The sequence below is a fragment of the Stegostoma tigrinum genome, chromosome 12 (genome assembly GCF_030684315.1).
Source record: "Stegostoma tigrinum isolate sSteTig4 chromosome 12, sSteTig4.hap1, whole genome shotgun sequence".
In the NCBI taxonomy this organism is placed as follows: Eukaryota; Metazoa; Chordata; class Chondrichthyes; order Orectolobiformes; family Stegostomatidae; genus Stegostoma; species Stegostoma tigrinum.
The window spans coordinates 22,750,210-22,894,388 of record NC_081365.1 but is presented as its reverse complement, the minus strand read 5'-3'; positions in this window follow the sequence as shown (position 1 = coordinate 22,894,388).

The following is a 144,179-nucleotide window of genomic DNA, read 5'->3' as shown; positions in this document are numbered from 1 at the left end:
AGATCAGATGTGACGATATTTAGTAATGCTTCCAAAATATTCAGTACAATGCATGCCTCCTCAGAAATTGTATTCCACTTCCAACCTGTACAAAGGCCCGGTCTGCAGTCAAACTTAGGCTATCAAGCAACAAGTTACATGTGCCAGGCAATGATCATCTCACTATCTATGTCCAAGAGGGAAGAATCTAATCATCTTCCCTTGACATTCAATGGTATTATATGGTCACTGAACATGTAACTTAGGAGAAGGAGCAATCCATTCAGCTTCTTGAGCCTGATCTGCCATTCAATAAGATCTTGGTTGATTTAATTGTAGCTTTCAGTCTGCATTCCCACCCACCCCAATAACCTTTCACTCATTACTTAAGAAGAATCTACTTCTGTCTTAAAATATTCAAGGATAAATATGAATTCCTCCACCATCTCAGGAATAAATTTCCTTAATTTCAATCAAGTCCCCTCTTGCTTTTTGAAACTTCAACCTGACAAGCCTTTCCTTTCCAACCTTACCTCAAGACAATGACACCATTCCATGTTTTCGTTGAGTAAACCTTCTCTGAACTGCTTCTAATGTATTTACATCTCTCCTTTTTAGAAACTACTCCAAGAATGCCCTGTAAAACTGAACATTGCCTCCCTACTCCTATATTTGATTCTATTTACAATAAATTATAATATTTTATTAACTTCTTTAACTTGCTGTACTATATATACTAAACATTTGCGATTCATGCGCATGGACAATCAGATACATCCACATCTGACTTCTGCAATTGCTCGTCAGTTTAGATGATATGCTACCTTCAATTCTCCATGACAAAATGGATTTCACATTTTCCCACACTATATTCCATTTGTCACATCTTTGCCAGCTCACTTACCTGTACCGTTCTCTACTATCCTTATGTTCTCTTCACAACTTACTCTCATACTTATCTTTTTATAGTCAGTAAATTTGGCAATTGTATCTTCTGTCCTTTTTAATCTAAGTAATTTATGTAAATAATAAAAAGTTGAGGTTCCAGTGTTGGCCCCAATGGCACATCACTTCTTACATTCTGCCAACCTGAAAAAAAACTTTTTACTTCTACTATCTCTTTCCTGTTAGGCAACCCATTTTCCATCCATGCCAAATGCTATTCCCTACATCATGAGCTTTTATTTTCTCCAATATTCTTTTAATGTGGAACCTTCTGAAAATCTAAGTATAACACATCCAGTGGTTTTACTTTATCCACAGTGCATCTTACCTCCTGAAAGAGCTCTAGCAGATTGTTCAGACAAGAGTTTCCTTTCATAAAACCAAGTGTACTCTGTCTGATTAGCTTGAACGTATCCAATGCCCTGCTACACCTTCAATAATAATAGCTTAACAACTACCATAGAAGCTAACTGGCCTGTGGTTTCCAGGTTTCTTTCTCCTTTGCTTTTTAAATAAAGGAGTTACATTTGCTGTCTTCTAAAGGCGCTGTTCCTGAATCAAGGGAGAATTGGTAAATTAAAACTGATGCATCAACTATCTCACCAATCACTATTTTTAAGACTCTACGATGAAGTCCCATCAGATCCAGACACTTGTCAGTCTGCAGGTAACACAATTTATTCAGTATTTATTCATGATTGTAATTTCCCTGAGCTCCTCCCCTCTTTCCATTTCCTTATTTATCGCCACTTCGAGGATGTTAATTGTATCCTCTGTAGCAAAGATTGATGAAAAATTACTAAGTCATATGACATTTCCTTGTTATTAATTCTCCAGTCTCACTTTCTATAGGACTGACACACATTCTGTTAATATATTCTTCTTCTTGAAATATTTAGAAGTTCTTATTATACATTTTTATATTTCTACTAGCCTTCTCATACTTTCTTTCACTCTTTATTAGGCCTTTTTTGCTAACCTATGCCTTTTTTTTGTGTCGAGTGTGCAGATTTGTAAATTGTGCAAGTTATACTTTTTTTTGCGTTTGATACTACCTCTGTCACTAACACCTGAAGAAGGAACAAAGCTGCAAATTCTTGTGTTTTCAAATAAGCCAGTTGGATTATAACCTGGTGTCGTGTGATTTCTGACCTTGTCCACCCCAGTCCAAAACCGGCACCTCCATGTCATGGCCACCAGTCAGGAGGGTGATGGAATACTCCCACTTTCCGGAATGAGTGCAGCTCCAACAACACTTGAGAAGCTTGACACCATTCAAAATAAAGCATCTGGTTAGTTGGCCCTTCAACATTTTCATCAGTCTGTCATCAAAGTGGCAGCAGTGTGTACTATGTACAAATGTATACTACTTAGAAACTCGACAGAGTGGATGGAGGTCATTCGGCTCATCAAGTCTGAAACAACCCTCTGAAGAGCATCCCACCCCTGCATCCTGTAACTCCATATTTATCATGGCTAACCCACCCACCCTGCACAACATGAAGCAATTTAACATGGCCAATCCACCTAACCTGCACATCTTTGGATCATGGGATGAAGCCAGAACACCTGGTGGAAACTCACGCAGACACAGTGGGAATGTGCAAACTCCACACAGACAGTCATCCAAGGCTGGAAACAAATCCAGGTCCTTGACACTAAGAGGCAACAGTGCTAAGAACTGAGCCACTTGCCTTCAAATACAGCTTCAAAGCCTCCTACCTGCTACGACAAGGGCAATATACACCTGGGAAGAGTGCCACTTGCAAGCTCTTCTTCAAGCCTCACCAGGTCCTGCCTTGGAACTGATTTGCTGTTTCCTCACAGTTGCTGGGTCTGAATTTGCAAACAGTATTGTGACTATGCCCCACACAAAATGCATTGCAGATGTTCAAGTAGGCAGCAGATCACCACCTTCTTAGGTGCAATCAGGGATGGGAAGCAAATGCTGCAATGCTCACATCCTGCAACAAAATAAATTACATTGTTCTTGTGTTAACTTATAATAGGATCTGTACTTATTGGGGTTTGGAACTTGTTCCCAAGCCAGGTGGTACAGAAGAACAGAATGTAATGTGATATGGCCTCACAATGTCATTAATAGGCTTCATGAACTGGACACTTGTCTCCTCTTGGACCTTATAAAATGCTCTGTGAGTTCCATAAACGTTTATAGCCTAATTACAGACAATTTTGTGGAACCATTCAGCGCTATTGTTTGTGGTTCACACAATCCTCTGCCCAACTAACTTACCGCCTTTGACAACAAAAACAAAGTTGCTGAAAAAGCTCAGCAGGTCTGGCAGCATCTGTGAAAGAGAAAACAGAGTTAACGTTTTGGGTCTGGCGACCCTTCCTCAGAACTGGTGGTGGCTGGGAAAACATTAGTTTATATGCAGAAAATAGGGAGGTGGGTGGGCTAGGGAGTAAAGGATAGGATAGAGCCCAAAGAGAGAGAGACAGTTGGACAGACAAAGGAGTTGCTAACGATCAGGCTGGGAGGGTGAATAGTTGTTAATGGGGATTGTTAGTGACTAACAACAGGGGGTGTGTAATGACAGGCTGTGTGGTAACAAGGCCTGGTGTGTGGGGTGGGGAGCTGGGACATGGGAGAGTTTAGGCCCGAAAATTATTGAACTCAATATTGAGCCTGGAGGGCTGTGGGGTCCCTAAGTGGAAAATGAGGTGCACCCTGATCATTAGCAACTCCCTTCTCTGTCCAACTGTCTTTCTCTCTCTTTGGGCTCTATCCTATAGTTTACTCCCTACTATACCCACCTCCCTATTTTCTGCCTATAAACTGACGTTTTCCCAGCCACCATCAGTTCTGAGGAAGGGTCACCGGACCTGAAACGTCAACTCTGTTTTCTCCTTCACAGATGCTGCCAGACCTGCTGAGCTTTCCCAGCAACTTTGTTTTTGTTCCTGATTTACAGCATCCACAGCTCTTTTGGTTTTTAACTTGCCACCTTCACCTTTTCCATACACTGAGATAACAAAGTGTAGAGCTGGATGAACACAGCAGGCCAAGCAGCATCTTAGGAGCACAAAAGCTGACATTTCAGGCCTAGGCCCTTCATCAGAGTCTAAGCCTGAAACATCAGCTATTGTGCTGTTAAGATGCTGCTTGGCCTGCTGTGTTCAACCAGCTCTACACGTCATTATCTCGGATTTTCCAGCATCTGCAGTTTCCAATATCTCTTTTCCACACACTGTTCTGTTCCTTTCTATATTATCTTCCCCGAAATACAAAAATTCGAATCATCTTAACCATTCTATGCAGAAATTACTCTAATAGTCTGATTATTTTGTGAGTAAAGAAGATTCTCTTGGATTTATATATGACTCAAAATTATAGCCACCAGTTTTGGTCTCCCCATTTGTGGAAACATATCTGTACTCTATTAAATCCCTTCATAATTGAAAGCCCTCTATTAAATTGACAATTAGCCTTCTCTTTTCCAGAGAAGCGTTCTGTCCCTCCCTTCCAAACAAAATGTTATGCTATTTTTACCCACTTGAATCCTAGTTATGCCTACATTGTCATGACAAGTGAAACTTTCTTTGCTCAGGTCTTACTTCCTCATTTTCTTGTCCCAGTAAATTGATGACTGTATTAATGCTTTTTCCTACTCTCATCCCAAACTGGAAGGTTCAATCAACTTTGCTTCCAATTTTTACACCTTCTCTTGCCTTCTCAAGTCCATTTCCAACCCTACTTTTCTGTTCTTTGATTGTACAGTCTCTATAGTTGGAGATGGCCTGTTGAGCAATATTCACCATATCCCTGATAACTTTTACAGTTACCTTGATGACACTTGTTCCCACACCACAGTAGTCTGGACTATTCCAGTCTTCCAGTTCTCTATCTCATCTGTTCTGATAATATCTGCTTCTATCCTGCAGTTTCTAATATGTCATTCTTTCTCTTCTACTAAGAATTCCCATTGATTATGGCTAACAGGGCTGTTATCGTGTCTATTCTATTTCCTGCGCTTCAGCACATTCAGTGGATCTTCCTTCACTATTATTGCCATCTGCAATGCCACCAGCAAACACATATTCCCCTGTCCTCCCCTTGCAGCATTATGCAGGGACTATTCCTTACCAGTCCATTCATCATTTAGGCTCAAGATCTCCTCTGTTTCCCATAGCACTGTATTGTTCAAGTGTAAGAAATGTAAAACTTGCCTATTTATCTCATCCGCCACTCCCACCTGCTAGCCCTGTCTTAGAATTTAATATATTGTATTTGCTGCTCATACTGTAGTCTCTTCTGCGCTGGGGAGTCCAAATGCACATTCCATGACTGATTTGAGAACGCTCTATTTGTTCTGACAAGATTAACCTTGAGCTTTTGTTTGCTTGTCATTTTAAATTTTTGTTCCAATTTCAATATGACCAAATGGAAATCTGAAGTGAAAACAGAAAATTCTAGAAGTACTCAGCAGGTGTAGACAGTATCTGTGGAGAGTAAGAACAACACAGTTTGAGTTTCAAATCTGTGACCTTCATTCTGACGAAAGGTCACTGACCTGTAACGTTAACCACTCTGATATCTCAGTATTTAGATATAATTCCGACATAAACCAAGGACCGGCACCTCCATCTTTCACTTCAGCATTTTACAACTTTCACAGTCAACAGTCAGTCCTCACCTCCTTACCCCTTATTTCTTTATGGGGAAGCTATGGCTGATGATTCTGCTTTTCCCATTAACACCTCCTCTATACGTAACCTCTTTTAGTTAACTTAGCCCTTTATTGTTTCCTGTGGCAATGCACCATCATTTCTTTCGTTATTCAATTTTTCCTCTCTTATCTTAGTATTTTCTTTTTGATCTCATTCCTATGTGCCTCACCAGCCTTTCTATTTGTTTATTTCATCTCTAATATTTTAATCCACCAAGCTAAAGCATTCATTGTGTTTCTCTCTTAAATAGTGCTCAAACTGCTGAACTATTACTAACGTAATATACGAAATACCATGCAAGGACCATCGACCATTATTTAGGCTTAACTAGAAGAAAACCGATTATAAGGATACACGACCACCAGCTAGGCACCAAGAGACATAACCAATTCTCACTGGTCTCAATACACACGGGCAAAGGAGGGCATGAATTCAACTGGGGCAACACATCCATAATAGCACAAGCCAAACAGAATCATGCCAGGGAATTCCTGGCAGCCTCACATTCCAACCAGATCTCCATAAACAAACACATTGAATTGGACCTAATATACAAACCACTGAGAAACAGAACTGGAAATAATGCCAACGCTGCAGCAAATTGAGGCATATAGATAACATTATAAAGAACACTAAAGATTCACTGGAGTCTCACTGATGATGTTACCTAGTGGGGTGACGAAATGGCTGCAACCAAACACTGACTCAGCAAGCAAGTCTACAACCTCATCCACAACCCAAGCTACAACTCTTCTGAAAAACATTATGAAAAGTATGGATAGAATGGATGGTCTGATTTTTTTTTCCCAGGTCAGAAATATCAATTACCAGGGAATGTATGTGTAAGGTAAAAAGGGCTAAATGTAAAGGAGATCTGAGAGGCAGTTTATTTTTGCACAGAGGGTGGTAAGTGCCTGGAAGCTGCTTCCAAAGGAGGTGGTGAAGTTGGATACAATGGCAAAGATTAAGACACATCTTGACAGATATATGAATAGGCAGGGAACAGAGATGTACAGAGCGTGTGGAGGCAAGAGGTTTTTAGTTTAGGAAGGAATTAGTTTTGGCAGGCTGCAGGGCTTGGTCTTGTGCTGCATTATTTTTTTGTTCTTTGTTCTATGCTTATGAATTGTCCATTTAAGGGCCTCAATTGTCAGTAAGAAGGGAAGCCAAACATGGGCCTTCCTGTCCTAGGCTTAATTAGGCTGGAGGTGGGGAAGGCAATGTGGTGCTCAACCACTTCCCTCCCACTGGATGAAATGCCCTCCCCTCCTCCAAACAATGCTAGTAGAGAGAGCAGAAGGTTCCACCCTGGGACACATTGTATTCAAAATATGGTAGAAGGAGACTCAATAATTTTCAAAATGCATTTGGTTAAATGCATTAAAAAAGAAAAATCCACATGATTATGAGGAAAGTACAGAGGAGTGGAATTAATTGGAAAGCTCTTTCAAAGAGCTGTCACTAGGACACTGGGCCAAATGGCCTCTTTCTGTGCTGTGTAATTCTATGATACCAACTAATATTTCAATTTGAGTCTATGCTGCACGTTGAGATTCTCCTGGAAATCAATTTAAATCCTTCTATAGGAAAATTCTTCTGTTTCCTACTATCAGCTAGGTCAGATTACATCTCTACAATGGCCTTGATTTGAATGACTAAGGGTAACTTAGTAGATTCACTTACTTCTACAAAAACCGATCATTTACATCTTACACTTAAATAAAGTTTACTCTTCAAAAAGAAGATCTCTCTCTTCTTAAAATATTGCCACATAATCTGATTGATTAAGGTGATTTGTTGCATTAGGCTAATTACAACATTCAAAGTATATTACCCATTTATGGCCTTCACTGTTAATATGTGATTTGTGGACCAGTATACAACTTTAACAGTATAGGCACATATTTCTGGAAGTAATATTGTCTTCATACTTGTGATGTCTATACATGATGCCGCATTATACAAAAATAAAATTTGTTTTTAAAATATTCAAGGGGACATATTACAAAGATCGAAATGACAGTCCATTTGTCCCATATTTTTTTACAGTGTGGATATTTGTTACAGCAGGAACAGTGAGTCCAAATAGATTTCAAAACTGCCTGTGTTATTAGCAGCCCAGATTGTTGAACATCCATGTAAATGAAAGGCTTTATCCCTGAAGGATTTTAACTACACTTGGCAGCTAGACAATTTATTACCAAAGCAATGGTAAGTTAGACCTTTAATTGAATTTTCTTTTCAATAAAGTACTGATATCCGTACCACTAGTGGGAGGTTAAAAATGACATAATGTTTTATTTTCAGAACAGACTTACACATGACTAAATAGGTATGTAATCTATACCTGTAAAAGTTGCAGGGTCTATGAGATGCACAATGTTTGACCAGTCAAATGGCAAGGTTGATTATTTTCATTCAAAAGATGTTTTAATATGCCAATCCAAAGACTGTAACACAGAATTTTTCTTTCATTAGGAAGAAGTATGATTTTTTTTGGATAATGTTTATTCGTTATAATGACCTTGCGTATAAAATGACCTTCAGTGAAGCAGATAGACTTCAAATTACTGGTAGAGAAAGAATTTTAAGATGTCAGCCCTTTTGGGGTGATTTAATACACCGTAGTTGAGATGTGAAACAGGAAATCTATGTGAGCAGTTTCAGGCTGTCAGCTCTAATTTGCTATGAAGGCTTGTGACAAGACCTGCACAGAGCAGTATTGAATAGTTTTGACTGTGTCAACAGAGGTTGATTTGAGTTTACCAGTTCTGTCTCTCTCATTTCACCAAATGACAATGATACCATCATGGCTTGATTCAACCTTTACTTTGGCTGGAATGGAAAGAACTTGTGCTAAACTTATTTGTTATTTAAGTTTTATTTTTCCTTGCACCATAACTGTGATCTGTTTCTGAAAAAATGGAACGGAGATTCCAGTATATAACCTGTTGTCAAGTTTGCATGTAAAAGGTGTAATATTGATCATGTGTATGTCACTAGTTGCCTCACACTTGCACCATGAAATAAGCCTCTGATCAATTGGGAGCTGATTTTTCACTGAGTTGAGTCATCTTTCAACTGAAGTCCATAGAGTGATAGTTTGAATTGTTTTAGACACTCATAATTCCCAGTATCATTGCTTAACCTTGGCAATGTTTTCCAAGTCAAAATGTAAAATAAAAACTGGTGCTATGAGCTGCTCGTTCGTGCCGAATTTGTGATGCTGGGAAAGATCAATTTTACCTCAATTTTGCCTCCGTTAAAGCAAACCGCACAATAGCATCGCCAAACAGTAATTCAATTTGGTTTCCTTTACAGCCCTAACACATGATCACCCAGAACGTTTAAACTTTAGTCTTAATCAATTTTGTCAATCTTAAGAAACAGCTGGCCATTTTTAAAAGGAATTGGGCATATACTTGAGGATGAGGAATGTACAGGATTGTAGATTAGAAGAGCTGTATTTGACCACACTTCTTTACAAAAGCCAAAACGGGCATGACTGGCTAACTAGTCTCCTTCTGTGCTGCACATTTCTTGAATTTTCTGTACACGTGAATGGCTTATGTAATTTTCACATCCCTTTTAATGTGATGTTTTGTCTTTTGGAATCTGGGAAAATATTTCAATTAGATTTTTTAAAAATAATGACTGTCAAGTGCTTTGTTTGGATTTTTTGACCAAATCTAAAGCCATTGTTTAAAAAAATACTGCCAAAGAAACAGTTTTAGTGGAAACCTTGATTTTCAAAAAGTGAAAGAAAGCATGTTTTAATTATATCAGTAAAAACCTATGAGCAGCTGAGTAAGTTTGAGAGGATTGAAAGTTAATTGAAAACCAAAGGTATATTGAAATAACTTACTGCAGTTTTCTAAGCTGTAGTTTGTACTGAGTCAGGTACTCTGGTAGATATACTATGAATACCAGTTTATTGAAAAATCTTGTGCTGTAACTAATTGGTTCTTAAAAGAAAACAAGTATTTTAGATACTCCAAAAGATTCAGAAATAAAGACATCTCTAGTGGCTGTCCATATTTTTCCAGTCTTTTGAACATATTCACAACTCTATCAAGCTGTTAGCCAGCAATCCAAATGGGAAATATAGAATCTGGTTGCATTTGTTTTAAATACAGAAAATTGAGGTACGAAGGACAATATTTGTGAAGCTATGTCCCACATCCCAAAAATGCTTTAATAATGGACCCTATTGGTTCAAGCAATTTTATAGATTTCGCTGGTAGTTAGGGGCTTAGTGGCCTTTCTTGAACATATTCTGGAAAATACTTTGCCCTGAGCAGATTTTTATGTTTATGCTTATGTTGGCTCAAGAAATATAGTTTGTAGTGCACTAGTTTTCTTCCCAAGTAAGTTGACATACTATTATACTAATTACTTGATTTTTCACTTAGGTTCTGTCTCTTAGGTGTTCATATATTCATATTGATTGTCTAAGATTGTTGAGTTAATACCTTTATGTATTGGAAAATAAATTACTAAACGAACCTTAGATATTGCAAATTATTGGCTTTGTGTAAAGAACTGATCTTTCTCAATTTCAAGGTCATGTCATTTCTCTAACTGCTATTGACAGCTTTAAAACTCAATGCAACACCAAATTAAAAGGAATGGTTAAAGAAGGAAACATGAACAGGAGGCAGTTATTTAACGAATTTGTTCAGATTAAATGGCTGATTTAGAATGGCTTGATTTCCCTGTCTTCACCTTAAAGTAGAATGCTCTCAATATCGACATCATAGGGAAAGGGAAGGGAGTGTGTTTTCAATTACTTGTGATTTCATTTGCAACCATCATGGTGGAGGATACAAGTACTGATGAAACAAATATACGACCACATCTGGAATTAAACTAAAGCACATTGATGGCATTGAATGGCTTAACCAGGCAATGTAAAGATCCATCCCTCCATCCTAGGATGTGCATCAGGGAGCAGATCCAACTTCATCAATATGAATTCTAAATTTTCACTGGACAGCCATTCTTATACGGTGTATATTCATAGAGACAAAAAATGTCATATTGCTGGTTTATACCAAACTGAATCTAGCTTTGATCTACCCAAACTCATTTGCTATAACAGTCTGTAGAGGAAAGAAGCTTTCACTTCATCAATTAGAAGTGGATTGCAACCTAGAATATGAATATAGTGAGTTAAATCACCAACTTCCCAAGCTAATTTATTTCCAGGAGCAGAAAAGCTGATGTTTTGGGTCAAAGAAAGGTCCAGACCTGAGACATGTGCTTTCCTCCTCCTCTGTTGCTGCCTGGCTTGCTGTGTTCCTCCAGCTCTACACTGTGTCATCTCAGACTCCAGCATCAGTAGTTCTTACTATCTCTTAATTTATTTCTATCTCTGAATCTATGGTGGTTTGGCAAAGCAAGTGCAATGTCATTCTCAGCTGGCACCAACACTGTGTCACCAACCCAGCACTTTCCTGAACAGCATCTCTGTCATGTACCTTTCAGTTAAAAACATTCCTTACTGTTGAGCAGTCTTTCCAAGTTTCAATCTCAATAGCCAACACTCACACTCATGATCATGTACTTATATCACACATCTATCCCCCGCAGTGATCCACCTCAAATGATCTAATTTCATCCTCCACATGCATTCTGTTTCTTGTAATCACAATTCATGGCTTTCTCTCATTGCAGAAGAATGCAGAGAACTCCAGAGAGAGGCAGAAAACTGGAGATGGGACCAGAGCCAAAATTATCCTGACTGCATCAGGCAACTACATTCCTGGAAATTGACACATGTAGCAAATGTAGGCAATGAAGGGATGGAAGGAACCCAGTGAACCTGTGATAGAATCAGATAATCACTACTATTTTGCACTTAGTGTTCACTCATGTTGACTTTATGTCATCATTTTGGTTTGCATCCTTTTTCCAATGTGAGTTATTCCCCACAGGTCCTTCATGGATGATGATAGAGATGGTGAAGGACTGGACTAGGAGTTCTCAGAGATGACACTGCCACATGACATATGTGTATCCTCCACTGACGCAGGCACACACCCACACAGACAAATGCACACACTCAGGCACACATGCACATGTACATGCACACGCACACTAGCCACCACTGGAGATGACATTTGTGCTGATGTCAACTCCCACAGGATGCATGACCACTCACACGGAGAATCAGAATGGGTAGACAATGGAGTGCCTACTGTCATTTTATACATGATGGAACAACACCTCACTAGGATGGCTCAGTGTCTCACTGACATACAGCCAAGTGCTCTCCAGCTCACAGCTAGGAGGCCAGTGCACCTGGGCTATGAGTGGGTAGAGAGAGAAAGGTACACAAAAATGGGAATTTTCTTGAGGTGTTTCCCAACACATACCCTGTGCCCCCAGCCTGCACCATCCTCCATCTGAGGCAGAGACCCAGCTGTTGACTCCAGTTCCGATAATCAAATCTATTCTGTCAAATAAGGTAATGGTTCTGAAAACATTCATGTTCAGCCTACATTAAGCTCCATACATTTGAATGGCACCATATGAAATGGGTAGGCAAAAGGAAGAGCATCTTAGGATCTTGTAGAGTGAAGACCAACATCATAAGATTCCACGCAGTCCTTAGAACAATGCCCGACTTACCAATGTAACCTGTACCTGGTTATGATCAAATTACACCTTCTTTGAGATGGGAGCCTCTTCCTATTAACATTCACTTGATGGCAGTAAATGAAACCAACCAGAAGCTGGTAGTTGTTGGCAATGCAGCACATATAACATGCTCCTGCACAAACACTAGTGGGGCTGATTCTTGATGGGGCCCTCACAGACTCCAATTGTCTGCCACTGGGATCACAACAAATGGGTCAAGGAAGCAAACAACATGTGAGTGGATATGCTGAAGCAATACGAGTTACACTAGGTAGGTGTAGAACTTCAGATTGGCTTCAGTGTTGACTGTAATAGTTGGCAGTCATAAAAACCAGCCAAAATGATGAGGTATTTCATCATCTTCCCACAGCCCCAATGCCACAACCATTGGCTCCTGTCTGCAGGCCTCTCAAAAGCTCTCCATGTTTGCTCTGTGTGCTTATAGTACTACAGCGGTTATAAATTGTCTTTTTTTTTTGGAATAAAGTGCCTTTCAATCACTTGGTGCATTAGACCCGAGAATGCAACAAATTTACATTATGATGATTACTGACATTGAACTTAAACTTATTACTTTCTTGGTTTCATTATATCACTGGGTAACATCCAATGAAGTAACTTCCAAACCATGACATTTTTACTGCGCAAAGATGATGGAATGTCCTTCCAGTTTAGTTTGTTAAAACCAGACCATGAAATCTCACTGCTTGACCTTGCTGTTGAGATTGATTGGGTTGATTTTAAACATTTAAATTTAGCTGAAGTATATAACTTTATGTGTATCAAATGAGGATATTTTGTGCAAGTGAGTCACAATATAAAGGATGACAATTAGCCAATTAGAACATGTAAATTGTATCAAATGTGCTTTAACTACTTTTAATAGGTAGCTGAACCATAAATGCTGACATTGCCAGAAACACCCACATTTTTACGAATGGACTTGAAACAAATTGGTGAGATAAGTTAAATTGTTAATATCTCTGATTATGGAGAATGAGAAATTTCCATGGTTAATTTACTGGAATCCTATTTGGCAAAGTCTCCTTGGTCTTTTTTGCTCATCTTGTACATTCTGATCAGTGATAGTCTGTTTGGTTCTTGACTGAGTACAGTCTTATAAAATAAAATTACCTCGATTACCTTAAATATGTCATCACTGATCAATTGAAAGTGCATAATTGTGAGTTGACTGGAGTTGTTCACTTTCACAGACCTCCGAAAGTAATGTGAATGTGTTCTGATGTTTTAAGCATCTGAATTGATTAGCAGACCACAAGAATTTGTTTTGCCTTAAAAGAAACAGATTATGAACTGCCTGAGGTGATATCTTTGGCAACTATATTTTCCAGATGGTGGATATTACAATATGGCATTCTTTCATACCATCTCCTCATAGAATATCGTTCTGTATTAATAACTTTTCCACACTCTGAATTTTCTGTGTCGACACTGCTTAATTATCCACCGCTGTTCATGACTGGACGTGGCAGGACTGCAGAAGCTAGATGATTGTGGGATCACGTAGCTCAGTCTATCACTGCTACTTATGCTGTTTGGCATGCAAGTGGTCCTGCTTGGTAGCTTCACTAGAGTGACACCTCATTTTTAGGTATGCATGGGGCTGCTCTTGCCAAGCCTTCAGCTCTCTTAATTGAGACAGGTTTGTCCCCTGACTTGAAAGAAATGGTAGAGTTGGAGAATATGCTGGGCCATGAGGGTGCAGCGTATAATTCTGCTGCTGCTAATGCCCATACACCTTATCAATATCCAGTTTTGAGTTGCTAATTCTGTTTAATTTCTATCCCATTTAACACAGAGGCAGTGCCACACAACACAATGGAGAATATTCTTAATGTGAAAACAGGAATTCATCTCTACAAGAAATGAGCAGTGGTCACTCTCACTGGTACTGTCATGGGCAAGTGCATTTCTGCCAGGCAGATTGGTGAGGATGAGGTCAAGTATATTTCTCCCTCTTGTTTCCCCCACCAGCCCAGTTGCAGACACAGTCCAGCAGCAATGCCTCTGGATTCAACCAGTTCAGTTAGTAATGGTGCTGTCTAGCCAGTCTTGGTGATGGACATTGATGTCACCCACTTACAGTATATTCTGTGTCCTTTCCATCCTCAGCAAAACCTCTAAGCGGTGTTCAACATGGAGGAGTACTGAATCATCAGCTGAGAGTGGTGTTTGTATGTGCCAGTAGTAGATTTCCTTGTCCATGTTTGACTTGATGCCATGAGACTTCAAAGGGTCCAAAGTCGATGTTGAGGACTTCCAGAGCAACTCCCTCCTGACTGTATATCACTGTGCTTCCACCTCTACTGGGTCCGGCCTGTCAATGGGACAAGAAAATATCCAGGAATAGTAATGATGTTTATAGGGGCATTATTTGTAAGGCGTTATCCCTGAGTATGTATATGATAGATTGTTGCTTGATTAGCCTGTGAGACAGCTCTCGCAATGTTGGCAGTGTTGTTGGGGTGGGAATCAGCCCTTGTAATTTCTGGTGCCTAAGTCAGTGCTAGATGGCCCATCTGGTTTCATTCCTTTGAAGCTTTTTAACAGTTGACCAGGAAAGGACAGCAGATTGTTTTCAATAAAGGGAATTAGTACACCAGATAGTAGTTTAGAACAATTTGCAATGGTCATCATTAGACATTTAATTCTGGAACTTTTGAATTCAAATTCCACCATCTGCTGTAATGAGATTTGTACTTGGAACATTAACTGGTTTGTTGGATTACAGGTCCAGCTACTAAATTCCAAAGTTTTGGAAATGCTCTTTTATAGCAGTGAAGACCATCTCTAAGCAGCAATGCACACTCTTAGAATACATCATTTAATAGTCTTTCACATAGACAACTCATAGGAAACATGTGTAAACTATCAATGCTTAAAGAATGCTTTGCCTTGTCCCTCAAATAATCCACTCAAATTGCATTGTTCCTTTGTCTTGCAGGCAATGAAGAAAGCTAACGGCATGCAGGCCTTCATAACAAGAAGAATTGAGTATAGGAGCAAAGAGGTCCTACTGCAGCTGTACAGGGCCCTGGTGAGACCGCACCTGGAGTATTGTGTGCAGTTTTGGTCTCCAAATTTGAGGAAGGACATTCTGGCTATTGAGGGAGTGCAGCGTATGTTCACGAGGTCAATTCCCAGAATGGCGGGACTATCATATGTTGAAAGATTGGAGTGACTGCGCTTGTATACACTTGAGTTTAGGAGGACGACAGGGGATCTGATTGAGACGTATAAGATTATTAAGGGATTGGACAATCTGGAGGCAGGAAGCATGTTTCCGTTGATGGGGGAGTCCAGAACCAGACGACACAGTTTAAAAATAAGAGGTAGGCCATTTAGAACAGAGTTGAGGAGAAACCTCTTCACCCAGAGAGTGGTGGATATATGGAATGCTCTGCCCCAGAAGGCAGTGGAGGCCAAGTCTCTGAATAGTTTCAAGAAAGAGATAGGTAGAGCTCTTAAAGATAGTGGAATCAAGGGTTATGGGGATAAGGCAGGAACAGGATACTGACTGTGGATGATCAACCATGATCATAATGAATGGTGGTGCTGGCTGGAGGGGCCAAATGGCCTACTCCTGCACCTATTGTCTATTGTCTGTTGTCTATTTCACAGGCAAATTCCACAAAGACCAAAAACCCATGCACAGACTAGGCAGTATCTCACCAGGCCTTGAAAGCCCACCTTGAAGAAGCTATCCTTCTCCATCAGGAATGCCCACCTTGAAGAAGTTATCCTTCTCCATCAGGAATGCCCACCTTGAATGACAAGGGCTATGGTAAGAAACACAGGCGAAGTTGAGTGATGCCTATCTGGAGATTGGGAGCAACTGGCTGCATTTTTCCAGAGTTCCAGGTGAGAAGACGAGATTCTCACCACATAGCAAGTGAGGTGCCCATTGACAGGGCTTATCTTGTTAGTACTTGTTAGCACCCTCATTAATTGCAATTCTCACCTTATCAATATTTAGATTGTACTGCCGCTATGAGAAAACTAGATGTGAACAATTCCCAACATGGAAATCAGAACGGCTGCCTGCTGACTCAAGCTTACCACTTGCACTTGAAGGCAACCATCTTGGACTCCAGTTCCAATATCTCAGGGCACCTTCATGGGCAGTGGCCACATACACCCACAACCACTGATGCAGACATCCAACATATGTGAACCTCTCTGCATTATCAATGCACAGCTCCAATCCACTTGTAGTACACTTCTGCATTGTCATGTCATACCTTTGGGGTAACCATCATTGCAATGCTGCTGCAAAGACATGGTGCACACTGGAGCAAGTGCCCAGCTCACCGTTTGGATGAGGCCACATCTCGGTGCTCCTCACTTGCTGTCTTAGCTTTCACTCATTTTGTGCTCACCTGATGCTCACAGCATCCCTGCTTTGCATTGTCCTTTTGCACTTTGTCCCCTCAGCCAGAGCTTTGATGCCCCCGGTACAACTGTATTGCGTTGCTGTTTGGTGCTGACACAGGGCCAGGTTGCTTGTCGTGGTCATTAGCTGTCAGCAGTCAAGTGAAGGGTTATGTTGATTTATGGCATATTGCAGTGTCAGTCTGACAGCTGTACCACGTGCTAGCGGCTTACGAAGCAAGCACACTGCATGTATTCAAGGGCTGAATCTTATGTTAACCGTTAGGTTTTTTGAAGGGTTTCTCACAGCAAGGCTCAACAAGATCTCTCACTGTATCTTACTAAAGTTAACTCATCAAATACCTATCCCACCCCCATGGCACCCCACATCCGATTCTAGCCCAATTTTACTGTGTGCTGTTCCCTGACAAACTCGTCTCTGCTCAGATATCTCAGAATTGACCAATATCCATGGAGCTGGCAGCATCTTTAAAAGCTTGTTGTGCACGCAGACAAGCATTGTCAATCTGGTGCTGCGCTGTACAGTTCCTGACATTTTCCGCAGACATGGCAGGAAAAGGACATTTGGTGCCTGTTGGCAGGGACCTGGAGATCCTGCTGGATTGGGTGGTACACACACAGAACTGACCATGGAGGCCTCAACACCTGACCATGCCAACTGGTGAGAGATTTCCACTCAGCTGTCTGGAGGAATATCCAGTATTGTAGGAAGGTGGTCAAGACTTTCTCTCCTGGCAGTGTAAGTGCCATCATCCTTACTCTCTGATACCTCGCACTCATTCTGCCCACTTTCCCAATTGTAAAACCCCACCTTCAAGGCTCAGGTTCTATCAGTCTCACTATTCCCTGCAGCATTTTTCCCTTGTTTGCTATAACCCACCCCAACCCCTGACAGGACTAACCCTGCATGCCCTGAACCTCTCAGATCAGTGCCCAAGAATCTGAGAGAGCAGAAACTTGAAGGCAGCCAGACTATATTGCTTATTACACAGAGGGTGGTGAGAGGTCATATTTGAATTAAAGAGATGACATTCATCAAGATTTAAATGATATTGGCAGATTGACCCAAATTTGCCAAGAGGAAGAGGAATTTAAAGGGTAACATTCAGCATATCCAACAACAGACCCTGTTAATCATTTGCAGTGGGCAGTGTATTGATCATTTTCAACCAGTCCAAGCTTGCAAACCTCCAAACACAGTGAGAGATTAGCAAGTGTCATCCAATAGTGCAAATAATCTGGATTGAGTTGAGAATTTCACTAGGACCCAATTTAACATGATCAGTTGGGCTCACAATGTGATGTATTAGTGTGTGCTAGAAGTTGCATGTATTAACAAATATGCAGACAAGACAATTTTTATATTCATTGAGACAACAAGGTGTGGAGCTGGATGAACACAGCAGGCCAAGCAGCATCAGAGGAGCAAGAAAGCTGACGTTTCAGGCTCTGCCCCTTTCCTGCTCCTCTGATTCGGCTTGGCCTGCTGTGTTCGTCCAGCTCAACATCTTGTTATCTCAGAGAGTCCAGCATCTGCAGTCCCTACTATCTTTGTATATTCATTGCATGATTTTCATCGGGAAATGGATCATGATGCCAGGCAGTCTCTGTAGCATTCTTTACGGCAACACCCTGACCAATCACATTTGTTCTTGAGAATTAAGATCGAAAATGAGCTGCTCCTGCTGCATCCCTGTGCCACTAATGGGCCTATCAATCAGCAGATTTTTCTCATGCTTTACAAATTGGTGTTCCTTTTCCAGTGATAATAGGAACTGCAGATGCTGGAGAATCCAAGATAATAAAATGTGAGGCTGGATGAACACAGCAGGCCCAGCAGCATCTCAGGAGCACAAAAGCTGACATTTCGGGCCTAGACCCTTCATCAGAGAGGGGGATGGGGTGAGGGTTCTGGAATAAATAGGGAGAGAGGGGAAGGCGGACCGAAGATGGAAAGAATAGAAGATAAGTGGAGAGAGTATAGGTAGGGAGGGGATAGGTCAGTCCAGGGAAGACGGACAGGTCAAGGAGGTGGGATGAGGTTAGTAGGTAGATGGGGGTACGGCTTGGGGTGGGGGGAAGGGATGGGTGAGAGGAAGAACCGGTTAGGGAGGCAGAGACAGGTTGGACTGGTTTTGGGATGCAGTGGGTGGAGGGGAAGAGCTGGGCTGGTTGTGTGGTGCAGTGGGGGGTGGGGGGGGGACGAACTGGGCTGGTTTAGGGATGCAGTTGGGGAAGGGGAGTATTTGAAACTGGTGAAGTCCACATTGATACCATTAGGCTGCAGGGTTCCCAGGCGGAATATGAGTTGCTGTTCCTGCAACCTTCGGGTGGCATCATTGTGGCACTGCAGGAGGCCCATGATGGACATGTCATCTAAAGAATGGGAGGGGGAGTGGAAATGGCTTGCGACTGGGAGGTGCAGTTGTTTGTTGCGAACTGAGCGGAGGTGTTCTGCAAAGCGGTCTCCAAGCCTCCGCTTGGTTTCCCCAATGTAGAGGAAGCCACACTGGGTACAGTGGATGCAATATACCACATTGGCAGATGTGCAGGTGAACCTCTGCTTAATGTGGAATGTCATCTTGGGGCCTGGGATAGGGGTGAGGGAGGAGGTGTGGGGGCAAGTGTAGCATTTCCTGAGGTTGCAGGGGAAGGTGCCGGGTGTGGTGGGGTTGGAGGGCAGTGTGGAGCGAACAAGGGAGTCACGGAGAGATGGTCTCTCCGGAAAGCAGACAGGGGTGGGGATGGAAAAATGTCTTGGGTGGTGGGGTCGGATTGTAGATGGTGGAAGTGTCGGAGGATGATGCGTTGTATCCGGAGGTTGGTGGGGTGGTGTGTGAGAACGAGGTGGATCCTCTTTGGGCGGTTGTGGCGGAGACGGGGTGTGAGGGATGTGTTGCGGGAAATGCGGGAGACGCGGTCAAGGGCGTTCTCGATCATTGTAGGGGGAAAGTTGCGGTCCTTGAAGAACTTGGACATCTGGGATGTGCGGGAGTGGAATGTCTTATCGTGGGAGCAGATGCGGCGGAGGCGGAGGAATTGGGAATAGGGGATGGAATTTTTGCAGGAGGGTGGGTGGGAGGAGGTGTATTCTAGGTAGCTGTGGGTGTCGGTGGGCTTGAAATGGACATCAGACACACCACCCCACCAACCTCCGGAATCATTCTCACACACCACCCCACCAACCTCCGGATTGTAACTGATGTCCATTGAAGACATTTTTCCATCCCCACCCCTGTCTGCTTTCCGGAGAGACCATCTCTCCGTGACTCCCTTGTTCGCTCCACACTGCCCTCCAACCCCACCACACCCGGCACCTTCCCCTGCAACGTCAGGAAATGCTACACTTGCCCCCACACCTCCTCCCTCACCCCTATCCCAGGCCCCAAGATGACATTCCACATTAAGCAGAGGTTCACCTGCAAATCTGCCAATGTGGTATACTGCATCCACTGTACCCAGTGTGGCTTCCTCTACATTGGGGAAACCAAGCGGAGGCTTGGAGACCGCTTTGCAGAACACCTCCGCTCAGTTCGCAACAAACAACTGCACCTCCCAGTCGCAAACCATTTCCACTCCCCCTCCCATTCTTTAGATGACATGTCCATCATGGACCTCCTGCAGTGCCACCATGATGCCACCCGAAGGTTGCAGGAACAGCAACTCATATTCCGCCTGGGAACCCTGCAGCCCAATGGTATCAATGTGGACTTCACCAGTTTCAAAATCTCCCCTTCCCCAACTGCATCCCTAAACCAGCCCAGTTCGTCCCCTACCCCCACTGCACCACACAACCAGCCCAGTTCTTCCCCCCCACCCACTGCATCCCAAAACCAGTCCAACCTGTCTCTGCCTCCCTAACCTGTTCTTCCTCTCACCCATCCCTTCCTCCCACCCCAAGCCGCACCCCCATCTACCTACTAACCTCATCCCACCTCCTTGACTTATCCGTCTTCCCTGGACTGACCTATCCCCTCCCTACCTCCCCATCTATACTCTCTCCACCTATCTTCTTTTCTCTCCATCTTCAGTCCGCCTCCCCCTCTCTCCCTATTTATTCCAGAACCCTCACCCCATCCCTCTCTCTGATGAAGGGTCTAGGCCCGAAACGTCAGCTTTTGTGCTCCTGAGATGCTGCTTGGCCTGCTGTGCTCATCCAGCCTCACATTTTATTTCCTTTTCCAGTACTGCTTTCTTATGTCATGTCCTGATGACTGCAAGATGATATCTTCAACTCTGTGTTTCCTTTTAGTAATGGTTTGATTCTAACAACATTCTAACATTCTGACTATTAATGTCAGGTTCACAGTTCTCTGGTCTGTTTTCTCTTTCCCTTCTTTTAGGAGCTGTTTCAGAATTTATCTAATGTAGGGAGATGACCACCAATATACCCATCATTTTTATAGGCACCTCCTTCTCTTCACCACCTTTTCAAGGGCAGTTTGGAAGGACCAATAACTATTGGCCTGGCTAATGGATGCTCCCATGCCATGAACGGAAATAAAAATGCTTGTCTCTTTCCATAGTTGTTGAATCCCGTAACATTCTGGCTGTTGTCCTCTGAGGAATAATCACACTTAACTCTCCGCAGACAGAAAACTAGTCAATTACCAAGATGTATTCATAGGTGTCTGCACTACCTGCCTGATCCTCCTAGTTTGGCAGTCACCCATTCTCCCTTTGTCTGCACTCTATGAACCTATATTGTGACCACCTTCCTATCCATGTAGTTTTCAGCCTCAGATGCATTGTAAGGGCTCCAGCCATCACTTGAATTCTGAAACGTGAAGCAAAAATTTCTCTAGCTGCCTACACGTATTTATCTTGGCCATAGGAAAGATCCATGACTTCCCACGTGTCATAAATGTGCATTATGTGGATAAAGCTGCCCTGTCGTGCCTTACTGTTATTTTACAGTCTATTTATTATAAACTGCAGGCAAGAACGTAGCATGTAGAATTCCTCACCAGTACTTAACAGTCAGCTCCTTTGCCAATATTAACATGACTTTTTTTTTAAATTCCTGATTATTCATTTCTAAATTTGCTTGTATTCCACTCTCACTGGCCATTTTTTTGTGCCCCATTCAGCTCCCTCACCTTCTGCCATTCTCCAAATTATAATATAGCTATTTAAATGTTTTTTCAGTGTTTTGCAATTTCTAATCCTCCTCCTATTTAAAGATCTCTGCCACATCAACCACATCCTGACATCAGTGAGTGCTAATTTACTTCTTTACACTCAACCCCTTTACAAACGAATTCACTTAAGAGTTTCCTGTAATGCCATTGTTTGATTCTTTAACTTTTTCAGGCTATGCTGACTCCAGGAAAAGCATCTTTGATCCCTGACCCCTCACCGAGCCATTGTATCCAGATTCCCAGGATAAGTACGGTAATAACTACAGGAACACAATTGCTATGGTCCTGTAGACTCTCCAGTACACATAGAACATAGAACATTTCAGCTCTAGAATGGCTGAGCATGATGCCAAATAAAACTAACCCCTTCTTCCTGCCCTTGGTCCATATCCCTCCATTCCTTGCATGTTCCTATGCTTATCAAAAACTCCTTAAATGTCCTTATCGTATCTGCCTCAACCACCAACCCTGGCAGTGTTTTCCAACTCCTACCACTTTCTGTGTGAACAAAAACTTGTCCCTCATGTCTCCTTTGAACTTTCCCCCTCTCACCTTAAATACATAGCCCCTAGTGTTAGACATTTCAGCTCTGGGAAAAAGATTTTGACTGTCGACCCTATCCTATGTATTTTACAAATTTATTAGTTCCAGAGATAATCTAGCATCAGAGATAATGCATTGCTAGCATTGAATTGTTGTCTCATTCTCTGAAGAGTCATGGAAATGTAATGTCATTTAAAGTTAAAATCACACGACATCAGGTAATGGTCCAAAAGCTTACAGTCTGTTGTAAAGGGAAGAGAATCTGACACCTACTTCCAGTACAAGCTTTCAGAGTCTTGCTCCTTCTTCAGGTGTTATTCAAAATTGGTAGTTTAATAAATTGAGCAGTAATGGAATTTCTCTATCACCAGGCTTGACTTTACCTAAACCAGGCTTATTTTGAACAGAGCTACAAACTTGTGCCCTACTTATAGAAGTAGCTGCTAACCCATTCCAAATTCTTCAGGTTGTGTTAGGCTAGTCAAATTCAATGGTGAATCAACCTTGTTAGCAGAGTGACTCTACAGATACTTTACCAGTGTCATTTTCTATGTTTTTTCACTACTCAGGAGGCTAAATATCAATATCTTAATAAGTGTCAATAACATTTTAGTAATTAGCAGACAAATTTGAAAAAGAATCTGAAGCTGATTTTTAACTTCATGTTCTATGCACTTCCTGGCTAGCCATGCTGAGGTTATGGTTCTCTAAAGTGGACTCCTTGGATCATGTCTATACTACAGGAAATAGGTGTCAGATTCTCTTCCCTTTTCAACAGACTGTAAGCTTGGTCCAAAACTGAGGTCTGAGTTGTTTTTGAATCCAAACTGAGGCAAGTCAGACCTACTTTTGGCATAAAACTTAAAAAAAAACTCATCAAACTCACATCTGCTTTTTTCAGCTTTGCCCTTGTCAGATGGATTCTGAGTTTAGACATTACCCCGGTTCTCCCAGGCACAGTTTGAACTTTGTCACAAATAAAAAACCCACCTGGAAAATACTGAATTTCAAAATAGAACTTCTAATTTGGATTGATTGCTGCTGAAATGCAAACCACATCTGTATTCAAAAACATGAATTCTGAGCTTGCAAAATTAAACTGTGTGCGTGAATTTGTAGGCCAGTTTTTTTTGCACGCTAAGGTAGGTTGATTGAATGGGGAATTCTTCCAGCTGAGCTGACCCACCATGATATAACACAATTTCTCACCCTGAGGTGGTAACTTTGGAGTTAAGTTAGTGCTATAGAGCTGCAGGCAGCTCGAGGGTGGCTGCAGAGGAGATTGAGTGCTGGGGCAGACTGGTTTGAAAGTCTGACTCTCTCCTCCAAGACCCAGATTTCTAAAGGGCTGTCAGGCCCACTGACACTCATTATTCCCCTCTTCTCCCACTCCCAACCATCCTGTGACATCTAACACATGCATGCACCATCCATGCCATTTTGTAACCATCAGCCAGAGAGTGGTGGGCTTGTGGAATTCATTGCCGCAGAGTGCAGTGGAGGCTGGGACGTTGGATACCTTCAAGGCAGAGATCGATTAATTCTTGATCTCAGAAGGAATCAAGGGCTATGGGGAGAGTGCAGGGAAATGGTGTTGAAATGCCCATCAGCCATGATTGAAATGGCGGAGTGGACTTGATGGGTCGAATGGCCTTACTTCCACTCCTATGTCTTATGGTCTTATGGTCATATGCTATCTCCACAGCCACTCATTTAGCATTCACCATGGTTTTACCTCGGCAACCTTGTGAAAATTAAAACAAAAGTAACAGTCGAATGGAGCTCTCACTCGTACACATTGATGCAGAGAAAACATCTCATTCATGAAATTCATTCAAGGATTTTAAATACCCTCAAATGACCTTTCTGTTATAAACATAAACATCTTTCTGTTTAATAAACTTCCAAAGGCAATTAATACTTTAATAGCCACACAAAGCCATTCATTGTAATTTATACTCAGATGTAATTACTCTCCCTTGCCTATCTGAGATCTGTGGTTCTAGACCTTATCAAGTTTAGCTATAGATTCAGGATAAACTCAAATATGCTAACAATACTGGGAAAGCGCAGCAACAAAATTGATTGAAACTGTGAAAACAGTTTTTTTTAAGCTATACCAGATGGTCTGTCAAACAATATACTCCACATCCAGTGTTTTTGATTTACTTCAACTTACAGCATAAGAATGAAGAACAAATAACAGTACAGCACAGGAACAAGCCCATTGGCCTTCCAAGCCTGCACTGACACATTTTGCCCTTCCATACAAAAACCGTCTTCACTTACAGGATCTGTATCCTTCTATTCCGTTCCTATTCATGTATTTCTCCAGGTGTTTCTTGAATGTTGCTATTGTCTCTGCTTCCGCACTTCCTCTAGCCATGCATTCCAGGCACTCACCATCCTTTGTGTGAAAAACTTGCTTTGCACATCTCTTTTAAACTCCACCCACCTCCCCAAGCACCTTGAACCCTCGTAATTGTCCTCACCAACTGGTATAAGGTCTCCTATTTCCCACTCTACCCATGACATTCACAATCTTAAACTTCTATCAGACTGCCCCTCAACCTCCTGTGTTCCAGTGAAAACAAATCCAGTTTATCCAACTTTATTTTGTAGCTAAAATTCCCCATACCAGGAACATCCTGGTAAACCTTTTCTGTGACCTCTACAAAGCATTAACTTTGTTTTAAAATGGTGGGATTTAAATCGCTTTTTAAATCATAACATATAAGCAGAGTTTATCCATCTTTTGTAAGGATTTACATCTCTTCTGGAAAGTCAAGGTGCTCCCATTGTGACTTAAAGGTCTTGGAATAATAACACTGTTTAAACTCAGTACGGTTTTCAAACAATCCAGAAGAATTTTGTTTTGCAATGCAAATCATTCCCCACCCCTTTCCACTACCAGAAGAAATTGTATCATCCAGAAATGGGCACAAAATATCCACAACCTGGCCCTGAAATCCATCTTCGGACGTCTCCAGAGCCATTGTGACTCTGTGAAAATCCAGCCCGTGGTTCCTATAGTGACCTTTAAACTACTAAATGTATTAACAGTCAAACTGGGCTAATCAATAGATCCTTTGTTTATTGCCGAAATATATTTTTCAAATTGAGGTGAAGGAGCCAAACCTTAGGGGGCAGAATGGTGTTAAGGATTAAAATAAGATGAATGAGCAAATAAGGACTAAGCGATGAGTGCAAGGAAGAGATGAGGTGAGCGAGAAAGACGCCATTAAAAGGACAAGTCAGGCTGCCAGTTCAACATATCCCTTGTAGGACACAGTCAAATCTAGTAGAGCCTTTTGGTGCTGTACCTAAATAATCTAAGGGGATTAGTCAAGAAAAGTTGTGGATTTCCAATATAAAAACATATTTATAGTTGAAAACAATATAATAATTAGCTCATGTATTCATAAGAAAAAGTGTAAATGAAGACAAAAAATTTGCCTGCTTTTAGACACGTATATAGAATAAGGTTATAAACTTAAAGTTTATTATTGATTTATAGGAAGTCTGTGTTATTGAATATCTTTGATCCAACATTATTTTTCTCCTGCTAAAGTAATCTGTTATCCATACCTAATTATCTTTAAGGTGAAAGGTCGGTGGACAGTGTCTGGTCAATGATGGTCAGATGGAAATTTATAACTACTTTCAGTACGTCTGCTGTCTTCTTGGATCAATTATGCAGCTAATGACAACCAATACTTTCATCTGTGATTAAACAGCAGCTCTATCTTATAATAACTCGAGACTCTTTGGAAACCTATGTATTGATCTCTTTAGTAGAAGAAAGGAAAAAAATAAAATTATTGCGGTTGCTTGTGGAAAAATGATGACAAATGGGTACCTAGAGTGCTGTGGAAGGTTTTGTGTGAGGATTTTCTTTTCTGTGTCAGAGTGCATTTAAAAGGTTTGTATTTTATTGTGAATCACACACTGAGTCAGTTTTGTGCTATGCTGCATATTGTGTAAAGTTGTCTCACAATTTCTTCTCATGACATAGTTTCTCAGTAGCTAAACACTTCCAACCCAGAGGAGGAGAGAACGTCAAGTGATTGTACACAGTGCTATAGGTCAAACTTATTGCAAACAACCTGAACTTTTCTGTGGTTTTTCTTTTTCTCATTGTCAGTCTTGGGCAAAGAGCCAGGGCCCTATATTACAGGACTCGAGCAAAGGTTAAAAGAAGTATAAAACCAAGTAAGTCATAAACTAGTGGCAGTGGAACAGCATTTGAGTTTTAATAACCTTGAGATTGCTGGAGAAATTGAGGATTGAGAAGTTAATGCACACTATAGTTTTGGAAAGCTGAAAAAGAATGGGAATCGACATATGGTGACTCGATTTCATCAGAGACGTTGAGAGGTGGAGGTGGGGGCAAGAAAAAATGATCCATATCAAATGTTGTTTCTTTGTACAAAGAAAAAGTATAATTCTTGGGCTGAATGGCCACCTTCTATGCTTTAACTAATCTATTCATATAATGATTGGTCAGTGTACAGTGTCCAAGAGGAACAATGTATGAAGTAATATAGTACTTTTGAAGTTTTGTATCTAGTTTATAATTTTGTCTAAGATGTGTTAAATAAGAAATAACCTTTCTTTATACTTGAAGCTGCAAAGAAGCATATGCTTATGTAGTGCCTTCACTGTTGAAAAACATCCTACGATATTTCCCTGATGTGCCAAGGAAAATGGTTTCTGAGCCAAACGAGAAAACATCAGGAAGAATGACTAAAAGCTTGGCAGGAGAGGTGGGTTTTAAGAACAAGAAGAGTGGTTGGGAAAGAAGTTCTAATGTTTAGGGTTCAGGAGTCGAAAAACATGGCCACTAAGGATGATAGGATGAAAGGTAAAGAACCATATGCTTTTAACTGCCAGGAAGCTGATTGACCTCAAAGGGAACACCAGTAACATGATGGCAAGCACAGATTTGGTACGAAGATAAGAGGCCCACAATTTTAATATAATTGCAGGCCCTGATTTCACCTGAAAGAGATACCACCCTGAGTGTGATTCCCATAGCATGTCTAGAAGAGGGAACCCCAAACTGCAATCTCCCCAAGAGAAATCGCCAAAAGGAATTCCGAACAGCAATCCCCAGGAGATGAATTCCAGCAGCTAATTCCAGTGATTATTTCCAAGAGCTATCTCCAGAAGGGGGATCCTAAAAGCAATTCCGAAACCTACTGACATAGGCCTGTTCCACACCAGGGGAACCAGGAGCAACTGACTATGAACAGCAGGCCTAAGAGCTGATGGCTTACAAAAGCCATTGACCCAACTGATACCACAAGGCCTCAGACACATCTTGAGGTGAAAACCGGCTCATATAAACCACCAGGAAGTAAGGAAAACCAAGTAATCACCCGATAAGTCTAAAACGTGTCCTACTGCGTCAGTGGGCTCAAATCAGACTGAAGGCCTACACTGCCCGAAGTCTTCATTCAGGCACTGGGTACGGCAAACAGGAACAGTCAGCTTTACTTCAAAATTGCTAATGCTATTCCAGTGGTGAGCTTAAACACCCGAGACCCCAAAGTTTCCAACCTGGCTAGCAGGGAAAGGAAGGCAGGTGGTGACAATACGGGAACTCCAACGGTACGAAGTCTGAATAAAGCTTTCTGTGATTAAAACCACTGTTTGGTTCTAGTAGTGTTTAACCTGTATTTGATTTACCAGAGTATTCAGTTACTGCCCTCTGTATGATTGCGTTAGTTTCACTCTTTATTACATTTGCCTTTATTTCCTGCATTTGCTCTGAAACACCTGCCTACTGCCTACATTTCACATTCCTAAATAAGTCCAGTGTCAGAACCAAGGATCTGAGGGTGATTTGAACCAACTAAAAAAATCAGCAAATTACGGATCGCAAACCAGACCCTGGTTTCAACCTGAGGTGTTGGAGATGCAGCACTGGAGGTGTTGAATTAATATTATAGTATTAAAAAGTGATGTAACGTATATAATGCTACATATATTGGATAATTGTGAGGAGAAGACTATAGCAAATAAAGGGCTGAATGAATATGGACTCAGTGATACTGAAGAGCAGGTAAGGCTACTTGATCCAGAAGTCAACAACCAAAAGTTGGCATTAATCTGGTATGTATCTAGAGGGTGCCACTGTTATAGAAAGAGCGGTAAAAAGCACACCGGTGAATACAAACATTGGTTAAATGTGCAAGATGAGGGACAGGAACTAAGATTGGCAAAATGAGGTAAAGATGTGCAATGCCAGAAATCACAATTTCTGAAAGCCAACCTGGAGTGGAAAGTGGCTCAAGAAAAAGATCACGGATTGTGAAAGGAACTTGGATCAAAGGAATAATTGTCTACAGCAAAATAGGAGGGGTATAACAAGAAGTAGAAGCCCAAGTTTTAGTGGCTACTAACAATTCAGAACTCAAGGTGGTAAAGGATATCACACAAAAATAGCAGGAAAGAATTTAGTGTAAGTACCAAAAAAAGGTGAAAGCCGACCTTATCACCTGGATGGAAAAAGTGCTTCCTGATCATATATATATAAAGCCCAAGTGGAACAAGTAGCTCACAGTTTTAAAGAGAAATATGGGATCAAAATATTAGAGAACCCCCACAGCAGTAAAAAGTGAATCTGAAGAACTTCATAGATCCTTTTTGCAATATATTCCTGGGACTATCAGTCACCTGACATGAAATCTGCATTTTTGCAGGATGAAAATTCAAAAGGCAAGTATTTTGAAGTGATTTAAAGAAGTTGTTGGTACAGAAGGAAAATTGTGGAAATTAAATAAGTGCATTCCTGGGATGAATGATTCGACAAGACTGTTATTTTTCAGTTAGGTCCATCTTGTTGAAAATGGATTGTATTCAGTATTAAAGGAGACGCAGAGAACTTTTATTGGTATCACAAAGAGAAACCAGCAAGTAATTTTATGATGTGTGGTGATGATCTTTTGTGGTGAGATTTTGCTGAATTCAAGCAAAGTATGAGAAGTAAAAATTTTAAATAAATGTTTAAGATTGGTCGTCCAGCTTCAGAGGCCTTCAAGTTTGTAGAATTAGGTATAACAGAACTAAATAGGAGTGACTTTGACAAGTAAAATTGTTGATCCAATCACATCCCAATAATTAGGTTCAGGTCCTCACAGAAATAAGATCCTTCATCCAAAGTTGAAATAAACTGGGTAAAATGTTTCAGAGATAGTAGGAACTGCAGATGCTGGAAGATCTGAGAACCAAGGTGTAGGGAAGAAGGGTCGTGGCCCGAAACGTCAGCTTTCCTGCTCCTCTGATGCTGCTGGGCCTGCTGTGTTCATTCAGCTCTACACCTTGTTATCTGTGGGTAAAATGCTAATTTGGTCAATAAACTGGTTGCGTACTCAGGCTAGACCTGATGCCAAAATTGACCTTTATGTAATCATTCAGGGAATATGAGTGTTGCTGGCTGGAGCAGCTTATTGCTTATCCCCAGTTGCTCTTGAAAAGGTGATGGTGAGCTGCTTTATTGAATTACTGCAGTCCATGACCAATTGGAACTGGATGTCATTTTATGCTATGGGTTGAGGCGGTTCTGAGTGCAAATAAAATATTAAAGAAATTAAATTCAGTGAAACGTCCTGAGTCATCCAGAAAGTATAATGTTCATCATTTTCAATGATGCTTCACCTGCCAGTTTTCCACACAGGGGTTCTAAAGTAGCAAGCCTATCATATTCTTGGTCAGAAAGACCAACAAATGTTGTCCATTAGCCTGGGAAGCCAATAAAATTTTTAAAAAAGTTGTTAAAAGTACGTAACTACTGAAACACTTGCACTAATGGAAACAATAGATAAGATCTGTACTTGTGTAACATTCTGAAGGAAATCCTACATAGGAGTAGTCTGAGACAAAACTTCACCATAGAATGTTTTGCGGACAACTGTCTGGGGAAATGTTCAAGAAACAGTGTTGCAGAAAAAAAATTGAAAATTGACCATGCCAGTAAGGAAATGTTAGAAAGAAAAGTCTCTTCTAAAACAGAGATAATGGGACTGCAGATGCTGGAGAATCCAAGATAACAAAGTGTGAAGCTGGATGAACACAGCAGGCCAAACAGCATCTCAGGAGCACAAAAGCTGACGTTTCGGGCCTAGACCCTTCATCAGAGAGATGATGAAGTCTCTGATGAAGGGTCTAGGCCCAAAACTTCAGCTTTTATGCTCCTGAGATGCTGCTTGGCCTGCTGTGTTCATCCAGCTTCACACTTTGTTATCTCTTCTAAAACAAACTGGATTGATGTAATTCACCAATTGTAAGACTATTATATAAAGATGAATGCATTCAGAAATTATTAGATTTCATTGAGGAAGGATGTGTCGTGTTACAATGGGAACATGTAATATTGTGCTATAAAAACATGAGTAATTAAAATTTTAATTTAACTGTTTTGTAATTATTTCTATATGAGGAAATTTCTTTTTCAAATTTCTATTCATCCCATTGGTTTACTTTAGGTTGCTATACCATAGCACAATCATCTTCTCACTTCATCTAATGGTATTTTGTGTAATTATTTACACAAAGAGGGCTGTGGAAGCTCAGCCTTAGAGTATGCTTGAAGCAGAGATTTATAATCTGATCACCAATGGTTTCAGACGGCAGTTGATATTCAACCACATTGCTGTCAGTCTGGAGTCACATGTAAGCTAGACATGGTGAGGATGGCATACTTTCTTCCCTGAAGGACAATAGTGAGCCAGATAGATTTTTCTTACAATCGTTTCATAATTATCAGTCGATTTTTAATTCCAGATTTAAAAAAAATCCAATCCAAATTTGTACCATCAGCCGGGGTGGGTTTTGAACCCATGTCCTAAGACTATTAGCTGAGTTTTCTGGACCAATAGTGTAGCAATAAAACTACTAGACTATCACCTTCACATGCCATTGCATACCGTGAGGTTAGAATGAAGAGGAATGATGAGGAGAGCTGCACCCACGTCTCCAGGAAATACAGCAATCCTTCTAAACAGACTGCTCAACATCTGCACTCCCCAAGCCTACCTACAGAGGGTGTAGATTTGAATCTTGCCTGCCCCTGTCTCTAGGGGATGGATGTATGGCATGTATAGAGAGAGTAGACCAGTTTCATTAGGCCAAGACAGGAACTGATCTGCCTTGCAGTTTTGGGTTTGCGATGAAATTCAAACCACAGAAATAATTTTTCTAACAAATGATCATGGAAATGGAGCACTGCCTACTCCTATAAGGCTGGGGATGCTGGGTCATTTGGATACTTACAAAATCATGTCACCCAGGTGTTAAAATGTCGAACAGGTATAACCTAATTGAAAGGTGAAATGGGCATGAGTATCAGAAGGGCCTATTCTTCTGTGTGACTTCATCATAATGATTGGACCAGTTTGGACTTTTCAGGGACATCCCTTATTTAGGCTTCACCACTCATTGTATTAGTGACGTTTTCCTTCAATTACAAGGGAGCTTGGTTAAACAGTTCCTAGGGTACTGTATGCAACTTGAACTCTATCTCAGGGCAGACATTATAGCCATAAAGTGAGTGCATCAGATGATTGGACTGCCCTGTGAAGACAGATTGAACAAACTATGCCTTTATTCTGCAGAGTTTCAAAAAAAAAGAGAGATGATGTCATTGAAATGCACATAATATTTGAAGAGGTAGATGCAGGTAAGATGATGCCCTGATTGGGGTTTCTAGAACTAGGAGCCCAATTTAAAAATTAGGGAGAAGCCATTTAGAATTGTGATAGGGAGAAATTCTTTTAAGCAAAGAGATGAAGATTTGGAATTCTGTAACTCAGAGAGACACGGAAGCTTAGTCTTTGAGTAAGCTTCAACCAGAGATTTATAAATTTCTGAGTATCAGTGGTGTCAATGAGATGGGGCCATTGAACATACAATGCATTATACCCACAATCAGCAATGATCATACTAAAAGGTGCAGCAGGCCTGATGGGCTTAATGGCCTACTCTTGCTCCTCTATCCCAGTGATATTTTGAAATACATAATAAAAATGAATTGCCCAATGGTGGCAAGTAACAGTATTATAAAGTAAGAGTCATGTTGTGCTCTTGTTGCTGCAGTTAAATTACGGAACTATTGATAGCTCTTACGTGTTGGAATGTAATAACATTTCCGTGGAAATCATTTTGAAGTAAGTGTGCCATGTGATTCTTCCTGAAATATGTTGCACTTATACTCTCCACAAAACCAGGGCAAGATATGCATTCCAAGCTTCGATAAATGTCAGCCCACCCCACTGACTACACAAGATCTACAGCAGTGGTGTGACAGGACTCAGCTGATCACAAAACTGGGAGAGTGAAAGTGCAGCTACTCAACATCATTATTGCTACTCTTAGTGGTTTGTCAGACACAAAGCATCGCGGCTTACAAATGAGGAAAAAGGCAATACATTCCTGGACTAGCATTAAGAAATATTATTTCTTATTAGAAAACACCCTAACAAGAACATCAATACCATGGTAATCTTTATCTCCCTGTTATTGATGGGCAGCCACGCTGAGGGGTATTAACTGCAGTAACTTTATGTCTGAATTACTTTCCCTTTCATCTTTACAAATGAACTAAAAAGACTTTGTATTTTCATATTTCACCTTGATTAATCCTCAAGGCTTTCGGGGGAAGCTATTTTAACAGTCTGTTAGTGGCCTTGATTTGTTTCTATTGACTGAACAATGGCTGTCAATATAATTACACGAAGCGCCATTAGATGCAGTGAGAGGATGATTGTGCTATGGTACAGCAGCCTAAAGCAAACTGATGGGATGAATAGAACCTGGAAACTCCAAAGGAATTTGTGTGGGCTATTCAATCACTCAAAACCTTTTCAGCTAGATCAAAGTTGAAATATATATTAACATCATTTACCAGCTTTGGCTCCTTATTACTTAATACTGCTCCTCAGCAATAGGTTTTAAATGGTTCTTTTGCTGTGTCGATCTTGTCTCATTTCTGTCTTTATTTGTCCATGAAATATTTCAATGGCTGCTGCATTTTTTGTTCCTTTACGATATCCAGTACCATTCTGTTTTGTCTTTTGCACCCTTAAATCTTTTGCTAATTAATTGCTCCTGTCTTCCCCCTTTTACAAACTTTTCTTTTTGTTCTTATTGTCCTCCCACATGGCCACCAGTTCAAAAACCTAATAAATTTTTAACTTTTTAAAATCCTGATGAAAGGTTGTGTTGATCTGAAATTCTAAACTCTGTTTCTCTCCACAGATGCTAACTGATCTGCTGAGTACTTCCAGCAGCTTTGTGATTGAATAATTGATTCAGGAGTTAGATTGCCAAAGTTAACAAGTAAGAACACAAATTGCTGGAAAAGCTTAGCAGATCTGGCAGCATCTGGAGAAAAAATAGAGTTAACGTTTGCATCCAGGGACCCTTCTTTGGAACAGCTCTGCTCCCAAACCTGCTGAGTTTCTCCAGCAATTTATGTTTTCATTTATTCCATATTCTTAGAATCATAGAATTCCTACAGTGTGGAAGCAGGGCATTCGGCCCATCAAGTCCACACCGACCCTCTGAAGAACCTACCTCCCAGACCCACCCCCCAATCCTATTGCCTTCCTTTCCCCATGGCTAACCCACCTAGCCCATACATTGCTGGACACTATGGAAAACTTTTTAGCATGGTCAATCCACTTAACCTGCACGTCTTTGGACTATGAGAGGAAGCTGGAGCTCCCAGAGGAAATCCACACAGACACAGGGAGAATGTGCAAACTCCACTCAGACAGTTGCCTAAGGGTGGAATTGAACTCAAGTCCCTGGATCTGTGAGGCAGCTAACCACTGAGCCACTGTGCTATCCCATAATTATTTATCTTATTTTGCCAAAATAAGCAGTTCAGCTTTTGCTTGATTTATTACACAATAAATCATTTAGTTTGACAAACCCCAAGAGTTCATTAGTTTGTTAGTTGACATACCAATAAAACTCACATTTGTTTGGCATTTTATAAATGAACCAGGAAATACCTAAGGAATACAATGAAATGTTAGCCATCGCTATGGCTATCACAGCTGGCAGTCAAAAAGTTGGGGATTCAAAGTCTCACTGCAGGACTTGGGTTTGGGTGGGGGAGTTAGGATTTGTGGGAAAATGTATACCTGGTTGCAAACCTGCCCCGGTAAGAAATCTATGTTTTTGTGAAGGTGAGTGGTTAATGGGACAATTAATCTTGCAGAGGCAACCACAACAATGTCCACTGAACAATTAATGACTGACAGGGTTCAGATGGTCAACTTTAGAGCAGGTCAGTTTTGAAAGTGCGTCAGCTGACATTCCTGTGTGTTGCTATGCAAAACTTTTGTAATTGTGCCCACTTTAAAAGGAGTGTATGTGTGTTCTCAAGTCTACCTTTTCTCGCCCTCATGAAAATTTCTGACATGACAATTGGAGAGAGAGGAAGTCACCATCAATGCTGTAAATGCTATTTTTATTTGTTGCCTGCCTCAGCACAGGCCCACTCTCAGCAGTGAAAATCTGGCCTCAGGACCCGAATTCCAAAATCACAGCTGACACTTCAGTGCAGTACAAAGGGAGGTTAAATTGAAGCCTTACCTGCCCTGTCAGGTGGATGTAAATGATCACGTGGAATTAGTTCAAGGAGTAGTGGGTGAGTTAACCTGATGTCCCGTCCAATGTTTATTGGTAAATCCACATCATAAAAACAGATTATCTGGTCATTATCGTTTTGCTGTTTGTGACAGCTTGTTCTTATACATTACAACAGTGACTACACTTTAAAGCTATAAAAGTGCTCCGAAATACCCTGTGGTCATAATTCAACCTACTTTCTTCCATTAGAGAATTTTATTGGTTTCCTTTGACTTCTATAATCAATGCAGTCAGATTAACAATTTTCATTGTTTGGTCTTAGTCATAGCCATGATTTAGAACCCCGAAGTAATGAGGATATTTTTGACTTGTAATTCTAAATGTATTTTTCAAAATAAAGTTGATAGAGTCAAAAATGATTACAAATGTAAACTAACTCACTGTCTGAAGAGAGAGAGACCTTTGGAATGTCATATCTAGGATGTGAGGGGAACTCCACTTCAAGGTGGAAAACAAGCAAGTCAATCGAGAATGAACTGTGATCTCTTGTGGCTGCAAAGAGGCTGATGAGCAGTGCTCATGTGAAAGCCACACCCTGCCGATTATGTTCCAAACTGCTGACACGTGTTCGTGTTTTTTCCTTTGAGGGATACATAAAAGCATGTGTTGAAAAGTTAGTTTCAAACCTACTTGAATCTCTTAGTGGAACTGAAAGCTGTTTTTAATAACTGACCTGTCTTCTAGGGTTAGCGTTCCATGCACTTCACAGTCAAAAAGACCATCTCCTAGTAACTACTGCATTGAAGGTAAAGGCCCCCTCCCGCTCTGACCGCTGTAGACCAGACAAAACAAACCAGGGCAGCCAAAGGTCTCCCTCTCTCATTGTGAACTTTCGGGTTCGATCAAGATCAAAAAAAATCCAAACTATAAAATCTTAACCAAATTGCAATATAGATTTCATGAAACCAACTGTTGATCCAGCAGTATCAATGGTCCAATAAGGTCCACTGCAATGGCTGCATGATTCAACTATCTGCTTCTTGTCAACAATTCAGAAGTTGTTCCATATATTGGTTGTTTTCAACTTTTATCTTTTGGACTCAGATCTTATCTCTCGTTAGTGTATGTATTTCATGTAGTATTTCTTGTGGTGTGTCAGAGTTAATATTCACACTTTTTTTTATTAATTCAAGAAAGCCTGGGTAAATTGGCTTCTTTTAAAAGGTAAGTTCATCTGGGCTGCGTAAAAGATATTAGTGAAAGAAGGGATCATTTTTTGAATTAATGTTTTGCATCCAAGCGAAGATGTGAGTGTAAAGGGAGAGCAGCCAATTTGTCCTTCCTGACTTGGGAGCCTAACGATTTGGGTTATATCTTTGGAATAGGAACAAACAAGGGAACCAAGGCTGGTCGTTACAGAATGTTGAGTCATGTTAGCCCATTCTAGAGGATTAGAGATAAACAGCTGAATTTTCAGTTGCGACAATTCCTGGCACTGCAAAAGCAATCTAGGAAAGGGTGCCCCACACGATTGCATCATCCCAAATAGGGTACTTGGGAGTTGTGGTGGATGACTATGGAATGAGTGCAGATGATGTCAGGGTGGACATAAGGCCTGGCTCAGTGCTCCAGCATTATGTTGAAGCTATGCTCAAGAAACGGACCGCCCTATCACCCTCAACCCTTACACCTGCTCCCCATTCCACATCTTTCCCAGGCCCAATCCATGCCAATACATACCACTTCATACCATCCACATGCCTTCTGTGGAATCCCATTATATCCATGCCAACTTATGTAAACCTTGCCTCCTCTGGCCTATAGCCCCTTTATACTCCCCAAACCCTGTGCTCACCTCCTATGGCCTCTTAGACAACCCAACCCTACTTGAAGAAAACATACGTTAAACCAGTCCCCTAATATGCTATCCTTTGCCTTTACATCTACCATGTCAAAACACACAACATCCACCAACTGCTTGCTTCAGAATCCATGACGAGATTAAGTGTAATTCATGACTGTCTATTCATCTATTCACTTTAAAAAAAAATCCTTTATAAGGATAAATAATTTACTTGAGGGTGACAATCAATCTGTTAGCTACCCCACTCTGAAAATTAAAGAGTTGGGAAATCAGTCATGCAACACTAATCCTGTAATGAGGAAGATAAGGCTTATGTCAACATACCGAGTGAAATAGCAAGCATTAATCTTTTAAGACCTGGCAGACAGTTTTACCACCTCATTTAAATGTCAGGTATTTTAAATTTATCATCTTATAAATATTTCCTTATGGCTTGTAGTGCTGCCTGCTGGGCCAGCGTTTATTGTCTATCCCTAATTGTCCCTGACAAGGTAGAGGTGTGCTGCCTTCGTGAACTGTTATGGTCCATGTGCGGTAGGTAAACCCACAATGCCCTTATGGAGGGGATTCCAGGGCTTTGACCCAGTGGCAGTGAAGGAATGGTGATATATTTCCAAGTCAGGTTGCTAAGTGGCTTGGGGGAAGATCTTGCACATAGTGGAGTTAATTGTTTGACAGCCCCCTTTGACAGTTTGTTTTGACAGTTGATTTGATGGTTATTTTGACAATTCTCTGAACAATGACCTTGGCTACTCTTTTGACAGCTCTCTTGACAGTCTTCAACGTGTTCAACAGTTCCAGTGCATTTATGCACATTTCACACACATTTTTTAACAATCTCATAGGGAAACTTGATCTTTATCAAATGGTATCATATCACTCTGAAAAGACATCTGACCTTCCCCAAAGATGTCCAGGGACCGTATTGAAAATGATACTTTACCTCTCCAAAAAGGATTCTACCTCTCCAAAGAATTCTGGCAGCTTTACACCTTCTCTTACTGGCTTAAAATGCACAAGTCATGTTATAGATGTCTAGATAGTGAAAATCACATTAGCCTGAGGCAGTTGAATGTTAATATGTGAATGACAGAAATGAACATTAGAAATTGGCTGTATTCCGTCACCCTCACCCCAAACCCAACCCTAAGAATATGATAGGATTTCTAGATTTGGACTTCTGGCATCTGTCTCATTAGCTGGAGAGGCTGTATATGTAAAACTGTGGCCACATTTTATAGGTAAATCCACAAAGATTGTCAGAACGTACAACCAACATAGCTGATGTGATTAGTTATTTTAAAAAAAACCCTGCAATGCTGCAAATCAGAAACAAGAACAGAAATTGCTAGAAACAGTCAGCACGTCTGGTAGCATCAGTAGAAAGAAAGCAGAGTTAAAGTTTCAGATCCAGTGATTCTTGTTCAAAATATTTCTGAAGAAGGGTCACGAGACCTGAAATGTTGACTGTGCTTTCTCTCTGCAGATGCTGCCTGATCTGATCTGTAGGCATTCACTTCTTCCATTCTTGTAGCTTGAATATGTAGCATCTATGGAATATACGGTAATAAATCCATAGTAATTCTGTTGTAAATCCAGCAGTGAGTCCAAATTCCATGACTGCCACCATTGTGAAGAATAAAGGCAGCAGATGCATGGGAACAGTCTCACCTTGAATTTCCCTCCAAAGCACATATCATGGGCATATAGCATTGTTCTTTATTTTATACTATTTAACAGTGTTGTGAAAGTTTGTTCATCAAAGTAACTGCAGCAGTTTAAGAAGACAGCCTTTTGAAAGACAATTAAGAATGGGGCCGAAATACTAAAAATGACAATGACATCTACATCCTGAAAATTAGTAAACAAAAGATTGAAGAAGGCTATGATTCTCCTTAATAGGAATTTTCTCTGTTATAATAAGCACCTGATACATTTTAATTACGTTTTGACACATTAGATGAGATATTCAGTTTATTCCTTCACTAGTTTGATAAATTTGGCTATTCAGATTATTTCAGAATAGAAAGCCTTTCTCAGGAAGCTCACCCACCTTGACAAGAAAACTATTGGTCATGAAGCTCTTAGTTGCCTGAACTCTCACTTCCATTTCAGAAGAATGTGCAAGTTCAGTTCAAGTCTTGGACATGAGAAACCAGGCCGACAGTCCAAAGCAGGTCTGGGGGGTGTTGCATTGTCAGAGCTAGCATGTTTGGATGTGATGTTAAAATGAGAGCCTCTTTACTCTCTTGCTTGGATGCCAAAGATCACATGGCATTGTTTCAAAACTTCTTAGCCAGCACCCTGAAATCAACATTTCGAACTGCAGTTTATTGCAAGCAGTTTATGAGAACTTTTGAGTGAAAATTAGCTGGTATATTTCCTATGTTATAACAATAGCTGCACTTCAAAAACTACTTCAAAGGGTTTAAAATATTTTGCTATGTTTTGAGACATAAATCAATGGAAGGTTGAATTTTTAAGAGTGCACTGCTCACACTCTCAGTAGTAGAATCTTATGATCTTCTATTGCCAAGGCATCTGTAGACTTATTTTCATCTTTTCGTGATTAAACTTGCTTCCAAAAATATGGAAGAACAGTTTGGCTGGGACCTGCTAAATGTCTCCAATTCTGCTGAATCTTGGGTGACTAATCTCACAAAGAATGAATTGTGTGATAACACATGGCAAGAGGCTGTGTGTTTTGAACAGGAATGAGTGGTTGGAGATGAACTGCTTAAATAAACATGCCATGGAGTTGCATTATAAGTAATTTCAGTGGGATGAAATTAAAACAGTGAAGAGATTTCATGATGGTGTCTTGTGAGGTAATACCTCAAAGTCCTGAGGACTGCATGTTGTTTAATGGGTTTTTCTAATGGTAGTATCGGGTTGAATTTTCAGAATGGCTGTCTTTGCTTGAAGTAAGCAAAGCATGCTCTTTCTCTGTCCTCTTCACTTGTCTAATATTTGCTCGTTGTTTCTGTTCTACTTACATATGCCACCAATATACCAAACATCTAATTAGATTAGACAGGATTATTAACTACATTTCAATATGATTGATCATTTTGAAGTTTATTGTTTCTCTTGCCAGAATTATCAATGTTCAGAACCATAAAATTATGTTTGAATTTCCCCAAAAAGCAAGGATCGTGTGAGAAATACTGCTCTGCAGCACAGCAGTTTAAGGGATGCCACTTATGACAGATGTCAGTGTCCTACCCACTAAATTGCTGTCAAATATTTATTCATGGAGAAATGCGAAAGGCTTATTAGTTGAACTCAAAAACATTATTCTTCATTGATGTTTATTTTAGATCAGTGCTTAAGTGGCGTGACTGGCATACAAAGATATTATTTAGTGTTACATTCACTTGATATTCGGCTGTCATTGTTTGTGATGCTTTGTTGCCTCAGGTAATTATGTCTGACGTCTGCTGTCTAGAGTTCTTGATAAGTGTGTGCATGCATAAATTCTGACAGGATATCATGGGTCTGGGTAGCTAATTAAGTCATGCTTCTTTATCATTGTGTATAATGGATGAACCCACGCTCAACTGTCAAAGGATGAAAAAGTTATCACAATTTTAATTTATTGATGTCAACCTGTGCAACTACATTTCTTCACTCTAAGTGAATAGCAGTAGAGCCCCACAAGATGTTAAATAACTACATTGGCAAATGGTTAATCACACAGTTAATACTGAACAATGTTTTCTTGATCAAGAACCAGCAGAAACCCCAGCAACAGGAAATACACATTAATGGGCATAATTTAAAATGCAAGAAGTTAAATTTTATCTTTAATTTTTTTGTGGATATCAAATAAGAACCAAACAGCAAAAGCTCTAGATCAAAACACTGCAAGACTGGGGGTGGGGAGCAGTGAAGGAACAAGTGAAATCATGATAGAGTGATTAACTGACTCCAGAATGGGTTATAAAAATATAAATGATGTGAGAATCAGGGAAAGCTGAAAGCCAAGGTCATTCACGGTGTTGAGGTCCTGGGAAAAAAATGAAATGATGTCATGAGTCACAGTTGCGACTCAGTGAAGTTATAGGAAAAGGAAGAGGGTGTTCCTCAGGAGGAATAGTCAATCCATTCCATCTGTGCCCAGTAATGGAAACGGACTACTCGACAGATATTGAACAAATTGACTCGACTCATAATAAACATTTGGAGTTGCTGTTGTTGGTCCAATGAAAATCAAGTGGGCAGCATTACAATTTGGAAACGCAGCAAAATCGTTATTGGAAGGGAAATGTGGGGGTGGTGGCCATCTTGTTTAGTTTCATATTAATCAGACGCAGATTCAACTGACCTGGGAACTGGCACAACAGGTTGACTTGAATTTGGTTAATATTTTCATGGTACACTTGCCAATGCGTTAAGCATTTTTCCTGACCATTTTTAACCCATCCACTACTGCAGTTGCATTTTGTTTCTTCATCTATTCATTTGTGGGATGTGGGTGTCACTTGCTGGCCAGCATTTCATGCCCATCCCTAGTTGCCCTTGAGAAGGTGGTGGTGAGTTGCCTTCTTGAACAGCTGCAGTTCCCCTGCTGGGGGTTGACTTACAATGCTATTAGGGAGGCAATTCCAGGATATTGACCCAGTGACAGTGAAGGAACAGTGATATATTTCCAAGTCAGGATGGTGAGTGACTTGGCAGGGAACTTGAAGGTGGTCGTGTTCCCGTATCTCTGCTGCACTTGTCCTCTAGAAGGAAGTGGTCATGGGTTTGGAAAGTGCTGACTGAGGATCTTTGGTGAATTTCTGCAGTGTATCTTGTAGATAGTACACACTGCTGCTGCTGAGCATTGGTGCTGGAGGGAGTAGACGCTTGTGGATGTAGTACCAAGCAAGCGGGCTGCTTTGTCCTGGATGGTGTCAAGCTTCTTGAGTGTTGTTGGGGCTGCACTCATCCAGGCAAGTGGGGAGTATTCCATCACACTCATGACTTGTGCCTTGTAGATGGTGGACAGGCTTTGACGAGTCAGAAGGTGAGTTACTTGCTGCAGTATTCCTAGTTTTTGACCTGCTTTTGTAACCCCTGTATTTATGTGGTGAGTTTAGTTGAGTTTCTGATCAATGATAACCCCAAGAATGTTGACTGTGGCAGATTCAGTGATGGTAACACCATTGAATGTCAAGGGACAGTAGTTAGATTGTCTCTTATTGGTGATGCTCATAACCTGGCATTTGTGTGGCCAGAATGTCACTTGTTAGCCCAAGCTTTGATATTGTCCAGATCTTGTTGCATTTGAACACTGACTGTTTCAGTACTTGAGGAGTCATTAATCATGCCGAACGTTGTGCTATCATCGGCGAACTCCCCCAATTATGACCTTATGATGGAGGGAAGGTCATTGATGAAGCAGCTGAAGAAGGTTGGGCCGAGGACATTGCTCTGAGGAGCTCCAGCAGAGATGTCCTGGACCTCGTCCTGGTCCACGGCCATCTTCTTATGTGTGAGGTATGTCTCAAAACACTGGAGATTTTGCCCCCGGTACCCATTGATTCCAGTTTTCCTAGGGCTCCTTGAGGCAACACTTGGTTGTACACAGCCTCGATGTCAAGGGCTGTCACTCTCACCCCACCTCTGGTATTCAGCCCTTTTGTCCACATTCTAACCAAGGCTGTAATGAGGTCAGGATGTGAGTGGACCCGGTGGAACCCAAACTGGGTGCCACTAAGCAGGTTATTTCTGAGTAGGCACTGCTTGACAGCAGGGTTGAAGACACCTTCTATCACTTTACTAATGATTGAGCGTAGTCTGAGGGGTGGTAATTGGCCAGGTTGGATTTGTCCTGCTTTTTGTGTACAAGGCATATTTGGGCAATCTTCTAAATTACCAAGTAGATACGAGTGTTGTAACTGTACTCGAACAGCTTGGCTAGGGGAGCAGCAAGTTTTGGAGCACAAGTCTTCAGTACTATTGCTGGAATGTTGTCAGGGCTGGTAGCTTTTGCAGTATCCAGTGTCTCCAACTGTTTCTTGATATCACAGGGAGTGAATTGAATTGGCTGAAGACTGGCATCTGTAATGCTGGGGCCACTAGAGGAGGCCGAGATGGATCATCCCACTTCGCACTTCTGGCTGAAGATTGCTACGAATTCTTTAGCCTTATCTTTTGAAGTGATGTGCTGGGTTCTTCCATCATCGAGGATGGGGATATTTGTGGAGCATCCTACTTCAGTGAGTTGTTTAATTGTCCACCACCATTCATGACTAGATGTGGGAGGACTGCAGAGCTTAGATCTGATGCGTTGGTTGTGGGATCACTTAGCTCTGCATATCACTTGCTGCTTTTGGTGTTTGTTGTACAGGTAGTACTGTTTAGTGGCTTCACCAAGTTGACACTATTTCAAGATTAATGTTTGTTTTAGGATAGTGAATGCGGTTAATCGTGACTTTTGCATTTGTTGCACAACCGAATAATTGAGGCAGTGCTAAAATTTTTGCCTACCATAGACCTTGCTTACTCTAATGAAATAGTTGTTACATTTTTCTCATTCAATAACAAATAGGATTAATTAGTTCCTTGCCCTTAGTCTATAAGATACAGTGTAGAAATTCATAAGGCTTCTTAGCCAGCACCTTTCAAACCCGTGACCACCACCATTTAAAGGACGATGGTATCAGATACATGGGAATGCCACCATCTGCATGTTTCTTTCCAAGCCTCTCAACATGTTGACCTGGAAATATATTGCTATTCCTAGTGTCCCTGCATTGAACGGGCAGAAAACTGGGACTTCCTCCCCTACAGTAATATAGATTCACCTACATGAAATGCACTACAACGGTTCAAAAAAGCTGTTCACCACCACTTCTCAAGGGTAACTAGGAGCGGGAAATAAACACTGGTCCAGCCAGCGATGCCCACATCCCATGTATTATAAAGAAGCAGCGATGCTATTGAATGGGGAGCAAACCTGAGATACCCTGAGACTTTACTTCTCTTTTTTTTATGATCTCTTTATCATAACAGTTAGTGAAAGCTGTGTCTGAAAATCTACCGGTGTTCAGTAAACTATAGAAAATAAACTTTTGAAGTGAAGACACTTGTTGACAATAATTTATAATGTCCTGAAGGTAATTTTATGAAGTTTGCTTAGGTTTAGTTGCCTAATTTTTGAAAATTAATTTTCCTCTTGGTTCCATGGTTTGTGGTTTCTAATGTTGGCAATTTGATTGATTAACTTTCTATCCATTGCTCTGTGTTTTTAGGGTCCTTTGTTCACATATGAGAGGGAAAAGAGAGAAAGAGGGAAGCGTACAAACAGAGATGGCAAAGTAACAGAAAGAGAAACATGATCTCAGTGAGTGCCTTTCAATAAGCATAGGGTGCAGCCTGGTGCCAACCAGATTTACAACTATCACACAAATGGGATTTGTTAGAAATGCTTTGATTTCTGTAGCTAGTGGTTTTAAGTTTGTCTTGCTTTACCTTTTGAATTTGTAAGCAGTGTTTTCTCTTTATGCAAAGCACTTAAGTTTGCAGATAGTGTCAAACTGCTGCAGGGACCAATGATCCTGAACAACATGCAATAATTTAACAGGACTTTAGCAGATGAGGTTAATGGACGGCAGGATGATGGGCAGAATTCATCATGCATCAGTATAAAGTCAGAAGATTAAACAGCAAAAATAATAATGTTGGGTAGCAAAGCTGGAAAAACAGCTGGAATTCTGGTGGCTAGGTTGTTAAAATTCTTTGTTCAATATTCATAGATGTGAAGATGTTCGAATGTGCAATTTGAAGGATGTTACATAATGGTATGCCATTGTCTGCTTTATCTGAGGAGTTCAGGTGCAGTCTTTGTATTGAAGTCAAGATGGAGAATGATTTGAGTAGAGGGGAGTGCTATGAGCCTGATTCTTGAAATTAGAGGGCTGACCTTTGAAGAAAGATTATATATCCTGAAACTTCACGTTATGGAAAGGTGAAAGTTAGAAGTATGCATGTAAAGAAGAATAGAAGAGTTCCTCTGTTAGACTCAAGATTCAAGGACTGGGAATGTAGTTTAGAGTTAAGGATATCAAAAAAGATAGAAAATTTAGGCAACATAATTTTTAGTAAGAGAATGAAAGGTTGCCATAGTCCTAGAGGATCATAGAATCCCTACAATGTGGAAACAAGCCGTCTGGCCCAACATGTCCATACTGAAACTTAAAGCATCCCAACCAGATCCACCCAATCTACACATCCCTGAAAACTACAGTCAATTTAGCACAGCCAATCCACCTACCCTGTACATCTTTGGACTGTGGGAGGAAACCCACACAGACATGGGGAGAACATGCAAACTCCACAGAGATAGTTGCCTGAGGGTGGAATTGAACCTGGGTCCTTGGCATCAGGAGGCAGCAGTGCTAATCACTGAGCCACCATACTGCTTATGGAGCTGCTGTCTCATTAGGGAGAGACAACTGTTGATTTAATCTGAAGGACCCCAAGCCTCAGGCGAGAGGAAAGGTCAAGAGAGAGCGTCAAACAGCTGTAGAAGATTGAATGAAAGCTGAACAGGGGTAGATAGACTTATGTTAAGCCTTGGATATATGGAATTTTGCTTTTGAATTATGTACAAACCTGTTTTTGTTGTTGGACTTATGAGCTAGGTGAACCAACGGCTTTAAAGTGCCTATTTTATTATAACTTGGGCTATTTTAACTCAGTTATTAAGCTCAGCAGCAGCAGTGTGTACTATCTTCAAGATGCACTGCAGAAATTCACCAAATATCTTCAGACAGCACATTCCAATCCCTCTCCCACAATCACTTCCGTCTAGAAGGACAAGAGCAGTAGATATGTGGGAACAGCATCACCTTCAGGTTCCCCTCTCAGTCACTCGCCATCCTGACTTGGAAATATATGGCCGTTTCTTCACTGTTGCTGGGTCAAAATCCTGGAATTCACTCCCTAATGGCATTGTGGGTCAACCCACAGCGGGTGGTCTGCAGCAGTTCAAGGAGACAGCTCACCACCACCTTCTCAAGGGTGACTAGCCATTGATGGTCACATGCCACAAATGAATATAAAAAAACAATTATGCACTTAATGTTATAATGGTTTTCCATATTTACTCAACGCTAGATCATGCATAGAGTTTGCACCCAACAGGATGCTTTGCATAAGCAAACACAGGGAACGCCAATGAAATTGTTTTGAAAAAGAGTCATACTGGGCTTAAAAACTAGCCCCATATCTCTGTCCACTGATGCTGTCAGACCTGCTGAATTTCTCCAGCACTATGTTTGTTTCAGATTTCTAGCGTCTGCAGTACTTTGCTTCTATTTGGACATTTTACATGATGTGGCAATGTTTAGGTTATCTCCCATAACTATAATAACTATATATAAGCATTTCATTCCTCAGGCACACTGTGTCTGGACTAGTATGAAGCTAATATGTTAAACAGAACAGAGTTCTTCTAGTAGTATGTCATGCTGCAAGTGATTCCAAGTTAAGATGGAGTTGAAGATCAATACACCGTCAGTCCTGAGGAACAATCACAGGGTCTGAAATGCTAACTCTGATTTCTCTTCACAGATGCTGCCAGGCCTGCTGAGATTTTCCAGCAATGTCTGTGTTTGTTATTAATGTCGCAGTGACTTGCAATGCTACTGTTATTGGATTGCCTCCCACATCATGTGGACACAGTTCTTCCAGCCAGAGCTGACATGTGTGTCATCTTCAGTCTCCTCTGACATTGTGCTTCTGATGTTTGCAGGTAACAACTTTCCAGATTCAAAATCATTTGAAATCGCACAAACCCCAGTTTATTTACATGCTGCTCCACCTGACTTTCAGCTGCTGCTTCATCTTGCAGTTCTGGCTGCTGTGCTGTCTGCCTCAGGCCACCCACTACTTGTTTTCCACAACTGTACCAGAGCTAGCAGAAGTGTTGAGCTGTGTTATGTCTGAGCTGAACTGTTAACAGATGATAGGGAATGGTCTGGTCAGCCAGCATGCCCTGTGCACTTCAACTATCTCCACCTAACCTCAGTCCTCACCTCATCGAACAACCCTCTACAAAGACAAAATAAAATGTCCTCATTCATAGATAACTTCATAGTCAGGTTTCTCTTAATTCTGGTGACATTAACTTTTAATGAGCGTGCATGGCATTAAATGCGCATCCACCTTCAAATTTCTGAGAACTTAATATTATAGTTTATCGCATCACCAGAAAACAGGTTTTGGGTCTACCAGTCAATTAAGTTCCCCCACCCACCAAACTGTTTCATGAAGAGAAGTTAGGAAAAAAAGGAAATTAAAAACAGAAGGTGCTGGAAAAGCTCAGCAGGCCTGGTAGCATCTTAAATAAGTAACTCAAGATGATGCTTCATTAGCATCTTGTTGCACACCACTTGACCACATCAGATAGCATGAATACTATAAAATTAATGAGTAAAAAATTTAAGTATTTTGGAGGCTCACAAATAACAGAGTTAACGCTTTGGGTCCAGTGACCCTTGCTCAGAACCCTTCCTTAGAAATAAAAGAACAGTTCTCCAAAGAAGCTTTAAAGATAACTAAGGTTTTAAGAGGCTTTTTCAGAGTAGTGGAGAGAAAAAACCCAATCTTTTTGGCTAGTGAACTAGTAATCATTTATCAGACTTGAAATTATTGACAGAAAATCATGAGCAAAGATGAAGTGAAATCTTTTCACTCAGTGTTGGTTAAAACAGCAAAGAAAGGAAAGATGTGTCCTCAGTTGTACCAGTATCCTTTCTATCCCATTCCTGGACTGAGGAAGCCATGTCTTTGCCAGAATATTCAGGATCCTACTTCCAATGCTGTTCTTGCTGTAGCAATATTTGCATTCTCTAGATCCATCTCTTGTTACTATACTTGTATCTACTAATAAATTAACTCTGCCATCTCTCTCCACACCGATTGCCTTCCCATCTCTTCTGTTTTTAATTCAGATTTCCAGCATCCTCAATATTGTGCTTTTGGACTTCTCATGCAGTGCTGAGAGTTTCAATACTTACAGGTAAAATAGAAAGCAATGATTTCATTTAGAAATGTTTATTAATTTGAGATGTGATTAAGTACTTAGCAGCACCCGGAGACATACTCAGACGGAAGGTATTCTATTATGTGAGTGCTTTGAACTGTGTTTCAGTGGACACCATTTAAAGTAATGAGCTATTAACTGATGCATGGTGATGTTCAATGATAGTTGCATGATGGGATGGTAATATGCATTGTCTGACTGATATATATGTTACTGACTCATAATTAATCAAAACTAAAAGTTTTTTTGTATTGCATACAATGCTATTTGTGAGCCTCCAAAACACTTAAATTTTTTACTTATTAATTTTATAGTATTCATGCTATCTGATGTGGTCAAGTGGTGTGCAACAAGATGCTAATGAAGCATCATCTTGAGTTCCTTATTTAATATCTAGTTTATGCTGAATCAGCTATATTTGCTATCAGCCCTGGTGAGACCATAAAATTTATGCTACGATCCTAGCTGAAATGAACAAATTTGTGTTATGAGATAATGGGAACTGCAGATGCTGGAGATTCCAAGATAATAAAATGTGAGGCTGGATGAACACAGCAGGCCAAGCAGCATCTCAGGAGCACAATTTGTGTTATAATGTATTTAGACACCAGTAATGTTTTGTTTAAAGTAGACAAAGTTTGAAATTCTTCATACCTATTGAAAGAACAAAGTCACAATGTTCCACTATTTTAAACAAGCAAAATTAACTTTACAAGCTTGGCTAAGTAAAATATTCTATAATATATGTAATATATATATTTACATTCAGTTTATACTACAAAACTCATGAGGTGAATATGAGTTGACTGACAAATTTTGGATAAACACCCTATAGCGCACATCAATTAGCAGGTGAAGTCAAAACTAATCGAACAGATTTCTCAGGAACCCATCCAGAGGTTAGTGACATTATGGCTCACCAAATCTAGTTAAAACATTGTCTTTCTCCATATTAGATTCCAATTCTTCATTTTTAAAGTTCTAGCTTTGAAACTCCCTCAAAACCTCTCCACCACAGATAGCCTCAGTGACTACCTATGTCCTGGTAGTTCAAATTCTTCTGCTAAGGCCACATTTCCCAGGGTTCCTGATGCTGTCCATAAGTACATAAATACAGTCACAATTTCAATTTTTTAACCAAACCTTCACCAAATTGTTGCTGCCCACCTATGTTTCTCCGAGCCTCAATCTTTCTCAGTTTCACCAAGCAAATATTGCTTATGGGCTTCCATCACCTTTATTCTCAGCTACAAAATGGCTCTTAGGATTTCAGTGACTCCCCCAGTTCTTCAAAGCCAACAGCAGTATTTTTCATTGTATACAGTTTACCTTCTTTGGTCCTTTCTGTCCATCACTGATCCGTCAACCTGATCTGCTTCTCCACTGCTTATGATGTCTCATGAGCCCTACTTGCCTGAAGACTTCTAACAACTTTTCTTCTGCCTGGAGTATCTTGCCCCCTGCTTTTAAGCACCTGACTGACCAGCAGCTCAGAGGTTGCAACTATCTACTTTGATTGCTTCCAAAAAATTGACTAGATTCCCAGTGCTTCCCTTTTGAGACCTCCCTGATTCTGCGGTTACCCGTTCATGTCAATCTCAATAATGTAGAGGCACTGCTGATAGCATTGACAATCTCTGCATGACCTCTGCAGCACAGCAAGAAAAGCCTGAATGGAACACCCACATCTTGTCACGCTACATCACATGAAATGAGACATCAGGACATGCCAGGAATTGGAGATCACTTCTACCTTGGCAACAGCATATAGAAGCACTTGCTAGAGCCCCATCAAAACTGAGTTAATATTTATTCATATGTTCATCTTGGGGAGACTGGCACTGTTCCCATTGCCCTGAGAAATCTTAGGCTTGAGAAGAAAACTAACACAAAGTTTTCAACTCCAAGCTGAATACTACCCAGTGGTTGCTCAATGATATGCTTCTCTGGCTATTAGCTGAATGCAGGATCAAACTAATTTCTTCTGAAGTTGACTTTTTAAAAAATTCTTTCATGCAATATTGCCCATCTCTAATTGCCTCTTTTGAGAAGATGGTGAGATCCACCTTCTCAAAGAGCTGTAGTCCATCTGGTTTGACTTTTCTGCATAATTTTGATATAACAGCTAGCTTGTTGGGCCATTTTCGAGGGCAGTTAAGGGTCAACCACATAATTGTGGGTCTGGAATCACATGTAGGGCAAACCAGACAAAGATGACTAATTTCCTTCCATCACGGACATGAATGAATCAGATTGTTTTTACAGCAATTGGTGATAGTTTCATGATCATCATTACTGAATCTAGTTTTCAATTTCAGATTTAACAATTAGTGAATATAATTAATCTTAAATTCCAGGTGCTTCTATGTTGGAATTTAAAGAATGTTGTCACATTTTCCACCTGCACCTCTGGATTGCCAGTCCGATGACATCAAGATTAGGTTGACTGCCTCTATTAAATGGAGAAACAGAAGGCAAGGCCCAAAAAGTTAAAGAGATGAATGAGAAACTATGAAGATGCAAGTAGATGAGGAAGTGATCGAATAAGATAGGAGAAAAAGAAGGACAGAAGGCTCTAATGGTCTAAGATGGGTAAAAAGGAATAGTGACTACACTTCAGGAATATTTTATCAGCTGTGAACCACTTTAGGAAGCCCAAATGCTTCGAATGGCTCTCAAGGGGAAAACAATTGTTTGCATGTTGCCACTTGCAGCAATGCCACTTGGATTGTTTTGACTTCCCAGGCAAATGGCTGTACTACCACTATCTCTTTTCATCCTTCTGATCAACAAACTGGAATTTAAATAAAGGAATGCCTCCTAAATAGGTTCGAAACACACGCACCCCAGCTAACTGTTGCTACAATTACTTGTGGAAACCTTCTCCATTTTGCCTCCTTCTTGTTGGTTTTATATGTGAATGCTGGCCGTCTGAATTTCAGTTGTATTAAGAAGCACAGAGAAATTTTCAGTGCGGGAGGCAGGTTGAGCTACTTGTGGTAGGCCACCTGGAGGCCAGTTTCTGGTGGATAGTGGCCCACAGAAGTAAGAACTGCTCGCAATAGGGAGTATCAGTTCCTTTTACTGCCAACCTGTCACACATGTAGACTGATCCAAATCTTTTCCCAGGTGTTAATTTTCAGCGTATAAAATGTGTTTTAGATATTAAAAAAATGGAAGCCCGGCTGTAATTCATTTTCAAGCTCTAAAATAGTATCACAATTTATATAACAAAGCTTCTGGTTAACACTGTTGGGAAAATTGAGACCTTAATGCATTTCATTTTAGAGTTGTTTTCACAGATGCTGGGACCAGTCATTCACTTCTGGAACAGATTTTAGAGCTGCTTTGAGATCATTAGTTATTATAGGAATATAATCATATCAACAGTAAAACGTGACATAGGAGAAGCACAAAATCTGAGCTGATGTATTATGAATTTTTTTCAATTGTAAATTCAAAGCTCTAATTCCCTAGTATCCCTTTCCATTATATTAATACCAGACTACATTTTCACTTCTTAGTAACATCCAGCCTGACAGATATACCTCTAATGGTAGAAACATTCCTTTAAAGGCTCTAGTCAGTTCCCTCAGTTTATAGATTGGGTTGTAATGAATTGTAAGGTAATTTCACTTGTCAGCATTCCGCCTCAGTAACATTTTGTTTAAAGTGTATTTGAATCTTGTTACAATCATCTGATGGTTCAGCCATTGTAGATGCTGCAAGTTTAACTTTATGCAATTGCATTGCTATTGCTTATTAATGAACGGAGAACAGAATAAATTAATTGACAATTAAGGTCGTTTCTTTTTTCTTTGTTTTCATCACTACCGATGTATCTCTTTCAACTTTTCTAGCATGTTCCCATCACCTTCAGTGCTAACAAGTGTGAGGATTGTGGAAATTTTTTGTTGCTAAAACTGAGACTATACATTCTATTGGCCTAACCCACATTCCTCCCTTCTTCTTGTCTAACCTTCCCGATGTGCTCTCCCGTACTTCCACAAACCTGCATCTTTCTCCAGTTTCTCTTCTACTTGCCTTAATGCCCTCTCCAGGCTCATATTTCCTATGAGATCCACTCTGCTCACTCCCTTTCTCAATAATCAGCTGGCCAATCTCATAGCCCCGTGCCAGCCTTCATGGCAAATAGTTCCTTCTCAGCTCCTACTTACCCCATTCTATTTCAAAGCATTATTCAGTGACATCTCTCTACTCTTGATCTCTTTGTCTGTAGAAATATTGTCCTATCATCAATATTCTATTTCTCACCAAAGTGTTTGAATGTGTCGTTTCCCTCAGAAATTCTAGCCCATCTATCCCAGACTTCATGCTTCAGCCTCAGGCCATCTGCTGCTAAAACCTTCATCAATGTTTCTGCCATCACCAGGCTTGACTATTCTTGCAGGAGTCCCATCCTCCCCCCTTGATAAACTAAACCTCATCCAAAAGACTGTGACCTGTACTACAAACTGTGCCCATATTTGGATAACATTCATACATCTATTCGTGGATTTTCATTCACTCAGGCCCTAGGCTGCTCAAATGTAAACTTTCATCTTTATCTTCTCACTCCCTCCTATTTTTCCAGAGACTTCCAGCTGTACCTCCAACTAAATACTCTGTGCTGCACAAATTTAATCTTTCACACATATCACACTTGTTTCACCCCATCTTTGGTGGCTAAGCCTTCAGCCATTTAAACTCTGAGGTCTTGAATTCCCTCCTTAAACCTTGGCACATCGCTGTTTATCTTGCCTCCTTGAAGACAAGGAGAATGTAGGAGATGTAGGAGAAGAAGTAATACATTGAGTCTGCTGCACTATTCAATGAGATGATGGATGATTTTATAATCCTCAACTTTACTTTCTTGCTTTCCCCCCATAATCCTTGATTTCCTTAATGAAGGAATATCTGTCTACCTCAGCCTTGAAGGCAGCTAACAACTCAAACTCAACAGGCCGCTGCAGAAAAGAACTCCACAAATTCACTACCCTCAGAGAGAAGAAATTCCTCCTCAACTCTGTCTTATTTAGGAGACTTTTATTCTGAAATTAAGCCCTCTCACCCTAGACTGCCCCAAAAGGAGAAACAAGCTACCACATGAAGTCCCCTAAGAATCTTGTGTGTTTCAATAAAGTCACCTCTCATTCTTCTAAATTTCAGGGAGTACAGATTGTCTCGCCACTCAATTTTCTAGTCCAATCAAAATCAAGTCCATTGGAGAACTAATGGGAAGGGACCAGAAGACTTAGGCTTGGGCTAGCTGGGATGTTCAGGCCTATTTGCTTTAAGTGGCAATTTACATTTAAAAATGATCCTTCTGGAGCATTACAGGCCTCAACCTTTCCATCTACTTAACCGATTCTCATTAGAAAGCCTCTCCATATCCAGGATCAACCACATGAACCTAAATGACTGCCTCCAATATCATTTTTTTTCCCTCAGATAGTGAGACCACTTATTTGACTGAATGTTTAGTTTCCTTCCTAATATCTCCCCCTTTGGCTGAATCTCAGTTTTTATTTGAGTGCCATTAGATATTTTCCTACCTTAAAGGTGCTTTATAAATACAAATTGCCAATTGTTAGAAATAGTTTCTACCTTATTGAAAGGACACCATACATGTTAATTTCTCAAGCAGCCTTGATTTTATGAAGATGTCTCAAATGGATATTATTTAATTGTACTGTAATTTTTCATTAAAATGTTAGGACAGTGTGATCTCTAACTATAGGGCTGTTTGTACCCTTCTTTCCTGAAGGGACATTTTTTGGCATCTAATTCTCCAACTTGAAGAAGTGCACATACTGAACCGTACATGGACTAGTGTAGGTTAGATGGGCTTGAGATCGGTATGACAGGTCGGCACAATATCGAGGGCCGAAGGGCCTGTACTGTGCTGTAATGTTCTATGATCTATGTTCTATGGTCTATGAAGGTGCAGCTAATAGTTTTGGGCAGACAATGAGTGTATTGCCTTATGCACAAGTTGAAGAGCAGCTAGAACAGCTTACCATGGGACATGATTAAGGTCTGAGAGATGAACTGGACTTGTAAAAATAAACTTGGATGCTGAAGCCAGGAAGATGATAGGACTAATGATTTGGAAGAATGAAGTAACCACAGTGAATGTTTTTTCTTCCTGAGGTGGATATTTCACAATCTACTACCACCTGCCATGCAAGTGGATTGACAGGTTTGGTGGAAGGGCCTGCAACCGAAAATTTTGTGCAACAAGTTATCTTCTCTTGGTAGAAATGTGAAGGTTGTAATGCTGCAGCATGTTCAGCTTTAATGTAAGTTACCGCACAAAGCAATTAGGTTGAAACCACCTCCTAGCCCAAGTCTAGATTTTCTGGTGCCCTCCCATTGGTCCTCTGATGGACCTGATTTTGAGAGGACCAGGAAATTTAGTGGAGAGACAATTTGCTGCTTATCCAAGTCTTCTCCAATTCCTAGAATCCCCACAGTGTGGAAACAAGCCATTCAGCCCAACAAGCCCACACCAACCCTCCAAAGAGCATCCCACCCAGCCTCATCCCCTTATCCTATCCCTCTAATCCTGCATCTCCCAACTTCGATGCACCTAACCTATATGTCCCTGAACACTATGGACAATTTAGCATGGCCAATCCACCTCACTTGCATATCTTTGCACTGAATTCCTGAAGAGTGACTGAATTACATCAGTTGTGTTCATTCACTTAAGACTAAACACAGAAAAATGATTGCATGAATTAACAAAATACTTTCACCCTTGTATTTCCTGCCATTTGTCCTGCTTGACCCTTCAAGGTAATAGCGCTTATTTGAATTTGGAATTCAATGTTCAAAGCTAGTGGGGAATTGTACACTGGCTTTATTTAGTAAGGGATCCATCGATTGTACTTAGAAAATGGCTGTGTATGATACCCAGAAGGATGTTCCAAATTCTTTAAAACACATTAATAAACTTTCAAGGTGTGGAGCTGGAGGAGCACAGCAGGCCAGGCAGCATCACGGGAGCAGTAAAGCTGATGTTTCGGGTTGGGAAGAAGGGGCCCGACCCAAAATGTCAACTTTCTTGCTCCTCTGATGCTGCTTGGCCTGCTGTGTTCCTCCAGCTCCACACCTTGTTACCTTAAACTTCAGCATCGGCAGTTCTTACTATCTCCTAATAAACTTTCAGGAAGTTTGATGGCTGCCTACTTCCTCTTGATGTGACAAGCAATTTAAATTGGTAAATCTCGTGACATAAAAAAGATCATCTCTTTTTATTTCTGACTAACTTTATTTGTTGTATTCCATTTGTACACTTTGAATACAAACAAAACCAAAGTGAACTTTTACCCAAAGCTTTCTCAAAAATTATGCACAAATATTTACATTAAAATATATGTACATGTAAAATAAGCTATTGGGATCTGCTTGCAACTCACTTCATGTTCTTTCCTTCCTGAATGGAAATTAATGTTTGAACCTTAAACTTATGATGTTTAAGGACTTTTCCCACTGTGGGGGTATGTTAGGTGTGTGTTCCAGGTTAACAAATAAAAAATGCTGGCATTTCAAGAAACACTCAGAAAAATCCATGAGGGCAATATTAACAAGGGCTCCATCTGAGTGTGTTTTTAACGCTGGGCTCTGCCTTTAAATGATAGCACACCGGTTTGGTTGGCTTCCTGCTAACCGACATCTTGAATAATCAGAATGGGCCGCAGTGGCAGATGAGGCTGTGCAATTTGAGAAGGCTGGAAGACCTTAGACATGATATCAAGACATGACAGCTGCTTCTAACTTACGATAAAGGCTTTTGCTCACAAAACCTTTTCCCTGAGAGTATGTCGTTCTTGGTGTGAAGGAGACTTCCACGTCTTTGGAGGTAATTTCTTTTGATCTGCCCTTCCTGGCTGTCAACTTTCTCAGCCACTGATGCAACCCTACCCTTTCCTGACGTGTGTGAATGTCATTGCCTCAGGGAGCTCAGATGCTCAGGTCAGGTCAGTGCAGATATCCACAGCCTCGGGAACAAGACCTTCTGTCAACGAGACAATGTCAGTGACAGCCAGAATCACTACAGTGCTTCATTTCTTCTGCTCTAGCTCCTGGAAAGAATTTGTTGGAAATACGTGTAGAGTTGGACAATTTGCTGTTCACAAGGGCAGCTCCCAGTTTATGGTACTATCTTTGCTTGGGCTGTACTTTTCTAATGATGAAGCACATATTTAAGAATATGTCCAGCTAAGCCTGTTTGGTAAGTGCCCCCTGTTTGGTATCCCAATCTCTGGCATCTGGTCCTGATGTGTGGTTCACTGTGGGGCAATCTAACTACTAGCCATGGAGTGTGTGTGTGTGTGTGTGTGTGTGTGTGTGTGTGTGTGTGTGTGTGTGTGTGTGTGTGTGTGTGTGTGTGGCGTACAGTAGTACATATTCAGAATTCACAGCTTCCCCTGAAGAGATTTTGTCTTTCTTCTGCACCAGCTCCTGAGGACTTGTTTCAGGATTTGTAGGAGATTAAAACGATGAATTAGAACTAAGAAGATCTGAGGTCTCAATCACCATTGTATATAACCAACATTTTTCATGACTGGCTGGCATCATGTTAACATGAGCATATGTTGTACTCTATGCAGCTGTATCATATCTAATTCTGTCAGCAGATAACTGGAGGATTCCAATCTCTGCACCTCCATTGACTTTTATATGACATGCCACATTTTGTATTGTATGCAGGAGTGGCTACAGTACTCCTATTGCTCAGCTCCTCTGCCACTTCCAGTCAACTTGCTCTTCTGATGCTGCTTGGCCTGCTGTATTTATCCAGCTGGACACCCTGTTATCTCAGACTCTTCAGCATCTGCAGTTCCTACTATCTCTCTCCAGCCACATCAGGTTGGTTTCTGAGACAGGCTTCTTCCTCCTGTCTGCTGGGAAGAGAATACCCCAATACGCCCTTAAAGCCATGCATAACACCCAGGGGTGCTTGTTTCCCCCATCTGCCATGGAGTCATAGGATCCCTATAATGTGGAAAAAGATCTTTTGACTCATTTAATCTGCACCAACCCTCTGAGCAGGATCCTACCCAGACCCACTGCGGCCCTATCCCTGTAACCCTGCATTTCCGGTGGCTAATCCATCTAATCTGTACATCTCGGGCACTATGGGCAATTTAGCCAATCCACCAAACCTGCATATCATTAGACTGTGGGAGGAAATTGAAACACCCCGGAGGAAACTCACATGGAGAATGTGCAAAGTCCACAACAGTCACCCGAAGGTGGGATTGAGCCTCGGCCTCTGGCACTGTGAGGCAGCAGTGCGGACCACTGAGCCACCGTGCCACTGAGTCAATTAGCTGATTCTTTCTTGTCAGTCGTGAAGTGATTCCACACTGACTGTTGTTGGGTCCCTTCAAGTACTGCAATCAAGGGTGTGCTAGCTTCCTGTCCAATTGGTTCAATTGGTCAAGAAGATCTGAAGTGAGAAGCTGATGCCATGGTTGAGTTACAAAAGGCACTTAGAAACCCACTATTCAAAGCTTTTGATCTTCTGTTTTGCCATCAGCCTCCTGTTGCCGAGTCACCCTCAGTGCGAAAGAATTGAAATGTTAATATTCAGTCCGCGTCCTTTCTTTTGCATTCCAGCTTCCATTGTGGAGCTGAAGAAATGAGACCTCAAACCGTAAGGCTCAGGAGCAGAAGTATGCCATTGAGCCCATCGAATCTGCCCCACCACTCAATAAGATCATGCCTGATCTGATTGTAACATCAACTCCGCAATCACTTCCACTCTGATAGCCTTTTATTCCCTTAAAAATATGTATAAAGACTTGCCTTCCACTAGGTTTCAAGGAAAAGTCTTCCAAAGGCTGCTCATTTCTGTCCCAAATGTGAGACCACTTGTTGTTAAATCTAGAATCTCCCACAGCAGAAAATATCTTTTCCATATCTACCTTGTCAAGACTCTGCAGGATATTATCAATTTCAGTCAAGTCACTTCTTAATCTTCCAAACTCCAGCAGATAAAACATAGCCTGTCCAAACTTTCTTCATTAGATTACACACATTTTCCTCCAGTGTCACAATGACACCACCTACAAACTGGAGGAACGACACCCCATGCTCTGTCTCAGGAGCCTATAACCCCATAGCCTAAACATGGAATTCACCAGTTTTAAAATTCCCCACCCCCCCACCTCATCCCATGCCCAACCTCCCTCACACCCCCACCTCCTTGACCTGACACAACCTGTCCATCTTCTCTTCCACCTATCCACCCTACCCTTCCCACTGACCAATCCCCACCACTCCCTACCTGCACTCACCTATCACCATCCCACCTACCTTCCCCAGTCCCACCCCTCCTCTCTCTATTTATTTTCCAGCTCCTTTCCCTCTCCCCATTTCTGAAGAAGGGTCACAACCCGAAATGTCAACTTTCCTGCTCGTCTGATGCTGCCTGGCCTGCCATGTTCCTCCAGGTCCACACCGTGTTGTCACACACATTTCAAGTGTTTGCCTAGTAAACGCTCTCCACGTGGATTCCAACATATTCACATTCTTGCTTAAATACAGAGTACGCCAGATGTGGTTTCCGTATCAGTGGAGCATAAGCTCCACACTTTTGAATTCAGTTTCTAAAATGGGAAAAAATGACAACAATAGATACAAAAATCTCTAAAATTCCTCAGATGCTTTCTGCAATTTTAAAAAAATTATTCGCTAGTGGGATGTGGGTGTTGCTGGCTGGCCAGCATTTCTTGCCCATCCCTGTGTGCCCTTGAGAAGGTGGTGCTGAGCTGCCTTCTTGAACTGCTGTGGTCCACCTGCTGTGGGTTGACCCACAATGCCATTAGGGAGGGAATTCCAGGATTTGATGCAGCAACAGTTAAGGAATGGCGATATATTTCCAAGTCAGGATGGTGAGTAACTTGGAGGTGATGGTGTTCCCACATATCTGCTGCCCTTGTCCTTCTAGTTAGAAATAGCCAAAGGTTTGCAAGGTGCTGCCTGAGGATCTTGGGTGAATTTCTGCAGTGCATTTTGTAGATAGTACACACTGCTACTACTGTGTATCAGTTGTGGAGGGATTGGATATTTGTGGATGTCGTGCCAATCAAGCGGGCTGCTTTGTCCTGGGTGGTGTCAAGATCCTTGAGAGTTGTTGGGGCTGCACTCATCCGGGCAAGTGGGGAGTATTCCATCACACTCCTGACTTGTGCCTTGTAGATGGTGGACAGGCTTTGAGGAGCCAGAGGTGAGTTACTTGCCACAGTATTAGCTTCTGAACTGCTGTTGTATCTACTTTATTTATGTGGTGAGTCCATTTGAGTTTCTTGTCAATGATAGCCCCCAGAATGCTGACAGTGGGGGATTGTATGATTACAGTGAATACAGTGAAGCAATTTTCCATTGAGCCGCACCTTTGACCCCACCAGAGAATCAGCGGTTAGTATTGTGTTACGTCAGTTGAACATTTCTGGCAGGCACCCAGATCAACTCGTATGAACACTTGGAATGTGGGAAGCAGAAGATGAGACATTGAATGGCCGTTTAAAAAAATATATTTTTTCAAGGTATGTGAGCATTGCTGGCAAGGCTGGTATTTGTTGCTATTCCTCAACTGCACTAAAGAAAGCAACTTCTTTCTTGACCCACTGCATCCATGTGGATGTTAGGAAGGAAGAATCAGAAATTTGACTTATAGTTGATGAAAGAGTGGTCATATGCTTTGGCAGGAGAATCAAGCAGGGTATAAAGGAGGCTTGCAATTGGATATTGGCAACTAGCTCTTGGCCATGCTGTCATATGGTCACAGAGTCATGGAAACAGACCTTTCAGCCCAACTCATCCATTCCAACTCGGTTTCCTAAGACGAGCTGATCCCATTTGCCTGTGTTTGGCCTATGTCTTTCTAAAACTTTCTTATTCATGTAACTGTACAAATATCATTAAAATGTTATAATTGAACCTTTCCTCTACCACTTTCACTGGCAGCTCGTTCCATATGCACACCACCCTCTAGAATTCCCTCTATCATGTGTATTTTTGGTCAATATATTTTCCGAAGAACATTGACAGCTTGAAGGCATTTCAGAAAAAAAACAAAATAGAAAGAATCATAGAATAGTGCCTCACGGGCAGAGGCCTGGAAATATATGTTGAGGGCAAAATCATGGAAATAGAACATAGAACATTACAGCACAGTATAGGCCCTTTAGCCCTCAATGTTGCGCCGACTTGTGAAACCAATCTGAAGCCCATTATCATCCATATGTTTATCCAAGGACTATTTAAATACCCTTAAAGTTGGACAGTGTACTACTGTTGCAGGCAGGGCATGGCATGTCCTTACTACTCTCTGAGTAAAGAACCTACCTCTGACATCTGAACTATATCTATCACCCCTCAATTTAAAACTATGCCCCCTCGTGCTAGCCATCACCATCCAAGGAAAAGGGCCCTCACCGTCCACCCCATCTAATCCTCTGATCATCTTGTATGTCTCCATTAAGTCGCCTCTTACCCTTCTTCTCGCTAATGAAAACAGCCTCAAATCAGTCAGAGGTAACAAAGCGTGGAGCTGGATGAACACAGCAGACCAAGCAGCATCTTAGGAGCACAAACGCTGACGTTTCAGGCCGAGACCCTTCATCAGAAAGGTGGGATGGGGAGAGGGTTCTGAAATAAATAGGGAGAGAGGGGGAGGCGGATCGAAGGTGGAGAGAGGAGAAGATAGGTGGAGAGGAGACAGACAAGTTAAAGGGGTGGTAATGGAGCCTGTAGAGGTGAGTATAGGTGGGGAAGTAGGGAGGGGATAGACCCATCCAGGGAGGATGGACAGGTCAAGGGGGCAGGATGAGGTTAGGAGGTAGGAAATGGAGTTGCAGCTTAAGGTGGGAGGAGGGGATAGGTGAGAGGAAGGACAGGTTAGGAGGCGGGGATGAGCTGGGTGGGTTTTGGGATGAAGTGGGGGAGGGGAGGGGAGATTTTGAAGCTAGTGAAATCCACATTGATACCATTGGGCAGGGTTCCCAGGCGGAATATGAGTTGCTGTTCCTGCAACCTTCGGGTCACATTGTTGTGGTACTGCAGGAGGCCCAGGATGGACACGTCCTCTAAGGAATGGGAGGGGGAGTTGAAATGGTACACGACTGGGAGGTGCAGTTATTTATTGCGAACCGAGCGGAGGTGTTCTGCAAAGCGGTCCCCAAGCCTCCGCTTGGTTTCTCCAATGTAGAGGAAGCCACACCGGGTACAATGGATGCAGTATACCACATTGGCAGACGTGCAGGTGAACCTCTGCTTAATGTGGAATGTCATCTTGGGGCCTGTGATGGGGGTGAGGGAGGAGGTGTGGGGGCAAATTTAGCACTTCCTGCGGTTGCAGGGGAAAGTGCCAGGTGTGGTGGGGTTGCAGGGGACTGTGGAGCAGACAAGGGAGTCCCGGAGAGAGTGGTCTTTCCGGAAAGCAGACAACGGTGGGGATCGAAAAATGTCTTTGGTGGTTGTGTCGGATTGTAGATGGCGGAAGTGTCGGGGGATGAAAAGTTGTACCTGGAGGTTGGTGGGGTGATATGTGAGGACTAGGGGGATTCTCTTTTGGCAGTTATTGCGGGGACGGAGTGTGAGGGGTGAGTTGCGGGAATGCGGGAGACACAGTCAACGGCGTTCTCGACCACTGCGGCAGGGGTGGGGTGGGGACGTTGCAGTCCTTGAAGAACGAGGACAACTGGAATGTACCGGAGTGGAATGCCTCATTCTGGGAGCAGATGCAGTGGAGGCAAAGGAATTGGGAATAGGGAATGAAATTTTTGCAGGGAGCTGGGTGGGAGGAGGTGTATTCTAGGCGCCTGTGGGAGTCAGTGAGCTTGAAATGGATATCGGTTTTTAGGTGGTTGCCTGAGATAGGGACAGAGAGGTCCAGGAAGGTAAGGGGTGTGAAGGAGATGGCCCAGGTGAACTTGAGGTTGGGGTGGAAGGTGTTGGTGAAGTGGATGAACTGTTCGAGCTCCTCTTGGGAGCATGAGGTGGTGCCAATACAGTCATCAATGTAACGGAGGAAGAGGTGGGGGATAGGGCCGGTGTAGGTGCGGAAGAGGGACTGTTCCACGTAACCTACAAATAGGCAGGCATAGCTTGGGCTCTTGCGGGTACCCATGGCCACCCCCTTTGCCTGTAGGAAGTGGGAGGTACATTGATGACTGTATCAGCGCCGCCTTGTGCTCCCACATCCTTCCTATGATGCAGCGACTCGAACCATACGCAATACTCCAAGTGTGGCCAAACCAGAGTTTTGTACAGCTGCAGTATGACCTCATGGCTCTGAAACTCAATCCTTCGACCAATAAAACCTAACACACCATATGCCTTCTTAACAGCCCTATCAACCTGGTTGGCAACTTTCAGGGATCTATGCGCCAGGACGCAGAGATCTCTCTGCTCATCCACACTACCAAAAATCTTACCATTAGCCCAGGACTCTGTATTCCTGTTACTCCTTCCAAAGTGAATCACCTCACACTTTTCTGCATTAAACTCCATTTGCCACCTCTCAGCCCAGCTCTGCAGCTTATCTATGTCCGGCTATAACCTACAACATCCTCCTGCACTATCCACAACTCCACCGACTTTAGTGTCATCCGCAAATTTACTAACGCCTGCTTCTACGCCCTCAACCAAGTCATTTATAAAAATGACAAACAGCAGTGTCTCCAAAACAGATCCTTGCGGTACACCACTAGTAACTAAACTCCAGGATGAATATTTCCCATCAACCACCACCCTCTGTCTTCTTACAGCTGGCCAATTTCTGATCCAAACCACTAAATCACCCTCAATCCCATGCTTCTGTATTTTCTGCAATAGCCTACCATGGGGAACCTTATCAAATACTTCACTGAAATCCATATACAGCACATCAACCACTTTACCCTCATCCACCTGTTTGGTCACCTTCTCAAAGAACTCAGTAAGGTTTGTGAGGCAAGACCTACCCTTCACAAAAGCATGTTGACTATCCCTAATCAAATTATTCTTTTCTAGATGGTTATAAATCCGATCTCTTTTAATCCTCTCCAATGCTTTACCCACAACCGAAGTAAGGCTCACTGGTCTGTCATTACCAGGATTGTCTCTTACTCCCCTTCTTGATTTGCTATCCTCCAGTCTTCTGGCACTATTCCTGTAAACAATGACGACATAAAGATCAAAGCCAAAGTCTCTGCAATCTCCTCCCTAGCTTCCCAGAGAATCCTAGGACAAATCCCACCCAGCCCAGGGGACTTATCTATTTTCACACTTTCCAGAATTGCTAACAAATCCTCCTTTTGAGCCTTAATCCCGTCTAGTCCAATAGCCTGTATCTCAGTATGCTCCTCGACAACATTGTCTTTTTCCTGTGTGAATACTGATATAAAATATTCATTTAGCACCTCACCTATCTCTTTCGACTCCACACACAACTTCCCACTACTGTCCTCAACTGGGCCTAATCATATTCCTGACATACCTTTTGAAAGCTTTAGGGTTTTCCTTGATCCTACAGAGGATTAGATAGGGTGGACAGTGAGAGTCTTTTTCCGAGGATGATGACTTCAGCTTATACAAGGGGGCATAGCTACAAATTGAGGGGTGGTAGATTTAAGACAGATGTCAGAGGTAAGTTCTTTATTCAGAGAGTGGTAAGGGTGTGGGACACCATGCCTGCCAATGTAGTTAACTCAGCCACATTAGGGGCATTTAAACAGTCGTTGGATAAGCATATGGATGATGATGGGATAGTGTAGGGAGAGGGGTTTAGATTAGCTCACAGGTCAGCGCAACATTGAGGGCCGAAGGGCCTGTTCTGCGCTGTATTGTTCTATGTTCTACATTCTACATGCCAAAGGCTTCGCATGTCCCCTCCTGGCTCTTCTTAGCTCTCTCTTTAGATCCTTCCTGGCTAACTTGAAACTCTCAAGAGCCCTAACTGAGCCTTCACGCCTCATCTTTACATAAGCCTCCTTCTTCCTCTTGTCAAGAGTTTCAACTTCTTTCGTAAACCACTGTTCCCTCGCTCGACCACTTTCTCCCTGCCTGACAGGTACATACTTATCAAGGACACACAGTAGCTGTTCCTTGAACAATCTCCATCTGTGGCACAGGTAACAAACCGGAGATAACAACGCTGTTTGTTCTAGCTCCAATTATCCAGGTATCTGAATCCCTCCCTCCTGCACCATCCCTGCAGCCAAGTGTTCAATTGCTCTCTCTTCCTATTCCTTGCCTCGCTAGCCCGTGGCACGGGTAACAAACCAGCAATAACAACTCTGTTTGTTCTAGCTCTAAGCTTCCACCCTAGCTCCTTGAATTTCTGCCTTACGTCCCCGTCTCATTTCCTACCTATGTCGCTGGTGCCTACGTGGACTTGGGGCTGCTCCCCATCCCCCTTAGGAATTCTGAGACATCACAGATCCTGGTACCTGGGAGGCAACACATGAACTGTGAGTCTCTCTCGTTCCCACAGAATCTCCTATCTGTCCCCCTAACTATGGAGTCCTCAATGACTAATGCGCTCCTCCTCTCCCTGCTTCCCTTCTGAGCAACAGAGACAGACTCTGTGCCAGAGACCTATACCCCATGGCTTACCTCCAGTAGTTGTCCCCCACAACAGTATCCAAAACGGTATACTTGTTATTGAGGGGAAAGACTACAAGGGATCCCTGCACTGTCTGCTTGTTCCCTTACCGTCCCCTGACTGTAACCCATCTACCTTTTTCCTGTACCTGAGGTGTGACTACCTCCCTGAAATTCCTCTCAATTGTTCCCTCAGCCTCCTGAATGATCTGAAGTTCATCTAGCTGCCCTAACATCCATTCCCAATGTTCTGAATGCTTGATTTACTGGGGAAATTAATGATGAGAATGAATGTGACGTAATCCCATTTAATGAGGACAGACCTGACTATCATCTATATAAATAGGTTATTTAATCTAGTTTGTGGATAAATGGGTACATTTTATTGCCCCAAATGGAAAAGAAGTTACCAACAGAAATATCTAGTGATATGACAATTCAGTCTTAAGAGCAGGATTTATTATGAGCAGAATAAGCACAGACACTTGTCTATTGAACACCATGTTCACTGGGCCATTTAGAATTTGGGATTGTGTCAACTGCGGAATGCAGTTGGTCAGATTTGTAAGTGTGGGTGTAAGGATCAATTTTCCTTTTGGGATTTGGTTCTTCATTTTCTGGGATAGTGGCAGCTTTTTTTTCTCAGTTTTTATTTTCCTGGGCATTACCTGTCACGGGAAACTGACTATATTGGATAGATTCCATAGGAGGACATAATAAGTGTGCTTTCTGGGTTTTATGATCTGAATGCCTTTTTTTTACTAATTTATTTGATCATCTTTCTTACTTACTTATTTCATCATTTCTAAAGTAGAAAATCAGTTACCACTTATATTTTAAGAGCATAAGCGTACCATAAATATGCCATTAGGTTCCTCAAGTCTGTTCTACCCTTCTGCAGGATCCCGTTTAGATCTTAAATATGCTGGCTATGTTTCCAATGAGCTTCACACCTATGTGAACTGTTAGACTGAACTGATCACTCAGAAGAAGGGAGAAATGAAATGACTATTTTTCATTGTGTCATTGTGATACAATCAGTCATGAGCTAAAACATCTAATTAAATTGTTTAAAACAAGCCTTCCTGATTATCTTGCTGTTAATATTGATGAATATCTAGAATGTCAGGTTTAAGTGTAAAATAGTAGCGAAAGACAAGTAATTAGAAAAATCAGCTAGTCATTGTGCAACAATGCCCTGGAGAAAGAGATTTGAAACGAAAGTTGAATGACAGTGATGGGAAGTGTAAAACTCAGTTTAAAAAAAAACTTCAGCTGCTTTTCTTTGTTCCATTTCCATTCACTTCGATATCCAATTTCTTCATTAAAAGCTGTAATACTTCTGCCTAGTACGGAAGTCTAGCTTCTGTGTAATAAGCTCAGTATAACTTGTTTTCAATTGTATCCCTCAATAAAGCCAAAATATGACGGAGCAGTTATGGGTGTAGGAAGCAATCAGAGTCGGGAAATGATGTGCTGTTGCTCACAAGTGTTCCTCGGCTCCAGTTTCACTGCTATATTGCAGGGCTGAGAGCTGGGTTAAATATTAGACTATGCCGCCACTCTGTATACACAGCTGTGGAAGGAATGAGTGAACGCCTTCAGCAGACAGGAAACATCCAGCTCCCACTTAGACCAAAATAGCCAGCCAATATCAAATCTGACTACAGATCCTAATGGCAAGCAAAAGCAATTTATTTTTCTGAATTGTAGGCTTAACTCAGCCTGGTTAATCTTGCTATAACTGGAATGGACAAGACATATGTTTTATTGCTTTATAATATTTCAACCTGAACTATAGCGCATATACGTCTGAAGATTAGAGCTTATGTATTAGAGATGTTAGAATTTCCATTTGACAAGTTTGCACCATATTATATATATGTATGGCAAAGTTTGGTTTGGATGAATGTGAGGTCATCAGACAGAGTCAGCATGGATTTTAAAAGGATATATCAAGTGGAAGAGTTTAAGCCTTGCAGCGGTAAACAGGAGGTGGGATATGGAAGGTATGGGACAAAAACAAGTTGCTGGAGGAACAACACAGGGCTGGCAGTATCTGTGGAGAGTAAGCAGAATTAATGTTTTGAGTTCAGTGACCCTTCTTTAGAACTGGTTCTGAGTTCTGAGAACTGCTGAGTTCATCCAGTGATTTCTGTTTTTGTTTCAGATTTCCAGCATTCACAGTTCTTTGTTTTATTATGGTGGACAAGGTTGACATTATTGACTTCCTGAAGGCATTCAAAAAGATTCCATAGTAAAGGCCATTAACAGGAATGGAAATGTACAGTATAAACCTCAAGTCAAGCTAGATAGAGAATTGGTTAGGAAGTGAGAGAGGTTCATAGATAATGGTTATGTAGTCAAATTGACAGATGTGACAAGATTCACCAGGAATCTGTATTGATACCATAACGTCTGCATATACTTATACACGACTAGTATGAAGTAGTAGACAACTGCACATCTAAAGCTACTTAAGACATTAAGTTAGGTGACATAGTTAAAAGAGAGATGACTGGTGGTGGTTTATCCTGAGGTGAGGGTGAGGTTGAGAAAGACAGTCCTACATGGGAACATTAGCTGGTGTAGGAATTGAACCCATACTGTTGACATTACTTTGCATTGCAAACCAGCCATTCAGCCAAATGACCCAATTGACCCCAGCATAGTAAAGGGTGCAGACATTACCATGATTTGCAAAGGAACATTGATAGAGCATGAGAAGCAAAACATCAAAAACATTTGAGGTTCAACATAGGAAACTGTGAGGATACACTCATTGGACTGAAGAAAGTCAAATTATTTTCAAAATGGTATTAGCACCAGTCCTTTGGTGAGGTTCCCCAATTACGTATGGTTTCAGATGTGATCATTCAAATCATTAAGCTCCAGAATGAGAAGAGGTGAAGGGGTTTTCCTTGGCTATTATTACCAACTCGGTTGGTTGTAAGAAAGTTAATTTTAAAAAGCACCCTTTCTCCCAAATTCAGATTAACTTACATTGTAAAAGGAGTTAATTTATTCCAGCTTTTTTGAATTAACAGGTGGGACTTTATTAGTTACAAAGAATGAGAAGAAAAAATGTAAGCCATGTACTCACAAAATAGAAATAAGCAGTGAGTCCAAAATGATAAAAGTTGCAAAAGAAAAAGTGGAGAACAATCTCTGCATTGATTGTTGCAGCTGTGATGGTGGATTTACTGTTTGGCTTGACAATGATAGTTGAAGAGTCGATTTTGAGGTTTCTAGCCTTAGAGGGTGGCTGGACCTGTTTTTTCCTTGTTTCCTTTCAGTGGTACAGAATGGAAACAAATTGAGAAAGAGTCTTTTCCTCCTATTTTGTTTGCAGAGCAGTGGTCTTTAACTGTTTTCTGAGCTCTGATCCTCACAGTCCAGTAGTCCAAACACTGGGATATCAGGCCTCCACACAGAGACGAATGTTGCACTCATTTGAATCCTTCTTTCCTATATTCCCAGAAGGTCAAAACATAAAAATGCTACAAGATGTTACTTTCCGCTGAGAAGGGGAGATAGTCAGCTCCCTTGGTAAATCTTTGTGTTACACATCTCTCTCTGTTTGAGGTCCTCTTGACACTCTGCAAATGCAGCATTTCATGGGTCTCACACTGGATTTTGACAGACAGCAACTGAATTTACAACTGTAGTCATTTTTAACTGTAGTAGACATCTTTTTAAAAACACATTATGAAGTTAAAAGTTATCAGTATCCTTGTACTTTAGGGATCTGATTTATCAGATTTCTCCCAGGACAAATCATGGAAGAGCCACTCTCATTTAATTACAAAGGAGAATTTTTTTTTGAAAAGCCTAATAGAGAGCAACAGATACATCCGCGCACACATTCATTCCTCTAGCCGCAGCAATTATTATATTTTCAGTTCTTTAATAGAGCTCTGGCAATCACATGTTTTCCCAGCAATGCGGGTGAATTCTTTTCAAAAGAATTGCAGATGCTGTAAACCAGAGACAAAATATGGAAATTGCTGGAAAAGCTCAGCAGGTCTGGCAGTATCTGTGGAGAGAAGTCAGAATTAACATTTTGACCTGAAACATCGATCTGTGTGAGCTGACTGCACTATTTCCCTGTGGAACCTCAGTAGCATAATACATTGTGGATCACTGTCCACTCCCATGTCATTCAGGGGTTTCCGTTTCCTTATCAGCAGCTCACTTTTAATATAGTAACATCTGAGGACATTTGCTGCCTCAGCTTCAGTGTGAGCTTGTGCTTTTAATAGTGGGTCAGCTGGTTAGGCAGTTACTAAGGAAGTTCTATCTTTAGCCTCCTTAGGGTCTACTCAATTCTTGCAAAACATTTCAAATTAACAGATCAGAGGGATTTCAATTTGCAGCGTCATCTCAGCTTCCACTGGCTGAGTTTCTCTGGCCATCGACTGTGTAACCACAGAAACATGGAATATTCCAGGCACTTTGTCTGCAGCTGCTCAGCCTCGCTGCCCTCAGGGGGCATCTCAGAGACCACTGCTGATGCTATTACCTTTGACCCTGGCAGGTCACTACCCTGACCACAGGCAAACTGGGGACGACTGCCACGGTTACTGGTCCTGACACTCAGATAAACCTAGGAAAGGGGCCTGTGCTATCCTTCAATCTCTTTTACCAGCACCTTCTTGTTAACACTTTCGATTGGAAAGGTCATGCTTTCTCCCAGTCTCTTGGCTGGTCATGGTCTCCATCAATATCACCACAGACTTATGCACCTCACCCTAGGGAAATGTGGTAACCCTTCCCTTGTATGCAAACTCCCTGTAATTCTCAGGGGATTTCTTTAACTTACTCTGCAATCTCTGACATGCTTTGACAGTGATTCTCAGCTACAGTCTCAAATATAACCTGGTCTGTGATGTTTTCTCACTGACTCCGATTCCCTGCACTGATTTATCCCATATCCACTAGCAGCTGGCTTGCCCTGACCAATTCACTCTCTTTTTCTCATAGTGTATTTTTGTTGGGAATGACATGGAGTTTTTAACCTCCTCAAAGTGAAATATTTCACGGAGATTCTCATCAGTCGGTCCTACCGTAAGTGCCTATACACACTAGTGAAAAATAAGTGGGGGCAATGACCGAGTGCTATAATCACTGATTAATCCAGAAACCAAGGTGATGTTCTGATAGCCCAGCTTCAAACCCCACCATGACAGATGTGGAATTTGAATTCAATTTAAAAAAAAAGTTGGAATCCATTGCTGATTGTCATAAAAACCCATCTGGTTCACTAATGCATCTTTAGGGAAGGGAAATCTGCCATCCTTACCTGGTCTGGCCTACCTGTGACTCTGGATCCACAGCAACATGGTTGACTTGTAACTGCTGTCTGTGGAATGGGCAATAAATCCTGGACTAGCTAGTGACACCGTCATCCCATGAATGATTAAAACAAAAGTTGATTAAGCCTTTCAAATTCCATAGAAACCTGGGGAAGTCATTTGCTGAATTTCTGACAGTATGCCTCCAGTGCTATCTGGTACATACCTAATATAGCTTTTTTTACTGTATCATAATTGGTGGTCCCCTCCTTAAAGTAAGGGAGATAAACCTTATGTTCCCCAAAGGTTTACTCTATAGTAATATGAACACAGATTGGATTGAGCACTTTAACTTCTGTGTCACTTGCTCAAAATAGTTTTTAAAAAAGTTTCCATTTCTGCATCCTCAGACAGATTCTGCGAGGAATGCTCTTGCATGAAATGCATACATTTGCGTACTGTGCCAATGCAAACTCAAAAAGCCTTTTGCAATTGTTTTTCCTTTTAAAGATTAATTATGAGGTGCCAAGTTACACATTTTAATTTTTTCTTTACATCTGTGGGTTCAAATCATGGACAAAAACCTAACATTTGTTATGTCCAGTACTTGTTTAAACTTTCCACTTTGCTATGGTTTCAGACAGAATAGCTCAAAACATTAAACTCCCAGGTAAGAAAGCTGTCTTTCTTTACACGCCCTTGGTTAGTTGCCATTCATTTTAAAAGGATGCCTTTTCTTTTGGGTACGAATGAAATTATGTTTTAAAAGAATCCACTTTTGCCAGGCTTTCTTGAATTAACAAAAAGATCGAGTTTATTAATTACAAGCCATGAGAAGGAATAGTAGTGGAACTCACATGCATATATAATCAGGCATCAGACATGAGTCCAAACGGCTAAAAGTTAAAAATTGGAAACATAAAACATTCTCTGAAATGTTCATGACAAGCAGATATTAAATGTTGTGGCCACTGCAGTGAAGTTTATTGGTAACACTAAAGCTAGTTGTACAGTCAATTTTGAGATTTCTGGTTTTGTAGTTTGATTGAAACTCTGTTGCCGTGATGCTTTTTGGCAATAGTTGCCTAACAGCACCCAGAGTAAGAAAGAGTCTTTCTCTTTTTCTTAACCTGCAGTCAAGCATTGTTTAAATAGCTATTCTCAGAGCTGTGACCCTCACTGCTCAGTATTCTGGAATCTAGGACATGAGGCACAGAAACAAGTATTGCAGTCAGTTTGTAACCCCATTTTTGTATATTACTACAAGGCCAAAACACAAAGATGCTGCAAGAAGTATCTTTCTGCTGAGATGGGAGCATTGTCAGTCCACTCGTTATCTCCTTCTATTATATCTCTCCCTCTATACATTTCTTTGACTCTCTACAAGCGTGACATTCCATGGGTCCTACACAGAACAGGGCCAAACAGTGGCTGGATTTGCAGTTGATTTTCTGTTGTAGTACACTTCTTCTGAAAAACACGTTTTGGAGTTAACAGCATCCACTGTCCTTTGGGGTTCTGATCTGTCACGATAGTGCTCAAGAGCTAGGAACTTTGGATAAGCACGTGAATTTAGGAATCCGGTTAGAGAAATCAGTACAATCTAATGGCAGAGAAAAACATAAAAATGTAAAAAACAAATGAGTGGAATGTTAGCCTTTATCTCAATAGGGCTAAAATACAAGCAGGTAGAAGTTATGCTGTGATAACACAAGTAAATGTTTAGAGTACTCTATTCCCTACGACTTTTGAGGGAGATCTTTGCCAGAATGATACAAGGGACAAACAAACTAAATTATGAGGAAAGATTGAATAGACTAGGCTTGAATTCTCTTGAATGTAGAAAATAAAAGCATAATTTAATTGAAATGTTTAAGGCAATGAAAGTATTTTGTAGGGAGTTCAAGTGGACCCATTTCATTTAATAGGTATAACCTTAAGATTAGACTAGTTCCTTCGGGGATGACACTTGAAAAAGTATAGTGGTAATCTGAGCTCCTTCCTTTCAGAGGCTGTTGAGGCTTAGGGAGGGCCAATTGGAAGTATCAAAACTGATACATCGATACATTTATATATGGCAACAATTAAGGCTTATAGAACCAAGGCATGCAAAATGAGTTAAAATACAGATTAGTCTGTACGTTACTGAATGATGGAACAGGTTGGAGGGTCTGAAAGGCCTCCTTCTAATCATATTTTCTAATAATCCTTCCAGACGTTGTAAGTCGTGTCTGAGGACCATATCCATTGGTGACATTCAGTTAGCTCAATTTCAACAGCCAAACAGCTGTTGCTTACTCATTTGGTTTGGACATAGTCATGGAGCCCAGCCATTTAAAAAAGGCTATGCCATATCTCTTTCCAGGAATTGAAGCTGAGACCAGTGTGCTTTCCATTTCATGTGCAGCTCATTGCAGATTTGGCTCATTAGCTAAAAATGTGTCAATCACAGAAATAATACAATAAAAGACAAGGGATACCCAAAGTGTTGTTTTTAATGGGTCAGCAATTGGATGATTTGCACCAATGCTACTCCTTGTGTGCATCCAGCTGTGAAAAATTCTCCAAAATCTGAAACAGTTATAAGTACAAAGAGAGACTGTAGAACAGGATATCTTTGCAATGCAATGTCAGAATTTAATTTTCAGGATATATTAAAGGCCCAACTACAGGGAGAAAACTAACTCACTTTGTACCATTCTGATGCATTCATTCTCAGGTAGTGTCAACAATAATGAATGTAATTGATAGAGTAGGTAGAGACGGGCTACTTCCCTTCACAGGCATAGGCGTAAAATTAGACCTATATCATAGAATGAAGATATCGGTGAGCACTTTGTCACCTATACAGTAGAAATCTTGAGCTGTCTCCCTCAAAAAGCTGTTGAGGCTTGGGACTCTGTTGTAAATTTGAAAGCTGAGATTGATAGATTTTTGCTTGGCAATGATTCTGAGGTTATTGAATTAAGTGAGTGTTTCTGACGTTTATTGCCCTCCGCTACTTGCCAAGTGAAAACAAAGGAAAGACTTGTTAGTGACCTCAGGATGTTGCAACATACTATACAACTAAAGAAATACTTTTGAAGCACAGATGATTTTGTTGGGTAGCAAAGGATCAATGCATGGCAAAGTTTTGTCGACAGTAATGTGATCATGGCCAGTAAAGTTGATTGAGCACTAGATTTGGCCAGAACATCAAAGATCTGTTTACATCTGCCTGAAGTAATAGACATGGCCTTGATTTAACTTTTAAACAAAAAGTTTACACATTTGACAGCATAGATGTCCTTCAGTATTGTGTCAGTCTAGATGTTTATGCTCCACTTTCTCAAGTTGGACTTGAACCCACACCTTTTTGATTCAGTGGCGAGAGTGATGTGAATTGAACTGCAGTTAATAGACTGCAGTCCACAAATAGAATGCCCTTCAGAGGGTAATAAGAGTCAGACTATTGATATGAGACTGGAGTCACATTTAGGCCAGACCAATTATTGGCAAGTTTCCTTCCTTAAAGGACAATGATGAACCAGTATCTTTTTAATGATCATTCAACAGCCTGTATAGTCACTTTTACTGATATTACATTCATACTTTCAGATCTCAGTTTTACCTGCATTCAAATTCATAACTGTTATGTTGCCATTTGAAATCTGTAATGTCTTGAGCAAAGGAATTCTTCCTTGACCTGTTGTCTCACCACAGTTGAGGCTGAAAAAATCATACTGTAAATAGTTAAAAACTGTAATGTACTGTTGAAGATTTCCATCTTGAATTTATCAGGAAGAATGCCAAATTTTGAATGAATAATATGTCACAATGCATAAGTAAAGGGTACACATTTGGTCAGAATGTTGACTGATTGTTTGAGGCATTGCCATAGACAGTGCAGAAAGGAAATATTTTCCCTCATACTTTCATTTAATTTTTAAAAAGGCATAATGCCTGGTCATGTTCCCTTTTGATGCAGAGAACAAATAAACATAGGTACCTTCTAACAAGCATAAATGAACCTGGATCATACTGATACTGAGTTGTACATCCCAAAGACTGGTGGATCTTGTCAAACAATCTGTCTCATTGGATGTAATCAATAGACAAGAGAGAGTCAGTTATCTCAGTTGACAGGACAGCTGGTTTATGATGCAGAGTGATGTATACAGCACAGGTTCAATTTCTGTATTAGCTGATGTCACTAAGAAGGTCCCTTCTCAACCTTACCTCTCACCCAAAGCATGGTGACACTCAGGTTAAACCCAACACCAGTTGGTTTTCTCTCTAATAAGAGAACAGCCTTATGGTTGTATGACTCTCTGGGACAATGGTTTCTTTACCTTATTGATAGACAGAATACTGACCAAACTGAAACATGTTTGCAGACTGTGGAAGATAATGTCAAACAGAAGATGTCTTTCCTCGGTTGGGCAGTACTTGTCAAACAATCCTGAGTGTGTTAAGAATTACACTAACAACTGATTTAAGATTATCAGTCAGTCATACAACGAGGCTGAATTATGCTTGTTAGGAGCTATATGTGTTCACATGCACTGATCACTCCTCTGACAGCAGTAAGAACATACATAGTATGATGAAAGTTTACATTATGTTATTGCTATTTGGAAACTTGGGTTTTAACGTGGACATTTTAAATTTGATTTTTATTTTCATAATGCATGGATTAAGAATAGAAGGATATAGTTTTAGTTACATTTTTGATTTATGTGAGTGGTGTAATATTATTTGGAAATGTGTTTACATGCATTTAAATTATTACTTTCAATTTTAGAAAAATAAGGCGAATAGCTCTATGGTGTAGAAAATAAAAGTAGAAGACAGAAAAGATTGGCTGTTGCCTAGCAACAAAATGTGTTGGCAAACAGGGATGCAGATTCGGAAAAGTTTCCTTTCAGAAAGAAAGAGATCCATCCAGAAAATCAATAAGCGTGTTTCAAATCTTTCATGTTAAAGCAGGCCATTCAGGGAGAAAATGACCTGTAGCATCAACTGAACATTTTATCAACATCCGAAATTGTCAGAGCAGAAGAAAAGAATTCCTTAGTGGCTTGACGTCAATGAGAGAAAAGCTCGAGAAACAGAAGGCTGTCGTAGACTGGTTTAAGCAATCCAGGTTAAGAAGCAAGTGAGCTAAGTTAGCAGTTTGTATGAGCACCTCAGGAAGAGACAGTGACTAAAGGAATAGTGTTAAGTGACTGCAGAAGTTTGTGCTGAAAAGTGTCAAATAACATATGTGTCAGGCAATGGCTAACTATAATCTAACCATTGTCCTTTGACAGTCAATGATGCATTACCATTGTTCATAGTTCATAGAATCCCTACAGCGTGGAAACAGGCCCTTTGTCCCAACAAGTCCACACCTGCCCTCAGATTATCCCACCCAGACCAGGCCCCCAAATCTGCCCAATCCTGAACACTATGGGCAATTTAGCATGGCCAATCCATCTAGCCCACACATCTTTGGACTGTGGGAGGAAACTGGAGCACCTGGAGGAAATCCATGCAGACATGGGGAGACTATGCAAACTTCACATGACGGTTGTCTGAGGCTGGAATCAAACCCGGGTCATTGGTGCTGGGATGCAGCAGTACTAACAACTGAACCACCCCCATTGCTAATCGCTCACTCTCAATATCCTGTAGGTTATCATTGATCAAAACTAACTGGATGAGGTTATGTGAAAAGAAGGTGACTGAACCAGAAATAGGGAGTGTACAGGGTTAGTATGTTCCAATAAAGACAAAAGGTGGAATTAACAATCTTGTGAACCCTGGATATCAAGTGATTATCAGGATTTGCTAAATAGAGAAAGGGAGGTTAATGGCAGATACTGAGGCCTCAAAACGACAGAAACCCTAGAGGAGTACCGAATGTGCAAAGAGAAACTTAAAAAGGAAATTAGGAGAGAAAAAAGGGGGCATGAAAGAATAATAACAGATAAAATAGAGGAAAATGCTAAATTACTTTATAAGTGCATTAAGGCTAAAAGGATAATTAGAGAAAGAGTAGAGCTCTATGGACTACAGTGGAAATTTGTGCATGGAGCCAGAGGATGTAGACAAAGTGCTAAATTGATACTTCGTGTTGGTATTCACCAGTGACGGGGATAATATGGGAATCAAAGAAATTAGCATAGTCAGAGAAGGGGTTCTGAGTGGTCTGGAAGACTTACAAGTAGATAAAATAGATGATGTAGATAAAATAGGAATAGATGAAACATATTCCAGGCTGCTGGGTGAAGCAAATGAGGAAACAGTAGGGGCACTGAAAACAATTTTCAATTCCTCCCTGGCCACAGGAGGAGTGCGGAATAAGTGGAGAACAGCAAATGTGGTATTGTTGTTCTAGAAGGGACCAAGGGATGAACCAGGAAACTACAGGCCTGTCAGTCTAACCATGGCACTGGGGAAACTACTGGAAGCAGCAAAGGGAGGACAGAATTAATCTGTATTTGGAAAGGCAGTGATTAATCAAGAACAGTCAACATGATTTTGTTAAGTGTTGGTCATGTCTGACCAACTTGATTGAATTTTTAAAAGAGATTATAGGGATAATTTTTGTATAATTTCCAAATTTTCCCAATCATGTCTCCTATATTCAAATGAAATCATTAATATGTACCACAAGCAGCAAGGGACACAACACTGCATGGGAGAGAGCAATGCTTTTGATGTAGTCTACTTGAGCTTCAAAAAAGTCTTGTGATAAAGTCCCACTTGGGGGACTGATAGTGAAGGTAACGGCCTATGGGATCAAAGGGGATTTGGCTGATTCAATCCACAATTATCTGATTAGCAGGAAGCAGAGGACAGTGGTCGAGGGTTATTTAAGAAGGTATATTGTGACGATACTATTGCTTTAAGAGGTGTATTTTGTCCTGGTTTCTTTGAATTGAGGTTTTGAGCCATAGCAGGTGAGCTGTCCCCTCTCCCATGCCCACAAGCCAATAAAGTATGCAGCTTGTGTGGCCTTAAGGGTTTTTTTTAAATAAGAAGGAAGAAAGAAGCAGCATGAATAGGTGAAGTCAGGCTCCCACAGAACCAGAGTTATAATTTAAAGATGAGCAGTTGCTGGGGTTTTGAAGCTGGTTGTGGAAACTTCTCTACTAAAAATCTAAAAGCTTTGGTTCTATCTCTGACAGAATCACATGTTGATTTTATTGAATGTGCCTTTGCAAAGCATGTGGTTATGGGATGTTACTACATTGGAACAGTTTCTGTTTAGTAGTTAAATAATCAATTATTCTGTCAATTTTTCCAATCAGGTTAAAGTTGTACAAATTTTTCTTACTTTTGTTTGTATTTTAATTGGGGCTAAGAGTAAAGTGTGTTTTGCTTAACGTCAAGTAGATCATTCAAAATATAGCTGGAACCTAGCACCTTTTATTTGCTTTTAAGTAAGATAAAAATTTGGGCCTAGGTTAATTTCTTGACATATTTGCAGGGGGTTTGGTCTGATCCATACTACTATCATATACTTGTCTTTATTAGCTGAGGCATAGAGTTTAAGACCAAGAAAGTAATGCTGAAGCTACATAAAACATTGCTTAAGCCACACCTGGAGTATTGTGTGCAGTTCTAGAATCCACATTGTAGAAGTGCTATTGCACTGGTGAGGGTGAAGAAGAGATTTACCAGGGCTGGAGAGTTTCAGTTTTAAGAGGGATTGCATAGGTTGGGGTTGTTTTCCTTGGAGCTGAAGTGACTAAAGGGGACTTTATTGAGATGTGAAGAATTATGATGAATGTACACAGAGTAGACAAGAAGAAACTTCTCCCCTTGGTGGAGGGATCAATGACCAAGGGCACAGATTTAAGTTAAGAGGCGGGAGGCTTAAAGGGGATATCTTTCAACTAGAGTGCGGTGGGAATCTGGAACTCACTGCCTGTAAGGGTGGTAGAGGCAATAAACCTCCTAACATTTAAAAGTATCCAGATGTACACTTGTAATGCCGAAGCTGAAGCCAAGTGCTGAATAACGGGATTGGAATAGTTAGATGGGTTTTTTTGATCGACCACCAGGCTTGAAGGGCTTTTTTTTCTATGCTTATAGACAGTGATTCTAAACAATTAAAATCATGGCACAAAAAGGCCATTTGGTCCATTTTGTTAGATCCACCAGGAAAATACTTAACCACTCAATCTAAACCACTTTCCAGTGCGTGGTCTGCACTTTCTGCCTCTATCTCCAACTGGGCAGCGAATTCCAGCAAATTCAACCATGCTGGGTAACAATATTTTCCTCATTTTCTCTCTGTTCCTTAAACCTGTGCCTCCCGGTTACTGACCTCTCCACTCGGGGAGACAGATTTTTCCTGTCCACTCTAATGTAGCATAATTTTGTAAGCCTCAGATAAGTCTTCCCTCAGATGTCTCTCTGTTAAGGAAGGCAAACTCACTATTCAATGTTTCCTTGTGGCTGCAATTTTCAAGCCTGGCAACATTCCTGTAAATCTCCTCTGGACTTCTTCCAACACAATCATATCCTTCCTGTAACATGATTATCAGAACTGCACATAAAATTCCAGGAGCTCTCTATCAAGTATTTTATACAGTTCCAGCATTGCATCCCTGCTGTTGTATTCGATACCTCCTCTGATAAAGGAAAGCATTCAATATGCCTTTTAGGCTACCTTTTCTACTTGTCCTGCCACCTTCAAGCATCTGTAGACATGTATTCTAAGAACTGTCATGCCCTTAATCCTTCTCAGTATTTTCCCATTTAATTTGTTATTTTCTTGCTTTGTTTGCCTTCCCTGAATGCATGACCTCACACTTCTCAGAATTGAATTCCATTTGCTATTTTTCTGCCCACTCAGCCAAACTATTGATACCGTTTTGTAGTCAACAGCTTTGCTATCAATTATAGGGCTAATTTTTGTATAATTTCCAAATTTTCCCATTCATATCTCCTACATTCAAATGAAATCATTAATATGCACAACAAGCAGCAAGGGACACAACACTGAGCATAGATTTGAAGCCTTATTCCATTTGTAAAAACATTCATTGACAAATACAGTTTGTTCCCTGTCACTGATCCAATTTTGCATCGGGTGATCCTTGCAAAATCTCGGAATTGTGTCCTGGTCAACATGTAAAGTGGCTTTGGCCCATTTGATAGTCTCAAGCCCCACTTGGAAAACCCTCCGTATTTCACTGGGCTTCACTGAGGCAGCCATTTTCCAATTGAATAATGTTGAGTGAATCAAGGTGAATCTATCTCAACTAATTTCACTCAATAGGCTTTGGCTCAAGCCTTGTCCTACCATCAGTGGTAACTGCACCAACTGCTTCTCGTTGGGGATCAGGATCAAAGCAATGCCCTTAATCTAAAATGGTTCCCCAAATATGTTCCCAGTCTGTCTGAGGTCCTGCACAAGCTTAAAGGCTGGAGTCCTGAGTGAATCTTGTTAAAGACAGATTCTGCAACCACAGATACAGCTGTGCTGGAATTGACCTCCATGGGAACTGGGTGGCCATTTAACCAAACCTTAATTTTAATCGGTTTCAATTTGGATTCTGCTAAGCAATTTAATTGTTCCAACCCACATGTGTGGGGACTTTCCAGGGTGTGCACTTTCCCAGGTGGTGGCCTGTGAATTTTCTTAATCGAGTCAGGCCTTACAATACCCCTTTGGTATCTTGAGTCCGCATTCCGGCAGCAACTACAATGACTTACCACCCAGATCCTGAAGAACTACTTTGTCACTTGGCTGAGGCTTGGCTTTGTTATGGGGTTCTGTTGTGGGTTGGCCTTGGCTCGCTCTGCCCAGGATATACCTGGTGTGAGGCTCTGTGACTGCCTACAGTCAAGGGGTGTTCCCCAAGCTCAACTGGAGAGCACTTCTGAATGGTGACTTCATTAATCCCACATACCAAACGGCCTCTCTACATCTCATTCAGGGTTATCGCATGCATCTGCTACTTGTCATAATCTTGACAAAAATCCTGATATGGATTCACCCCTTGTTCTCTAACAGCTGAATAAAACAATGGGCTCTTACTTTTCTGACCAGTCTGCCTTGTGAGACCTTATCAAATGCTTTCATGAAATACATGTAACCAACATGTTTAGCCAATTTATTCATCCTCTTTGAGGAAATCAAAAGTGTTGTAGATAAAGGAGGACTCATGGATGTCCTGTACTTAGATTTCCAGACAAGGTAACAGAGATAATGGTTATTATGGAGAATAAAACCTCACAGTGTATGAATAACTTTTACATGGATAGAACACTGGTTGGCTAACATTAATCAGATAGTAGGCCTATCCAGAGAAGGCTGCATCTGTCTCCCACCTGAAAAATGTGGTGGAAGCAGAATAGTTTTAAGCCTTAGGTAAAGCAATTCTTGATATGTCTACATCTAATAATCAAATTAAGTAAAATCAGTTATACAGGGCATTGGAGTACATTGTATAGCACAGGTCATTTCATTTAAGGAATGATATTAATACATTAGAAGCAGTTCAGAGAAGGTTTACTAGACTAATACCTGGAATGAGTGGACCGTCTTATGATGAAAGGTTCATAGGCTAAACTTAGATCTGTTTCAGAAGACCAAGAGACAATTGATTGAATCATGAAAAATCCTGGAGGATCTTGCGAGATTGCATGTGAAAAGATGTGGCAGAATCTGGAATTATAGATCACTGTTTCAAAATAGGAAGTTGCTCATTTAAGATAGAAGTGAGGAGACATATTTTTCTCACAGTGGGTTGAAAGTCTTGGGAGCTCTCTTCCCCATAAATGTGGTGGAAGCAGAGTCCTTGAATAGTTTTAAGACTGAGGTAATCAATGCTCGATGTGCAAGGGATATTAGAGTTACATAGGAAATTGGAAAAACCAGGCCAGCCAGGATCTTATTGAATGGCACAGCAGGTTTTTGGGGCAGAATGGCTTATTCCTGTTCCTAATCAATGTTTGTATATAAACACATTGCTACGAGTTCAAAATCAGTTCAAATATTGAAATTTCTGAGCTAAATATCTCACTTCCTGACTCCCCAAAGAGTGTGTGCAGTCTGCAAGGTACTATTCAGGAGTGGGATGGCATACTTTCAACTTGTCTTGATGAGTGCAGCTCCAAAACCACTGAAGAAGCTAAACAGCCTCTAGCATAAACCAGTGGGTGGGATGATGGCTCATGGTTCACACTTTTGCCTCACCTTACCAGGGACCGTGGTTCGATTCCAGCCTTGGGCGACTGTGTAGAGTTCACACATTCTCCCCTTGTCTGTGCGGGCTTCCTTCCAAAGATACGCACATTAAGTGGATTGCCCATAGTGTCCAAGGATGTGCAGACTAGAGAGATTAGCCATGGGGAAAAATGCATGGTTACAGGGATAGGGTAGGGGTTTGGGTCTGGGTTGGTATGGGCTGAATGGCCTGCTTCCATGCTGTATGGATTCTATGATTCTAATTCTTTTTATCAATACCCCTGCACTATCTTCACTGACACACAATAAGAGCAGTATGCCACATCTACAAGATGTACTGCAGCAGATCACCAAGGCTTCTCTAACAGCAGCTTCCAAACCGGTGACCTGTGCCACCTAGAGGCACAGGAGCAAAAGATTCATGAATGTGCTTGCAAGTTTATCTCCAAACCCTCACACCATCCTGACTTGCAACTGTATATTGCTGTTTCTTCACTGCTGCTGGATCACAATCTTGGAACTCCCTTCGTAGAGGCATTGTTGGCATATCTGCACCAAATGGACTATAGTATTTGAAGAAAGCGATACACTATTATCATCTGAAGGGCAATTAGGGGAGGCGATGGCCCAGTGGTATGATTGTTGGACTGTTAATCCAGAGATCCAGATAATGTTCTGCGGATCTGAGTTCAAAGCCTGTCACGGAAAATGACGAAATTTGAATTCAAGAAAAATCTGGAATTTAGTGTCAAATGACAACCATGTCAATTGTCGAGGAGAAAGAAAACCATCTGGCTCACTCACGCTCCTTAGGGATGCGAATCTGTCATTTTTACCTGGCCTACATGTGACTCCAGACCCACAGCAATGTGGTTGACTCTTAACTGTCCTCTGAGTAATTAGAGATGGGCAATAAATGCTTCCACATCTGCCAGCGATGCCCTCATCCCATGCATGAATAAAAAAAAACAAATATTGACATAGTCAGTGACATCACATCACTGAAAGAATTTTGAACAAAAAATGATTCGAGAAACAGGGTGGCAAGGTGGCTCAGTGGTTAGCACTGCTGCCTCAGAATGTCAGGGACCCGGGTTTGATTTCACCCTCCGGTGACTGTCTGTGTGGAGTTTGCACATTCTCCATGTGTCTGCATGGGTTTCCTCCCACAGTCCAAACATGTGCAGGCTAGGTGGATTGGCCATGCTAAATTGCCCATATTAATCAGGGATGTGTAGATTAGGTGGGTTACAGGGCGATGGGGTGGGATGCTCTGAGGGACAGTGTGGACTTGTTGGGCTGAAGGGCCTGTTTCCACACTGTGGGAATCTGTAATTACAGATCCACATCTGAACCTTGTTAACCTGACCTGGGTACGCAGATGCATTTGCACTAACACCCTTCATCATGATACCCCCAAAAACAAAATAAACCCACAGCTGGGCAAAGTTATTCTTCAGTCAGATTTAGGTTAACTTTCCTCCCAAGTCTCTAAGCCTAAAAACATCACTGAACAGGAACATGGGACAAATGGCAGCTATCCCAGAAAATCTAAGCCCCTTCCTCATCACACATTGTTGAGGAATGCACCGAGCAGCGGGTGCCTGACCTTTTGGAAATAGAAGCATTTAGAGTTTGTCAACACAGAAGCCAGGCCAACATTATGCCCCACAGTTTTCTGGTTGATTCATGTACATGTAGAAATCTTTGAAGAGAGTGAGTACTTGATTCAAGTTTGGATGAACAGCAGGCGGTCAGACCACAAAAAACCCGAGCATCTGAAACACAACTGTCTTACTTGTTATTTCTGCCACTTTTTATTTTAAACATTCAGCATCAGATGTTGAAGCAGTCAATGCCTGTCGGCAACAAGACTTGGACAATATCCAGGCTTGATACAGCAGCAACTGACCAAGACTCCTTCAGCATCATCCTTCAAACTGGGGTAACATCTACCCTTTAGAAGAACAAGGGCAGCTGATGTATGGGAACACCACAACCCGCAGTTTCCCCTTTAAGTCACGTACGAACCTGACTTGGGAATTATTTTACTATTCCTTCACAGTTGCTGGGTTATAGTCCCTGAGCTTTCTTCCTGTCAACACTGTAGGTGTCCCCACACCACATGTTCTTCAGTGTTTTGAAAGGCAGCTCACCACCTCCTTGACAACAATTTAGAATGGGCAATAAATGTTGATTTTACAAATGATACTAAAAATTCATGAGCACATCGAAGGAAATTCTAATTGTGATATACTTATCAGTACCCTCAGCATTGAGATGTGATAGTCCTACAGGTATGAGTGAAGTCGATGGCACTCAATGCCGTGGAAAAACCCATTACGCTGACAAAGGTGTGTGTACTCGACCTCCTCCTCTCTGTTCAAAGGGAATAGAATGATTTTCTCTCTCTCCTGCAGGAGGAATTGCTGTCACCTTTCTAACAATGCAATTGATGGCAAACTGGGAGATGCCAGCTATGTTGCCTGGAGTGATCCTAGTGCAAAGAAATTTAGGATCATGCTTACTTTCACAGCCACTGCCAGAGCTGTCCTTTCTTGTGTCTACAGGTTTGCTAAAATTTGGCATATTGCTTTGACTAACATCTTGATGTATCTTGAATTAGGTAAATGTAAGAAAAGTTCTCCAGGAAAATCTCGATCAAGACCTCCTGCTGAGAATTCTCTCTCTCCGTTGTCCTTTCTCTGTGAGCAGCTTGTCTTTTTATTGCACCATCTTCCCTGCACTATGTGCCTGTCATACTGAGTGGGACTGCTATCACGGCACCTGTGATTGGGAGTGAGTGTTGTGCGCATTACCTTTGAAGCCATAAGCAACACTGTTCCAAGTCCAGTATCACTCCACACAGACTTCATTAACTGTAAGCAAAGCCTCAGAACATCCAGTACTTTCATGAACTGCAACAGAGTCCACATACAGTAGTTACTAACTAGCCTGAAAGTTGCTGATGATGACTTTAAATCTTGGCCATAGAATCCCTACGGTGTGGAAGCAGGCCACTTTGCCCATCAAGTCCACACGGACTCTCCAAAGAGCATCACACCCAGATCCTGCATTTTCAATAGCCAATCCATCTAATCCACAGCTTTGAACTGTGGCAGGAAACCCACACAGACACAGGGAGAATGTGCAAACTCCACATAAACAGTCATCTGAGGCTGGAGTTGAATCCAGGTCCCAGTGAATCAGCAGCGTCAACCACAGAGCCACTGTGCAGCCCCATGTGTTTGGGTGAGATCCTTCCTGCTACTGAAAGCTTGTTAAGCATTTTTAATGAACAGAAAGGTACAACATGACAGGGCTGACTTCAGACCTGTGTTAAATGCTGATGTGCCTATTCTGCACAAGTATGGCACATGCTTGTAACACCAGATCCCACTGTAACCAGGATGGTTGAAGTAATCAGTTGCAGTATGGCTGCCATTTTGGTACTAAAATGGCACTGGTATTGCCAAAAATAGTAGCATTATAATGCTGAATTTTGCTATCATTGATAAGATTTTGTATCAATTTGAGACAAATACAGAGCTGTTTGATGTTTAGCTTTTGTCAGGAGTGAATTCTTTTCTGTATTTTCGCCAGCATCATATCAAACCTACTAATACTTTCTGATCTCTTAGGTGAATATTCGTACGTTGTAGAATTGTGGAGCATTTGTAAACACCAACCATTGTAAAAAGCAGAGTGAAGTTAATAAATTATGAAATATAATATATATGTATTAAATATCATAACATATATTGAATATTCCATAATATACTGGACATGCACCTTAAACATAGTATTTTTAAAAGAAAGTAATACATTTTCAACCATTATAAACTGTAATATTGCTAATGTTATGAACTACCTTAGATATAAGGAAAAGATTATTGTCATAGTCTTTTTAATATTCAGTGCAAAATTTGGAACTGCATTATGAACCAGCTGATATTGATTCTTGACAAGTCAGATCTCACAGTGAAACTGGCTTGATAGAACATAAGTTTTATTTTGTAATTTGCACGTGTCTTATTACCAAAACCAAAAATAAAATTTCAATTGTTTTTGTCCTTAGAAATTTGTTGTTCCGTGGGTATAGTTGAACTTGTTTTCTGTCTGGCAAACTTCTGCACTCACTTTCGCTATTGTGCCTTTATGAGATCGTTAAAGACTGCTAACATTGGTCACCTATTTCTTAACATGAATTTTTCTAAGTGCTTTTGCACATTCTTCTGTTTCTGGATATTCTCACTAATTTTTTCCCCTGCCATATTGTTCTGGAACTGCTAAACGTTGTTGCTTTTAGGCCTTCTCTCTATGAAATAAGCCCATATATCTCACTAGGAAACAAAAACCTGGCTCATTCACTGACCTTCTGGACTATTCTGACTTTCTAAAAGAATTTCTTTTCTTGCATCATAGAAAATCTTGTTGCTACATAACTGCCCTTTTTCTCTCATTTATTTTTGCTGCCAGTTCATTGGACAAATAATCTCAAGGGTTTTAAAACCTCATTTAACTTCAGCCATCCTAGTACCATTCACATACCACACAAATGAAATTAAAACTAATGCCTTTCATCTTAACACACGCAATGTAGGTATTCAAATCAAACTTAAACCAATACATGGTTCTGTCCACTTTACAATCCAAGATTCCAAATATTAATAATAATATGTCACAAACTTTCATCACAACTGCTCAACTTGCCAACTATTTAAACTAAATGTGCCCACATCCAATCTTGTGAAAAGCTACAAACTGTTTTAACTAAGAGCTCACTTTATGAGAAATCAAGAACTTATTTAAGTGATATTTTGAAAAATGTTGCAATTAATCACTATTGAACAAGCCTTCGGTTTAAAATCAGAGATTGAATATTGTCCTGAGAGTAATAATTTTACAGCATTTTAAAGATGCTTCCACTACCTTAGCAAAAAACTGTCAAGTTTATAACTTACATTTTTATTAGTTTTGTGTTGAGTGCCTGTGAAGGATCTAAATTTAGTCTGCTGGGTTCATATTCTTTGCTATTGTAAAATAATTATCTTGCACATTAACTTTGCAAAGGAACCAAACGCTATATGACTCCTGAGAGGATAAACTTATCATTTGACATCAATCTGAGTCCAGGACAGCTTCCAATGCACACACATCACTGCCTTCATTTAACATCTGCAGAAGTAATCTTCTGTTATTATTTTTGAATGTTGACATCAAAAATGCAGTTGAAGATTGGATTGAAGTACAAAATGATTTAATGTTGTCAGCCAGAGTTTGCAGTTTTATTTTATTTGGTAGCAGTCTCAGAAAATCTGAACATTGTTTGAGAGCTTGAGATGAAATTTGATCAAGACTGGTACTGTCATGCTAGACTGAAGAAATATTTCATCGTTGGTCATGACAATCATATACAAGACATTAAACTCCCTGTGTAGTTCAGATGGAGTTTAAGATGGCAGAATTTTTTCCTTTAGTTTCTGGCTATCATTTTCCTCTTAACAACTGTACAGAACAATTTCATTTCATCATTGTGTGTCAGTGCACAATTTTTGCCCTATTTGCTTGTACAAAATCACCCACTTTGCATTGAAGCAGTCCACTGTACAAAACAAAATGCTGAAAGTATTTAACATGCCAAATTGTATTTGTGAAACAAAGAAGATGAGATTATTGCTCCAGTATTTTTTTTATGCAGTGCTATATTTCTGAGTATCTTGATAACACACAGCATGCATTGAAGGTAGATAATATTGGGAATAGACCATAAGACTGTAAGACCATAAGACATAGGAGTGGAAGTAAGGCCATTCGACCCATCAAGTCCACTCTGCCATTCAAATCATGGCTGATGGGCATTTCAACACCACTTCCCTGCACTCTCCCCGTTGCCCTTGGTTCCTTCTGAGATCAAGAATTTGTCAATCTCTGCCTTGAAGGCATCCAACGTCCCAGCCTCCACTGCACTCCATGGCAATGAATTCCGCAAGCCCACCACTGTCTGGCTGAAGAAATGTTGTCTCATTTCAGTTTTAAATTTACCCCCTCTAATTTTAAGGCTGTGCCCACGGGTCCTAGTCTCCCCGCCTAACAGAAACAACTTCCTAGCGTCCACCCCTTCTAAACCATACATTATCTTGTAAGTTTCGATTAGATCTCCCCTCAACCTTCTAAACTCTAATGAGTGCAATCCCAGGATTCTTAGCCGTTCGTCATACGTTAAACCTACCATTCCAGGGATCATCCGTGTGAATCTCTGCTGGACACGCTCCAGGGCTAGTATGTCCTTCCTGAGGTGTGGGGCCCAAAATTGGACACAGTGTTCTAAATGGGGCCCAACTAGAGCCTTATAAAGCCTCAGAAGCACATCACTGTTTTTATATTCCAACCATCTTGAGACAAACAACAACATTCCATTCACTTTCTTAATTACGGACTCTACCTGCAAGTTAACCTTTAGAGAATCCTGGACCAACACTCCCAGATCCCTTTGCACTTCCGATTTGCAAATTTTCTCACCGTTTAGAAAATAATCCATGCCTGTATTCTTTTTTCCAAAGTGCAAAACTTCACATTTAGTCACATTGAATTTCATCAGCCATTTCCTGGACCACTCTCCTAAACTGTCTAAATCTTTCTGCAGCTTCCCCACCTCCTCAGTGCTACCTGCCTGTCCACCTATCTTCGTATCATCGGCAAACTTCACCAGAATGCCCCTAGTCCCTTCATCCAGATCATTAATATATAAGGTGAACAGCTGTGGCTCCAACACTGAACGCTGCGGGACACCACACGTCACCGGTTGCCATTCCGAAAAAGAGCTTTTTATCCCAACTCTCTGCCTTCTGTCAGACAGCCAATCCTCAATCCAAGCCAGTAGCTCACCTCGAACACCATGGGCCCTCACCTTGCTCAGCAGCCTCCCATGAGGCACCATATCAAAGGCCTTTTGGAAATCTAGATAGATAACATCTATTGGGTTTCCCTGGTCTAACATACTTGTTACCTCTTCAAAGAATTCTAACAGGTTAGTCAGGCACGACCTCCCCTTACTAAAACCATGCTGACTTGTTTTAATCTGACCCTGCACTTCCAGGAATTTAGAAATCTCATCTTTGACAATGGATTCTAGAATTTTACCAACTACCGAGGTTAGGCTAATCGGACTATAATTTTCCATCTTTTGCCTTCATCCTTTCTTAAACAGATAAATTTGCCATAATCCCAGAGGTGTGCCGTCTTATTAGAGAGAGACAGTTGGTGGTAGGTTTAACCTGAGGGCCACTATACCTCAGGCAAGGGATAGGGTTCAGAAGGTGGAAACTTCCTGGTAACCTCAGCTGGCATGCGAATTGAACCCACACTGTTGGTATCAAACTGTATTGCAAACCAACTAACTAACCAGCTTAGTTTACAAACCACTGTTTGGGAAATATACACCAGGTTCATGAGCATTACATAGAACATAGAACATAGAACAGTACAGCACAGAACAGGCCCTTCAGCCCACAATGTTGTGCCGACCATTGATCCTCATGGATGCACCCTCAAATTTCTGCGACCATATGCATGTCCAGCAGTCTCTTAAATGACCCCAATGACCTTGCTTCCACAACTGCTGCTGGCAACGCATTCCATGCTCTCACAACTCTCTGCGTAAAGAACCTGCCTCTGACATCCCCTCTATACTTTCCACCAACCAGCTTAAAACTATGACCCCTCGTGCTAGCCATTTCTGCCCTGGGAAATAGTCTCTGGCTATCGACTCTATCTATGCCTCTCATTATCTTGTATACCTCAATTAGGTCCCCTCTCCTCCTCCTTTTCTCCAATGAAAAGAGACCGAGCTCAGTCAACCTCTCTTCATAAGATAAGCCCTCCAGTCCAGGCAGCATCCTGGTAAACCTCCTCTGAACCCTCTCCAAAGCATCCACATCTTTCCTATAATAGGGCGCCCAGAACTGGACGCAGTATTCCAAGTGCGGTCTAACCAAAGTTTTATAGAGCTGCAACAAGATCTCACGACTCTTAAACTCAATCCCCCTGTTAATGAAAGCCAAAACACCATATGCTTTCTTAACAACCCTGTCCACTTGGGTGGCCATTTTAAGGGATCTATGTATCTGCACACCAAGATCCCTCTGTTCCTCCACGCTGCCAAGAATCCTATCCTTAATCCTGTACTCAGCTTTCAAATTCGACCTTCCAAAATGCATCACCTCGCATTTATCCAGGTTGAACTCCATCTGCCACCTCTCAGCCCATCTCTGCATCCTGTCAATGTCCCGCTGCAGCCTACAACAGCCCTCTACACTGTCAACGACACCTCCGACCTTTGTGTCGTCTGCAAACTTGCTGACCCATCCTTCAATTCCCTCGTCCAAGTCATTAATAAAAATTACAAACAGTAGAGGCCCAAGGACAGAGCCCTGTGGAACCCCACTCACCACTGACTTCCAGGCAGAATATTTTCCTTCTACTACCACTCGCTGTCTTCTGTTGGCCAGCCAATTCTGTATCCAAGCAGCTAAGTTCCCCTGTATCCCATTCCTCCTGACCTTCTGAATGAGCCTTCCATGGGGAACCTTATCAAATGCCTTACTGAAGTCCATATACACCACATCCACAGCTTGACCCTCATCAACCTTACTAGTCACATCCTCTGTTAGCATTGCTAACAGGATAGATTAGGATTTCAAGGGACATATCCTTCTCCAACTTAATACTTATTTATTTTTATTTTTAGAGCTCCAGAATTTGCAGGACTTTTTCCCAAGTTTAAACTCAATTCCTTTCTTAAATCACTCCCTTAATGATCTGAGTGCAAAATGTTACACTAAATCAGATTTAAATCAAACTTGATGTGCCTTGAAAGAAAACCACATGCTTAATGGTTAACAGCTAGATACCTTGGTTTGATCTGGTAGTTTCAATGCTGAATTGGTTGCCATTTAGTGTTTCTTTTAAACCCATACGAACATTTATCTTGATACAAACATTTCTTTGGCTAACTGACAAAGCATCTTATTTTCCCTTTCAATTCCTCTTGAGCTTGCAAGAAAGTACTTTCATGTGCACCCAGCTTCCATCTGAAGCAAGTTTGCAATTAATCACTTTTCTTGACATCAATACAACAGCCTTGGATAAAACTATTGGCTTAATAAGCCACTTCCCGGAGGAAGCTGGGGAAAAAATCAGACTCTTTCAGGGATGATTCACAACAGGCAATCCTCATTATTTTCCTCCCCAGTGCAGTGACTTTTTTTTTTCATTCTCCATGCAGTTGGCTGTACAGGAAACAATAACAGCTTAATCTCAACAAAAATTTCCTTCCTGCACTACAGCACTTCTCAGGTATTCAAAGGCCGCCAAAGAAATCAACTGCTACTTGAGCCAAGAATAAGCCATCGCGGCCAATTAGTTTCAGTTCTTTTTTTTTTGTGCGGGGGTTAAGGCTAAAAACAGCAGAATACTTTTTTTCCTTTCATGTCAATGTGTTCAAACTCTTGTGCATTTAATCTCAAACTAATTATGATTACCGACAGCTACTGATGCCACATGGGTCTTGTGTGTACGCTGCAGCTACTCTGTGAAATGTGCTGCCGGTTTTAAAAACCTAAATGTTATGCTTTCATTCCCTGCATTCTGTTATTCACTTTCTGTTAAAGTCACCACTATCTCCCAAAACCATACTTCTTTCCCTTTGGTCGGTCTGCTCTACCATCCCCACCATGTTTGATGGTTGGGATGCTTGGAGTTACAATGGAGTCCAATCTGTCGTAGTGTTTAGCTGCTGTGAGACAGTAAAATGGCTTCCTACCACACATTCTATTGGTAGAGCTTAAAACAATTGACTACGGCCCATTTTGCACAACCACCTGAGATTATTTCTATACACTATTGTCAGTTGACTCCACATTGGCCATGGTGTTTTGTTATCCCGTTTTGGTGGTGGAATAAATTTGTCTTATGGTCAAATTTCCAAGTAGTCTCAGATCCATGCACATTACAAAATATATGGTGCCTCATGATTTCATGGCACTTAAAAATGCATATCAAAAGTTTGAGTGTCTGACCAGTTCAGCTCACTGGATAATACTAATTGCTAACAAGGCTGAACTTACTCAGTAGGACATAGAATCATAGACTTGTACAGCCCGGAAACAGACCCTTCGGTCCATCCATGCTGACTGGACATCCCAATCTGACCTAGTCCCATTTGCCAGCATTTGGCCCATATCCCTCAAAACCCTTTCTAGTGATGTACTCATCCAGATGTCTTTTAAATGTTGTAATTGGACCAGCCTCCACAAACTCCCTCTGGCAGCTCATTCCATGCATACACCACCTTCTGTGTGAAAAATTTGCCCCTCAGATCCCTTTTAAATCATTTCCCTCAGCTTAAGTGTAAGTCCTCTAGTTTTGGACTCCCCTGCCCTGGGAAAAAAGACCTTGGCTATTAACCCTATCCATGCCCCTCATGATTTTATAAACCTCTATAAGATAAGCCCTTGGCTTCCAACCCTCCAGGGAGAAAAACTGCCACCTATTCAGTATCTCCACATCGCACAAACACTCCAACCCTTGAAATATCCTTGCAAGTCTTTTCCAAACCCTTTCAAGTTTAGCAACATCTTTCCTGTAGCAGGGAGACCAGAACGGAAAACAGTGCTTTAATGCAGCCTCACCAATGTCCTGTCCAGATGCAATATGATGTCCCGATTCCTCCACTCAATGCACTGACCAATGAAGGCAAGCAGATCAAACACCTTCTTCACCACCCTGCTTTAAGGAACTGTGCACCTGCACTCCTAGGTCTTGTTTTGTCTTTGTCAACACTTGTTAACTAATGCAATGCTTTGCAAGGAGTATCATTTGAAAGCAGTAGTTAAAGGTTTCTTCTGAGAAAACTGAAGTGTTTCCGCTGTAATTAGTGATCCAGAATTAGCTGTTGTTTTGATGAACTGCTTCATTTTTTTAAAACTTTCGTTTGTCTGTTGCAAACACGAGTCAATAGAAGAAAGGAAGCAATGCACTGAACATATTTACAATGAATTAAGAATTTTCTTGGTCATCCATTCAATCTAGTCATCAGAATGGGACAAATCCTTACTATGCCCAGCACAGTGATGTTGCTAATGAGGATCTAGAAAGATTGATAGCCCAAATAGCATTGCTGATTTCGGTTAGCAATTCTATAAACTTAGAGACCAATCATGCAACTGACCAATATCTTCTTTTGAAACCAGGAAACTACCACTAAATGAAAGGATTTTTTCCAACGCTACATTGTGTAAATAGAAAAAAAATCAATTTCCCAACTAAATAAAGGGATAATTGCTCTCCATCACCTTTATACCTTGTATCACTTTTTAAACCAACATAACTATCCTTCAAGCTAACTAGTATAATATGTTTTGCTGATGAATGATTTTACCAAATTAGGGACAACAGAATTCAAACTATATTTGGCACACAATTTCATGGAAGTTATCCTGTGACAAGCACAGAGCCAAAGGGAAGAATGACATACTATGTTTCCCTTCGATTTAATGGAAGTTAATGACCAAACATGGTAGGGACCTTGTGAAGGATTCAGATGATGCCATAAACTATAAAACCCAAGGTTAAGATTATTTCATTGCAATCACTTGAACTGGGGATTAAGTTATGACCTTCAATCACTCTTGTCTATTTCTTATCTTTTATAATATGTATTGTGAAGTTAACAGCGATGACTTTATTTGATTGTTATTGCTTGAATGGCAGGAGATTCCACGTAATGTCCTTGCTAAATGCCCGATGATAGTAAAGTAGTCACTGCAATTTAATGAAGTAATCATTTGAACCAATTACAACAAAATAATGGAGAATGCTAAACACTCTACATTTTAGCCTTGTAGGTTAATCTAATTTATTCCTGGTTAGTTTTGCTCATCTATTCTATAGTGCCATTTTGTACTTTTATTTACTTGTATCATGTAAGTATTGCAGGCTGGCCAGAATGTATTGGCTGTTCCTCGCTCCCCTTGAACTAAATAGCTTGCCAGGCCATTTCAGAGCAGTTGAGAGCCAACTGCATTGCTGAGCATCTGGAGTCACTTGTAGGCTGCACTACTTGAGGATGGCAGGCTTCCTTCCCTGAAGGACATTAATGAACCAGATGGATTTATCCGACAATTAACAATCATTTTATGGTTGTCAGTACATTTCTAATTTCAGTTTTTTTTAAATTGAATTTGAAGTTCATCATCTGCAGTGGCTGGATTTGAATCTGGATTCCCAGCAGATGAGCTGAATTTGTGGATTAGTAGTCCAGTGATTATACTGTTAGGTCATTGCCTCCTCAAGACCTATTATAACTCAAATCAGTACAACAATCGGTAGCCCTTTCTGCTGTGCTGGGATGTGTCATCTCGTTACAATTGAAGAAGGATCCCAACCCGAAACGTCAACTTTCCTGCTGTTCTGATGCTGCCTGTCCTGCTGTGTTCATCCAGCTCCACACTGTGTTATCTCTGACTCCAGCATCTGCAGCTCTTACTATCTCCACAAAGAAGAGTGACCGATTTTACAGCTGGGAGAAGACTGAGCATGAATAGTTTTGGAACCATGCTTAGAAGTTCTCACAAATGATTCAGTTGGATTTAATTCTCATTGAGCTAATCTCAGCCAGGGTTGTGACTGCTAATTTTACTGAGTGGCAAAGTGGAAATAAACATCAGGGACCTCCATGATCACTTTTCAAAGATTCTTTGAGGTGACGTTTTGGGTATGGACTCAGCTGTGACTTCCCTGTTGTCACAGAGCCTACCAACACTCATCCAAACTTAGTGCAATACCCCTTGGCAAAATAACAAAGGGTAGTCATTGTTCATGCAAAGAGACTTTCAATAAGCCACAACTATTAGAAGAGGAGAATATTTAGTGTGGGGGAAGAACCACATCAGAATTAATAAAATTACACTGTGAACACATTTCATTGCACATTTTCCACATGATAGAATAATGCATGCTTTACTTGTTTCCGGCAAAATGATTAAAGATTGAATTGAATAATGATCAAATGGTAGAGCTGACCAAAATAAATCAGATATCTGGATTATCTATTTAAACATCTGGTCGAAAATTCCTCTGAATGCTGTGAAATAGAGCCCATTTTTATTAACTAGAGCTTGATTTTGCTTCACATTGTGGTAATTGCAGGATCCAAGAATTGTTACAGTGAAGATGGTGGCCATGTGGCCAATTGTGTTTGTCCAAGTTCTCTGAATGAGCATGACTTGATGCCATTTTCCTCCTCTTTCCCCATATCCCTGTACATTATTCCTATTGAAATAGTAATCTACTCCCTCTTGAACGCCTTCATTAACATTGTCTCCACTATTTATGTATGCATTCTATTATTTATGGTAATTAGTCTTTGAATTAGTACTAAATATTACTTTCTGGCAAATTGATATTCCCATGTTTGTCAATCTTATTTATCAATTCAGAACTTCTTGATCAGCATCAATTGTTCATGGGTAGTCACTATTCTAAAACACCTTAATGGCAGAAAGCCTGTGCAGTACATGTGTCAAAGACAGCTACTTATATTATTATGACCAGGAGAAGTGGATGGAAATCAGCTTCTGTCTTGTTAAGGGTGTTTGAGAGAGTGATCTAGGAGCAGAGACAGTTCAGTGCCATTTGGACAAGTTGAGTGAATGAGAAAATGTATGGCAGAGGATGTATAATGTGGATGGATATGAAATGATCCAGTTTGGTAACAAAAACAGATCATTATATGACTAGAGAGAACACAGTATGGAGCCAGAGGAACACAGCAGGCCAGGCAGCATCAGAGGAGCAGGAAAGCTGATGTTTCGGGTCGGGACCCTTCATCAAAAATCTTTCATCCTCAAAAGAAGCTTCGCAGTGGGGTTATACCTCACCCAAAGATAGTAAGAACTGCAGATGCTGAAGTCAGAGATAACACAGTGTGGAGCTGGAGGAACACAGCAGACCAGGCAAGATCAGAGAGCAGGAAAGCTGACCTTTCAGAAGTAGGGCCCTGATCTGAAGCCTATCTCATTATCTGACTAGCAATTGTTTGGGAAAGGGGGAGGTGCAACAAGATCTGAGCCCTTGTACACCAGTGACTGAAAGTAAGCATGTTCTTTGTCTTGAAGATGTTGAGTGGTTGGAGATTGGTGCCTATGCAGCCTATATGATACCTAAGAAACTTATTTTGATTGACATTTCTGCCACAAAATATTATAAAGCCTGTCTAATGCCCTTTCATCTACTTGGAGTCCCAAGGCCTGGAAATCTGAGCACCTGCTAAAAATTAAATGAATCAAAATGGGGCAAAGGGGGCAAAAGCTTAGCTGGGAATGAGACCTCTCTTTTTTTATTATTATCTTTAATTCTTCCCACCCTTGCCTTCCATCAGTTGGTGGGGACTTACGTGTATCTTCTATTTCATGCTCTTAAGATCCAAACCCTGCCCTGATTTTGCCCCCTCTAAAAGATGATTAAAGTACATTCAAAAATGTTGTTCCTGTGGTAATATAGGAAATTGTGTCTGACATCCTGCACAGAGCAGGATCCTGTAAACAGCAGTTTAATAAATGACCGGATAATTTATTTTTGGTTATTTTGATTGAGAAATAAATGTTGGCCAGGACACCCAAAGAATTCTCTGGCTCTTTTTCAGTTGAAATTTCAAGGCAAGAACAGCCTGGATTTAACTTCTTTGTGAAAACACCATTTAGTGACATGATTTAATTTGTATTCCATGACAAGATTTAGAAGAAACAGATTGAACAGCAGCATATTAAAGTAGGAAACAATTGTTAAATACAGGATTTTAGCTGGGGGAAGGCCTGAATTCAATCATTATGGAAGGCAATGTTACAACCAGACCAGGATCCCCAATTGATCATGGTTCTAGACAGGACACCTCAAATAATAACCTCACATGTAAGTAGGGATGAACTGGTTTCTCATTTTTATTAGCCCATCCCATTCGGTTTGTTTCAACAAGATTAATTTGAAAAGGAACCATTTTTTTGTGGATACCTTCCTCCCAGATCCAAATGAATTTATGATTTAATTAGGAGCTGATTTAGCCAGGCATTTTTGAACGAACAAAAAGAGAGAGTTTATTAATTACTTAACATGAGAAAAAAAGTAACAGCACACAAAAGTATGAATTAGACGTAAAAGATGAGTCCCAAAAGACTAAAGCAAAGAAAATGTCATACAGATTATGCTCTGAATTATGTATGAAGAGCAGGTAGTTGAATATTGAGTCAGTTGCAGAAGACAATACAGTTAGCATTAGTAGTTCAACAGTCAGCTTCATGACTTCAACTTTTGAGGTTTGTTTGAGATTCTGTAGTTCTGACTTATTTCAATTAAATTCGAGTATTCAAAGTGAGCGGGAGTACTATTGTTCACCTGATTGCTTCTGTCTGGCTTGCAACACTTAGAATGAGAAAGAGAGAGAGCGAGAGAGTCTACTTTTAGCTGCAACACTCGGGTGGCTAGTTTTTTGACTGTGATCTTCACTGCATGTTAACTATCAAAGGCAGGCTTTGGTACACAATAAAACATTCAGGTCCCACTAGTGCACTAAAGTTGAAACAGTTGTTTTAACTTTGTCCTTGTGTATTCTACGCAGAGAAAATCACAAAATGTTTCGGCAGTTTGGGGTATAATCCACAGAAAGTGACTTGCTGTTGAGAAGGAGGTGTCAGCCCTTGTTATCTTTGTAGACATAAGAGAGCACATAAGAGATAAGACATAAGAGATAACACTGCAGCCCAATGGTATTAATGTGGACTTCACAAGCTTCAAAATCTTCCCTCTACCAACCACATTCCAAAACCAGACCAGCTCGTCCCTGCCTCCCTAACCTGTCTGTCCTTCCTCCCACCTGTCCAGCCCTCCCGCCTCAAGTCCCACACCCACCTCCTACCTACCAGCCTTATCCCGCCTCATTGCCTGTCTGTCTTCCCTGGACTGACCTATCTCCTCCCTAACTCCCCAACTACACTCACCTTTACTGGCTCCACCCCGCCCTTTGACCTGTCTGTCTCCTCTTCACCTATCTGCTCCATTATCCATCTTCGATCCACCTCCCCCTCTCTCTATTTATTTCAGAAGCCTCTTCCCCTACCCCATTTCTGAAGAAGGGTCCAGACCTGAAACATCAGCTTTCCTGCTCCTCTGATGCTGCTTGGCCTGCTGTGTTCATCCAGTTATCTCAGAGCACAGTCCAGTCTATTTTGTCTTGCCTCTTCTCCCCTCTCATAGAATCCCTACAGTGCAGAAGCTTACCATTGGGTCTACGCCAACCCTTCAAACAGCACCCCACCCTGACCCACCCTATCCTCATAACCCTGCATTCCCATGGCTAATCCACCTGGCCTGTACATCCCTGGGCACAATGTGTAACTTAGCATGGTCAATCCATCTGATCTGTACATCTTTGGATAATGGGAGGTAACCCACACAGAAGCAGGGAGAATGTGAAAACTCCACACAGACAGTCAGCTGAGGCTGGAATTGAACTCAGGTCTGGTGCTGTGAGGCTGCAGTGCTAACCATCGAGTCAGCATGCTGCCTAAGTATTGTTGTTTGAAATTCCCTCAACATTCGTAGGTGTGATATGCTAGGCTCTCTCTTTCTCTATCCACACAGGTTTATAATTTACTTTTTCGGCCATCTTTGGCTGTATCAGTCCTCTTTAAAAGAAAAATTGGAATTACATGTTAAAAATATCCACTGTATTTCAGTGTTCTGACTGGAGGTCATAACTGTAAGAAGATCAGAGGGAGCTGTTCCCCTTCCATCCTGGCATTATTTCTATATGTTTGGCAGTTTGCCTGTTGACTAAACAACTTAGCATAGCACAGGTTGAGGAAAACAGAGAGGATATGTTTGATTTGAAGGAAAGAAAGCAATGTTGACTGTACACAACATTGAATAGTGACTTGAAAATTTGAAAAAAGCATTTCAGGTCTGGTGACCCTTTCTCAGAACTGTTCTGGCTCCTCCAGTTCCAAGGAAGGGCCACCGAACCCAAAGCATTAACCCTAACATTTTCTTCACAGTTGCTGCCAGAGTTTTTGCTCTTGAATTACAGCAATTGCAGTTCTTTCGGTTTTTATGAGCAGAACATAATTGATCAGAATATATCTGGGCTGTGGAAGAAAATGCATGAATTTTGTTTCTCATTCCAATTCTCTCAAGAAAGTGAATAGGGACGTTCCTGTCATAGAATAACACAGCATGCAATGAGGCCACTTGGTCCATGATGTCTATTCTTATTCCTTGAAAGATCTATCCTAATCACACCACTAAATTGTTCCATAACTAGACCATTCCCTTGTTCTTCCTTACTGTGAGGAGAAAATGTCACTCTTTAGATTCAATTTCACATAACTTATGATTGAATTTTTCATTTGGTCTTAACAATATGACCTTATTAAGAATTGACAGTGCTGTAGAACTCTAATGAGCTCAAATTTACTAAGGAATAAAATTAGATGAAATTACATTGCATAACAGTGGGTGTTCCATAAAGGCTTATCCGATTTTTTGTCATACATTAATTAACGTCAAACCAGAGTAAACTTGTATCGGGTCCATTAGTAAATAAATTGTTGAATTAAAATTTAATTTGTTAAAGAAATTCATACTCAGGGTAACTTAATTTTTTATTGATTTATAAGACATCTATAAATTGTCCAGCCAAGGGATCTTGTAACCTTAAGTAAGAACTAATGCTTTTGAAAGTATTCCACAGCATTACATTAGCCTATCCAACTAAGGCCATGTTTTGTAGACATATACTCCTTAGTACACCATGTGCAAATGATTACATTTTCAGCTGCTCAAGATAAACATGAGACAATGTTTATAATAGGATGATATGATGCAATGGAACCGCATAACACTGGCAGGAAGTAGTACTTTAGAATAATTGCAGGAATTTTCTGAAATGAAATGGCAAAAGGATGGTTATTATGTAATTATTGATTTTAGATAAGCTCCATCTTTCTGCTTCTGTATGTTGTGTGCATGCTGTTACTGCACAGACAATGTCTCCCACTGCAAACCAGGATGTGGAAAAACCTCTCCATACACTTTTTCACCTCTGGTTTCTTTGCCTTTGAGTTTGCTATTTTGAGGAGGGAGGAAGCTAGTGGGGGAGGCCTGACACCTGCAGGAACCTGTGAATCAAGAGGAAATCACTAAAAGCCACTTTATTATGAAACATGACAATTGACTTAGACAACAAGACTTTGTATCATCTCAGGGATATATTAGGGAGGGAGACTAATACAATAGTTAACCTGCTGTAACACCTAGAGTGTGAATTGGTAATCAATCTATTTCAGCAGAAGTGTCAAAAAAGCAAATATAAATACTTTGTTTTATTCTTCCATCTAAAGGAAAAAGATTTAGTTAATGTTACAACTTTCTATCGTTGAGGGAAGAAAGTCCTACTTTCAGTTTTGTGAAACTGGAGAAATATTCCTGGTGTTCCCTTTAAAACATTGAAAATCTTTACACTATTCTGATCAAGTTCTGGATATTTGAATATTGCTGAAAAGAGACACATTTCGATGAAGCTTTTGGTTTTGCGTATTGATAGCAATGTGCTCATTTGACCAGTGTGCCTATTCACTGATATAATGTGAATAGGAAACCATAAGACATTGTACTACCACTCCACATCAGAATTATCCAGATCAGCCACCATTGTGTGAATTAGAATTCATTGACCTTATGAACACAGTATCTCAGGCAGTTGAGTTCAGTTTTAGAAATACTATTATGCCCAAAGAGATGGTGTTACCATGGGACCCGCTCTAGGCTCAGTTCTCCTAAATATCTTGATTGAGTTCAGTGAGAAACATGCCATTAATCGAATGACACCTAAACTTTTGCCCTTTGTATATTGCTAATCTGTAAATGATATATTTGCAATATTTGAACCTGCAGTTGCATGTAAGAATTTCCTTACACGTCTTAATGGGCTCCATCTTGTGTTCTAATTTGCTTTTGACATGGAACAGTCAAATGAACTCCCTTTTCTTGACGCCCTAGTTGAAAAATTGACCAGATGGCTCTCTAGTACTGTCTATCACATTCTTACTTTCACTGGCCAGAACACATATTTAGTTTTCTACCTTGTTGCATGCTATAAGACTTGACTTATCAGCAAGTTCATAATTAAGACCTATGCCATTTCCTTACTGTGTAAGTCTGATGCTGAAATAGAGCACATCAAAGCCATCCTGTGGGATAAGGGCTACCCTGATCCATAGAATTCCTACAGTGTGGAAACTGACCCTTCAACCCAACAAGTCTGCACTGATCCTTGGAGCATCCCACACAGACCCATACCCATACCCCAATAACACACCTAAATGCTACAGGCAATATAGCATGGCCAATCCACCTAGCCTGCACATCTTTGGGCTGTGGGAGCAAACTGGAGCACCCGGAGGAAACCCCACAGACACGGGGAGAACGTGCCAACTCCACACAGACAGTCACCCGAGGCTGGGATCGAACCCGGGTCCCTGGTGCTGTAAGGCAACAGCGAGCAATGGGTGAAGCCAACTGTTTCACTCTGCTACTATGCTAATCGCCAGTAACAGGATGCTGTTGTCAAGCCAAAAACACATTTTCCTATCACACAACTGAGTAACGTAGTGTATGAATTGCAGTGCTGCTGTGTTGATAAGTATGTATAGGCTATATGTTCCAAAGATTTTGTGGATTCTATCACACAGCTTTGGTTGTTCACAATATATAAGGCCCTGATGTGTGGCTAACTGGCTTGTAAAACTGTGTTTAACAGTGCCTTACATTAGGTACCATTCTGAAATAAGGCAACACCTTTAAAATAATTCTGATTGTGCAAAGAACTACGCAGACAACCATTTAGGATTGTCAGATGCACTTGAGTGTACTGGAAACTACACACATTAGTATATAGAACTCTTGTTCTTTGTAGACTGAAAGAACATTTACATACACTATTACAACTGTTACATTTACGCACAGTATTAGAACTCAGCAGTGTAGGTGACAGCCATTCACTGGTTCATTCCGAGGACCGTACCTTGACCAATCATTGTCAACTTGTCTGTTTTAAAAAAATTAATCATTGCATGGCAGTTTACTGTCAGTCATCATCTAACTGGTGCAGTGTTAATGGCAATGCCTCTACCAATCAGAGTCCATTTATAAACTAAACAGCGGTCTCCTGTCATATAGTATAATTGTTGTTTTCTCTTTATGTTGATATTTCTTGTAAATTGTCCTGATGAGTGCAAGGAATAAAGTTTCAAAAAATGCCTTTTAACAGCAATGCTCCCCTTCAGGGGAGGTGATGGCATTGTGAAATTTCACTGGACAGTTAACCCACAGGCCCAGATAATGTTCTGGGGACCAGGGTTCAAATCCTGCCACGGGAGGTGGTGGAATTTGAATTCAGTAAATATCTGGAGTTCATGAGTCTGATGATGACCATGAATTCATTGTTAGGAAAAATGCATCAGGTTCACTAATGCTGTTTAGGGAAAGAAAACACCATCGTTACCCGGTCTGGCCTACATGCGACTCCTGACCCACAGCAATGTGGCTGACCTTAACTGTCCTCTGGGCAATTAGGGATGAGCAATAAATGCTGCCTGGCCAATAATATCCTCATCTTGTGAATAAACAAAGAAACAGAAAAGAATAAAGCTCAAGTTTTGTACTACCAAATGATGATTTTATTTTTGGAAAATTACATCCTTCCATTTGCTATTAACATTTCTGTTAGTATTTTAGAGCTTTTCAGTACTCTTTTTATGCACCATTCTAGGTAGCAAGAGGATAGGGATATGGGAATAAACTTGTAATCGGAACTATTTTTAAATATGAACACCAACATGGACCAGTGGGCCAAATGGCCTGTTTCAGTCTTGTAACATTGATGTAATTCAGTGTATTCTGTGAATTAGAGCGAAGACGTCCCATCTGTCTCTTTGGCTAGAATTTAATGCTGCCCTGGAGGCAAATTTGAAATTAGGAAGGGTATTCAATCAGGTAGGAGGTTGTTAGTTGAAGACCCCACCATCACCCTATTTTCTATCCATTTAAGTTGGAAGACTAGAAGGCTTTTGGACATTATTCTAACCTGGACAGTGACTGAGACTTAAGGTGGGCAATTAATGACAACATAAGGGCACCATTGCTCTGAAGTTCATATTCAATCAGCAGGAGGTGTGGGTGCCCTCTCAGTGAAGGGGTAACTCATCCAAAGGCACTCAGAGCCTGAAGAGGGACTCAAAGTTTGGAAGAGTAGGCCTGCCTGAAAACAACACAATGTCGACATTCCCTTGATAATCCTGGCCATTTTCTGGGCTGCACTGTTATTGGCATTGTCCGCAATGTAGAGCTGCTGGACTCTGATGGGCTCCAGTTCTCCATCCCCATGGTCCTAAATCCCTGGAAAGTCTCAATGCTGGCCAGTTAGATCCTGATGGGCAGTTAATTGTGTCTTCTTAATAAAAAAAAATCACAAAATTCCTGCTCAGAGATATTGGGAACTGCAGATGCTGGAGAATCCGAAATAGCAAAATGTGAAGCTGCATGAACACAGCAGGCCAAGCAGCATCTTAGGAGCACAAAAGCTGACGTTTCAGACCTAGACCCTTCTAGGCCTAAAACATCAGCTTTTGTGCTCCTAAGATGCTGCTTGGCCTGCTGTGTTCATCCAGCTTCACACTCCGTTATCACAAAATTCCCGCTGTTTTCCAACCAGAGGGAAGGCCCCCATCTTCAAAGTTAAATTCTATCCCTTGTTACTGCCTTAGTATTGTGAGCAATTTTGGGCTCCATGCCTCAGGAAGGATGTACTTGCCCAGAGCGGGTCCAGACGAGGTTCACAAGAATGATCCCGAATGAAAAGCATGACATATGAGGAATGTTTGAGGACTCTGAGCCTATAAACAATGGAGTTTAGAAGAATGGGGGGGGGGGGGGGGGGTAGCGGTTCTAAGTGAAACTTAAAGAATATTGAATGGCCTGGCCAGAGCGGACATTGGGAAGATGTTTCCTTTGGTAGGAGAGACTAGGGCCCAAGGACATATCCTTAGAGAAATGGAAGATAAGGAGAAACTTCTTCAGCCAGAGAGTGGTGAATCTATGGAATTCATTGCCACAGAAGTCTGTGGAGGTCAGGTCATTGAGTATTTTTAAGACAGAGATAGGTATGTTTTTGATTGTCAAGGCGATCAAGGGTTATGGGAGAATGCGGGTGAATGGGGTAGAGAAACTTCTTGGTCATGACTGAATGGTGGAGCAGACGCGAACCTGAATGGCCTAATTTCTATTTCTATGTTTTATGGCCTAAAAGGTGTTTCAGCTGGCTGCTTTGTATTGCCTGAAATTGGCTCAGGACAATTCATCTTTTCATTGTTGTTCTTCGTGTCGAAACTATTATAGCACTAAGATCCAGTAAAATTAATACAGAAGCATGCAAAAGAACAGAACATTTCAAGGTTTGCATTCTTCCTGGAATTACCTGAGAGATATTTTTAATCAAGCTGTTCAGTCATGACACACCTTAGCAGCAGGATTTACACCCTAGGTCTTCTCGGCCGGAAGTAGGGACACTATGAAGAACCCTCAAGAATTTTAATCAACACATTTAGGTATGCATGACATACCTCCAGGGCAGGTGGGACTTGAACCTGGATCTACATTTAGACTCAATAGAATCCCTACAGTGTGGAAGCAATCTATTTGGCCCATCAAGTCTATACCAACCTTCCCAAGAGCATCCCACCCAGACCCACCCCCTACCCTATCCCTGCATTTCCCCTGTCTGATCCATGTAGCCTGCAGATCCCTGGACTTTATGGGCAAATTAACATGGCCAATGCACCTAACCTGTGCATCTTTGGACTGTGGGAGCTCCCAGAGGAAACCCACATAGACATGGAGAGAATGTGCAAACTCCCACGGACAATCATCTGAGGATGGAATTGAGCCCAGGTCCCTGGCGCTGTGAGGCAGCAGTGCTAACCACTGAGCCACTGTGTTGCCCTACCAATGTACCACAAGGCTACCTTGGAATTACTTGAGATATTGTCATCCTATTGTCTTTCAGCCTGATGAGAAACATTTTTGCATGCTCAGTGTTTAAAGATCAAGTATGTCAGTTTATCTCTGGTTGATTAGTGGTGATCGAAAGCTCCCAATTTTACTAGTTATGGCAGTAATGACATTGACTTACTTTAATGAAATTGACATGATCTGATTTCTGGCAGCATCTGTGAAGAAAAAAATCAGAGTTAATGTTTCGGGTCCAGTCACCCTTCCTCAGAACTGGTGGGGGCTGGAAAAATGTCAGTTTATATGCAGAAAATAGGGAGGGGACAGGTGGAGGGAGTAAATGATAAGATAGAGCCTGAAGAGAGAGATGAGCAGTTGGATAGACAAAGGAGTTGACAATGATCTGACGAGAAGGGTGAATAGATGTTAATGCGGATTGTTAGCGACTAACAATAGATAGCGTGCAATGGCAGCATATGTGACAAATGTGTATCAATATACAAATACCTGAGTAGTAGTGCTTCATTCTGTATTTGGTGCCTTCTTGTTTCACTGCCAAATTAGTTACATTTTCTTAAAAGGGGAAACATTGGAATTTTTAACACTAGTTCATTGTCGTCAAAGTAGTGAGTCCCATATGACTTTCATGGTCTCAAGAATACAGTATGCTGTTATGTAAGAGCATCCACTTTATTGCTGTTTTATGTTCAGAAGGGGTATGCAGCCTTGTCATGGATCCATATTTATTTGATTCCTGGTATTTTCTTAGGGGAAAGATATAAAGCTTGTGTTACAGGGGTAATGGGTGTCAATTGACTCGTGAATGAGCGTAATTGGCATCCACTGTCAGAGGCTGAGAATCCCATGTCAGTCCCTTCTTGACTTTTGACCTATTTAGGGAAGCTTTGCGACCATCACAATCACGTGATTCAGTGGGTCTGACACCCGCAGTTCGTGACATGACTGGCTAGTTAAATTCTGCCAAATATATCTACTGAATCTTCCTTTGGTGGATAAGGAGTTGGTTAAAAATATAGCTATAAAATATCAACGGAACATTAATTAGTTCATTTGCAATGTTTTGAAAACAGGGTAATGGTATGACACAAAAGACAGAAATTGCTGGAAAAGCTCAGAAAGCCTGGGAGTATCTGTGGAGAGAAATTAGAATTAATGTTTTGGATCCAGAGACCCTTCCTCAGAACAAAGCTTCAGCAGTAATTTTGGGAATGGTATTAAACCTCATTTCATGAGAAACCACATATGTGTTAACCAGCTCTGTAGTGTGTGGGCTTTTCATACCAGGTTTGTATAATTTCCTATTCTATTGATAGTGACACAAGTCTTTGACTGATTAACATACATTATTGAGCCAAGCCTTAACAATTTTGTTTCTCATTAGGGGACATGGTCTCAGAATAAGATACAGGCCAGTTAAGACTGAGGTGTGGAGGGATTTTTCCCCAAGAAGATGGAAAATCTTTGGAATGCTTTCCCAAGAGAGTTGTGAGCTCAATCATTTGCTATGTTCAAGATGGGAATTAATAGATTTCTGGATAATAGTGATGCCAAGGAATGTGGAGATAGCTTGGGAAAGTGGATGTGAGGTAGATGGTCAGCAACAATTGAATTAGACAGCTGAGCATGCTCGATGGACTGAATGGTCTATTCCTGTTCCTATGTGAAAACAAATTGTCAATAGGTAAGCAAATGGTAGGATGGGAACAGGGTGAGTGTTTAGATATAGAAATTGATCTGTTGTCCTCTAACCTTTAAAACATTGAGTGTTTATCTATACTCGGTTCACAATAAACAACTGCACCTCCCACTCGTGAACCATTTTAACTCGGCCTCCCATTCCTTAGATGACATGTCCATCCTGGGCTTCCTGCAGTGCCATAATGATGCCACCCGAAGGTTGCAGGAACAGCAACACATATTCCGCATGGAAACCCTGTAGCTCAATGGTATCAATGTGGATTTCACAAGCTTCAAAATCTCCCCTTCCCCCACTGCATCCCAAAACCAGCCCAGCCCGCCTCCGCCTCCCTAACCTGTTCTTCCTCTCACTTATCCCCTCCTCCCATCTCAAGCCACACCCCCATTCCCTACCCACTAACGTCATCCCGCACCCTTGACCTGTCCGTCCTCCCCGGACTGACCTATCCCCTCCCTACCTCCCCACCTATACTCTCCTTTCCACCTATCTTCTTTACTCTCCATCTTCGGTCCGCCTCCCCCTCTCTCCCTATTTATTTCAGAATCCTCTCCCCTCCCCCATTTCTGACGAAGAGTCTAGGCCTGAAATGTTAACTTTCATACTCCTCTGATGCTGCTTGGCCTGCTGTGTTCATCCAGCTCCATACCTTGTTATCTTGGATTCTCCAGCATCTGCAGTTCCCATTATCTCACTCTGTGCTGCACTTGTTTGGATTCTTTCTCCATTTAAATAATAGTCTGTCTTTGTCCTACCAAAGTGCACAATCCCAAACTTACCTACATTAAATCTAATCTGCCAACTGTCTGCCCACTCAACCAACATATCTTTTCCTTTCTGCAGATTCCATCTGTCCTTATCACACACCCTGCCACTTATTTTTGTATGTCAGCATATTTGAATACATTACATTTTGCCCCCTCCTGCAGGTCATTTAATATGGGAGGTAAATTATTGAGGCCCTGGGACTGATAATTTTGGCAGTCCTTTAGTTAGGTTTTGCCAATTGGAAAAATGACTTATTGATCTGGAATCTGATTTCTGTGCATTAACCAGACCTCAAACTACACTAATACATTAGCCCATACATTGAGATCTTATCTTGTGGCACCTTACTGAATGCCTTCTAGAAATCCAAACGCTCAGGTTCCTCCCTTTATCAACTTTGGTTGATATTGTCCTCAAAGAGCTCTTGCAAATTTCTCAAATATGATTTCCATTTCACAAAGCCATATTGACTATGTTTGATTTTGTTAAGAACAAACTATTGGTCACTTATTTGAACATAGTCTTCTGTGCCTCGGGGGTGTCAAATATTATTTAATACTGTTTCTGAAGTGTCTAGGGACAATTCTTGATCTTAAAGGTGCTCTATAGATGCAGGTTGGTGTATCGAGCGTTAACTGTTGCGCTTTGAATGCTTTTTAATCTGACTGTTGGTGGAGAACTGGACTGTTGTCATGCCCTGGGCTGTTTGTCCTCTTCACTAATGTTCCTTTTGCAGTGGCAACCCGCTGACTGTGCAATATGACTTTTCGGTTTGCAGTATTAGCAGCAACCACAAAAACCACCACACAGCTAACTGAGCAGATCAGTGGTATAAAAGCAACTTGTGGAGATGAAGATGAACATTAAATTAAGCATTGAACACTCATGAGAGAATGACTATTAATCTCTAGTTCCTCAGTTTGAGCTGATCATTATTAATGATCCTGTTTATTGATATCTTTGTTGTCTGTCATTATTGAGCTGAAATCTTAATGGGAGGGAAGTTGGCTGCTGGGGTGCTTTAATGAGAAAATATGCAGCTGGATTGAATATTTATCAAGGGTTGAGTTTTCAACAGTCAGGCATTAAAAAAGGCAGTCTCCTTGCAATAACTACTCTTGGTTAGTGCTTTAACGGAAAACTGCCTTTTCTGTTTACCTAGTGCGGAATTTACCTCGGCTTGGATTTAATATATTGGGTATACTTGCTGGTATCAGACAGCCCTGAATAACAATGTAGTGATGGATTGTTTAGTCCTCAAATATGACTGATGTTTTTCACCATGAGTCATTGAGGCTTTCCTCACTGTTCTAGCAGGTCCTCTTGTGTGTTAAATCTTTCTTTTTTCATTATCTAGTTAATTTATTTAATAATTTTTGCTGGGTCCTTCAAGAAAATAATTAACATAATTACTTATTGTTTTATATGAGTTGGGAATTGCTGGCTCGCCAACATTTACTGCCCATCCCTTGATAAGGTAGCTGTGAGTTGCGTGTTTGAATGACTGTACCCCATTTGGCACAGGTACACTGACAATGCCAACAGGGAGGGAATTCCAGGATTTTAACTTAGCAACACTGAAGGAACGGTAATATATTTTCAAACACAGTGGTGAGTAGCTTGGGGGCAGGGGGGAATTTGCAGGTGTTATCCCTATGTATTTGCTATCCCTGTCCTTCTAGATGCTTGAGGTTGTGGGTTTGGAAGGTGCTGTCAAAGGAGTCCTTGGTGATTTTTTGCAGTGCATATTGCATATTACAGATGGTGCAAACTGCTCACACGATGGTGGAGGGACTGATTGTTTGTGGCATTGCCAATCAAGCAAGCTGGTTAGATACAAAAAAAAGCTGCGGATGCTGGAATCCAAGGTAGGCAAACAGGAGGCTGGAAGAACACAGCAAGCCAGGCAGTATCTGGAGGAAAGGAGCTGTCAATGTTTTGGTTATTACCCTTCTTCAGTCCTGAGGAAGAGTACTACCTAAAACTTTGACTGCTCATTTCCTCCGGATGCTGCCTGGCTTGCTGTGTTCTTTCAGCCTCCTGTTTCTCTGTCTTGCAATGGTGTCAAGCTTCTTGAGTTTTGTTAAAGTAGGACCCCTCCTTCAGTAAGTTGATTGATGATCCATCACCATTTGTGATTGGAGGTGGCAGGACTGCAGAGCTTAGATCTGATCTGTTGGTTGTGAAGTCTATTAGTAATATGTTGCTTGGTATGGCTGTGCTTGATTTCCTTCTGAAAACAAATGCACTCACTGAACACCAACTTCTTTAGTTAAGACCTCTTCCGCTTAAAAACTGCCGACACAGCTCACTTATCTTTTAACATGGATTCCTTAAACTCTTTCTCCATAGCCTTCTGTTTCTGGATTTTTCTCTTTTTAACATTAAGTGACTAAGGACTTCTTTCCTAATGCCTTAACTATTCTAGAAACCAGTAAGCAACAACACCTTTGCTTTCATAGATCTGTTCTCTTAAACAGAAACCTGCACACTGCCTGAAGGAAACCTTCTGGAAAGCTCTCTTCTTTAAAAATAACTACCTTTGGTTTCTGTCCCCGCATGTTTACAAGGTGCCTTGCTCAACCACAACCCAATTATTTTTATTCTTCCACCCTTGGATTTCAAAAGCACTGAACTGCTCACCTCAAGGGTCTCCTTTTAAAGCATCATTTAAATTCATGTGAGCACATTTGTAAAAACCCCACAGAACTCAAAAATGAAACTAAGCCCATTCCTCCTTAACCCATACAATACAGAAATACAAATCAAACTAAAAGCAATATATGATCCTGTTCATTTCAGAATGCAATTTTCCAAATAATAATATCATAACATAAATCTTCATTGCATAATAGACCAATTTAATACAATTTTTCTTACTTATTTTTATTTATTCTAATTAATTTCATAGGATGCCTCTTCCTGCTGTTGGGACATTGTTTAACTTGTATTTCTCCAGAGTTGATAATTATCTAATAAAGGCAAAATATTGCAGATGAAGGAAATCTGAAACAAACACAGAAAATGCTGGTGAAACTCAGCAGGACTGGCAACTTCTGTGGAGAAAGGAAAACAGTTAACATTTCAAGTCTGCTTCAATTCTGAAGAAGAGTCTTACTGTATTCAAAATATTAACTGTTACTCCGTCAATACTACCCAACCTGCTGAGTTTCTCTAGCAATGCCTATGTTTCTTTTAATAGTTCGCTATTGTTCGTCAATTATTTCAAACAAGATAGCATGTCGAGAGGCAGGAAGTGGGGCAGTTGAAGCCAAAAAGGCAAAGAGTGGACAAAGGCAAAGATGTCAGCTTTGTCTCCATGGTTAACACTCTCCTTTCTAAGTAAAAGACAACAAATTCAAACCCCACCCCAGTAACCTGAGCACATAAGTTGCACTATGATTCAGTGCAGTGTTGAAGGTATGTTACATTGTTAGATGTGTCATTTCTCTGGCTGATATTAAATCAAGACTATGTTGGATGGGTGCAAGCATACTAAATAAATGGAAAACAGCAAAATATTCAAAGTAAATTCAATTCCCTCTCAATAAATAGTCACCTTATTGTTTTCTTCTTTAACATATGAGACCTGAATTCTCCTTGAACTTGTATTGGAAAACTGAAATATCACAAATAGATCGCACCACTGAAGTGTTTCCTTCCCTCCCGCTTCCTCTAACCAAAAAAAAAGTTATTGGGAAAGTTGTTTTAGTGATAGTAGGAACTGCAGGTGCTGGAGAATCTGAGATAACAAGAAGTAAGCTGAGTGAACACAGCAGGCCAAGCAGCATCAGAGGAACAGGCAAGTTTTTGGGTGGGACCCTTTTTCAGAAATGGGAAATTTAGACCTCTGAAAAAGGGTCGAGGCATGAAACATCAGCCTTCCTGCTCCTCTGATCCTGCTTTGCTTGCTGTGTTCATCCAGCTCTACACCTTGTGATTAGAAAAGTCGTTGGTAGCAGAGTAAGTATTAAGGCTTTGGCTCGAGAGGCTTTGGTGAGCAGTGGCTCAGCAGAAAGTACAGGTAAGCTCAGGTAAAGTCCTCTTAATTTACCTCTTTAGTCTTAGAGCAGTTGAGATGGTAGTTAGTGCAGTGACATGCTCTTTGTGCAGCTTGTGAGAGCTCAGGGAGACTTCTATTGTCCCTGACGACCACACGTGTGGGAAGTTCACCCAGCTGCAGCTCCTGGGAGACTGTGTTAGGGAGTTGGAGCTGGAGCTGGAGCTGGAAGCACTCAGGATCATCCTAGATGCTGAGTGCATCATAGGTAAGAGTTTTAGTGAGGTGGTCACACCTAAGGTGCAGGCATAGAATAGTTGAGTGACCACCAGGAAAGACAAAGGGAGTAGGCAAAGGGTGCAGGAATCCCCTGAGGACATTCCCCTCGAAAACAAGTATATAGTTTTAGAGATAGTAAGAACTGCAGATGCTGGAGTCAGAGATAACACAGTGTGGAATTGGAGGAACAAAGCAGGCCAGGCAGCTTCAGAGAAACAGGCAAGTTTTTGGGTGGGACCCTTTTTCAGAAATGGGAAATTTCTGAAGAAGGGTCCCACCTGAAACGTCATCTTTCTTGTTCCTCTGATGCTGCCTGGCCTGCTGTGTTCTTCCTGCTCCACACTACGTTATACTGTTTTGGAGACTGTCTGGGGGGATGAACATTCCGGGGAAAGCAAGAGTAGCCAGGTTAGTGGCACGACAACTAGATCTGAGGTGCAGTGGGAAATGACAAAGGTAAATGAGACCTTAGTGATAGGAGGAGGCTCAGGGGAGGCGATGGCCTCATGGTATTATTGCTGGACTATTAACCCAGAGACCCAGATAGCATTCTGGGGACCTGTGTTCAAATCCTGCTTTGACAGGTGGTGGAATTTGAATTCATTAGGTTTCTGGAACAAAGAAATGAATGATGACCATAAATCTAATGCCAATTTTCAGGAAAAGCCCATCTGGTTCACCAATATCCTTTAGGGGAGGAAGCTTAATTATTGACATTAACTTGTCTCTGGTTTAAAACTATCAAATTCACTCCCTTCATGAAAATGCTAACTTAGTTCACCTGAAAGGCAGGTTCAGCCATTCTGTGACAACACAATGGTTTTAAGAGATACACTTTGCTTTTTTTCATGTAGAACAGGTGATAAGTGGTCTGTTCTAAACCAATAAATTAAACAACTTGTAAAGCCTTGTGTTTTTTTGAAAATTGGAACAATAGAAGCAGCACAAACAGATTGGATCAAGCTCTGACAGAACCAGGGTTTTAATCTAACTTTCAGTAGCTGTTGGGGTCTGGAAGCTGCTATACATGTCTCTCTGCTGCAGCAAAAATGCTTGAGTTCTCTTTCTCTGTTTCTCCCCCTCTCTCAGAATTTTCCCTTGATGTTCTTTCCTCCTGGATGGGAGAATTACATGTGAAACAATCTATTTTACTGAATTTACTTTGCCAAGGATGTGTTTAAGGGATGTTAATATATTGGAACAGTTACTGTTTAGTAGTTAAATAACCAATTACTCCGTAAAGTTTTCCATTAGCGTTGTTATTCCAGTTCTTCTTTCTTTTGTTTGTACTTTAACCACAGTGTAAGCATAAAGCATATTTTGCTTCAAGCCTGCTAGTTTGACCAATTGAATTACTTCTGGAACACAATGCCTTACACTTGCCTTTAAAAATAATAAAAGGTTGGGTTCTAGCCTATCTTCTTAATAAATGTTGGTGGGTAGCGGGGAGATATTGGTGTCGTCCATAACAATTTTCAAGCCACTGAGTGACAGTGCTCCTGATCTGGATGCCTTAATGTCTTGTGTGCCCTCAACTAACTTTGGACTTACCCTTCTCAAACCCCTTTGCCTCTTTACATCTCTCTCATTCTTTAGATGCTGGGTAAAGCAAACCTCTTTCACCAAGTATTGGATCAGCAATCCTCATGTCTTTCTGGATTCCTTGTCAAATTTGTGTCCGATTCTGTTTCCTGTGAAATATCTTGGGCTATTTTGTTTGCTATATCAATGAAACTGGTTGATGAAAGTGTTCATTGTGGAAGATTCCATATGCTAAGTGTAAATTTTTTTTTCATATCTTCTTCATAAACACACAATTTCATTTATTGTGTAGAGACAACATCTCTCCCTGTAGGGTAACTGAGGGTAACCGCAGGAAGTGCTACACTTGCCCCCACACCTCCTCCCTCACCCCTATCCCAGTCCCCAAGATGACCTTCCATATCAAGCAGATGTTCACCTGCACATCTGCCAATGTGGTATATTGTATCCATTGCACCCGGTGTGGCTTCCTCTACATTGGGGAAACCAAGCGGAGGCTTGGGGACTGCTTTGCAAAACACCTCCGCTCGGTTCGCAACAAACAACTGCACCTCCCAGTCGCGAACCATTTCAAGTCCCCCTCCCATTCCTCAGACGACATGTCCATCAAGGGCCTCCTGCAGTGCCACAATGCTGCCACCCGAAGGTTGCAAGAACAGCAACTCATATTCCGCTTGGGAACCCTGCAGCCCAATGGTATCAATGTGGACTTCACAAGCTTCAAAATCTCCCCTTCCCCCACTGCATCCCAAAACCAGCCCAGCTCGTCCCCTCCCCTCACTGCATCACAAAACCAGTGATAATGGGAACTGCAGATGCTGGAGAATCCAAGATAATAAAATGTGAGGCTGGATGAACACAGCAGGCCCAGCAGCATCTCAGGAGCACAAAAGCTGACGTTTTGGGCCTAGACCCTTCATCAGAGAGGGGGATGGGGTGAGGGTTCTGGAATAAATAGGGAGAGAGGGGGAGGCGGACCGAAGATGGAGAGTAAAGAAGATAGGTGGAGAGAGTATAGGTGGGGAGGTAGGGAGGGGATAGGTCAGTCCAGGGAAGACGGACAGGTCAAGGGGGTGGGATGAGGTTAGATGGAGGTGTGGCTTGGGGTGGGAGGAAGGGATGGGTGAGAGGAAGAACAGGTTAGGGAGGCAGAGACAGGTTGGACTGGTTTTGGGATGCAGTAGATGGAGGGGAAGAGCAGGGCTGGTTGTGTGGTGCAGTGTGGGGAGGGGAAGAACTGGGCTGGTTTTGGGATGCGGTGGGGGAAGGGGAGATTTTGAAGTTGGTGAAGTCCACATTGATACCATTGGGCTGCAGGGTTCCCAAGTGGAATATGAGTTGCTGTTCCTGCAACCTTCGGGTGGCATCATTGTGGCACTGCAGGAGGCCCATGATGGACATGTCATCTAAAGAATGGGAGGGGGGGTGGAAATGGTTTGCGACTGGGAGGTGCAGTTGTTTATTGCGAACCGAGCGGAGGTGTTCTGCAAAGCGGTCCCCAAGCCTCTGCTTGGTTTCCCCAATGTAGAGGAAGCCACACCAGGTACAGTGGATGCAGTATAACACAGATAGCTGGTATAGTAACAGGGTGCATCAGTACAGAATGTGTTCAACAAGAGTTGGTGGCAGCGGATAAAGCAAATTTCAAGCTATTCTCCCAGATGGCTTTCTCTGCAAGTACAGTACTTGTCTGTGCTGGAATTCTCACTTTGCTTTCAGGAGCCTTAGCAGTTTATTGGATTCTAATCCATCATCAAAGGGATCTATTCAGCACAAGTGAGGTGCTGTTTAGCTGCAGGTGAACTGTGTCAATAGAGTTTAAACTCTTAATTTATTGCTTTTTAAATGTGTCAGTTGCTCTGTCAGAACCAGTATTGCTGATTTGGAACCAAGTGACTAGTACCAACAGATGAACAAGACAGCAAAGTGCAGCAGGGTGGAATGGATTACATCTGTAACCCTTTGAATGTTGAACAGAAAAGTAAGAAACAGAGGATGCAAAAATACTTTCTAAATATATATATAAATAAGTAAAATATTGCCATGCTTTTCCATACACCATATAAAACACAATGCTATTAATTTATTAATGCTAGCCAGAATTTATTGCATTCTCAATGTTGTGGGCTGACTGTGTATTATGTTACAGTGCAATGTTGATTCAGTTGCAAACATAGACAATGACACTGCACTATTAAAGCTACAAAAGGATTGGAATTAAATTTAAAACCAGAATTGAGAGTAAACAGACTTCAATGATTCACTTGCAGTTTCAAAGTTTTACATGTTAGGTAATTTCTACCTTATGAAGGTTTGTAAGATTAAGTCTAATGTCAGAAACAGTACTCTGCTTTGAGAATTGCATATCATTCAATGTATGTATAGTATGAAGGTTTCTTGAAGCAACTGGAAAGCAATAAAAAGTAGAAATTATGTTCGTCAATTAGACTTTAGATATGTGTTGAAAACATACATTTTTAAATCTTTGCCAAGTCTTTTAAAAGATTAAGATATGTACACGTAAGAGATTTGATTTGATTTGATTTATTACTGTCACACGTACCTAAGTACAATGAAAAGTTTTGTTGTGCTTGCAATACAGGAAAATCATGACATACAAAGACACGCAGATCATAGGATGATTGAACAGAGTGAGACATTCAAATTTATGGCTGCACAGAAGGTGTACAAATGCAAGATCAACATTAGATTTGAAATTTGAGAGGTCCATTCAGCAGTTTAATAGCAGCAGGGAAGAAGATGTTCTTGAACCTGTTAGTATGTATGGTTAAGTTTTTGTAGCTATGTGATGAGTGTTAGCATCAAAGTTACTATGTATGGCCTAAGTAATTGTGATGTTCTGAGAAAATAGACACTGCTACCTACTCTGTCTGAACTTTGAGAAGGCTGACTCAGGTACAAAGTTTTGTATGTGAATATCAATACACATATTCAGAGTTTTCACGTAGTGGTCTGATTGTAAGGCACAAAGAAGGGTCGAGGCCTGAAACGTCAGCTTTCCTGCTCCTATGATGCTGCTTGGCCTGATGTGTTCATCCAGCTCTATACCTTGTTATCTCTATAACTTGTCCTTTTCTTTTTGTTTTCTAAATCGCCCATTTGACAAGTACTACCCACTGTTGCAGTGCGACTATAACGCATAACTCTTAACAGCTCTGCCTCATGATCTGCAGCTGCTGATTTCAAACTTTTAATGTAGTATCACTAGTCTAAATGGCACTAGTTGACATTCACTCCAATTTAGCAAACAAAACAGTTTTCATCACTTATGAATCGTTTTACTTAGGAAAGAAGTGTGAGCAATTGTTTCTGTAACCTAGAGATAGCGGGAACAGCAGATGCTGCAGAATCTGAGATAACAAGATGTAGAGAGTTTTTTTTCCAAAAGGTTACCCCTCGGTTAGAATGATCTAGAGTCTTCTGAGGAAGGGTCACTGGACCCAAAATGTAAATTCTGATTTCTCTGTTGGACCTGCTGAGGTTTTCCGCAGTTTCATTTCTTTTCCTGATTTACATCATCTGCAGTTCTTTCAGTTTTCATCTAAGAGTCTTGTAGTGCAATGGTGGTGTCCCTAGCTCTCAGCTAGAAGGCCTGGGTTTAAGGTCCACCTGCCTGAGAGTCATATCATAAGGTGTCCAAATAGATTGATTAAAACAACCAGAATCAGAATCATATAAGTGATTTCTCTAGGATGAGTTCAGAAGGTGGGTGGATGCAGTTAATATTTAAAAGAATGAACTTATTCACCCAAAAAAGTCTGTTTTCTGGCTCTGATTCTTAAGTTCTAATATATTAGGTACTTGAAGAGATTTCTCCATAATAACCGAAATATTTAGTGTTGGTTGCTAATCGATTTAAAGGGCCCATTCTGAATCAGGTTAATGTACCTTTATTATACTTCCAGCACTATACTTCTCATTAAGCAAAAATGTAAGACAGCCCTCGCTTCAACTACTGTAACAGTTTGCACAATAATTAGAAATTTGATTTTAATAATTCATTGAGTGACCAGGCTCATTTGTTCAATGCAACACAAAACTCGGCGCATGTAAGATCAATATAATTCAATTCATTTTCACAGATAATTTTTTTTAAAGATGCTGAGATGAACAGATGATACTTTGGTGAAGATTTGGCAGTGTTTAAACTTATGCTTTAGGAGCTGGTAAAGTTGTAAAGTGTTCCCTAATTATTTGTAAAGTGCAGAACATACGTCAGCCATTTTCAAGAGTAATTGGCAGGGATGAGTAATCAGTTTAGCTGTAATTGGACTAATTAGAGACATTCAGTAAAGCAGGTAAAATATTAAACACTTTGAAATACTGTCAATTCCACACTGGGACCAACATCCAGCTCATTAGCTTGGAAACTAGAAAATGTATCCGGACGTGGGAAAGGAAAATGCAATAACGCTTGACAAAGCTACTCAATCTAAAATAGGTCTTTTAACTGGAAATAAAAGACTAAATACCTTGAAGCAATGCAGTGGTACTTAAAGGAAAAGTACTATAGAGGAAGCACTCGCTAACTTAAATTGCCAGTTTCTTTATACCCAATTTAAAATTCTGTTTCCGTGTGACTTCACAGTTAAAAAGGCATTGGAGGTCAGTTTTATGGTTCATTTTAATAAAGCAGACATCTCCATTAAAACAAATTCATAGGTGAAAAATTAACTTAATACTCCACCATGCCATTTGTCTGTTATACTATCATCTCATCCTCCTCAGTTTATTCACAAAGACTTGTGATTCTTTTTTGCAGAATTTATTGGAGAGCCTGTTTTCTAGTGTGTGCTGGCCTGAGGTAATCCTTCAGGTGAAACTGGCCGTGTTCCTGCCTGGGAGGAGAGATCACTGCAGTATAAAGTAGGATGACCATGATGATCTGGTTTAGTTTTGATAACCCGAAGGGATCCAAGAGGAAGTTGCCACACTTTTGCCCTGTAATTAGCCTGATTTTATTTCATTTGGACACCTCTCCCAGGAGGTGACTTGGTTCTGGAATAAGGCTTTTCCAAGAGAAAACATTACAACGCATATTAACATGTGGACTACTTGAGCTGTTTATGAAACATTTGAATGAACATCATGAAAGGAAATGTAACACGAATTTTGCAATTATTTCTGTAATTAATCACGATTTTGAGGTGTTCTTTGTGTTCAAGTGCACAGTTATGTTACAGTCAGCTCTTAGTCCAAAAGTTTGATGTCACACTGCTGATGTCAACCCTCACAGAGACAACTTTGGAACCCAAATTACCAGAGTTAGCCCTTGCAGCCCTAATGTTACATGATGTACTGCTATTATTAGCTCACAGGCCAGATCAGGAGCTACAACTTACTTTGTGGTATCAAGAAATGGTGGCATTGATACATTTCTGAAACTAACTTGTATCAAAAAGAAGCGATTCCTGCAATGAGGAATGAAACTGACAGCCAAGGAGTCAATCATTTTTAAATGAAGTTGATGGTCATAAATGAAGGTAAGTTAATTTCAGAAATAGTTGAATGGTGGGAGCTATCAATTACTCTCACACAGAAAGAATTAAGTTACAGTTGACTTTTGGTACTGTGTTTTTGCTGCAGTATGATGTAATGTTCAGGTTTGAAGGTTGTTTAATTCCAGCAATTGCTGTTATCCAGTAAGTCATCAAGTGTGGCACAAAGTGTTGTGTGAATGGGGGAATGAGTGTGAAAGGAGAATATTGGTGTAGGGAGTGGAAAAGTTGTTGATAAGCGCAATTTGAACTTACTGGTTTAAAGCCCATGTTTGTGGCTTTATGTTTTGCGCTTGAAAGCAGTGACATTTTCTGTGCTATTGTGTACCCTGTGCAGCTGAAGAAGCAGTAATTTATTTCCAAATAAGAGCAGTCACACACTCTATGTTTTGAAGCAAATAGCATTTCTTTTTTGCTGCAGGCAGGAAAAGCCTTCCAGCCCGGGAATCCCCGGGTACAGAATGATTGAATGACACACACTGGGATCTGAGCCGATCTCACTGCCAAGGCAGTCATCAAGCTTCATTCCAGTTCAGATAACCAGCAAAAGGAAATGAAGGGGGGCTGATTACATGTTGCTGGCTGCAGGAGGCATGGGTTCCCTTACACAGTCATTTACTGAAGGAAAGGTTAGTCATGACTTGCCATTTGGACTCAATTTCAATTCAGACTAGGCCAGTCTGCATTGTTCATTTTAACACACTTGAGGGACCGGAACTCTACTTCTGGCAAATACCTGTTGCTTCCAGAGTAGTCATCTGTTAAAATAATTTACTCAGTTCTTCAGAAGCTTCTACAGGCCTTAAAGGAACTGCGAAGTATTAACTGTTCTGAAAAACCTTCAGCTATCCAGTGTGACCACAGAAACAGTACGAAGCTGTGCAGTTGCATTTTTCCTAATAGGACACATTTTACTGGATTGGAAAAAAAGTATTTGTGATATCAATGTGAAAAGAGCATTGTGTTTCTTTGCTAATGCAGACATGACACTGTGCACACACTTTAAAATCTGACATCACTAATTCACTTACTTCAGTCCCATCAGGAAAAGCTTTGCTCCCATGGTTGAGCACAGTGTGACCATAATGATGCTTTATTTTGAATGGCACTGCACATAGCAATGAAAGCTATTCTACCTTCCCAGGTGAGGGTGTTGTACCAGATCATTAATCTTTGTGGTTTGAAGGTTAAATTGAAGAAATCTTGACAAGATTTGGATGTGGCTTAGATTAATGCAGACATTGGATTAATTTGTGTTCAAAACAAAAAAAAAATGCTGGCAACATCCACGGAGAGAAAGCAAGTTAACATTTCAGTCTAGGTGACTCTTTAAAATTTCCATGGATGCTGCCTGAGCTGCAGTGATCTCCAGCACATTTTGTTTTCAGTACAGATTCCAGCATGGGCAATAATTTGCTTTTATGACTAGTTTGTGTGTCAGATAAATGAATATCATAATGCTGGGTGTCATTGGATAGCAATGTTTCGCTTAAAAGTGTAACTTCTTATCTTGTCAGTCTAATTCACAAATTTACACCAGTGAGCCACACCTCCAGGAAACAATTTGTCTGTGCGTCCGTACTTCAAAATCTTTTAATTATAAAATATGTGACATGTGTGTCAAAAAAAAACATCTTGGAGGAAATTTCCAGCACTCTTGAATTCACTGTCTGAAAAAAGGACAATTAGCAACCGAATCAAACACACACCAGGCTGTTTTCTGTCATTCATATTCTCTTCCCTCTGTTGTACTGGAGGCCAAAATCTCAGGCTGGAAGCAAACATGCCTGGAATTCTTCTCAGGGCAGAAAATCTGTGAACCACAGTCAGAAGTGACAGAGTGACTCGCTTTGTTTTCATTTGTCCTTGCCAGACTGGGAGTTGGCAGTCCCACTACACAGGTGGCATTGGTCAATCTGGGCAAATGGTTTTGTACTGCCTGGATTGGAGATTTCCTAATCAACCTATTCAGAGATGTTATTACACACCACTGTAGCAAGGGGTAGTTTTGAACCTAGGCCACTGGCTCTGAGGTAAGGCCACTAACATTGCAATGGGTTACTGTGTGGGATAGGCAATTGATCAATGATTCTGCAATAGAACTGGCCAACTGTCAAAGATAATGGGAACTGCAGATGCTGGAGAATTCCAAGATAATAAAATGTGAGGCTGGATGAACACAGCAGGCCAAGCAGCATCTCAGGAGCACAAAAGCTGACGTTTCGGGCCTAGACCCTTCATCAGAGAGGGGGATGGGGAGAGGGAACTGGAATAAATAGGGAGAGAGGGGGAGGTGGACCGAAGATGGAGAGTAAAGAAGATAGGTGGAGAGAGTGTAGGTGGGGAGGTAGGGAGGGGATAGATCAGTCCAGGGAAGACGGACAGGTCAAGGAGGTGGGATGAGGTTAGTAGGTAGCTGGGGGTGCGGCTTGGGGTGGGAGGAAGGGATGGGTGAGAGGAAGAACCGGTTAGGGAGGCAGAGACAGGTTGGACTGGTTTTGGGATGCAGTGGGTGGGGGGGAAGAGCTGGGCTGGTTGTGTGGTGCAGTGGGGGTAGGGGACGAACTGGGCTGGTTTAGGGATGCAGTAGGGGAAGGGGAGATTTTGAAACTGGTGAAGTCCACATTGATACCATATGGCTGCACGGTTCCCAGGCGGAATATGAGTTGCTGTTCCTGCAACCTTCGGGTGGCATCATTGTGGCACTGCAGGAGGCCCATGATGGACATGTCATCTAGAGAATGGGAGGGGTAGTGGAAATGGTTTGCGACTGGGAGGTGCAGTTGTTTGTTGCGAACTGAGCGGAGGTGTTCTGCAAAGCGGTCCCCAAGCCTCCGCTTGGTTTCCCCAATGTAGAGGAAGCCGCACCGGGTGCAGTGGATGCAGTATACCACATTGGCAGATGTGCAGGTGAACCTCTGCTTCATGTGGAATGTCATCTTGGGGCCTGGGATGGGGGTGAGGGAGGAGGTGTGGGGACAAGTGTAGCATTTCCTGCGGTTGCAGGGGAAGGTGCCGGGTGTGGTGGGGTTGGAGGGCAGTGTGGAGTGAACAAGGGAGTCACAGAGAGTGGTCTCTCCGGAAAGCAGACAGGGGAGGGGATGGAAAAATGTCTTGGGTGGTGGGGTCGGATTGTAAATGGCGGAAGTGTCGGAGGATAAGGCGTTGTATCCGGAGGTTGGTAGGGTGGTGTGTGAGAATGAGGGGGATCCTCTTTGGGTGGTTGTGGCGGGGGCGGGGTGTGAGGGATGTGTTGCGGGAAATACGGGAGACGCGGCCAAGGGCGTTCTCGATCACTGTGGGGGGAAAGTTGCGGTCCTTAAAGAACTTGGACATCTGGGATGTGCGGGAGTGGAATGTCTTATCGTGGGAGCAGATGCGGCGGAGGCGGAGGAATTGGGAATAGGGGATGGAATTTTTGCAGGAGGGTGGGTGGGAGGAGGTGTATTCTAGGTAGCTGTGGGAGTCGGTGGGCTTGAAATGGACATCAGTTACAAGCTGGTTGCCTGAGATGGAGACTGAGAGGTCCAGGAAGGTGAGGGATGTGCTGGACCAACTGTCAATCTGTGCAGCCCATGTTAACTGGGAGAATTCAATCCTCGCATTCTCCACATAACTAAAAGTGGCTTTGAACGGTTATTCTTTTCAGAAAAAAGTAACATTTTGATTTGCAATGTAGCACTCTAGTTGTGAGAGATATTTATATGTTTATTTGTTGCTGTCTCTCAGTACTCTGTTATGAAAAGTAATGCACTCTTCTTCAAATATTAATGGTATTCTGTATTTCAGTAAATAATAACCATTGCTTTTAAAATTGTAGAGATGCAGCACTGTCACATTGCGGGCTCAGTGCCCAGTGAATGCTGAAATAGTTGATTTTAAAGATGGCAGATTCTGGGGCCATTGTAAGTACACATCAGGCTCCTGGGCTAGGGCAGCAAAAACAAGAGCTGAAATCACAATACCTTGATCCTTGCTCAAAAGTGCACACTGAGAATGATAACAGGATTGAGCTCAGTGGTAATGTTCTACACAGTTAACAATATTCACTGCCCTGCTGTCAGAAGAATGTGGCCACTTGGTCAATGTATTGAAAGCCCAGTTGTATCTGTGTGACCATAACTCCATCATGTGTTAGTGCTTTCAGGATAGATGGCGAGTCAGTTGAGGGAACAAATATTTGGGGTGAACTTTTAAGTGAAAATGCAAGCTCCCAGTCCCCTAACAATATCACAATATCTAATGTGTCAGGAATCTATCTGAACATGTACATATGCTGGGTATTAACCTTAAAGAGTCTGAAAGAAATGCTGTCATGTAGCATAAGCAGGATTTGCCTGTGCACTGACACCGGTATCATCAGAGAACATTCTGACATTCACTGGTATAAGAGGGAGCAAGCAGACATGAGCAATCCATTATTATTCAGACAAATGACCTTTTCAGATTGAACGAATTGGAAATTATTTTATTTACATCATCTAATACTTTTGGTGATTTATGATGCTGTAGTTGGTCAAAGGGCAGTGCATGGAAAAGAGGAGTGAACATATGTGAAGGGATTCCTATTAAACATAAAGCTAAGTTGGTGATGATGTTATGTATGGCCACCATCTAAAAAGAAAGTGTAATATTCAGTTACTCAATATTTTAAAGCTGAAGTATGAAGGTGACTGGGACTTGGGGAGATGAATGCTTCAGTTATGATTGAGTTCACTCTTCATGAGGAGGGTGTGAAATGGTGAGAGTGATGGTGAAGAAAATGAATTTTAAGGCACATAGAACATAGAACATAGAACATAGAACATTACAGTGCAGAACAGGCCCTTTGGCCCTCGATGTTGCGCCGACGTGTGAACTAATCTAAGCACCTCCCCCTTACACTATCCCATCATTATCCATAGTCCATTATTCAGGACTCTCAATGAAAATACGGCAGGAGTGTCAGAGTCTGGAACTATTTCTCGTAATAGATCAAGAGTTTGCAGAGAATAATGTGGTGAAATAACGTGTTGAAATTGGAAGGTGTGACTTCAGCAAGTGTGCAGAGTGGCAGGAAATTATAGACTGCATAAGTTACTAACCTGTGAAGTGGAAAATTATTCCTGGGAGTGGAAGAGCGATATTGTGTTAGGGGAATAAAAGGAGAGACATATCTTTTCAATTGCAAATGATTTGGTGTGGATTAATTCACTGACTTTGTCTGTTGCTTTCTTAAAGTCAGGCAGTAATGGCCTATACCAGGATAATATTTGATTTTCTGAGGTGATAAGTGGGGTAAAAGATGGACTGATTTTGAATAGAGCGTGGTTATTGTTCCATCCACCAATCAGATCAAAAGATGACATGTCATGAGGCACTGCATGTAAACACCATGTCAATAAAACCACAAGAGTGTAAATGCTTTGCAATACAACGTGCTGTTGCTGAGGGATAGAGAGAGACCCTGACCCTTTTAGAAGAGGTCAGCATTGATGAAGAATTAAGTACTGATGTGGAATCTCTACCGAGGCAGAATCCCATTTTTTTAAAACATAAAATGAACGAAGAACATTATTTAACGCTCAATTATTACAAGTCCTTCAGATGAAAAGGGATGGATGAATGGACTAGAAGGTATGTTTTCCACAAGAAAATAAAACCTGCTGTGGAAAATGTTATAAATTGGGATGTAAATTCCAGTGACTGCATTTGTTAGGTTCAGACTCGATGTACAAAATACTACCTCACCTCCCTGACATTAATAGTCAACCCTGTTAGAGGTGCTACATCACACCTCTGAAGTAACTAGGACTTGATCCCAAGCCTCCTAGTTCTCAGGTAAAGACACTACCACTGCACCACAAGAGTGCCTAATTTATTTGTGTAATTTTCTTCTAAATTTAATTCATCAGACAAGCTCATTAGAAATGAGCTAAGGGAAATGTAACTCTTAAAGTGCTCTGTTGTTATTGAAAATGACTGCTATTGTGGCCCAGGCATTAGACCAATGTTTTCCAAACCTTCAATTGTTGTGACCCTGTTATGTTGCTTGAGTGTTGTCTAGACACCAGACCTGAGAGATGTAGTGGATCATAAACACCTGACTGGTAATAGTGCATGGGGTAAACTACCAGACCAGTGAAAGCGACTTGATGTGATGGTGTTGGTGGTGTTAGTGGTTACAGGTGGTGGGGAAGCTATAGACATGGCAGAGGGATGTAGTCAAAGCCAGACCTGGGAGGGTGGGATTGGGAAGGAGGTAAAGCACCAGTGTTGGTGACAGAGGCAAACACATTAAATTCATGAGGTTTTTAAGTAAAAGCAAACACATTCCCATTGGGGTTTTCGGACAGGTTTTAACCTAGCAAGATTAGAAAGTTGCGTTGTACCAAATGTTATGAAAAAGGCAACATTGAAAGGGTCCTTTGTAGATGTATGCACTTAGCCAGAGCTCCACAGAATCTTCGTTTGCATCAGTGTCCTCCAACACTGGCTTGACTCACAGTTTTGGTAGCCCTGCATCAAGCTATCGGCATTTTAAAACTTCTACAGATTTTTAAGAAAAATCTACAGATTTTTAAAAAAAAATAAAATCTGTTCTCCGGGAGGTGGAAGATGCAAACTCTTTACTAACCTTTCTGGCATCTTTCAAATTTGTAACCACTACCATCGAGAGGGACAAAGGCTTCAAATACCTGGGAGCACCAACAACTCCAAGTTCCCTTCCAAGCCCCTCAACATTCTGACTTGGAAACATATCACAGTTCCTTTGGTATCCTCAAATCAAAATCCTAGAACTTTGTCCTTTATTGTATTGTGGGTGTATTTACACCAAATGGGCTCCATTGGTTCAATATTGCAGCTCACTACCACTTTATTCAGGACAGTTAGGTATGATCAATAAATAGTGGCTAAACTCACGCAGCCCACATCCTGAGAATAAATTAATATAAGACAAGGTCACCTTGAGAAGCTCAACAGCATTTTTGGCTGGGATAGTCGTAATCTTTTCATTCATGGTATGTATGTATCTCTGGCTTGGACCAACATTTATTGCCTAGCCCTAATTTCTGTTTGAAATGACTGGCTTTCAAGGGGCATTGCAAGTCAATTGCCTTACTGTGAGTCTCAAGTCAGATGTAGGCCAGCTTTCTTTCCATAAAAGGCATCAGTAAACCAAATGAGCTTTTACAACAATTGACAATGATTGCACGATCACCATGAGAGTAAAGCGGTTGATGTGGTTCATATGGATTTCAGCAAGGCGTTCGATAAGGTTCCCCACAGTAGGCTATTACACAAAATGCGGAGGAATGGGATTGTGGGAGATATAGCAGTTTGGATCGGAAATTGGCTTGCTGAAAGAAGACAGAGGGTGGTAGTTGATGGGAAATGTTCATCTTGGAGACCAGTTACTAGTGGTGTACCACAAGGGTCGGTGTTGGGTCCACTGCTGTTTGTCATTTTTATAAATGACCTGGATGAGGGCGTAGAAGGATGGGTTAGTAAATTTGCAGACGACACTAAGGTCGGTGGAGTTGTGGATAGTGATGAAGGATGCTGTAGGTTACAGAGAGACATAGATAAGTTGCAGTGCTGGGCTGAGAGGTGGCAAATGGAGTTTAATGCGGACAAGTGTGAGGTGATGCACTTTGGTAGGAGTAACCGGAAGGCAAAGTACAGGGCTAATGGTAAGATTCTTGGTAGTGTAGATGAGCAGAGAGATCTCGGTGTCCATGTACACAGATCCTTGAAAGTTGCCACCCAGGTTGACAGGGCTGTTAAGAAGGCATACAGTGTTTTAGCTTTTATTAATAGAGGGATTGAGTTCTAGAACCAAGAGGTTATGCTGCAGGTGAACAAAACTCTGGTGCGGCCGCACTTGGAGTATTGTGTACAGCTCTGATCACCACATTATAAGAAGGATGTGGAAGCTTTGGAAAAGGTGCAGAGGAGATTTACTAGGATGTTGCCTGGTATGGAGGGGAGGTCTTACGAGGAAAAACTTTGGGACTTGAGGCTGTTTTCATTAGAGAGAAGAAGGTTGAGAGGTGACTTAATTGAGACATATGAAATAATCAGAGGGTTGGATAGGAAGAGCCTTCCTCCTAGGATGGTGACGGCGAGCACGAGGGGGCATAGCTTTAAATTGAGGGGTGAAAGATATAGGACAGATGTCAGAGGTGGTTTCTTTACTCAGAGGGTAGTAAGGGAATGGAACGCTTTGCCTGCAACGGTAGTAGATTCGCCAACTTCTAAGTACATTTAAGTCATCATTGGACAAGCATATGGGCGTACATGGAATAGTGCAGGTTAGATGGGCTTGAGATCGGTATGACAGGTCGGCACAACATCGAGGGCCGAAGGGCCTATACTGTGCTGTAATGTTCTATGTTCTATGAGGCTAGCTTTAAATATCATGTCCCCAGAGCTATTAGTCTAGGTTGCTGGAATACTAGGCTAGTGACAACACTACTATACCACCACATTCCATTGAAAGTAGAGCAAGATTCTAATTGTCACGATGACCGAGGGACCCAAAGTACTTACAGACATATTACACTTTTAATTACAGCATACATTACAACATATGATTGTGGATATAAGTTCAGTTGTCTAGGAAGAGTGGCCCTGGAATGTCACATCTGATGAATATCAAGGAAATTTCAAAGGGATGGAAATAAAAGGGAAGAAACACCTACCAACTGAATTATAATTACTGGGATTTAGCTCAGATTGTAAACATGATTGGAGAAAAGATAGCAGCAATATGCGAAAGATATGCCCCCTTTCAAAAATATGCAGGAAAATGGGTTAAAAGCCAATTTAACCCTAGACCCTGTGTGTTAGTGGAAGCAGGTATGCTAGTGAGTTGAGATTTTCATGTAAGATGTGGACTGGGGTGCTTGAGGAATACCACCCTTTTAGTTCATATGCAAGCATACTGTGAAGTCTAGTGCAAAGAAGCATCCAGTAGTCACCCCTGTGTTGAAGGCAAAATGGTTCCTCACTTTGAGGCATCAATGCCAGATAGCCTTTTTGTAAAAGGAAACAATTAGAATGTCTTGTTTTGAATTCTGTCAGCCACACACCTTCAAAGGAAAACAGGGAAAAAGTATTTCAATAACCTGCAAAACACCACTATTTACAGTTCATGCATGACCCATAATGACTTTTCTGTGCATCTTTTAATGTTTACTTTTTTAGTCTCATTTCTCTAATCTCTGTATCTGTGCTGTGTTATTATTTCTTCTCACATTTAGTAATTAATGACCTAATTGTTTTCTTAACTCAAGAAAGCTCGGCTAAATTATTCCTCTTAAAACATAAATTCAATTTAGTCTCAGAGAAAAGCATCCATAACAATATAGATCATTTCTACATTAACCTTGTTATGGCCAATAAAGTGAGTGGATGTATAATGAGGGAGAGCCAGTTTATCCTTCTTCTCCTGGGAGTTTGACAGTTTGGGATGTCCCACCTGAAAATGTAATGACTTGGGGAACCTCAACTGGATCATGTAACATTTTTAACCAGGTATAGATAGTCCCATTTGCACAAAAATGCAGCAAATTTGGTGTATATAAAGAATATACAATTTTTCATAATGAAAGTAAGTGCACTAATCACCAGAATTTTCTTCCTTTCTTTTTTCAGAGGACTGTTTAATATTATATAAATGCAATTGCAATTGGAAATGTTCTGAGATCGGACTGCGTGGTGAATTTGGTACATAACAACTGGTAGTTTTGTCTGTTGTTATATGTTCATAAGGAATCAAGTTCATTCTGTTCAGACCTTTTCTTTAACATGCTTTAACGGTTTAACGTGCTGTATTTCAATTCTTGAACCTGGAATTGCATCCAACTCGGTTGGGATGCTGTCTTCTTTCTCTAATAAATTCTAAGGATTTTACATAAGAAAAGGTCTGAACAGAATGAACTTGATTCCTTATGAACATATAACAACAGACAAAACTACCAGTTGTTATGTACCAAATTCAGAAATTCCCTGACCATCTCAAGGATTTCTGGTATAGAGAACTGAATGTATAACGTTGTTCCAGTAGGAGTTAAAGAGCACATCACTGTAAGCTTAGCTCATGAGGCACCTGACCTTTGGCTTCAGAATCCTTCCTTCGTTGTCAAATGCGACTCAGAAGCCTATGTTTTGGGACTATTAATCCGGCTGTAATGTTCCTCGGATTAGCCAGGTAGATTAGATGGTAGTTCTTGAAACTGGAAGCTGGCGTTGACTATATAATATGCGAAAAATACCAAGATGGAGCAAACCGTCTTTTAAATTTTCCATTTTAAGAAAATGACCTTAGCAACCAGGGGACACCATTTGCACAAAGACGGCTTAAGGCTGCCGATGAAACCAGACTGGTACGGAGGCAGCTAATCTGCTCCCTGAGGTCACTTGGGACTTGCAAACTAATTGCAAATTCTACTCCGCCTGTAAGGTTTGGCCTTTTAACGAGACCCAGTGTCCACTTACCACTTACTCGGGTATGTAGCCCTGTCCCACAGCCTCCTCGCCTGGTCCTACCTTTTAAAAAACACACGTGGGGTGAAATGGAGTCAGGAAACAGGAATACAGGCAAAGGATATGAATTAATGCTTTCACCCTCCTCCATTCTTGCCCCTATCTGGGCTTAAAAATTTGGCCTTCGGAACATCGTGGTAGCATCAAAGAGCACATAAAGCTGGTGCAACTCACTATTGCTCCTCTGATGCTGGGGCAGCTGCACTCCTTGATAACGAATATGTCTGTGGACATCCCAAACACTTTGTTCATGATGGACTGAGAGTGCCAAGGTTATTGGGAACGCTATTATTGCGCACCACCAAATGCTGGTGACTATCCTTCAAATGTCTATTTTTTTTTCCAGTTAAACACTTTGACATAAAAGGCCCTCTTTATCAAGAACTGACATATCAGAAGTCAATGTCAGGTCCATAGCTGGTTCTGTCATGTGTAGAAAATCACTCAGGAGTAAAATATTTATGATTTAAATCATGCCTTTTTCTGTAATTCTAGCATGTTTGAAAAGCTGTTTAGGTACACTTTCTTTGATTGTGTGCAACAAGTTGGGGAGATCTGTGATAAATGTCATCTGCAATGAGTTTATATGGGGTCCTACTGTCCAAAACATCAAAGTCCTTTCAATGCCTCCTTTTACATTATTGGCTCTCGATGTCTTTTTATGGAAAAGTGTTCCATTTCTTGTTTGCACTTTATTAAAAGTCTTGTGCATACTTTCCCTCCTGTCTCCAAATTACTTGCACTGTCAATTTGTTTCGCAAACACCATTATTGTGTAGCAATATATCTTTCAATTTGCTCAACAATGTTATGGGACAAGTCTGAGGCACCATATTCCTATGAGTGGCGTTTAGTTCCTGTTACTTCCCAAACACACATTTTTTGATAATATTCTTACTGTCGAGAAACAATATTTCTATATATTCAATGCAAGCAGTGCCACACCACATCTGTTAATATTTTGTTTTACACACTAGCTAAATTAAACTACGCAGATGAGAACTGGAAGTGAAAAATAATTTTCTGGAATATTGCTCTGCTAATTTTTCCAACTGTCACTCCATTGCAGGAAACCTGAGCTTGAATTTGTTCAGTGAATAGAGATGGGGATCTTGGTGATGGTTGCCAAGTCATGGAGAGACAGTTCCCAAAGGGGCTGGGTCAGAATCACAAATTTTCTCAAATTAATTATTTCATTTAACCAGTTGAAATTCTGGCAATAATGTGTCAGGGCAGGAGAGGGATGGTTAGTTCAATGTATGAGCTGAAACATTTTTTTGTGTGGTACTATTGTAAATGAGAAAGAAAATGTTTAATCTTCTGCCATTCACATTTAATAAGTACCAAGTGATATCTTTATTCAGATACCGGCTGCAATCGGAAATTACAGGCATGCAATGCCTGTGAGAGGATCTTTTGACCCAATCTGCTAGGCATGTAATTCTTCTGACATTTAAAGTCCCATCCTTCCTACAAAAAGTGATTAAACTTGTGATATATCTCATTTTTATTGGAATTGTCAACAGATCGCCAATGATATTGCTCTTGATGAATCCACTGACATCGCTTTTCAGTCACAGGTATTATCAGTAAACATAATCAGGAAAGTGTCATAGGGAAAGCATTACAAGTGCCATACACAAAATAATTGCTGCTTGCAGATGGAACCCGTCAAACTTCTGGGGGTGGTTTTGCAGATGGATGAAGGAGTAAATTTGGAGAAGTGTGTGAGAGTTCATCTCAGTGGCTCGTTTTGCCTCTGTAACCTTCCGTAACTTACCAAGTAGACAACAGTCATCAACCTACCTCCTCTGAAGTGAGATTTTGGGAGCATTGAAGTGTGAAACCAGAAGTGTGTAATTTTTCCAAAGCGGTCTGAACTTTTGAGGATTTGTTTGGATAGCAGGGCACCCCTTGGGAGTGGTAAGCCACCCCTTTGGACTTGCCGCTGGGACACACTTAAGTCCAGTGCCTTTGGGATTGCTAGAAGTAGGCATGGCTCTGTGTAAAAAAAAAGTGTAAACCAATTACTGCAAGGTCATTAGAACTGTCAATGGAGCTGTCAAAACTATGATCTGCCAGAGGGACCTGTCAAAAGTGCCAACAAGCCTGTCAAGAGAACCTGAAAGTGCATGTTGAAGGGAGCTGTCAAGGCATTTAAAAATTCTGCCCTTTGAATCTTAGAGAGAAAAAGTGGTCTGCAGTGTTTATTGGCTCTTGCTAATTGGCTCTGACAGTTGGCATAACCCTGAGCTTTTCCGTGACTGGATTTGTACTGTGTAGCTGATTTTATAATCACCCATAATCGTTGTAGGGTGCTTGACAGTATGCTGTTCGATTGACAGCTGCAAGTGGTTATAAATTTCAGCGCTTATTGTTCTAAGAGGTTGTACACTGGAATGAATATTTCTTGTTATAAAGCTTTATTTGACTGAAGGATGCCAATATGGCAAATATGTTTTCGTGAAAGAATTAAAGAAAATATTGGGCTAGCAATGGACACTAAAATATGATTCACTAAATTTCTATCCCATCTCTGTGTGAATCCTGGGGCATGCTAATTGTGGATACTAGATGAAATACTGTGGTTGTTGTAATGGAACAAAGTGGTGGGTAGGAGACATGGTTTGGCGCTAACTTTTCATTGGTACTATAATGGGCCATGGGAGTAGATCAGGAGTATAGGTTGGCATAGCCAGTGGTGGGAAGAGGGAAATAGGTTGGTATGAAGGTGTGGGTGAAGGGGCTTAGTTTAACATGGAGTGGGCAAGGGTCCACAGGGGATGTTTGAAAGGACATGTGAGGGACATAGGACTTTAAACTCCAAGGAGAGGAAGAGGTGTAGGGATTTAAGGTGACGTAGGTGGGCATGGGTGAAGTGTGGGGAGTGGATTGGGTCTGTGGGAGTTGGTTGTTTTAGGGCAAGGGCTAGAGGAGTGTTTGTTTTTTTTTTAATCTTTAAACATTAGACGCAGTGTCAGGTCCCTGATGCAGATCTTCCGCCTTCAGGCAACCACCTCCTCAGTTCTTCCAGGGCCGGGAACTCCCCCAGTTCTGTGCATCTAACCTGGCAGCAAACATCAGAGCCTTACAGCTGATAGATTTATGACCTTCATTTGAGCTTTCAAAATAAATCATTTGAAATCTGGAACTCTCCATTTTGCCCAGAAAAGGTTAGTCAACTGAAAATTTCAACATCAACAAATTTCTCTTTTAGTCAAATAATTGAAGATACAAATTAATCATGACCAAATTAAATAAGAGAACGTGATGTAAGGGTCAAATGAATTACTCATATTCTCATGTTCCCAGAGTTAGTTCCTTTTTCTTTATCTGTTTTGTCTTGCATTTATAGAACATAAAACCAATCGCTTCTGCCTGCCCTTGGTCCATATTCCTCCATACCTTACAAATTCATGTGCTTATCTAAAAGTCCCTTAAATGATGCTGTCATACCTGCCTCTATCACCACCCCTAGCAGTGTGTTCTAGACTCCTATCACACTCGTGTGCAAAGAACATGCCCTCACTTCTCCTTTGAATTTCCCCCTCCCTTCACATTAAATGCATAAGCTTAATATTAAACATTTTAACCCTGGAAAAAAAAGTCTGACCATCAACCTTATCTATGTCTCTCATAGTTTTATAGACTTCTATCAAGTCTCTCCTCAGCCTCTGATGCTCCAATCTGTGTTTCCCTTTGGACCTGCTCAGCTAAAGATAGTGACTAATTTTTGAGTAGAGTTCCAAGTGCATGGATGTCTTCAAGTTGCCCATTGCCTTGATTTGACAGTGGCCGGCAGTGAGAGGGTCATCCAAGTGAATCAGATCACATTCCTAAGTGTTGTCCAACTTGGGAGGCTTTAAATAAGAGTTGAAGGCTAATGGCTTGGAATATGCACTTTACTTGAAGAATACTCTCCTACCACTGGGAATAGAAACGTCATTGAGAAACAGCCTACTGGCATTCTGACTAACTGTACAGAGTGCCTGCATCTTAGCATTCTGATTGCTTCGGTTCATTTAGAGAAACAATTAACATTAACTTTGCAAGGCCTCATCTATCTCCCAGTCAGCCAGAGGTCAGCTTCAGGTTTGATGCAGTGACATCCCAGTTCAGGTGAATTAAAAATTGAATCTATGTTCTTTTGATGCAATCAGTCCTAATTTGCATGAATTGATGTGTCCTCTGACCAATAATTTTTGCTGACAGGTTAAGATGGGAAGTTGCATAGAAGGATCAAGCTTTCATCAGGTGAGTAACTTGCTCACCCACTGCTATTTTTGCCCAGGAGTAAAGTTAAAATTGAGTCCTTTGATCACGTTCAAAAATATGCCATGTCATATACCGCTTTGGGAGCCTACAACCCAATGGTCTCAATGTGACCTTCACCAGTTTCAAAATCTCCCCACCCCCAGCCTCACCACATGACCAATCCCCCGTCTCATCCCCGCCTCCTTTACCTGATACAGCCTGTCTATCTTCTCTCCCAACTATCCGCTCCTCCCACTCACTGACAAATCCCCACAACTGCCTACCTGCACTCACCTATCACTTTCCCACCTACCTTCCCCAGTCCCACCCCTCCTCTCTCTATTTATTTTGGAACTCTCTCCCCCCTCCCCATTTCTGAAGAATCATTAGCTTTCCTGCTCCTCTGCTGCTGCCTAGCCTGCTGTGTTCCTCCAGCTTCAAAGTGTGTGAACCACAACTCCAGCATTGGCATCTGTGCTTAAAGTTCTGTTTGTATTATGTTTTTCCATGCACTGTTCTAAGAGTTTCATTTGATGTAAATGTTTTCCACCAATTTGCTAAGTGACAGGTAAAAAATATTTGACTAAAAGCTGTTAGTTTGAACAAATTGAAACTATATGCAGCCTTCAGAACAGGAGATAAAGTTACTGGAAGGCTAGGGACACGGAGAGTGAATCAGTAACGAAAGATTGTTACTCTGGGATAAATGTTCTGTGATGAAGTTTTTTTCTTCCTGTTAACTATGCCCAAAAACAAATTTATAATGCTGATCTATAAAATGTCCCTGTTAAATCCAATTTAAATAAACTAAGCTTGACTGCTATTTGAAGCTGGGAGTACGATTGTTGCTTTTAGTGGTGTCTAAACTCTGATTTGGGCACAGGAAGCTGGGTGGTCATGGCACACATTTTGATATTTTCTTTGTCTTCAATGAAGTTTTTGGAAAGTATGAATAAACAAATGCATCCGTGTCATAATATGCAAAGTGAGGGTGGTGGGGGATATTTCAGAAAATAAACAGACTTCAGTGTCAGTTTATATTTTAGAAATTTAAAGATGATCTGAAAGGTTGGTTGATGCCATAAAATTACTGGACAGGTGCCAATCTTAGCTGGGTAACCCATTTAACCCGAGTTATCACTGGACGTCCATACAACCATTCATAACATTCAAACAGACAATGTTGGAGAAACTCAGTGGGTCTGCATACAGAGTTAACATTTTGACGCTGGTATGACTTTTCTTTTTCAAAACAGACACCATAATTCATAAATTCAACCATAAATGGCTATCTGACTTTGTAATTTAGTTTGGAACACTTGAAGGGATTGAAGTTAGTTTAATCTTATAAAGTTAGAAGGTAACTTCTGATTAGGTTCACAAAGAAGCCAAACACTTAGCTTGAAAAACAATTGCAGTCACTGGAGGAAGTAGTCAGTTATAGATTCCAATGTCCTTCCTTCCATCTAAAAATATAAGAATGACGAGGTCTCAATTATTTTGCAATTGAAAGATTTGACAAATGGATCTGCATGTCTCAATTTTGCACTGCATCTAAGTTCCCATTGATCCTAAGTTTCAAAATCAATGCAGCTTAATATTTCATCAGCAATCATGTGTTTGAAAATCAATTGTACCAGTGTGGGTGAAGTTGGACTGCCAGCACTACATGAAGGAAAAGTTTTCTAATGAGATATTTAGAGACTAGCAATAGACTACCGTGGAGACACAGAATAAACATTGTGTCCTGAGTTTCCTTTAACAGAATACCATTCCTTATCAAAAACGGAAACTAATACGAGACAGAAGCTGTTTCAGACTATTTCTTCCTCTCGTAATCCAGGCTTAAAAAATGCAAGCTTTAATTTTTTTATTAAATCAAATTAATTATGAATTGTGAATATTTAACGAGGATGTCAGTGTAGAGTAAAATTGAAAGACAAAGTTAGAAAATTTATTATATTTCTGAAAAAGCTACACATTTTGGTGCCCAGTTCTGAACCAAGCATTCAAAGTATACATTGCCATTGGTATACACCACAAATAGTATCAATGTTTTGTTAGAAATAGGGTCATTGAAAGTGAAGGAAGGTGATTGTATTTTTAATACTGTTTCTATGATTTAGCATTCTTTCCCGAATCTCTCGATTTTTACGAATTCTTGACATTTGGATGTGTTAAAGCTAATTGGCCAACATTATAAAGAAAAAAACTGAAATAATTACAGAGGGACATTTCTGCTTGTTGGTAGTAGTAGATGGAAACCAAAGAACAGCGGTTAGGTATTCAGAAGAAACCTAGTTACTGAGAGAGTGGTTAGAATGTGGAACCCATAAACGCCTGAATCATCACCATCCTGATTATTTGCCTCCCTGAACAGTAAGAAAAATGAATGCTTTCTTGACAGGGACATGAAGGTGACTTGTGTGTTGGCTTTGGGCGGGGTTTGTGGACTTGTGCTCCATTTGCCCAATCTGTGGGCAATCAGGGCAAGGGTAAGGAATAGTGTGGTGGCTGCTGAAAGTCAAAACGTCTGCATTTATTTGTGACTCCCCGGCCTTTCTCTCCCTAGGATCCTCACCCCAGAAATCCACCCAAAAAGAAAAAAACAGGAGCAAGCTGTTCATGGCTGCATATCCTGGGCCTCCAGTGATGCTGTCCAGCTCCCTGAGACTGACACTCTTTAATTGGCAAGTACCATCAGGCCAGTAGAGGACTTCTCTGTCACAGGGCCTGAGTGAGAATCTTGCTTGATAAAACTTAAATGCTGAATTGGCAGTTGATCCAGCCACATGGTCGGACGGTTCTGTGTGTGTGTGTGTGTGTGTGTGTGTGTGTCTGTGTGTGTGTGTATATTAATTGCCTATGGCATTGCCTTCCTTCCCTTGAATAGGAGTGAAACTTAAGGCTTTACCTCTCAAGTGATCCCATGGCTTCCTGCTGTTCCGATCCCTGCTCCTCCTTTTCCTTTAGCATACAGTGATATGATGCAATGATAAGACACTGTACTTTGACTGATTCTCTTTAGCTGTCTCTTGTTCACTCTCCCATTCTGCTGGCTCTCTTTCATTTCACTGCAGTTTCTTTTGTCGCAAAATTAATAAGATGGACAAACTGATGAATCCCAAATAGTTTGCATGCTTATTCCTTCTTACCAAGTACTTAACACACTTCAGGTGTTTTGTTTGTTGATATCTGTTATGTCCTCCAACACCAATTTTTGTTAGATGCACCATAGAAAGCATCCTATCTGGATGCATCACATGGTATGGCAGCTGCTCTTCCCAAAATCACAAGAAACTACAGACAGTCCAGTCCATCCACTGACTCCAACAATTTACCCACTGCCTCAAGAAAGAGCAGCTAACATAATCAAGGACCCTTCCCACCTTAGTTATACTCTCTTCCATGAAGCAGAATACACTTTATGAACAGATTGAAGAATAGCTTTTTCCCCACTGTTATCAGACTTTTGAATGTATTTCTCAAATGTTAATTCTGATCTCTCTCTCTACATCTTCTCTGTGGCTGTAACACTGTATTCTGCACCCTGTCTCCCTACCCTGATGCTCTTTGTATAGTGCAATCTGTCTGTATAGCATATAAAGCAGCATTTTTCACGGTATCTCCATATATGTGACAACAATCAATCAAACAATCAATGATCAATCAACCAAAGGTATATGACATTCTGGAAGAAGAGATAAAAAGGAAGAGGAGGTGGAGTAGTGTTGTTAATAAGGGAAGGTATTAGTGCAATGCAATAAGGGAAGGTATTAATGATATAGATGCAATAGATCGTGCTATGGAATTAATTTAGTTGGAAATAAGGAATAGCAGGGGATAGAAGTCAGACACGGGAGTCATCTATAGGCCCCCAAAGATCTGCCTCACCGTCAGAAAAAATATGTCAAGAAATAATGGAGGCATGTAAGAAGGGCATTATAGTTGTTGTGACATTTTAATTGATTTTAATTTGCATGTTGACTCCGCAAATCAAATGGGGAGAATCAAATGGAAGACAACTTTGTAGAGTGCATCAGGGATTTTTGTTTAGAGCAGTGCAATGCAGAACCCACCCAGAACTGATCTAGTAATATGCAATGAAATAGGAACAATCAACAGTCTCATAATTAAGGATCCTCTGGGGCCAGCAATCCCAACAGACAGAATTTCAAATTCAGTTTGAGGGCGAATCACTCTGGTTTCAAACTAGTGTCCTCAACTTAAACAAGAACAATCACAGATTTATGTAGAAAGAGTGCTCTAAAGTAGGTGGGAAAATAGACTAAAGGAAAAAGTCAGTGATTGAGCACTGACAGACAATTAAGTAGCTATTTCTAATACTCAACAAAAATATATTCAAGTCAAAAAGGAGGACTGGATAAGAAAAATGGACCACCTGTGGTTACCGGAATGATCAAAGAGAGTGTCCAATTGAAAAACATATAGTGCTACTCAAACCATTGGTCAAGAAAAAGGTTGCAATTTGTTTTTTTGTGAAGCTGCCACGATTAGCTAAAAAGCTAATAAAGAGGGACAAAATTGACTATGAACTTAATTTGGCAAGACATATAAAAGCAAAAGTGCAAGCTCCTACAAATAGATAAAAAGAGAGTAGCTAAAGTAAGTGTGTGTCACTTGGAGGATGCAACTGGTGAATTTATAACAAGGAACAGAGAAGTTAATCTAAATGAATATTTTGCATCAATCTTCAAGGTGGAGGACACCATAAACATTCCAAAGCTAACAGATAAGCAAGATGCTAAATTAATGCAACTAAAAACAGGCAAGTTGCCAAGACCTGATGGTCTAAGTCTAAGGATTTAAAAGGAAGTTGCTACAGAGGTAGTGGAGAGAGATAATGGGAACTGCAGATGCTGGAGACTCCAAGATAATAAAATGTGAGGCTGGATGAACACAGCAGGCCAAGCAGCATCTCAGGAGCACAAAAGCTGACGTTTCGGGCCTAGACCCTTCATCAGAGAGCCCTGATGAAGGGTCTAGGCCCGAAACGTCAGCTTTTGTGCTCCTGAGATGCTGCTTGGCCTGCTGTGTTCATCCAGCCTCACATTTTATTACCATGCTACAGAGGTAGTGTAGGCTTTGGTTGAAATATTCCAGAACTCATCGGATTCCGGGAGAGTTCCAGCAGATTGGAACACCCCTAATGTGATGCCCCTGTATAAGAAGGGGGAGTGAGAGATAACAGGAAATGTTAGGTTAGTTAACACCATAACTTGTTAGGAAAATGCCAGAGAAGGAGGAACTAGCAGGACATATAATAAAGATCAATGCAGACAGAGCCAGTGTGAATTTATGAGATAGAAACCATGTTTGAGAAATTTTCTACAATTCATTGAGGATATAACTAAGCTGGTAAAGGGAAACCAGTTGATACAATATATTTGGATTTCCAGTTGGCATGCAATAAGGTGATACACAAAAGGCTATCGCACAAAATAGGAGCTCGTGGTTGTGGAGCAATGCATTATCATGGATCGAAAAGCAATTAGCTACAGAAGACAGAGTTGGAACTAATAGATCTACTTCAGATTAAAGAGATTTAACTAATGGAGCATCACAATGATCAGCTCTAGTTTTGAATTCCTATCAATAATAAAAGATTTAAAAGGAGAAACTGCTAACTTTAACATTTGTAACTTTGCCTGGTTTGTTCCTTCTTGGGCTTTTTAAAAACATGTTTGTGAACCCCCATAAATGGTACTAACAAATGTGTCAAAATAATATACAAAGGATGTTCATTGCAGCATTCTTGTACATAGATTGAGCAATTTCACCTCAGGAGGAAGGTACAAAATTCCAGATTTTCTGATCCTCGGAAAGAATGAGTTAATAGAGGTCATTTCTTGGAGTGATGTATATGATCCTTGTCATGATTTTCATCCTCATTGGATTGTCATGAATATGATTCTCTATGCCTCTCTCACACACAGCCCACTGTCTCCCCAATAAATGTATGTTCCCTAGACTGGGCATGTATCCACAGTCCACTTGCATACAATGGCTCCAGCAAGGTGTGTTTAAACCATCCCTAGTCCCTGCATGCACAAAGGACATTGGATATATAATGCACACAATGCACACATGTTCTCTCACAGGACTGGATGTATATTTTACCTCAGTTGAGACATGAGCAATTGAATAGTATTTGCCAGTCCAAATTATTCTTCCAATTATGATCAGACAGGTGGCAGCCAATAAATCCAGGTAATGCTAGTAACGGCTACATTTTTGGAGGATATTAAAAAGCAGATTACATACTGATAAGTGGTAGGCTCGGGACAAATTAAAATGAGTTTAATTAGAATAGCTTTTGCTCTTCAGTTAGGTCTTTAAGTCAATGTTGACCTTTGAGAAGGCTGTGCTTTTACATGTAGGATCTCCACTTGAATTCAGTACCAAATCTTCCCTTCTATGAAAATGATCATGGATGCAGTGCGATATAGGGCAGTTGTAGATGTGAGTCTATCGTAGAAAACTGACTAAATTGACTTCATTAACTCTGTGTGTAATATGAGGTGATGATAACATTTGTTGCAGATGTATTATGTTGCAAGAAACTTGAGACTATTGAGAAATGAGGTCATAACTGCTGTATATATTGATAATAAAATAGATTCTGCTTTATTTTGCAAATCTCATCAAATCATTTACACCAAGTAAGCAGTTAGCTGTGTTAATTTCATGAGTTAAACCAGTTTACCTTATCTAAATTTAATGTAATACAGTCAGAAACCTTCACCAAAAATTCTTCCACAACTTTGTATATTTCAAAACAGACACAAAGATGCAGATAAAAGCAGACATTTAGCTTGCAAAGTCAGTTTTACTCCCCTATATGAGCTAAATGTTACAATTTCATTTTGTATATGAGGCAAAAAACTGTTTTCATTAATTTATTGTATTTCCTCAAATGGAGAGGTTTAAATAGGAGCAGGGTTTTGGTTTATATAAGCATTTCAGGAGCTTTTGGAACAAAGATGCGCATTTTAGGTCGATTTGCCATGCTAAATTGCCCGTAGTGTCCAGGAATGTATAGATTATCTGGATTAGCCATAGGAAATACAGGGATAGGGTAAGGGGGTGAGCCTGGGTGGGATGCTCTTCAGAGAGTCTGTGTGGACTTGTAATGCCGAATGGCCTGTTTCCATTCTGTAGGGATTCCATTCTATGAATAAAATATTGTGAAATTGCCTACCTGTTTCTGGTGTTTTAATTTTGTGATGCCTTCACTGGACACAACTTCTTTTGACTTGTCTATTGGGGGGTGAAAAAAGCCTTTTTATCTGACTTTAATGGGGTTAGCAGTTGGGACTAAATTCAGCATAGAATCATTCCTGATTACTGTTGGTGATTTTAACATTGAATTAACCCACGGTACCAACTAATTTCTTTCCATTTCATTTTCACCTCTAGGAATATAACATTTGAAGGAATGTAATAATTAAGAGCTCTTACATCATTATGTAACTTTCAAGGCATTACATTTTAATCCAAGCAAGGTCATTATACAGTCTGAAAAGGCAAGGTAATCTTCACGCAAAAAAGAAACAACTTACTCAAAAGCAAGTTTAATGGTGTAATCGAGACTTATTTGTGGAGCCAAATGGTGGACACAAACACTATCTTGGTTTCACCATCCATGGTGGATATTTCTGAAGGTTATCAACCAAACATCATCTTCACAGTGAGGTGACTGTGCCTGAGGAATTAAGGGATGAGAGCATATAACTGAGGGACCTAAAGGTCAGCTAGGATCTCGGAAGACCCTGACTGGTAATAGGCCTGTGTCCCTGACGCCATACTGAGGGAGTAATCCCAATGCCGCCAGGCTGGAAGACAGCAATATGAATCTTGACGAACAAACACTGCAGAGGATTGATGGCAGTCAGTGTATGAAATGTCATATCGCATAGTCCGTGAAGGACCACATGCCAGTGATAAAGTGAGATTGGTTAGTTCTGTCAAAAATACATCATAGCCTTATTATTGACCACACTAGACGGTATTGATTGAACTGCCAGGCTTATCGTATTACACAATTATGATATTAGATTTGCATTTTTAATTCCTTTAGAAGAAATTGGCCACAGACAATTACAGGTAAAATATTAAGATAGATCCTGTCTTTCTAAAGAAAACTAGGGCTTTTAGTAATATGTTGTCAATGTCAAAGAAAAAAGGCTTATGGAGAAAGGACAAGGAAACAATGGAATTCTAAAAGCAATAAGCACTAAAGGCTTTGATCTGAACATCATTCTCCTGGGGAGAATAAGGCCATGCAGGCTGACCCTTGACCTTAGCTAGTGATGGGAAAACAGATTATGTCTGGATTTTCTTTCTAAGGAACAAGCTTATAGCGATATGTGATCTGTAAACCAACTGCTGGAGTCTGTGGTAAGGTTAAGAAACTCAATGTATATTGTTGTATCTTGCAGGATATGGAAATAAAAAGAGATTCAAAAATGTTCCTTCATTGCTATTATATAACTGAGCTTTTGCTAGTCAAAGTTTTAATAGTTGCATAAAGTCCAGCTCTCAATTCAGATGAGATTTTAAAGAGGAAATTGAGAAGAAAACTTTGTAAATATTTATGGCAGATTATTTAATAGAAGATACATTTTTTAAAAGGTAAATTGATGGAATTTTGCGTAGGATAACACAGAAAGTAACTGATATTTTAGCAGTGAAATAGTGATCTTTTTTCAGAGGTAACATTTCACACAACTGGAAAGGATTAGTTTTACAAAACGTATAAAAACATTGCACCAGCAGAAATTTGGAAGACCTAGTTGCCAAAGTTTAGAAACTTCCATCAGCAAGTTGTTTTCAATTCAACTCAGCATGCAAACAGTTTCTGTAACTTCTCAGTACTGACACCTAAAGGAGTGAGACTCCAAAAGCTTGTGTCATCAAATAAACCTGTTGGGCTATAACCTAGTGTCATATGACTTTTTGACGTAGCTTCTAATAGTGAACATAGCCTAATTGTCTGCTTTGGTTGCATTAATGGTAGTTGTTACATTCTTTGGCTTTTCATGCTTATGTGATGCCTGGAAATCTCTATCGTTTATCTGTTGTCCCACTAAAGTATCGGCATTGTGCATGTAGTGGAAGAAAAACTCAATTACAGAGAATGCTAGAGAAACTCAGCAGGTCTGACACCTCCAGTGGAGAGAAATAGAGTTTACATTTTGAAATCTGATGTGACTATTTTTCAGAATGACCCAGATAGGATAGATACCTCATGGATAGTATACAAATGGATGTACAGACATGTTTCAGAGTGAAAATGACCTTTTTTTTTCTAGAGAGTAAACTGCACTTTATTTGTGGACTGTAGAGTTTAAAAAAAAGGGAAAATGTATTTCTTTAAACTAAGGAAACAGTGGAAGAAAGTTGTTTCAGTTTCAAAAACAAGTTACTGAAACACATTGTGAGTTGTATGTACAATTTTGTCTTATCCAAGCAAAGACAGGATTCCAAATAGAATGGTGTCACCTTTGTGTGTTCAGGACAATTTTGTCCAGTGACAGACACATGATTTTTTTAAAATCAGTATCAACTATTGTGAGCTTAGGAGAGGATTGGTTCCTCAGCAGGTAACCATTGCCTGTGTCTATGTCATCAATAAACAGAAGCTTTTAGATTTCAAATTGGAAGTATCAAAAGTTCTCTCTCTTTCTCTCTCTCTCGTTTACTCTCTATCTATCTATCTCTCCGACTCACTCCCTCTTTTCTAAGTAACAGAAAATCATCTAGTAGTTGTTCTCACCCACCATTTTCCCTTAAACTCTTTTGTTGAGAGGAAATGGGGACAACCACCTTCAGAGGCATTGACAAGGGCAAATTCTCAATCAGTGTAATCAGTGGCAATTGGCGCAACCACAACTTCACATGATGACTGAAGGATTTGAAAGAAAGCCAAAAGAAACCCTCTTACATATGATCTCGAAAGGTGACAGAAACACACATCTGACTTTTTTAGTTCCACACCCACAGTATTTGTCTTGTATTATCTGATTTGTGTGTTTGCTTGTCAGTAGGTAGGAATTTGAAGAAAGCGGTAGAGTTTGAGTTCCAGAGTTGGATTAACAATTCAACTTTATCAATGTTTTTGCCATTTGTTATAAATACTTTGATTCCAATAATGATTTTCTTATTAAATGAAAAGCTTGGTGTGCATATTTTTTTAACCTGAAATCATTGGTGAGGTAAAATGGGCAATTTGTTGCCCTAATCAAATTCTCACATACGTGATGATTCCGGGAATAATGGAACTTATTTTCACTCACTACCCCAGTGAGTTTTGAAAGCAGGAAATATAATTTTCTTCCATGTTCCTGATTCCATGCCATTTTCCACTGGAATGTTTATAGGCTGGGAATGTCTAGTGTGCTCACATCTGCTGAGGTCAGGTTACTCATTTTAAATAGGAGCCAAAATTTGGACTTCCCCACACTTTCTTTTCATCTGTTCATGTCGGATTCGGGGAAACCTGTTAAAAGACACCAGGATTGTGAACATAATGGAACGTCTATTAAGGAGTTGGGAATATTCTGAGAGAAAGTGTGAAATGTTTTGCTACCTACAAACATTATTATCAGTTGCTGCGTTGAACAAAGATATTTTTATTGCAATGGGTCATTACAAGGTTTGTCTGGAAAGATAAGTTCACCTTACATATTGATCAGAAACATGAATGAGTTACTTAGATTACAATACATTTTCATCCCGAGACTGTAGTGAGAAAAGTATGAAGATGCCATCTGCTACAATGTATTTGTGCTTGGACTTGACTGGACTGGCATATCTGACACATTAAGAAAAACCCTGCTTAACATTCAAAAATGTCCTGCATCTGTTGCTCATCATTTGACAGATGCTGTGCTTTGAAAGAGAACTGGAATCTATTCTGTCATTGGACCTAGAATGTTTCTTTCAGACGCATGTTCCATTATAAATGCTTGACTGAATTTCAAAAGCTTTGTAAGGTCAGCAGGCGGTATAACTGACCCAAGAAGTGTTGAAACTTTTATCAATCTATAAATAACAGGTTACAGCACTGGTTTGCGTTCTCATTTGTTTATAAACCTTCTATTAGATGCTGTGAAGCTAAACTGTGTAAAATCATTAACATTACTATTTCATAGCTTCTAAGAACTGTAAAAACTATTTACTAGGTGAATGGCTATGGAGGATGTGTGCGTTGTGTGTCACAGTGGAATATGACAGATCAGGTGTTTCCTTTGTCAGTGCTTCCTTCAAGTGTCATTCGACATGGACGAGTACTGGTTCATCAGCTGAGGGAGGATGGTTGTGGTATCCAGCAGGAAGTTATCTCACCTACATTTAACCTGAATCCATGAGACATCACGGGGTCCAGAGTCAATGTTGAAGACTCCCAGGGCAACACCCTCCCGACTGTATCGCACTGTGCCACAGCAATGTTTCTATTGCATGGTGGCTCAGTGGTTAGCACCGCTGCCTCACAGCACCAGGG